The following is a 144179-nucleotide window of genomic DNA, read 5'->3' as shown; positions in this document are numbered from 1 at the left end:
AAGGGTATGGACATATTAGAGCTGAATGTCCTACTTAGCTCAAGAAACAAAAGAAAGGACTGTCAGTCTCCTGGTCAGATGAAGATTCTGGAAGTGACTTTGAAGAAGAATCAGCCAAACATGTCACAGCCTTCACTAGTGTCTGCAATTCTGATGAAGACTCTAGTGATGATGAGCTAACCTTTGAAGAACTGGCAGCATCCTATAGAAAGTTGTGTATCAGAAGTGCTGAAGTATGTCAACAAAGTGAAAAGCAGAAGAAGTACATAGCTCAGCTGGAGGCTGATAACAAAGGCTTTAGTAAAACAATATCTGAACTAAACAATGAAATTATCATGCTACAATCCAAACTCGATCAGATGTCAAAATCTGTAAAGATGTTGAATAGTGGCTCAGATATGCTGGATGAGATTCTGCAGATTGGAAAGAGTTCAGGAGATATGTCTGGTATAGGTTTTGTTGGTACAAAGAAACCTCCCCAGGATGGGAACATGATTAAACCTGAAACTGAGATGTTGAACCCGATGTCAAGACATGCGACCCAACATCAAGACAGAAGTAAAATGAAGAGAAAATTTCAAAGATGGAGATGTCATCACTGTGGAAGATTTGGACACATCAAGCCCTTTTGCTTCAGGTTATATGGATACCCAGATCAAGCTCCTTACTACAGACCTAAACAAGTCATGCCCATCCAAAAGCCACAATGGATACCCAAAAACATGGCTTTAATAGCTCATACATCTCTTAGAGTATCAGCCAAAGAAGATTGGTACTTTGACAGTGGATGTTCTAGACACATGACTGGAATCAAGAATCTACTTGTGGATATCAGAAACCATGCTACTAGCTATGTTACCTTTGGTGATGGAGCTAAAGGAGAAATCAAGGGAGTTGGTAAACTGAACTGCTCAGGAGTTCCAAATCTGGAAGGTGTATTACTGGTCAAAGGATTGACTGCTAATCTCATAAGTATTAGTCAACTTTGTGACCAAGGATACCAAGTTAACTTCACTAGAGCTGAGTGTGTGGTCACTGATGAAGGGAAGAATGTAATAATGAGAGGAGTCAGGTCCAAAGACAACTGCTACTTATGGACATCTCATGAGACTAATTATTCATCTGTATGCTCTAAAGAAGAAGAAGCAAAGCTGTGGCATCGAAAACTTGGTCATCTTCATCTAAGAGGTATGAAAAAGATTATCTCTACAGAAGCTGTGAGAGGAATTCCCAAGTTACAAATTGATGAAGGAAGAATTTGTGGTGAATGTCAGGTTGGAAAACAAACCAGGATGTCACATCCAAAGGTTAGACATCTGACCACTTCCAGGGTTCTTGAACTGCTTCACATGGACCTGATGGGACCTATGCAAATGGAAAGCCTTGGGGGAAAGCAGTATGCCTATGTGGTTGTGGATGACTACTCCAGATACACCTGGATAAACTTCATTAGAGAAAAGTCAGATGTGTTTGATGTCTTCAAAGACCTGTGTCAGAGAATTCAGAGAGAAAAGGAAAATGATGTTGTAAGAATCAGAAGTGATCATGGAAAGGAATTTGAGAGTAAAAAATTTGCTGATTTTTGCTCCTCTGAAGGTATACACCATGAGTTCTCCTCTCCTATCACTCCATAGCAAAATGGAGTTGTTGAAAGGAAAAACAGAACTATTCAAGAATCAGCAAGAGCCATGATTCATGCTAAGAAACTTCCTATTCATTTCTGGGCTGAAGCTATGAATACTGCCTGTTATGTTCATAATAGAGTTACCTTAAGGAAAGGAACTGCTACCACCTTATATGAGATCTGGAAGGGAAGAAAACCCACTGTCAAATACTTCCATGTGTTTGGTAGTAAGTGTTACATTCTGGTTGATAGAGATCACAGAAGAAAAATGGATTCTAAGAGTGATGAAGGGATTTTTCTTGGGTACTCTACAAACAGCAGAGCCTATAGAGTTTTCAACTCAAGAACTAGGGTAATCATGGAATCTATAAATGTGGTGGTTGATGATGAACACAAACAAGCAGATGTCACATATGATGTTGGAACATTCTGGGAACAAGCAGCTGAAGACTCTAGAAAAGAAGATGAGTGCAGCCCCTCTGCTGCAAAATCTGAAGCTGAACTCTCTAACAAAGGACCTTCCATAAGAATCCAAAAGGATCATCCTAGTGAACTTATTATAGGAGATCCCAATAGTGGAGTAGTTACATGGTCAAGAGAGCAAGTATCAAACTCCTGCTTTGTATCAAAAATTGAACCTAAGAATGTTAAGGAGGCTTTGACAGATGAGTTTTGGATTAATGCTATGCAAGAGGAATTATGCCAGTTTGAAAGGAATGAAGTATGGGAGCTGGTTCCAAGACCACAAAATTATAATGTCATTGGAACAAAATGGGTCTACAAGAATAAGTCAGATGAACTGGGAACTATAATCAGAAATAAAGCAAGGTTAGTTGCTCAAGGATACACTCAAGTTGAGGGAGTTGACTTTGATGAAACTTTTGCTCCTGTTGCCAGACTTGAGTCAATTAGGCTGTTGTTGGGGGTTGCATGCATTCTGAAATTCAAACTATACCAGATGGATGTGAAGAGTGCTTTCTTGAATGGATATTTGAATGAGGAAGTCTATGTAGAACAACCTAAAGGTTTTGCAGATCCAAACCATCCTGATCATGTGTACAAATTAAGAAAAGCTCTTTATGGTCTGAAACAAGCCCCTAGAGCTTGGTATGAGAGACTAACTGAGTTTCTTACTAGCAATGGATACAGAAAAGGAGGGATAGATAAAACTCTTTTTGTTAAAGATGAAGGAGGAAAGATTCTGATAGCTCAAATCTATGTGGATGATATTGTATTTGGTGGGATGTCAGACAAGATGACTAGACATTTTGTTGAGCAGATGCAATCTGAATTTGAAATGAGTCTAGTTGGAGAATTAACTTATTTTCTTGGGCTGCAAGTCAAACAGATGGAAGACTCAATCTTTCTCTCTCAGAGCAAGTATGCTAGAAACATTGTCAAAAAGTTTGGAATGGAAAATGCTACTCACAAAAGGACACCAGCACCTACTCATTTGAAACTGTCCAAAGATGAAAAGGGAACTAGTGTTGATCAAAGTTTATACAGAAGCATGATAGGAAGTCTGTTGTACCTTACAGCCAGTAGACCTGATATTGCCTTTGCTGTTGGGGTATGTGCTAGGTATCAAGCAGAACCCAAAGTCAGTCACATAAATCAAGTCAAGAGGATAATGAAATATGTGAATGGTACATGTGAGTATGGAATGCTTTACTCTCATGGATGTGAACCCATTCTCACTGGATATTGTGATGCAGATTGGGGTGGAAGTGCTGATGACAGAAAAAGTACTTCAGGAGGATGCTTCTTTTTGGGATATAATCTTATTTCATGGTTCAGCAAGAAACAAAACTGTGTGTCCTTATCCACTGCTGAAGCAGAATATATTGCAGCAGGAAGTAGCTGTTCTCAACTTGTTTGGATGAAACAAATGTTATCCGAATACAATGTCACACAAGATGTCATGACATTATATTGTGACAACTTAAGTGCCATCAACATTTCAAAGAATCCCATTCAGCACAGCAGGACCAAGCATATTGATATTAGACACCACTACATTAGAGATCTTGTTGAGGACAAAATAATTGGCTTGGAACATGTTGCTACAAACCTTCAACTTGCTGACATTTTCACAAAAGCCTTAGATGCAAATCAATTTAAAAATCTAAGAAATAAATTAGGCATTTGTCTATGTGAAGGATTATAGCAATTAATTAGGTGTGGGGCCAGCATTATTTCTCTCTCCAAATATTTGCTATCATTACACATTAAAGTGGAGTTTCCCCCTCTTTTACATTTTGTCCAAACGGTTTCCATTCCTCCAAAACCTAACTTCAGCACTCACGCAACCTCTCTGTGTCATTGCATTCACAAACCTCTCGTCAGATTTCCATTCTCTCTCATCATGTCTCAAAGTACTCCCTCAAAGCAATCGTCTCCTTCCTCTGAAAAAGCATCGGAGTCTAGGGCACCAAATGTGGTGATTGATCAAGATGTCGTGTTGAATGTCGCACCATTAAACGCTGTTCCTGCTTCCGATTCTGTTCGCAGTCAACCAAGAAAGATGCATGCAAGAAAATCAACCGGAGGATCTGTTCCAGAAACTTTTTCTGTCCAGGGTAGAGAGGGCTCTGTGGTGTCGTTTTCTTTTACCTCCCCGTTTCACTTGGGAGGACGGCACGCTAAACCCTTCACGCGAAATTTGGAAGGAGAATGCGCCCGTGGTGGGATGAATTTTATTTCAGTTCTTCCTACGATATCACACGAACTTTCTTATTTGTCCTACGAGTAGGAAAGGGAAAAAAAGATCTCAACTAAACCCTAGGAGTTTGCTAAGTGTGGGGATTTACACCTAGACTAGAAATTCTGGAGTCCGGGAGGTCGGTTATACATAGGGAAGTGTTTAAACACCCTACATATCTGTAGTACTCTACAGGAACCTTCTCTGTGTCATTGTGTTTGTGTTTATTGCTAATGATTGGGAAAGTTTCTCCTTTGTATTAGGAGAAGGAATTGAATTGATTAAAGAAGACAGACAGACAGACAAACTGACTATTTTTGGTATTTTATTAGCTCGCTGAGATTCCTTGTGAACCTCATGCCTACATATCCCTAGTGGAAGTCAGAGCTTAATGTAGTTCGGGGAACTAACTAGGGAAATTAATTATTTTTGGTGCCTTGTTTGAAGCTCAAGGTTGAAGCTTGGAATTAAATCTCTGTTTACAGTAAAGAGACATGAAATTATCTCTACAGAGAGGTATTAGTACTATTCTACCACAAACATTTAAAGGAGTGACAGAATAACTGAATTCATTTCATTCAAGAGGGGGACCTTACTTGTGTATGTGCAAGTATACCAGTCAAATGCCTCTTAAATGAAAGAAAGATGCTCATCCAAATTAGGGAAAGTTACCACATGTCTGGGTTTTACTGCCAGCTCATGCCTTTCAAAATCCTAAATGGGAGACTTGATTAAAATTGAAATGTTTGTTTGTTTGAATGTGGTAGAGTAGTAAAAATATCTCTCTATAGAGATAAGCTATGTCTATCTACTGTATAAAAGATTTGACTTTAGCTGGCTTGTATGAGGCCCAAGCTTGAGGCCTTTTTTTGATTGATTAATTATTCGTATTGACTCTGGGAGATGGCTCCACTAGGAATTAATTACAGGGTATTTTAGTGTTCTGTACAAAGCCCAGAATTGAGGCTGACTCTACTTAGGGAGACTCTATTTATGTGCCTTGTACAAAGCCCAAGGTTGTGGCTGACTGTTGAGGATAAATGAATGAATGACTCTATTTTATGTGCCTTGTACAAAGCCCAAGGTTGTGGCTGACTCTTAACAGGGGAGTTTTATGGTTTGGGTGCCTTGTATGAAGCCCAAGGTTGAGGCTAACTGTTTTTGTTGGTTTTGACTCTACTGAGGAGGTTTTATTTATTAAAAGACTGTTTTTCTTTGGAAGCTAACCCTTTCCAGGGATTTTGACTCAGCTGGTGAATTTGTCTGTTAAAAGACTGACTTTTATCATGTTTTTTGGAGGCTGACCCTTTCCAGGGGTTTTGACTCTTTTGGGGAAATTATCTCCTAAGAGAATGAAATTATCTTTTTGACATTTTATTAATTGACTTTGGAGGCTAACCCTTTCCAGGGGTTTTATATTAAAAATGAAAGAATGTGTGGAAGCTAACCCTTTCCAGGGATTTTATATTAAAAATGAAAGAATGTGTGGAAGCTAACCCTTTCCAGGGATTTTATATTAAAAATGAAAGAATGTGTGGAAGCTAACCCTTTCCAGGGATTTTATTGAAATGATTGGCAGAAAGATTATCTAATGGAGACTTCTTGTTTAAAGCCCAAGATGAAGGCTGACTCAATACTGAGGATGATCAAACATGGATCCTAGACTCTGCTAAGGAAGATTGATGAAGATAAGGGTGACAGAGACTGTCCATGTCTCTCATTCCAAAAAGTGTACTCAATGCAAAATTGAGACAAACTTAGCTTGTTTAAAGTCTGGTTTAAATTGGAAGAAACTCACCAGGGTAGGCTAAAAGGTGACTAAAGACCTGTTCCTATGTTTATAAGAAACCTGATGGGTCCTTGTATACAAGCTCAAGAGGAAGCTGGAAATGCTTTTAAGAAGCCTGTGGGTCCTTGTACAAAGCCCAAGAGGAGGCTAATCGAGGGTCCTTGTTATAGCACAAGAGAAAGCTATGTAGTTTTGAACTTATTTTGGCTCTAAGCAAATGGGTAAGAGGTTTCACCGGGAATAATCCTCTTTGGGTGGATGTGTCCTATTATTTTGGATTCTAAGGTTTTTGCCAAGATGTTTCACCGGGAATAATTCATCTTGGGGGTTTGAACTACAGATCTCTAATTAGGAAAGAGCCTTCACCGGGAAGACATTCTCAATCCTAGGTCATATTCCTATAATATATATATAGTTTAACTGTCCTAAGGTTTATACTCAAACGCAGTTCTAAACTAATATATGTGCACAGTTTATATTTGACAGTAATTTAAACAAAGACTGTAAATTGAAAGCTTGTAAAGCCTAACCTGGATGGAGTGGAGGCCATTGAAGAAGTATGTACAGAGCCTCAACAGTAATTTTTGTTGTTTTGTTGATAACAGGTGAATATATATATGATAAACAGTTAATGGTTTTTGAAAACAGAAGAAGTGAAGATGGACAAAGGTCACATAGGTATCTGAAGAGTTTCACCGGGAATAATGCCCTTCAAATACCAGAAGAATGTTTTGAAAACAGAAAGAAGATTTTGAAAATACAGTTTTGAAAACAAGCTAAGAAGAGAAGGTTTTTGGGACTTACACTCTATTAGAGGCCCAGTACTTTACAGTACTGGTTAAAAAAACAGTTGAAAATGATTTGAAGTGATATAAGGTTTTGTTGTTTGAAAACCTTAATCATCCGTTTAATCGGAGACTGATAACAGCTTTGAATATTGACAAAAGTCAACTTAATTAAAGTAAAAATAAAGATTTTTACTTAATTAAGACCTAAATAATTAGGGTTTTATCATAAAATTTATTTACAAAGATGATTAGGTTAAATCAAAGGGAATATATATATTTAAAGTATTTTATAAAACACCTAAAACATACTATTTTAAACCTAATAAAAATACATGAAATAAATAATATTTTTATGATTTTTTTGACTATTCACAAAATAGGTATATTAAATAATAGGTGTATGAAAAATGAAGTGAAAATGAATTAATTTGATAGGTGAATTAATTGTGTGAAGTTGTGAAGAAAATAAGTGTGAAAAGTGGTAAAAAAATAGGAATGTCTCCACCAAGGCTTGAACTCACGCCTTTATAGTCACCACACCAAAACAAAGCCAACTGAGCTACATGCTCAGTGTGACTAAAGAGGGATCCCAGTTGTTTATATGTGAAGCACGCGCGTTAAAATGGAAAATAAAAACAAAAGGTCTGAGGGGGGGATCGAACCCCAGACCTTATGGCAAGAGAGAGTGGAAGCGCATGTGACCAAGTGAGCTAAACGATGTATTCGTTTAGAACTCGCTTTCAGTTAAATATATTTTAAACTTTCCACTGAGAATTCAAAAATGGCGCGCTTCACCATCTTCGTCTTCAACCTCAAGCTCCATCAATTTGAAATTCTGAACTTCCTCAATTCTCAACCATTTGCAATGATATAAAAACCAAACTTGCTCTAAATTCACTCACGATTCTAAATATGTAACTAACATGAACTATTATTAACTACATCTAATTAATTTACCAGAAATCGTGAAGAACCCTAAAACTTAAAAATCAAATTAAATGACTATGCTGAAAGATAAATGAATGATGATAGAGGGTTTTCAATCCTCTGATGATGCTGAACAAGATAGAATCGAGCTATTTCACAAAGAGTACTTAAATTAAAGAGAGGGAGTTCAGAAACTTACCTCTGAAAATGAAGGTCGTGAGGATGATTGAGAGCAACTGGGCTTGTATGAATGATCCCAAAAGCTTCCTTGTGGCTCAGTGATGCTAACTGAATGCTTATAATGACCTCAAACCTCCTGAATTGTTCTATGGACCTCCTTCGATTTGAGCTTCAAGTGAACATGGAGGATGATGAATCTGCAGTTACAGATGAGCTGCGACCATCTGGATAGTTCCACTACCTCCTATGGAACGTGCCTGGATGCTTAACCTTGCTTGGAGCCTTCTGAATTGCTCTGTGGACCTCCAACTGCAACTGCTCCAAAGTGAGAGCAACAATGGTGTTCCTCCACTTACAGAAGTGATCCAGGTGCTTGGATCACCTCAAATGCTCCCCTTTGAGATGTTAGAATGCTTACTTTCCAAAGATAAGCTCTGGTTTGAAGAAAACGATTCTTCTTGCCAAAGAACTTTGAAAAACAATAAGCATGAGAAGAGAAAGAGAAAGCAAGGAATTGAGTTGCTTTGGTGTGTTTTTTGAATGAGAATGAGGCCTCTATTTATAGGCAAATGTCTCAGTACTGATTGGGAGAGTGAGCTTGCTTAGTGAAGCAAGTTTGGTTTCTTAGCCATGAAGAAATTTCAAAGAATATCCAAGTGCAATGATGAGCTCTTTGATACCACTCCCTAGCCATCGGTTTTGCTTGATCTTAGGGGACCAAATGGCTGCAGAAATGAGCTCCAATTGGTTGGGAGAAGATTCCTTTGATGAATCACCAATTTGCCATAAATTCAAAAATGCAATCATTACATAATCACATGCCTTTGTTTTTGGGAATCTTCTCTAATCCTTATGCAATGATGAATTTGAATGTATGGCATGTCTTCAGATGTATTAGAGGTCGTGTAGCATCATTTAGTGAAGCAAAATGCACAAAATTGCAAAGTTTCAAATTGTACATGACCTATAATTTCACTTCATGAGGCCAACTTTGAACAAGCATAACTCCTAGCTCAAAATGAATTTGGAGAAGGTTGAACACAATTTGGAAAGCCCTAAACATCTACTTTAAATCATTAGTTTATGTCTTCTTCAGAATCCTTTGGGAAATTTGTGAAAAATGAGGCCAAAGTTGGAAGAAAACTAGGTTAAAACACTTAGAAAAATTTCTAAGTGTTTATGACCTAAACTTCAAAATTTCCAAAACCTCATAAATGGTTGATCTTTTGAAAAAAGTTCCCTTGTAAGATGTTGTTTTATTTGGCAAGATCTACAACTTTCATGTTGGAAGTTTTTTGAGTTGTGTAGGTGAAATTTTGAGATCTCACCATGCCTTCAAAAACCCTAATTCCCGACTTTTCGCTCCTTGATGAATTTCTTTGAATTTCTTTGGCCAAATGACTTTGACATCCATATATTGATGATATTGATCTTTGAAAGTCATTTTTTGACCAAAAACCTTAAAAGTAAATGATGATCCTTCACAGTTGACTTTTTCCTGACAAAGTGAATTTTTGGGCTTTTGTGTAGGAATAAGATCTTCTCCCCAAATGGATGATATAAATGGATTATATGGAGGTAGTAGAGATCCTTGAATCATGTCTTGAGTTTTGGATTCATGCCCTGATCAGAAGTCAACTATCTTGGTGAATTAGGTCAAAACCCTAATTTGTCGACCATGTGAAAGTAATGACTGTAGACTTTGAATTGAAGTGTGATGTCCAGTAGACCTTGTAATATGAGTTATTTGAAGATGATTGATGTCTTTGAATGACCCTCTGAGGTTTTTTAGGGTTTCCCAAATGTGATCCCTGATTTCAGTCCTTGATAGGCTCAAAACCCTTGTCTGGTGACCTGAGTAAACCTGTACTCATATGACTGGATGTCTAATCAATCATAGATGAGAAAAGTGAAGTTTTTGAGCCCCATGATTGTATTAGAGACTAGTCTTTGTATTGATTGATCCTTTGCCTGAGCTTTCTTGTCTTTGAGCATCCTCGATTAGGTACCAGATGGAGAAATGACTGCTCTGGGTACTTGTCTTGACCTGATGAAAAATCCTGAAGATATGTCATCTCAGGGGGGTCAAAAATTAGGGTATGACAGATGCCCCTATTTAAGTTTCTTTTATCTGGAGGGAGAGAGATTGAGATCTCGATCTCTCCTGCATAAAAGAGACTTAAATATCAAAGAATGCCCGAATTTTGGGCGCTCCTGAGATGTTGTAATTGATAAAATCTTTGCATGATTTGATCCCGTTGTCGCACTTGGCGGGGGATGAGGAGACAAACTCCTGCAGAAATACTTGATGTGGATTCTGGTGAGTGGATGGCAATGTTGGATGCGCAATCCATCTTTTTTAACTAAGTGTTGATACTTAGAAAAAGGTAAACAACCTCTCCTCGTTCCGGATGTCCAAATCTCGAAACTGGTCTTAGTTGCGTTTGGACAATATCTCAGATAAAGAGAAAATTTCCAAAGGTTTGTTCCCTCGTCAAACTTCTTACCAGCACTTGGAGGTAAGATACCATTTGACGGTAAATAAAGAAACTTCGAAGGTTGTTTCCTCATCAAACTTCTCATCAGCACTTGGAGATGAGATACCATTTGACGGTAATAAAGAAACTTCAAGGGTTTGTTTCCTCATCAAACTTCTCATCAGCACTTGGAGATGAGATACCATTTGACGGTAATAAAGAAACTTCAAGGGTTTGTTTCCTCATCAAACTTCTCATCAGCACTTGGAGATGAGATACCATTTGACGGTAATAAAGAAACTTCAAGGGTTTGTTTCCTCATCAAACTTCTCATCAGCACTTGGAGATGAGATACCATTTGATGGTAATAAAGAAACTTCGCCATCTTCCCTTTCTGACCTGGCATCTTTGAAAGATTGTCATATGGGCCCATGCTTTTTGAGGGGCTAATGACTTTGTTTTGAAGGCAGACGAACTGTTTTCGGGGTGAAAACTGCCATTCGTCGATTGGTGCCTGGGGAATCAACAAACTGTTTTCTTAAGGGGAAAACTACCATTTATTGACCCTGTGGGGGAACTAAACATCCCTGAAACAGACAAACTGTTTGAAGAAACTACCATTTGTCGATCTCTTGAGTATTTGACAGACAAACTGTCTTTCCTTGGGGAAAGACTACCATTTGTTGACTCTGTGGGGAACTAAACATCCCTGAAACAGACAAACTGTTTGAAGAAACTACCATTTGTCGACCTCTTGAGTATTTGACAGACAAACTGTCTTTCCTTGGGAAAGACTACCATTTGTTGACTCTGTGGGGAACTAAACATCCCTGAAACAGACAAACTGTTTGAAGAAACTACCATTTGTCGATCTCTTGAGTATTTGACAGACAAATTGTCTTTCCTTGGGAAAGACTACCATTTGTTGACTCCGCTGGGGATCATGAACTATCTTCTGGATGAAGACTACCATTCACTGATTCTGCTGGGGAACCGTTTGTCGATCTGCTGGGAGATTCTGAATTATTTTCTTTGACGAAAAAGAAGGTGGCATCTCTCGACCTTACTGGGGAAATGCCAAACTTTTGGGGAAGCCCAAAATGCGAAGCAGACTATCTTATCTGAAAAAGACTGTTGAATGTTGCTTTGCAGGAGAATCTCGGCAAAGGAATTCCAAAAGTGAACAAACTATCTCCTTGAGGGAGACTACCATCTATTGACTTGCTTGGGGAAATCTTTCTACATGGATTGTTGTCTTGAAGGAAAAAGGTTTCTCCAGGACTTGCAGGGGAAACTGGAGTTCATGCCCTCATGACTCGGGCATTCTCACGATTAAAAGCCTCATTTGACTATGCAGTTGTGATGTAATGTATGCATGAATATTATGATAATTATAAAATGTAAAGTGAATGTGAATAGAATTGTCGCGGATGTAAAATCCTAATGATACGACTTGAATTCTTGTTGATCAGAAGATGTCCTCTCCTTGGAGTTCGAACTCTGTCGGGAATATCTGGTTATCAGTTGTTCGCTGTCCGAAGTAAGTAATATGAATTGAAGTGAAGATCCGTCATCGGGAGATGTTCGCAAAGCGACCTCATGGGGAAATATAGGTTCCCGGAGTCTCAACCGTTCTCGGAGTAACTGTTTGCATTCTTCCTACTGTTTGTAAACCTTAGAAAGAAATTTCACCTTTATTTTTTTTTTTTTTTGCAAGTAAATTCATTTTATTTTACGAAAACATTTGTTTCAAGAAAGTGACTGTTAAAATTAAAAATGCATTTCAAGAAACTGAATAAGACTAGATTGCAAAGGAAAAGCACAAGGCTCAAATTATTATATATGGAATGGTAATCAGCCAAATGCTTGATTCCATGGAGTATTTACAAAGTTGGAAATTGGTAATTTTCGGGAAAAGGGCTACGATGAAACGTGACGACCGTTATCTCTCCCTTCCACTCCGAGTTGCGCTGTATTCGTGCTTCGTAGAAGATGACCTACTGCTGATGAACACTCCACTATGGATTTTGAATGACCAAGTTTGTCCTGAACACAGTTACTTGCCATATATCCCTAACTTTTGCGTAAACTACCCCTTTCGGGTTTTAAGTTTACCGGGATTGATCATTTATTTTTTTTATGTCTCTAACTTTTGCCTGAATCGCCCTTTCGGGTTTTCGATTCACCGAGACGCTCTTTTTTGCCTAAGTCGCTCTTTGCGAGTTTTCAACTTAGCGAGCTGTTATTTTTGTTTATTTAGGCGAAGTATTTCTTGACTGCGTCGACGTTCACAGGACGGGTGAATTCTTCTCCATCCATAGTCGTGAGTATTAAGGCTCCTCCTGAGAAAGCTCTCTTGACCACGTAGGGGCCGTCATAATTGGGAGTCCATTTCCCTCTCGAATCTGTGAGAAAAGATTGAATCTTTTTGAGTACAAGGTCGCCTTCTTTGATTATGCGAGGTCGAACCTTTTTGTCGAAAGCTTTCTTCATTCTTTGTTGATATAGCTGTCCGTGGCATAAAGCTGTCATGCGCTTTTCTTCGATTAAGTTCAATTCATCGAATCTGCTTTGACACCACTCGGCTTCTGTTAATTTTGCCTCCATCAAAACTCTCATTGATGGAATCTCAACCTCTATAGGTAGGACTGCCTCCATGCCATATACAAGGGAGAAAGGAGTTGCTCCAGTCGAAGTACGTACTGATGTACGGTAACCATGAAGAGCATACGGGAGCATTTCATGCCAATCTTTGTAAGTAATGACCATCTTCTGAATGATTTTCTTGATGTTTTTGTTAGCTGCTTCTACAGCTCCATTCATCTTTGGTCTGTAAGGAGATGAGTTGTGATGTTCGATCTTGAATTCTTCACAAAGTTCCTTCATCATTTTGTTATTCAAATTTGATCCATTGTCAGTGATTATCTTGCTAGGAATGCCGTAGCGACAGATGATGTGATTCTTGATAAACCTGACGACAACTTGTCTTGTGGCGTTTGCATACGAAGCTGCTTCAACCCATTTGGTGAAATAGTCTATGGCTACCAAGATGAAGCGATGTCCGTTGGACGCTTTTGGTTCGATCATTCCAATCATGTCGATTCCCCACATGGAGAAAGGCCAAGGGGAAGAGAGTATGTTGAGAAGAGATGGTGGCACATGAATTCTATCGGCGTAGATCTGGCATTTGTGACACCTCTTTGCGTACTGGTAGCAATCTGACTCCATCGTCAGCCAATAATATCCTGCTCTCAGTATCTTCCTTGTCATGGTATGTCCATTGGTGTGAGTACCAAAGGAACCTTCATGTATTTCTCTCATGAGTATTTCTGCTTCTTTTCTGTCAACGCATCTGAGCAGAACCATGTCGAAGTTTCTCTTGTACAGAACATCTTCATTCAGGAAGAATTTACAAGCTAACTTTCTCAAAGTCTTTCTATCTTTCTTTGACGCCCCAAGAGGGTACTCTTGCTTTTGAAGAAAGTTCTTGATGTCGTAGTACCACGGTTTGTCGTCGATGATTGCTTCTACTGTGAAAACATGAGCGGGCCTATCCAGGCGCATAACATCGATCCGAGGAATGTCATTCCAATGATTTATCCTAATCATGGAAGAGAGTGTGGCTAATGCATCAGCCAAGTTGTTTTCTTCACGAGGAATGTGATGAAAATCTACCCTGTCGAAGAATGGTAATAATCTTCTCGCGTAGTCTTTGTAAGGAATTAGCCCTGGTTGGCGTGTTTCCCATTCTCCTTTGATTTGATTGATGACCAAAGCAGAATCTCCATATACATCCAAGTGTTTGATTCTTAGATCCATGGCTTCTTCGAGACCCATGATGCAAGCTTCATATTCGGCCTCATTGTTTGTGCATTTGAAAGTTAATCTGGCAGTAAATGGAATATGGGTACCCTGAGGTGTAACAATGATTGCCCCAATTCCTCGTCCATAAGCATTGACAGCTCCGTCAAAGATTAAGCCCCACTGGGATCCTATCTCAGGTCCTTCGTCTGGTAGCGGCTCGTCGTAATCTTTCATCTTGAGGTACATGACGTCCTCGTCCGGAAAGTCGAAACTGGTTGATTCATGACCATTGAGTGGGGTGGTGAGCCAGGTGCTCAGCTAGAATGCTTCCTTTCACGGCTTTCTGTGCGTGATACTCAATGTCATATTCTGATAACAACATCTGCCAACGGGCAATTCTCCCGGTTAAAGCAGGCTTCTCAAAGATGTACTTGATTGGATCCATATGAGAGATCAAACAAGTAGTATGTCGAATCATGTACTGGCGGAGACGCTTGGCAGCCCAGGCCAAAGCACAACACGTCTTCTCGAGCATGGAGTAGCGGGATTCACAGTCAGTGAATTTCTTGCTCAGGTAATAAATGGCATGCTCTTTTCTCTTTGTCTCGTCTTGCTGTCCAAGGACACAACCCATAGAATCTTTTAAGACGGTTAAGTACATTATCAAAGGTCTTCCTTCCACTGGAGGAGACAAGATGGGTGGTTCGAGCAGATATTCCTTAATGCTGTCGAACGCCTTCTGACAATCGTCTGTCCAGACGCAACTTTGATTTTTCCGTAGAAGTTTGAAAATAGGAGCGCAAGTTGCAGTCATGAGATATATGAATCTCGAGATGTAATTCAGACGTCCAAGAAATCCTCTAACTTGTTTCTCGGTTTTGGGTGAAGGCATTTCTTGAATTGCCTTGACTTTGTCTGGATCTACTTCAATTCCTCGTTTGCTGACAATGAAACCAAGGAGTTTTCCTGAGTAGACACCAAAGGTGCACTTGTTGGGGTTCAGGCGAAGCTGAAACTTCCGTAAGCGTTGAAATAACTTTGTCAGATTCTGTATGTGATCTTCTTCATTTTTTGATTTGGCAATCATGTCGGCCACATAGACTTCCACTTCCTTATGCATCATGTCGTGGAAAAGCGTAGTCATGGCTCTTTGATAAGTTGCCCCGGCGTTCTTTAGTCCAAAAGGCATAACGCGATAGCAGAACGTGCCCCAGGGGGTGATGAAAGCTGTTTTTTCCATGTCTTCAGGTGCCATTTTGATTTGGTTGTATCCTGAAAATCCGTCCATGAATGAGAAAACTTTGGATTTTGCTGTACTGTCTACCAACATATCAATATGTGGTAAGGGAAAATCATCCTTAGGGCTAGCTTTGTTCAAATCTCTGTAGTCGACGCACATGCGGACTTTTCCGTCTTTCTTAGGAACGGGAACAATGTTAGCTAACCACCGAGGGTATTCTGAAGTGACGAGGAAACCTGCGTTGATCTGCTTTTGAACTTCCTCTTTGATTTTCATGGCCATCTCCGGATGAGTTCTTCTCAATTTTTGCTTGACCGGAGGGCATTCTGCTTTTAACGGCAAGTGATGCTCCACTATACTGGTATCCAACCCTGGCATATCTTGATAAGACCAAGCGAAGACATCTGAGAATTCTTTGAGTAGCTGTATCAAACTCTCTCTGATTTCTGAACTGAGCGAAGCTCCAATCTTAACCTCTCTTTTGTTTCCATCGGAACCAAGGTTAATGATCTCTAGAGGCTCATTGTATGGCTGAATGGCCTCTTCCTTTTGTTGAAGTAACCGTGAAATTTCCTTTGATATTTCTTCGTCTTCTTCTTCCTCTGCCTCGAATACAGGAAACTCAAAGCTTGGAGAAGTCATACGGTCGCACGTTTCAACGGGGTATTTTATGATTAATCTGCATATGTGTGATAAGTTTTATTTAGACAACGAGGGAAGACTCGGTGTATGCAGTTAATGGAATATTTGATGTTTTTTAAGGGTGTTTTTTAGGATTACCAATTTTCCGAAAAAAAGAAAAGGGAAAACTAAACGAAGGAACAGAATGACATTTTTATTTATGGACAGTCATTTCTTGAAACAAAGACCCTATAAAACAAAACTCTATTGCTTTGGGCGAAGCAAAGAGGGACATTTTCCTAAGAAATAGTAAAATGCAAAGCCCTATGAAACATCTCTTCACCCTGGGCTATGGTGAGAGGACAAAATAACGGTGAAAGTTCCTACTTAGGAGTGCGAACAACAGTTGAAACTTCAACAGCTGTCCAATAGTGGCGAACCCCATTGTGCACTAAGTAATCTGGAACCTTAGGCTTAAGCTGGCCTGTGGTAGGTCTTGATTTACCAACCACTGTCTTTGCAACACTCAGACGATCTTCTTCTACTTCAGCAGACTGAGCGGTGTGAGCATACCCATTTCCAAGTGGAGTATGTCGGTTTTTCTTTTGAGGGAACTTCCAATCTGTGGTGGTCGTTTTCTTTTACCTCCCCGTTTCACTTGGGAGGACGGCACGCTAAACCCTTCACGCGAAATTTGGAAGGAGAATGCGCCCGTGGTGGGATGAATTTTATTTCAGTTCTTCCTACGATATCACACGAACTTTCTTATTTGTCCTACGAGTAGGAAAGGGAAAAAAAGATCTCAACTAAACCCTAGGAGTTTGCTAAGTGTGGGGATTTACACCTAGACTAGAAATTCTGGAGTCCGGGAGGTCGGTTATACATAGGGAAGTGTTTAAACACCCTACATATCTGTAGTACTCTACAGGAACCTTCTCTGTGTCATTGTGTTTGTGTTTATTGCTAATGATTGGGAAAGTTTCTCCTTTGTATTAGGAGAAGGAATTGAATTGATTAAAGAAGACAGACAGACAGACAAACTGACTATTTTTGGTATTTTATTAGCTCGCTGAGATTCCTTGTGAACCTCATGCCTACATATCCCTAGTGGAAGTCAGAGCTTAATGTAGTTCGGGGAACTAACTAGGGAAATTAATTGTTTTTGGTGCCTTGTTTGAAGCTCAAGGTTGAAGCTTGGAATTAAATCTCTGTTTACAGTAAAGAGACATGAAATTATCTCTACAGAGAGGTATTTATACTATTCTACCACAAACATTTAAAGGAGTGACAGAATAACTGAATTCGTTTCATTCAAGAGGGGGACCTTACTTGTGTATGTGCAAGTATACCAGTCAAATGCCTCTTAAATGAAAGAAAGATGCTCATCCAAATTAGGGAAAGTTACCACATGTCTGGGTTTTACTGCCAGCTCATGCCTTTCAAAATCCTAAATGGGAGACTTGATTAAAATTGAAATGAAATGTTTGTTTGTTTGAATGTGGTAGAGTAGTAAAAATATCTCTCTATAGAGATAAGCTATGTCTATCTATTGTATAAAAGATTTGACTTTAGCTGGCTTGTATGAGGCCCAAGCTTGAGGCTTTTTGATTAATTAATTATTATTATTGACTCTGGGAGATGGCTCCACTGGGAGTTAATTACAGGGTATTTTAGTGTTCTGTACAAAGCCCAGAATTGAGGCTGACTCTACTTAGGGAGACTCTATTTATGTGCCTTGTACAAAGCCCAAGGTTGTGGCTGACTGTTGAGGATAAATGAATGAATGACTCTATTTTATGTGCCTTGTACAAAGCCCAAGGTTGTGGCTGACTCTAGCTAGAGTAAATATTATTTTCTGCCTTGTACAAAGCCCAAGGTTGTGGCGGACTCTTAAATGAATTAAGTATTGATGACTATATGGGGAAAGATCCTAAGTGTTTAGGAATCTTTGACACATGAAAAATATGGTTTATCTGCCTTGTACAAAGCCCAAGGTTGTGGCTACTAAGTGATGAAGGACTCACTGGGGAGACTCTATTATCTGCCTTGTACAATGCCCAAGGTTGAGGCTGACTCTTAATAGGGGAGTTTTATTGTTTGGGTGCCTTGTATGAAGCCCAAGGTTGAGGCTAACTGTTTTTGTTGGTTTTGACTCTACTGAGGAGGTTTTATTTATTAAAAGACTGTTTTTCTTTGGAAGCTAACCCTTTCCAGGGATTTTGACTCAGCTGGTGAATTTGTCTGTTAAAAGACTGACTTTTATCATGTTTTTTGGAGGCTGACCCTTTCCAGGGGTTTTGACTCTTTTGGGGAAATTATCTCCTAAGAGAATGAAATTATCTTTTTTGACTTTTTATTAATTGACTTTGGAGGCTAACCCTTTCCAGGGGTTTTATATTAAAAATGAAAGAATGTGTGGAAGCTAACCCTTTCCAGGGATTTTATATTAAAAATGAAAGAATGTGTGGAAGCTAACCCTTTCCAGGGATTTTATATTAAAAATGAAAGAATGTGTGGAAGCTAACCCTTTCCAGGGATTTTATATTAAAAATGAAAGAATGTGTGGAAGCTAACCCTTTCCAGGGATTTTATTGAAATGATTGGCAGAAAGATTATCTAATGGAGACTTCTTGTTTAAAGCCCAAGATGAAGGCTGACACATGCTGAGGATGATCAAACATGGATCCTAGACTCTGCTAAGGAAGATTGATGAAGATAAGGGTGACAGAGACTGTCCATGTCTCTCATTCCAAAAAGTGTACTCAATGCAAAATTGAGACAAACTTAGCTTGTTTAAAGTCTGGTTTAAATTGGAAGAAACTCACCAGGGTAGGCTAAAAGGTGACTAAAGACCTGTTCCTATGTTTATAAGAAACCTGATGGGTCCTTGTATACAAGCTCAAGAGGAAGCTGGAAATGCTTTTAAGAAGCCTGTGGGTCCTTGTACAAAGCCCAAGAGGAGGCTAATCGAGGGTCCTTGTTATAGCACAAGAGAAAGCTATGTAGTTTTGAACTTATTTTGGCTCTAAGCAAATGGGTAAGAGGTTTCACCGGGAATAATCCTCTTTGGGTGGATGTGTCCTATTATTTTGGATTCTAAGGTTTTTGCCAAGATGTTTCACCGGGAATAATTCATCTTGGGGGTTTGAACTACAGATCTCTAATTAGGAAAGAGCCTTCACCGGGAAGACATTCTCAATCCTAGGTCATATTCCTATAATATATATATAGTTTAACTGTCCTAAGGTTTATACTCAAACGTAGTTCTAAACTAATATATATGCACAGTTTATATTTGACAGTAATTTAAATAAAGACTGTAAATTGAAAGCTTGTAAAGCCTAACCTGGATGGAGTGGAGGCCATTGAAGAAGTATGTACAGAGCCTCAATAGTATTTTTATTGTTTTTGTTGATAACAGTTGAATGTATATGATAAACAGCTAATGGTTTTTGAAAACAGAAGAAGTGAAGATGGACAAAGGTCACATAGGTATCTGAAGAGTTTCACCGGGAATAATGCCCTTCAAATACCAGAAGAATGTTTTGAAAACAGAAAGAAGATTTTGAAAATACAGTTTTGAAAACAAGCTAAGAAGAGAAGGTTTTTGGGACTTACACTCTATTAGAGGCCCAGTACTTTACAGTACTGGTTAAAAAAAACAGTTGAAAATGATTTGAAGTGATATAAGGTTTTGTTGTTTGAAAACCTTAATCATCCGTTTAATCGGAGACTGATAACAGCTTTGAATATTGACAAAAGTCAACTTAATTAAAGTAAAAATAAATATTTTTACTTAATTAAGACCTAAATAATTAGGGTTTTATCATAAAATTTATTTACAAAGATGATTAGGTTAAATCAAAGGGAATATATATATTTAAAGTATTTTATAAAACACCTAAAACATACTATTTTAAACCTAATAAAAATACATGAAATAAATAATATTTTTATGATTTTTTTGACTATTCACAAAATAGGTATATTAAATAATAGGTGTATGAAAAATGAAGTGAAAATGAATTAATTTGATAGGTGAATTAATTGTGTGAAGTTGTGAAGAAAATAAGTGTGAAAAGTGGTAAAAAAAATAGGAATGTCTCCACCAAGGCTTGAACTCACGCCTTTATAGTCACCACACCAAAACAAAGCCAACTGAGCTACACGCTCAGTGTGACTAAAGAGGGATCCCAGTTGTTTATATGTGAAGCACGCGCGTTAAAATGGAAAATAAAAACAAAAGGTCTGAGGGGGGGATCGAACCCCAGACCTTATGGCAAGAGAGAGTGGAAGCGCATGTGACCAAGTGAGCTAAACGATGTATTCGTTTAGAACTCGCTTTCAGTTAAATATATTTTAAACTTTCCACTGAGAATTCAAAAATGGCGCGCTTCACCATCTTCGTCTTCAACCTCAAGCTCCATCAATTTGAAATTCTGAACTTCCTCAATTCTCAACCATTTGCAATGATATAAAAACCAAACTTGCTCTAAATTCACTCACGATTCTAAATATGTAACTAACATGAACTATTATTAACTACATCTAATTAATTTACCAGAAATCGTGAAGAACCCTAAAACTTAAAAATCAAATTAAATGACTATGCTGAAAGATAAATGAATGATGATAGAGGGTTTTCAATCCTCTGATGATGCTGAACAAGATAGAATCGAGCTATTTCACAAAGAGTACTTAAATTAAAGAGAGGGAGTTCAGAAACTTACCTCTGAAAATGAAGGTCGTGAGGATGATTGAGAGCAACTGGGCTTGTATGAATGATCCCAAAAGCTTCCTTGTGGCTCAGTGATGCTAACTGAATGCTTATAATGACCTCAAACCTCCTGAATTGTTCTATGGACCTCCTTCGATTTGAGCTTCAAGTGAACATGGAGGATGATGAATCTGCAGTTACAGATGAGCTGCGACCATCTGGATAGTTCCACTACCTCCTATGGAACGTGCCTGGATGCTTAACCTTGCTTGGAGCCTTCTGAATTGCTCTGTGGACCTCCAACTGCAACTGCTCCAAAGTGAGAGCAACAATGGTGTTCCTCGACTTACAGAAGTGATCCAGGTGCTTGGATCACCTCAAATGCTCCCCTTTGAGATGTTAGAATGCTTACTTTCCAAAGATAAGCTCTGGTTTGAAGAAAACGATTCTTCTTGCCAAAGAACTTTGAAAAACAATAAGCATGAGAAGAGAAAGAGAAAGCAAGGAATTGAGCTGCTTTGGTGTGTTTTTTGAATGAGAATGAGGCCTCTATTTATAGGCAAATGTCTCAGTACTGATTGGGAGAGTGAGCTTGCTTAGTGAAGCAAGTTTGGTTTCTTAGCCATGAAGAAATTTCAAAGAATATCCAAGTGCAATGATGAGCTCTTTGATACCACTCCCTAGCCATCGGTTTTGCTTGATCTTAGGGGACCAAATGGCTGCAGAAATGAGCTCCAATTGGTTGGGAGAAGATTCCTTTGATGAATCACCAATTTGCCATAAATTCAAAAATGCAATCATTACATAATCACATGCCTTTGTTTTTGGGAATCTTCTCTAATCCTTATGCAATGATGAATTTGAATGTATGGCATGTCTTCAGATGTATTAGAGGTCGTGTAGCATCATTTAGTGAAGCAAAATGCACAAAATTGCAAAGTTTCAAATTGTACATGACCTATAATTTCACTTCATGAGGCCAACTTTGAACAAGCATAACTCCTAGCTCAAAATGAATTTGGAGAAGGTTGAACACAATTTGGAAAGCCCTAAACATCTACTTTAAATCATTAGTTTATGTCTTCTTCAGAATCCTTTGGGAAATTTGTGAAAAATGAGGCCAAAGTTGGAAGAAAACTAGGTTAAAACACTTAGAAAAATTTCTAAGTGTTTATGACCTAAACTTCAAAATTTCCAAAACCTCATAAATGGTTGATCTTTTGAAAAAAGTTCCCTTGTAAGATGTTGTTTTATTTGGCAAGATCTACAACTTTCATGTTGGAAGTTTTTTGAGTTGTGTAGGTGAAATTTTGAGATCTCACCATGCCTTCAAAAACCCTAATTCCCGACTTTTCGCTCCTTGATGAATTTCTTTGAATTTCTTTGGCCAAATGACTTTGACATCCATATATTGATGATATTGATCTTTGAAAGTCATTTTTTGACCAAAAACCTTAAAAGTCAATGATGATCCTTCACAGTTGACTTTTTCCTGACAAAGTGAATTTTTGGGCTTTTGTGTAGGAATAAGATCTTCTCCCCAAATGGATGATATAAATGGATTATATGGAGGTAGTAGAGATCCTTGAATCATGTCTTGAGTTTTGGATTCATGCCCTGATCAGAAGTCAACTATCTTGGTGAATTAGGTCAAAACCCTAATTTGTCGACCATGTGAAAGTAATGACTGTAGACTTTGAATTGAAGTGTGATGTCCAGTAGACCTTGTAATATGAGTTATTTGAAGATGATTGATGTCTTTGAATGACCCTCTGAGGTTTTTTAGGGTTTCCCAAATGTGATCCCTGATTTCAGTCCTTGATAGGCTCAAAACCCTAGTCTGGTGACCTGAGTAAACCTGTACTCATATGACTGGATGTCTAATCAATCATAGATGAGAAAAGTGAAGTTTTTGAGCCCCATGATTGTATTAGAGACTAGTCTTTGTATTGATTGATCCTTTGCCTGAGCTTTCTTGTCTTTGAGCATCCTCGATTAGGTACCAGATGGAGAAATGACTGCTCTGGGTACTTGTCTTGACCTGATGAAAAATCCTGAAGATATGTCATCTCAGGGGGGTCAAAAATTAGGGTATGACAGATGCCCCTATTTAAGTTTCTTTTATCTGGAGGGAGAGAGATTGATATCTCGATCTCTCCTGCGTAAAAGAGACTTAAATATCAAAGAATGCCCGAATTTTGGGCGCTCCTGAGATGTTGTAATTGATAAAATCTTTGCATGATTTGATCCCGTTGTCGCACTTGGCGGGGGATGAGGAGACAAACTCCTGTAGAAATACTTGATGTGAATTCTGGTGAATGGATGGCAATGTTGGATGCGCAATCCATCTTTTTTAACTAAGTGTTGATACTTAGAAAAAGGTAAACAACCTCTCCTCGTTCCGGATGTCCAAATCTCGAAACTGGTCTTAGTTGCGTTTGGACAATATCTCAGATAAAGAGAAAATTTCCAACGGTTTGTTTCCTCGTCAAACTTCTTACCAGCACTTGGAGGTAAGATACCATTTGACGGTAAATAAAGAAACTTCAAAGATTTGTTTCCTCATCAAACTTCTCATCAGCACTTGGAGATGAGATACCATTTGACGGTAATAAAGAAACTTCAAGGGTTTGTTTCCTCATCAAACTTCTCATCAGCACTTGGAGATGAGATACCATTTGACGGTAATAAAGAAACTTCAAGGGTTTGTTTCCTCATCAAACTTCTCATCAGCACTTGGAGATGAGATACCATTTGACGGTAATAAAGAAACTTCAAGGGTTTGTTTCCTCATCAAACTTCTCATCTTCAAGGGTTTGTTTCCTCATCAAACTTCTCATCAGCACTTGGAGATGAGATACCATTTGACGGTAATAAAGAAACTTCACCATCTTCCCTTTTGACCTGGCATCTTTGAAAGATTGTCATATGGGCCCATGCTTTTTGAGGGGCTAATGACTTTGTTTTGAAGGCAGACGAACTGTTTTCGGGGTGAAAACTGCCATTCGTCGATTGGTGCCTGGGGAATCAACAAACTGTTTTCTTAAGGGGAAAACTACCATTTATTGACCCTGTGGGGAACTAAACATCCCTGAAACAGACAAACCGTTTGAAGAAACTACCATTTGTCGATCTCTTGAGTATTTGACAGACAAACTGTCTTTCCTTGGGAAAGACTACCATTTGTTGACTCCGCTGGGGATCATGAACTATCTTCTGGATGAAGACTACCATTCACTGATTCTGCTGGGGAACCGTTTGTCGATCTGCTGGGAGATTCTGAATTATTTTCTTTGACGAAAAAGAAGGTGGCATCTCTCGACCTTACTGGGGAAATGCCAAACTTTTGGGGAAGCCCAAAATGCGAAGCAGACTATCTTATCTGAAAAAGACTGTTGAATGTTGCTTTGCAGGAGAATCTCGGCAAAGGAATTCCAAAAGTGAACAAACTATCTCCTTGAGGGAGACTACCATCTGTTGTCTTGCTTGGGGAAATCTTTCTACATGGATCGTTGTCTTGCAGAAAAAAGTTTCTCCAGGACTTGCAGGGGAAACTTGAGTTCATGCCCTTATGACTCGGGCATTCTCACGATTAAAAGCCTAATTTGACTATGCAGTTGTGATGTAATATATGCATGAATATTATGATAATTATAAAATGTAAAGTGAATGTGAATAGAATTGTCGCGGATGTAAAATCCTAATGATACGACTTGAATTCTTGTTGATCAGAAGATGTCCTCTCCTTGGAGTTCGAACTCTGTCGGGAATATTTGGTTATCAGTTGTTCGCTGTCCGAAGTAAGTAATATGAATTGAAGTGAAGATCCGTCATCGGGAGATGTTCGCAAAGCGACCTCATGGGGAAATATAGGTTCCCGGAGTCTCAACCGTTCTCGGAGTAACTGTTTGCATTCTTCCTATTGTTTGCAAACCTTAGAAAGAAATTTCACCTTTATTTTTTTTGCAAGTAAATTCATTTTATTTTATGAAAACATTTGTTTCAAGAAAGTGACTGTTAAAATTAAAAATGCATTTCAAGAAACTGAATAAGACTAGATTGCAAAGGAAAAGCACAAGGCTCAAATTATTATATATGGAATGGTAATCAGCCAAATGCTTGATTCCATGGAGTATTTACAAAGTTGGAAATTGGTAATTTTCGGGAAAAGGGCTACGATGAAACGTGACGACCGTTATCTCTCCCTTCCACTCCGAGTTGCGTTGTATTCGTGCTTCGTAGAAGATGACCTACTGCTGATGAACACTCCGCTATGGATTTTGAATGATCAAGTTTGTCCTGAACACAGTTACTTGCCATATATCCCTAACTTTTGCGTAAACTACCCCTTTCGGGTTTTAAGTTTACCGGGATTGATCATTTATTTTTTTATGTCTCTAACTTTTGCCTGAATCGCCCTTTCGGGTTTTCGATTCACCGAGACGCTCTTTTTTGCCTAAGTCGCTCTTTGCGAGTTTTCAACTTAGCGAGCTGTTCTTTTTGTTTATTTAGGCGAAGTATTTCTTGACTGCGTCGACGTTCACAGGACGGGTGAATTCTTCTCCATCCATAGTCGTGAGTATTAAGGCTCCTCCTGAGAAAGCTCTCTTGACCACGTAGGGGCCGTCATAATTGGGAGTCCATTTCCCTCTCGAATCTGTGAGAAAAGATTGAATCTTTTTGAGTACAAGGTCGCCTTCTTTGATTATGCGAGGTCGAACCTTTTTGTCGAAAGCTTTCTTCATTCTTTGTTGATATAGCTGTCCGTGGCATAAAGCTGTCATGCACTTTTCTTCGATTAAGTTCAATTCATCGAATCTGCTTTGACACCACTCGGCTTCTGTTAATTTTGCCTCCATCAAAACTCTCATTGATGGAATCTCAACCTCTATAGGTAGGACTGCCTCCATGCCATATGCAAGGGAGAAAGGAGTTGCTCCAGTCGAAGTACGTACTGATGTACGGTAACCATGAAGAGCATACGGGAGCATTTCATGCCAATCCCTGTAAGTGATGACCATCTTCTGAATGATTTTCTTGATGTTTTTGTTAGCTGCTTCTACAGCTCCATTCATCTTTGGTCTGTAAGGAGATGAGTTGTGATGTTCGATCTTGAATTCTTCACAAAGTTCCTTCATCATTTTGTTATTCAAATTTGACCCATTGTCAGTGATTATCTTGCTAGGAATGCCGTAGCGACAGATGATGTGATTCTTGATAAACCTGACGACAACTTGTCTTGTGACGTTTGCATACGAAGCTGCTTCAACCCATTTGGTGAAATAGTCTATGGCTACCAAGATGAAGCGATGTCCGTTGGACGCTTTTGGTTCGATCATTCCAATCATGTCGATTCCCCACATGGAGAAAGGCCAAGGGGAAGAGAGTATGTTGAGCAGAGATGGTGGCACATGGATTCTGTAACATCCCGATTTTTATTAATATTTTTATTAATTATATTAGTAATTATATTATTTGGTGTTTTTAATAATTACTTATTTATTTAGTTATTATGTGATATAATAATTATTTAAGTATTTAATTATGTGAGTGTTTGTATTTGACTCAATTGAGTTATTAGAGAGATATAACTTAATGGGCCTAAGTGATAGAAACATAATGGATGGATTGGTGGGTTAAGCCCAATTGACATAAGTGAGATAGTAAGAGAAGGTTAGGGTTTTAGAGGTTACTATTTTCATTTGGGGAAAAAAATAGGAAGAAGAGAAAAGAGGCAAAAGGGAAGAGAACAATGGTGGAAGAGAAAAGCTAGAAGAAACCTCATTTTCGCAGCAAGTTTCAGCATTGAGTCACCTTAGCAAAACGGATGTATCTCTCAATCCAACCGTTGGATCGTCGCGTGGTTTTGACACAATGTTCCTAACTCATAGAGGTAAGTTCTGACCGGAGCGATTTTGATTTTGAGGATTTTAAGTTCGTCTGATAAGCTGATTTCCGAACTGGTTTTTAGGTGTGTCTCCAAATTATGTTTGAAGGATTTATTTTGGAGAAAAGTTTAGAGCTATGGTGAAAGATTTCATATTTGCCAAGGTAAGGGTGGGGTTCTTTCATGCTAAAGGGTTGTATGATAGTATGTTATAGTGGGTTTAATTATATACTTTGATATCCATGTTCTTCTATGTTGCAATTTTGGGTATTTGATGATTTGTTGGAATGTGATGATATAAATGTGATAAGTTGTGTGCAATTGATAATCTATGTGTATTAGATTGTTATGTTTATTGTGAGTAAACCATTGATAGTGAAATAATGGGTTTTGTTATAGAATTGGAAAATAATGGAATAGAAATATAATAGTTGAATTGAAATTAATATAGTTTAATTATTAATTGGATAGTTAAATTATTAGTTGAATTGATTCCAATAAGTCTATGTGATTGGAATATACTTGGACTTGGACCAATTATTCGGTTTATCGGTAAATTACGGTATTTTGAGAAATTGTTTGTAATTGTGTTTTGGCTTGAATATGTATGTTGAGAAATATATATTGTCATGCCAATGATGTTGTTTTGATATTGATTCTTTATGGTTAGTTGGTTAGCATTAATTCTAATGATTAATTGCTTGATTTTAAATGTGTATGTTAATATATAATTGGCAAAATGAGAATTAACATGAGATAGTATGGTTACTAGTGTTAATTGGATTTTGTAAATCGTAATTGATTAATTGACATTTTATATGTGAATGATATGTATGTGTTGTGAATGTTGTGTACAATTGGTGGATAATTCATCGAGTTGAATTATTGTGATATGCTAAATATTAAGATGGTAGAGATGATCTTAATTGCATATGTTTGATTAACATTGTACATACATTCATATCATGGATGCCTTGAAACAAAGGTGGTTTGCTTTGAAACATAAGCGAGGCTTAGATTCTAAAGTGAATCGGAAGCGGTAAACTATATGTTTACATTTGGTGGCTTTGGTCTTGTCCAGATCTGAAGCGTGGCTAGATTCTATATGAATCGGAAGCGGTGGAACTTTGGGTCCATATTGGGTACCACATGCATAGAGTCACATGTCTTGCATTGAGTTACATTGGAGTTATGTGATGTTTGAATATATGTAATTATGTGATTAGGTGATTGTTATGTGTGCATGAGATGTGATAATTAAATTTGGTGATGTTTGATACATGATTTTGGTGATATATGTAAATGAAACGTATATGATGAGAATGCAAATATATATATATATGTATTAATGATATATGTATATATGTGGAATATATGAACCATGTTTTGCCATTGTTGATAGTTGTATTAATTTACGTTGTGATTATGAAGTATATGTTATTATGTGCTTGAATGACATACTTGTAAACTTGAATACATTGTTATAGTTGATAGTTAACATTATTGTTGTGATGCAAATTGCTTATATTGAGAAGTGGTGAATTGTGTATGATTTTATCTTTGCTATATGTATTATCATACTTTCCTTTATAATGTTTGATATCTCACCCCTTCTGCTGATGTTTCCCCTACCATGGGAAATGGGCAGGTACTCAAGTATAACTATGGAAGTTTGTAGGTTCATCGTATCCAGTTGGTGTGTCGCTCTGATACGTAGCACTCGGGGGTTGTCTATATTGTTGTTTCTATGTTGTTCATGTTTTAGTTGTTGAGTTCCAAATTGGATAATGAGAAGTACTATGATGTTTGAAGTTGTTTCCGATTAAATAAGATGATTTGTTTATAAATTCGAATGTTATGATTCCGCTGCATATTAAAATGAAGTTGGTTTGTCTAAGAGCTGTTATAAGTTGTTTTGTGCTTCTCTGAGATTAAAGTGCTATGTATCTGTTTATGAGTTGTTTATAGGAAGTAAATGTGATATCCCAAATGCTTGTTGATAGTTTTTAAAATACTCTGATTTCTCGCATGATATTTTTGGGTAGAATTTGGGGTGTTACAGATTCTATCGGCGTACATGAGTATTTCTGCTTCTTTTCTGTCAACGCATCTGAGCAGAACCATGTCGAAGTTTCTCTTGTACAGAACATCTTCATTCAGGAAGAATCTACAAGCTAACTTTCTCAAAGTCTTTCTATCTTTCTTTGACGCCCCAAGAGGGTACTCTTGCTTTTGAAGAAAGTTCTTGATGTCGTAGTACCACGGTTTGTCGTCGATGATTGCTTCTACTGTGAAAACATGAGCGGGCCTATCCAGGCGCATAACATCGATCCGAGGAATGTCATTCCAATGATTTATCCTAATCATGGAAGAGAGTGTGGCTAATGCATCAGCCAAGTTGTTTTCTTCACGAGGAATGTGATGAAAATCTACCCTGTCGAAGAATGGTAACAATCTTCTCGCGTAGTCTTTGTAAGGAATTAGCCCTGGTTGGCGTGTTTCCCATTCTCCTTTGATTTGATTGATGACCAAAGCAGAATCTCCATATACATCCAAGTGTTTGATTCTTAGATCCATGGCTTCTTCGAGACCCATGATGCAAGCTTCATATTCGGCCTCATTGTTTGTGCATTTGAAAGTTAATCTGGCAGTAAATGGAATATGGGTACCCTGAGGTGTAACAATGATTGCCCCAATTCCTCGTCCATAAGCATTGACAGCTCCGTCAAAGATTAAGCCCCACTGGGATCCTATCTCAGGTCCTTCGTCTGGTAGTGGCTCGTCGTAATCTTTCATCTTGAGGTACATGACGTCCTCGTCCGGAAAGTCGAAACTGGTTGATTCATGACCATTGAGTGGGTGGTGAGCCAGGTGCTCAGCTAGAATGCTTCCTTTCACGGCTTTCTGTGCGTGATACTCAATGTCATATTCTGATAACAACATCTGCCAACGGGCAATTCTCCCGGTTAAAGCAGGCTTCTCAAAGATGTACTTGATTGGATCCATATGAGAGATCAAACAAGTAGTATGTCGAATCATGTACTGGCGGAGACGCTTGGCAGCCCAGGCCAAAGCACAACACGTCTTCTCGAGCATGGAGTAGCGGGATTCACAGTCAGTGAATTTCTTGCTCAGGTAGTAAATGGCATGCTCTTTTCTCTTTGTCTCGTCTTGCTGTCCAAGGACACAACCCATGGAATCTTCTAAGACGGTTAAGTACATTATCAAAGGTCTTCCTTCCACTGGAGGAGACAAGATGGGTGGTTCGAGCAGATATTCCTTAATGCTGTCGAACGCTTTCTGACAATCGTCTGTCCAGACGCAACTTTGATTTTTCCGTAGAAGTTTGAAAATAGGAGCGCAAGTTGCAGTCATGAGATATATGAATCTCGAGATGTAATTCAGACGTCCAAGAAATCCTCTAACTTGTTTCTCGGTTCTGGGTGAAGGCATTTCTTGAATTGCCTTGACTTTGTCTGGATCTACTTCAATTCCTCGTTTGCTGACAATGAAACCAAGGAGTTTTCCTGAGTAGACACCAAAGGTACACTTGTTGGGGTTCAGGCGAAGCTGAAACTTCCGTAAGCGTTGAAATAACTTTGTCAGATTCTGTATGTGATCTTCTTCATTTTCTGATTTGGCAATCATGTCGTCCACATAGACTTCCACTTCCTTATGCATCATGTCGTGGAAAAGCGTAGTCATGGCTCTTTGATAAGTTGCCCCTGCGTTCTTTAGTCCAAAAGGCATAACACGGTAGCAGAACGTGCCCCAGGGGGTGATGAAAGCTGTTTTTTCCATGTCTTCAGGTGCCATTTTGATTTGGTTGTATCCTGAAAATCCGTCCATGAATGAGAAAACTTTGGATTTTGCTGTACTGTCTACCAACATATCAATATGTGGTAAAGGAAAATCATCCTTAGGGCTAGCTTTGTTCAAATCTCTGTAGTCGACGCACATGCGGACTTTTCCGTCTTTCTTAGGAACGGGAACAATGTTAGCTAACCACTGAGGGTATTCTGAAGTGACGAGGAAACCTGCGTTGATCTGCTTTTGAACTTCCTCTTTGATTTTCATGGCCATCTCCGGATGAGTTCTTCTCAATTTTTGCTTGACCGGAGGGCATTCTGCTTTTAACGGCAAGTGATGCTCCACTATACTGGTATCCAACCCTGGCATATCTTGATAAGACCAAGCGAAGACATCTGAGAATTCTTTGAGTAGCTGTATCAAACTCTCTCTGATCTCTGAACTGAGCGAAGCTCCAATCTTAACCTCTCTTTCTGTTTCCATCGGAACCAAGGTTAATGATCTCTAGAGGCTCATTGTATGGCTGAATGGCCTCTTCCTTTTGTTGAAGTAACCGTGAAATTTCCTTTGATATTTCTTCGTCTTCTTCTTCCTCTGCCTCGAATACAGGAAACTCAAAGCTTGGAGAAGTCATACGGTCGCACGTTTCAACGGGGTATTTTATGATTAATCTGCATATGTGTGATAAGTTTTATTTAGACAACGAGGGAAGACTCGGTGTATGCAGTTAATGGAATATTTGATGTTTTTTAAGGGTGTTTTTTAGGATTACCAATTTCCGAAAAAAAGAAAAGGAAAAACTAAACGAAGGAACAGAATGACATTTTTATTTATGGACAGTCATTTCTTGAAACAAAGACCCTATAAAACAAAACTCTATTGCTTTGGGCGAAGCAAAGAGGGACATTTTCCTAAGAAATAGTAAAATGCAAAGCCCTATGAAACATCTCTTCACCCTGGGCTATGGTGAGAGGACAAAATAACGGTGAAAGTTCCTACTTAGGAGTGCGAACAACAGTTGAAACTTCAACAGCTGTCCAGTAGTGGCGAACCCCATTGTGCACTAAGTAATCTGGAACCTTAGGCTTAAGCTGGCCTGTGGTAGGTCTTGATTTACCAACCACTGTCTTTGCAACACTCAGACGATCTTCTTCTACTTCAGCAGACTGAGCGGTGTGAGCATACCCATTTCCAAGTGGAGTATGTCGGTTTTTCTTTTGAGGAAACTTCCAATCTTCTGAATGGAGAGACTCGTTGTCGGAGACACTTTCGAGATCATCCTCTTCTGTATTTTGGTCTTGCTCTTCTCCCAAGATGGCATTGACTAGATATGTGAACTCTAGATCCTTAGCCTCGGAAGGTGACTTGGGGATATAATCCTCAATGATGATTTCACCAGTAGATGATGATGAATAGCAAGGGTTATACATCTCTTTTGGCTGAGAGAGGTACTCAAAATCACTGTTCCATCCAGTTGGAACAATATCTTCAAGAGAGATTCTTGAACTTTCAGGAGCGGAGTATTTCACCATGTAGTCGAATTTTCCGCTTGGTTCTCCTAATGTATCCCAAGTCTCTTCGGGGATAGGAGGAACTTCTTCTGATGAACCATGACTTCTGGTGGTGAAGCTGTCAGTAACTTCATCACTGCTTGGTTGAGTCTTACTTTCAGATCCTTCATTTGGATAACAGCAAAGTGGTTCAGACTCTGATAGGGAGATGTATCCTGCTTTGTTAAGATAGGATAACCATTCCTCTTCATCGGTGTTTTCCGTATCGATGGTATTGACTGTTTGTTGAACAGGTTGAAGAAAACCTCCACTGCAGAAAGTTTCTTGAATAGGGAGAACTACCTCAATCCCTGGGATAGCTTTTGATGATGTCGGAAAGAATCCAATTCCTGTTCTGTTCTTGTTGTTGGTAGGAATATTAATGTGCCCCCAACCACTGGTAGTGCCATCCTTTACAACTTGGATTGCATCTTTGTATGAAGAGATAGACGCTGCTTTCTCCTTTCCTTTGTCTAAGGAAAGTGCTTGGAATTTAGTTCCAACAACTTCTTTTGGTTCTATGTCGGAGAATGATGACAGGTTGCTGACGATCAGAGCTCGTTCTCCACATACGGTTACCAATTTGTCATTTCTTATGAACTTCAGTTTCTGATGAAGTGTTGAAGTAATTGCCCCAGCCTCATGAATCCATGGGCGACCTAGCAAACAACTGTATTGTGCTGGAATGTCCATAACTTGGAAAGTGATTTTGAACGTCTGAGGTCCAATAGTTATGGGAAGATCTACTTCTCCGAAAACTGACTTTCTTGATCCATCAAATGCTTTGACGATGACATGACTTTTTCTTAGAGGGTAATCTTCGAAAGATAATCTTGATAATGTTGATTTAGGCATGACGTTGAGAGAGGATCCATTGTCTATTAGGACTCCTGTGAGTGTATCACCCATGCAGCCAACTGAGATGTGAAGTGGAAGATTGTGGTCCACTCCTTCTTCAGGAAGATCTTCGTCACAGAAACTTAGGCTAGTTCCGGCGGAGATGTTGGCAACGATGTTGTTGAATTGGCTTATTGTAACACTTGGTTCTACGAAAGCTTGTTCCAAAACTTTCTGTAGAGCTTCCCTATGAGCTTCAGAACTCAATAGCAGGGAAAGAACAGAAATCCTAGACGGAGTATGTAGTAATTGATCTACAATGTTGTATTCACTCCTCTGGATTAACTTCAAGATCTCATCATTTTCTTTCGCTTGAACAGCATTGGTCGGAAGATTGTCTTGCCTATGTGGTACTTCCTCCGAAGGTTTCTCCACATTTTCTGTTGTTCTGTTGAAGACTCGTCCACTTCTGGTGACTCGACTAACATCAGCAATGTTGACAACAGACGGTAATGGTATTTCCTTACCATTTTCAATGAATGTAGCGTTGTACTTGTATGGTATAGCCTTGCTGGACTCATACGGTACAGGACCTGGTAAGTAGATGACTAGCGGTGCAACTGCTGTCTTCCTGCTGTCATACTTAACTTGCATAGGTTCAACTTGATTAATTTGAGGAGATACGGTAAAGACTTCATCATCTTCTCTGTTGGCAAGAACAGTAATGGTATTGTCATCCATCAGCTTTTGAATGTCGTTGCGAACACGCAAACATCCTTGTGAATCTCTTCGGCAGATTCTGCATCTACTGTAAGCGTGGAAATCTGTTCCAAAGTAGGCAAGTCCATTTAAAGTTTTGTGGAACCTGACTACCGATCCTTCAAGGTCTTCAACTTTGTAGATTTTGTATTCTCCTGGACATCCTTGAACCATGTTGATGTCATGTTCAGTTCTGACTCGGATATGTTGAATCCATCCTAAGTCCATTTGTTCTTGTAATGCAGCTTGAACTACGGCACATCCTTGATTATTCTTTGGACAAATTTCGCATGTGAAGTAGTTGTGAGGTGGTACATGACCGTACCCAGCTTGTTTAGCGTGCATCTTGACAAGATTTTCCCCTATCTGACGAATGTCGTAGATTTGAATGACGTTGGGGTGTTGGTCTATCAGATTTACTGAAGCTTCTTTGTGCTGCGGCAAAGGATTTGCTTGGACGTTTGGATTAGTATCTTTGAAGGATAGCATTCCGCTCTTCACTAATCGTTGGACGTCAATCTTGAAAGGGAAACAGTTCTCAATATTGTGACCTGGTGCCCCCTGATGATAGGGACAAGATTGGTCAGCCTTATACCATGGTGAGGAACTGTTTGTAGGATTTGGAGGACTCCTTGTCTGAATGAGTCCTTTTGCCAGTAATGTTGGAAACAATTCTGCATACGGCATTGGTACGGGGTCAAAGGCAGGATACCTTGGAGCCCGATTGTTGTAATTTGGAGGTCGAACCTGCTGCTGAGGTTGCTGCGACCTTTGTTGAGTTTGTTGTTGCGAAACCTGAGGTTGATAAGCTGGCGCTGAGTTAACAACCGGAGTTATTGTTGCAACTTGAGGTTGGAATTTCTTCTTGATTTTGTGCAAGACATTGCTGACATCTTGATCCTTTTTCTTCTGGAAAGAACTTCCATACTTCCTTGGACCAATAGAAGATTCTGGTTCTTTGTTCAAGCGTCCTTCTCGAACTGCTTCTTCTAAACGCACACCCATGTTTACCATCTCAGTAAAGTCACTTGGTGCACTTGCAACCATTCGTCCGTAGTAAAATGGACTCAAAGTTTTGAGATAGATTTTTGTCATTTCTTTCTCTTCAAGTGGTGGACAAATTTGAGCAGCAACTTCACGCCATCTCTGAGCGTATTCCTTGAAGCTTTCTCTATCCTTTTGAGTCATGGCCCGGAGTTGATCTCTGTCGGGAGCCATATCCAGATTGTACTTATACTGTTTGACGAAGGCCTCTCCGAGGTCTCGAAAAGTACGAATCTCTGAACTGTCCAAGTTCATGTACCATTTGAGTGCAGCACCAGTCAGGCTGTCTTGAAAATAATGAATGAGCAATTGTTGATTATCAGTCTGAGTTGACATTCTTCGAGCGTACATCACAAGATGACTTTGTGGGCATGAATTCCCTTTGTACTTCTCGAATTCTGGTACTTTGAATTTGTGAGGAATCTTAACATTTGGAACCAGACAGAGGTCTGCAGCATTCTTTCCAAATAGATCTTGTCCTCGGAGAGTCTTGAGTTCCTTCTGCATTTGCAGAAACTGTTCTTGGAACTCGTCCAATCTTTCATACACGCCAGCATCCTCACTTGGAGCGTGATGATATACTTGTCCGCCTTGCGGGGGAAAAGTATGCATAATGGGCTGTGGAGAAGCCATGACAGCAGATCTTGGAATCTCAGCATTCTGTTGTGCGAAACCCATTGCCGTTGCTCTTGGAACTTCAATTTCCAGAGGTTTGTAACCCTCCGGTGGACGCATATCCATGGTGACTTTTGGAGCTTCAGAAGCTGGAGGTATGTACCCTTCTGGAGTAAAGTTATACGGCATGCCCCAAGGTCGATCAGGCGGCATGGTATACTGAGGAATAGGAGTAGAAACAATCTCGGAAACCACAGTCCTTTGTGGTTCTTCTGGCGTTGGTCGATTCTGCGCAACTACCAGGGCTTCTACCATACTATTGAGTCTTTCAACAGTACCTTTGAGAGTATTAATCTCTTCTCTGAGTTCTTCATTCTCTTGCTCAAAGTCTTCCATTCTTTTCTTGCGACTTGAACGAGTGTTGTATGGATGAGACAGCTTGAAAGTCTTGGTTCACCTCCTTCTCCTCCTCTCTTTCTGGAGAAAGGAAAGTGACTATTAGATCCGCGACAATTCTCGTGTCAGTGCGTACGACTAAAGCGATGTATGATATGCAATTAAGTTATTATTTTTCAAGGAAACACCATAATTACGTTATGAAACATCAAACTTTTATTAATTAAGCGAAAACGCCGTTTTTTACACACTTTGAAAATGGAAATACAGAGAAACTGAGAGAAAGGACTCTAAAACTTTGATGAAGAGCCGACTTCACGTTCTAACATCTTCTTCTGTTTCTTGAGCTGAGCGTTCTCTGACGTGAGCTGATCGATGATCCAGGAAGCAGGAGGGATATGATGAGAAAGTGACGTTTGTGTCACTTGTCGATCGAGTACTTCAAGTAACTCATCCTTCCTTCTTAGGATGTTTTGAATTTCAACATTTTCCGTGTTGACAATTCGATACTTGTTCCTCCAAGCATTCCTTTCTTGGCATACCTTGTTTAATGCCGCTTGCAGTTTTTCAACATCGGTGGAGAAAAGGTAAATTGGTTCCCTTAGGGGAATAGGTTCTTGATGTTGATATGGCATCCTGAGCTTGAATGCTCTGACGCGTACCCATTGAAGGTAAGGATCCAGGGAGATGCAAAGATGTTTTCCTAACAATCTTCTCCCTTTGCTGTGAACAAGACGCCAGGCTTGGACAATTTCCTTCTTCAGCATGTTGCCATGATCGTCGATGTTCTTGAAGAACAGACCCTCCAATTGAATGTTACTTGGAATATTTTTCATGGGATAGCCGTATTGACGACGGGCTAAAGCTGGATTGTAACTGATTCCTCCCTTAGTTCCAATAAGGGGTACGTTGGGGAAACTTCCGCAACTGAAGATGATCTTGGTTTCGTCGTTGTCAGGACTACACCAATCAATGTCTGTATGAGTGAGAGACATGATTTTCTGTGACCAGTAAAGGCCATCCCTCATGTTCCAGAAAGTGCTAGACTTTGGCAGGTGCGAAACGAACCATTCGTATAACAACGGTACGCAGCATGTGATTAATCCTCCTCGCTGCAGGTTTCTTGAATGCACAGAGTGATAAGCATCCGCAAGCAAGGTTGGAACTGGATTTCCAATTAAGAAGATCTTAATTGCGTTGATGTCGACGAAATCGTTAATGTTAGGGAACAAAAACAATCCGTAGATAAGCAAAGCCAAGACTTCCTCAAAAGCGCTCATATCTTGGATGCTGACGAAGTACCGAGCTTGATCAAACAGGAATTTGGAGGGCAATCCTTGAATTCCTCCTCTACTCACCATATGAGTTCTGATGTCGACTACGTTCAAAGGAGTAGTTGCAGCAATGATAATGTCGTCAGGATTCTTTTCCAAACCGGAGTACGGATCTTGCGCGTACACGGGTATTCCAATCAGACGAGAGTACTCCTCTAACGTAGGCATGAGCTGATAATCTGGAAAGGTGAAGCAGTGATACGTTGGATCGTAAAACTGTACCAAGGTGGGAAGGATCCCATCCACCATGTTGGTATTGAGCAAAGGCAGAAGTTTTCCATACTTCTCCTTGAAAGCCTGGGGGTTGACCACCAGTTTTCCGAGCTTTCCCAGTTCCTCGACCTGGGGAATCTTGAAGGTGTATTTCCTAGCTCTCTTTCTTCCATAATCCATGGTATAGATCCTTAAGTCCTTTCTCCGTTTCTCTCTTTCTATGAAGTTCAAAACGTTCGTTATTTAGTTTCCTTGAAAAACGACTCGAAAAAGACTCTTTTTGTTTTTAGTTGTTTATTAATGAATGATGCATGAATGCATGAATGCACACACAAGAGTTTTAAACAAACATGGCGTTGAAGGGTATAGTGGTCATGAAGTCAAAACGCAATCCCCGCCCCAATGGTAAACTAAGGTTAAGGATTTTTGTACCTGTAGAACGGGTTCTAGGGGTCTCAGAGTTTTTGCTCAACCTTAAAGATACGTTGATTGGTATCTATAAGAGAGTTTTCTCTGAGTGTAGTATCTGCGTGACAATTACTTCCGTAATCACCGCTCTACGTCCTAAAAAAAGGCTTTAAGTGGGGTTAATGTGTTTCTAGGTCCTCCTGGTACAAATCAGTCTCGGAATGCAGTGGCGCAGTTAATCACAACCAGCCAGGCAAATCCCAAGAGTAGACTTGGAAACCAAGATTAGAGGGCCTTCACCGGGAAGACATCCTCCATCCTATCTTATGTTGCACTCAAATCCGGGTATAGGATTTCTCACCACAAGGGGGAATCAAGCCCTTTCCCGATACAGAATAAACAAAATAAACAAATATATATGCAACAAACACATGATATGACACAGAGGTTAGGCAGGACCTCTCTTGTTTGAGGGGGAATTTGGCATCCCTAATTCCTCATTGGGGCTGGACCAGCAACAGGTCAACCATTGGTTTGGATGAAAAACCAAGGTTTTGAACACTTATATCCCCAGCAGAGTCGCCATTTTTCTGTGGTGGTCGTTTTCTTTTACCTCCCCGTTTCACTTGGGAGGACGGCACGCTAAACCCTTCACGCGAAATTTGGAAGGAGAATGCGCCCGTGGTGGGATGAATTTTATTTCAGTTCTTCCTACGATATCACACGAACTTTCTTATTTGTCCTACGAGTAGGAAAGGGAAAAAAAGATCTCAACTAAACCCTAGGAGTTTGCTAAGTGTGGGGATTTACACCTAGACTAGAAATTCTGGAGTCCGGGAGGTCGGTTATACATAGGGAAGTGTTTAAACACCCTACATATCTGTAGTACTCTACAGGAACCTTCTCTGTGTCATTGTGTTTGTGTTTATTGCTAATGATTGGGAAAGTTTCTCCTTTGTATTAGGAGAAGGAATTGAATTGATTTTAAAAGACAGACAGACAGACAAACTGACTATTTTTGGTATTTTATTAGCTCGCTGAGATTCCTTGTGAACCTCATGCCTACATATCCCTAGTGGAAGTCAGAGCTTAATGTAGTTCGGGGAACTAACTAGGGAAATTAATTGTTTTTGGTGCCTTGCTTGAAGCTCAAGGTTGAAGCTTGGAATTAAATCTCTGTTTACAGTAAAGAGACATGAAATTATCTCTACAGAGAGGTATTTGTACTATTCTACCACAAACATTTAAAGGAGTGACAGAATAACTGAATTCATTTCATTCAAGAGGGGGACCTTACTTGTGTATGTGCAAGTATACCAGTCAAATGCCTCTTAAATGAAAGAAAGATGCTCATCCAAATTAGGGAAAGTTACCACATGTCTGGGTTTTACTGCCAGCTCATGCCTTTCAAAATCCTAAATGGGAGACTTGATTAAAATTGAAATGAAATGTTTGTTTGTTTGAATGTGGTAGAGTAGTAAAAATATCTCTCTATAGAGATAAGCTATGTCTATCTACTGTATAAAAGATTTGACTTTAGCTGGCTTGTATGAGGCCCAAGCTTGAGGCTTTTTGATTGATTAATTAATATTATTGACTCTGGGAGATGACTCCACTGGGGATTAATTACAGGGTATTTTTGTGTTCTGTACAAAGCCCAGAATTGAGGCTGACTCTACTTAGGGAGACTCTATTTATGTGCCTTGTACAAAGCCCAAGGTTGTGGCTGACTGTTGAGGATAATTGAATGAATGACTCTATTTTATGTGCCTTGTACAAAGCCCAAGGTTGTGGCTGACTCTAGCTAGGGAAAACATTATTTTCTGCCTTGTACAAAGCCCAAGGTTGTGGCGGACTCTTAAATGAATTAAGTATGGATGACTATATGGGGAAAGATCCTAAGTGTTAGGAATCTTTGACACATGAAAGATATGGTTTATCTGCCTTGTACAAAGCCCAAGGTTGTGGCTACTGAGTGATGAAGGACTCACTGGGGAGACTCTATTATCTGCCTTGTACAATGCCCAAGGTTGAGGCTGACTCTTGACAGGGGAGTTTTATTGTTTGGGTGCCTTGTATGAAGCCCAAGGTTGAGGCTAACTGTTTTTGTTGGTTTTGACTCTACTGAGGAGGTTTTATTTATTAAAAGACTGTTTTTCTTTGGAAGCTAACCCTTTCCAGGGATTTTGACTCAGCTGGTGAATTTGTCTGTTAAAAGACTGACTTTATCATGTTTTTTGGAGGCTGACCCTTTCCAGGGGTTTTGACTCTTTTGGGGAAATTATCTCCTAAGAGAATGAAATTATTTTTTTGACTTTTTATTAATTGACTTTGGAGGCTAACCCTTTCCAGGGGTTTTATATTAAAAATGAAAGAATGTGTGGAAGCTAACCCTTTCCAGGGATTTTATATTAAAAATGAAAGAATGTGTGGAAGCTAACCCTTTCCAGGGATTTTATATTAAAATGAAAGAATGTGTGGAAGCTAACCCTTTCCAGGGATTTTATATTAAAAATGAAAGAATGTGTGGAAGCTAACCCTTTCCAGGGATTTTATTGAAATGATTGGCAGAAAGATTATCTAATGGAGACTTCTTGTTTAAAGCCCAAGATGAAGGCTGACTCAATGCTGAGGATGATCAAACATGGATCCTAGACTCTGCTAAGGAAGATTGATGAAGATAAGGGTGACAGAGACTGTCCATGTCTCTCATTCCAAAAAGTGTACTCAATGCAAAATTGAGACAAACTTAGCTTGTTTAAAGTCTGGTTTAAATTGGAAGAAACTCACCAGGGTAGGCTAAAAGGTGACTAAAGACCTGTTCCTATGTTTATAAGAAACCTGATGGGTCCTTGTATACAAGCTCAAGAGGAAGCTGGAAATGCTTTTAAGAAGCCTGTGGGTCCTTGTACAAAGCCCAAGAGGAGGCTAATCGAGGGTCCTTGTTATAGCACAAGAGAAAGCTATGTAGTTTTGAACTTATTTTGGCTCTAAGCAAATGGGTAAGAGGTTTCACCGGGAATAATCCTCTTTGGGTGGATGTGTCCTATTATTTTGGATTCTAAGGTTTTTGCCAAGATGTTTCACCGGGAATAATTCATCTTGGGGGTTTGAACTACATATCTCTAATTAGGAAAGAGCCTTCACCGGGAAGACATTCTCAATCCTAGGTCATATTCCTATAATATATATATAGTTTAACTGTCCTAAGGTTTATACTCAAACGTAGTTCTAAACTAATATATATGCACAGTTTATATTTGACAGTAATTTAAATAAAGACTGTAAATTGAAAGCTTGTAAAGCCTAACCTGGATGGAGTGGAGGCCATTGAAGAAGTATGTACAGAGCCTCAATAGTATTTTTATTGTTTTTGTTGATAACAGTTGAATGTATATGATAAACAGCTAATGGTTTTTGAAAACAGAAGAAGTGAAGATGGACAAAGGTCACATAGGTATCTGAAGAGTTTCACCGGGAATAATGCCCTTCAAATACCAGAAGAATGTTTTGAAAACAGAAAGAAGATTTTGAAAATACAGTTTTGAAAACAAGCTAAGAAGAGAAGGTTTTTGGGACTTACACTCTATTAGAGGCCCAGTACTTTACAGTACTGGTTAAAAAAAACAGTTGAAAATGATTTGAAGTGATATAAGGTTTTGTTGTTTGAAAACCTTAATCATCCGTTTAATCGGAGACTGATAACAGCTTTGAATATTGACAAAAGTCAACTTAATTAAAGTAAAAATAAAGATTTTTACTTAATTAAGACCTAAATAATTAGGGTTTTATCATAAAATTTATTTACAAAGATGATTAGGTTAAATCAAAGGGAATATATATATTTAAAGTATTTTATAAAACACCTAAAACATACTATTTTAAACCTAATAAAAATACATGAAATAAATAATATTTTTATGATTTTTTTGACTATTCACAAAATAGGTATATTAAATAATAGGTGTATGAAAAATGAAGTGAAAATGAATTAATTTGATAGGTGAATTAATTGTGTGAAGTTGTGAAGAAAATAAGTGTGAAAAGTGGTAAAAAAAATAGGAATGTCTCCACCAAGGCTTGAACTCACGCCTTTATAGTCACCACACCAAAACAAAGCCAACTGAGCTACACGCTCAGTGTGACTAAAGAGGGATCCCAGTTGTTTATATGTGAAGCACGCGCGTTAAAATGGAAAATAAAAACAAAAGGTCTGAGGGGGGGATCGAACCCCAGACCTTATGGCAAGAGAGAGTGGAAGCGCATGTGACCAAGTGAGCTAAACGATGTATTCGTTTAGAACTCGCTTTCAGTTAAATATATTTTAAACTTTCCACTGAGAATTCAAAAATGGCGCGCTTCACCATCTTCGTCTTCAACCTCAAGCTCCATCAATTTGAAATTCTGAACTTCCTCAATTCTCAACCATTTGCAATGATATAAAAACCAAACTTGCTCTAAATTCACTCACGATTCTAAATATGTAACTAACATGAACTATTATTAACTACATCTAATTAATTTACCAGAAATCGTGAAGAACCCTAAAACTTAAAAATCAAATTAAATGACTATGCTGAAAGATAAATGAATGATGATAGAGGGTTTTCAATCCTCTGATGATGCTGAACAAGATAGAATCGAGCTATTTCACAAAGAGTACTTAAATTAAAGAGAGGGAGTTCAGAAACTTACCTCTGAAAATGAAGGTCGTGAGGATGATTGAGAGCAACTGGGCTTGTATGAATGATCCCAAAAGCTTCCTTGTGGCTCAGTGATGCTAACTGAATGCTTATAATGACCTCAAACCTCCTGAATTGTTCTATGGACCTCCTTCAATTTGAGCTTCAAGTGAACATGGAGGATGATGAATCTGCAGTTACAGATGAGCTGCGACCATCTGGATAGTTCCACTACCTCCTATGGAACGTGCCTGGATGCTTAACCTTGCTTGGAGCCTTCTGAATTGCTCTGTGGACCTCCAACTGCAACTGCTCCAAAGTGAGAGCAACAATGGTGTTCCTCCACTTACAGAAGTGATCCAGGTGCTTGGATCACCTCAAATGCTCCCCTTTGAGATGTTAGAATGCTTACTTTCCAAAGATAAGCTCTGGTTTGAAGAAAACGATTCTTCTTGCCAAAGAACTTTGAAAAACAATAAGCATGAGAAGAGAAAGAGAAAGCAAGGAATTGAGTTGCTTTGGTGTGTTTTTTGAATGAGAATGAGGCCTTTATTTATAGGCAAATGTCTCAGTACTGATTGGGAGAGTGAGCTTGCTTAGTGAAGCAAGTTTGGTTTCTTAGCCATGAAGAAATTTCAAAGAATATCCAAGTGCAATGATGAGCTCTTTGATACCACTCCCTAGCCATCGGTTTTGCTTGATCTTAGGGGACCAAATGGCTGCAGAAATGAGCTCCAATTGGTTGGGAGAAGATTCCTTTGATGAATCACCAATTTGCCATAAATTCAAAAATGCAATCATTACATAATCACATGCCTTTGTTTTTGGGAATCTTCTCTAATCCTTATGCAATGATGAATTTGAATGTATGGCATGTCTTCAGATGTATTAGAGGTCGTGTAGCATCATTTAGTGAAGCAAAATGCACAAAATTGCAAAGTTTCAAATTGTACATGACCTATAATTTCACTTCATGAGGCCAACTTTGAACAAGCATAACTCCTAGCTCAAAATGAATTTGGAGAAGGTTGAACACAATTTGGAAATCCCTAAACATCTACTTTAAATCATTAGTTTATGTCTTCTTCAGAATCCTTTGGGAAATTTGTGAAAAATGAGGCCAAAGTTGGAAGAAAACTAGGTTAAAACACTTAGAAAAATTTCTAAGTGTTTATGACCTAAACTTCAAAATTTCCAAAACCTCATAAATGGTTGATCTTTTGAAAAAAGTTCCCTTGTAAGATGTTGTTTTATTTGGCAAGATCTACAACTTTCATGTTGGAAGTTTTTTGAGTTGTGTAGGTGAAATTTTGAGATCTCACCATGCCTTCAAAAACCCTAATTCCCGACTTTTCGCTCCTTGATGAATTTCTTTGAATTTCTTTGGCCAAATGACTTTGACATCCATATATTGATGATATTGATCTTTGAAAGTCATTTTTTGACCAAAAACCTTAAAAGTCAATGATGATCCTTCACAGTTGACTTTTTCCTGACAAAGTGAATTTTTGGGCTTTTGTGTAGGAATAAGATCTTCTCCCCAAATGGATGATATAAATGGATTATATGGAGGTAGTAGAGATCCTTGAATCATGTCTTGAGTTTTGGATTCATGCCCTGATCAGAAGTCAACTATCTTGGTGAATTAGGTCAAAACCCTAATTTGTCGATCATGTGAAAGTAATGACTGTAGACTTTGAATTGAAGTGTGATGTCCAGTAGACCTTGTAATATGAGTTATTTGAAGATGATTGATGTCTTTGAATGACCCTCTGAGGTTTTTTAGGGTTTCCCAAATGTGATCCCTGATTTCAGTCCTTGATAGGCTCAAAACCCTAGTCTGGTGACCTGAGTAAACCTGTACTCATATGACTGGATGTCTAATCAATCATAGATGAGAAAAGTGAAGTTTTTGAGCCCCATGATTGTATTAGAGACTAGTCTTTGTATTGATTGATCCTTTGCCTGAGCTTTCTTGTCTTTGAGCATCCTCGATTAGGTACCAGATGGAGAAATGACTGCTCTGGGTACTTGTCTTGACCTGATGAAAAATCCTGAAGATATGTCATCTCAAGGGGGTCAAAAATTAGGGTATGACAGGCTCCTCTTATGTTCATAATGCGATTGCAAATATTGTCACCAGAATCTTGAATGAAGGGCACAAGGTTGATGGAATATCTGTTCCTCTAGCCCAAATGCCTGCTTCTGAGAACATCCAAGATGATCAAGGTGAGCAAGATGATGCTAGCAAAGATCAGGATAATGTTGAGACATCTGCTGATAAAAATGATGAGACCCCTGTTGCTAAAGATGTTGAGACATCTGTTGATAATAATGAGACCCCTGTTGCCAAAGATGTTGAAACATCTGAAGCTATCAATGTTGAAGCATCTGGTACCAAAGATGATGAGACTCTTGAACCTAAGAAAGATGAAGAGATTCCTGTTGTTCCTGCTGAGAAAGATGAAAGCCCTAATGTGCATGATGTGGTGGATCTAGATGATCTTGATGATCCTATTGATATTACTGATGATGACCTCATCTCCAGCATCTCCAACAGGGTCAAGGCCCGTAAGGGAAAGCAAGTTGGTGAGCAACATCCTCTAAAGCCACAGGTTACTCCTCTGAAGACTGTTACTAAAGAAAAGATGAAGAAAGTTCCCACTGGACCTTCAAAGTCTGGAAGCAAAGTTAGTGTGAAGAAGAGGAAGGAAAGAAGCGTTTCTGACTCTGAAGCTGATGTCCCAAGCGATGTCCCTGACATCCCCTCCAAGAAGAAGATTGCTGGTACTAAATCTGCCACAAAGGTCCGTGATGTTCCTTTGGATAACATATATCTGCACTATGCTTCTAATGCAATCCAGTGGAAATTTGTGTATCAAAGAAGGCTGGCCCTAGAAAGAGAATTAGAAAATGATGCTCTGGAAAATCAAGAGGTCATGCAGCTAATCAAGTCTACAGGTTTGATTAAGACTGTTTCTCAATTCTCTAAATGTTATGAAATGCTTGTGAAGGAGTTTATTGTCAATTTGTCTCAAGACTGTGCTGATGGTAGAACAGATGATTTTCATAAAGTTTATGTTAGAAGAAAATGCATAGACCACTATCTAGGTAGAAATGCTGAAGCTCAACCTGAGCTTGAAGTAACTGATAATGAGGTTTGCAAAACCATCACTAGGGGTAAGGTTAAAAAGTGGCCCATCAAAAGTAAACTGTCTGCTAGTCTCTTGACTGTCAAGTATGCTTTGCTGCATAAAATTGGTGCTTCCAACTGGGTGCCCACCAATCACACCTCTACCATTGCTGTTGGCTTAGGTAGATTCATTTATGCTATAGGGACCAAGACTGTGTTTGACTATGGGACCTATATTTTTGATCAGACTATGAGACATGCTGGTACCTCTGCCACTAAGCTTCCTATTTCCTTTCCATCCCTAATATGTGGAATCATCCTAAAGCAATACCCTGGCATCTTGAAAGCTAAAGATTCTGTTTGCAAGAGGGAAAGTGCTTTGACTTTTCACTACAAGCTGCTTCAAAGGACTGATGCCTCAACATCTGCTGGGACATCTCAAACTAACAAGTCTTTGAGCAAAGCCTCTCTTATAGCTGAGCTGAAGGAGACCTGCAAAGAACTGGAAAATAGGAAGATGAAGCTTGAACAGCTTATACAAAGTCTTGAGCAGTCTGCTGATAGTGGTGATGATCATGCTGCTAGTAGTGATGGTGAGAAGATGGATGCTGATAGTGATGATGAATATAAGGCTGAGGATGATGAGGATGCTGATGCCCAGACTAGTAGCTCCAGTGATGTGGAGATGAGTGAGGAGGATGATGAAGATACTGCTGGCTCTGAAGATTAAATCTTCATCTGAAGTTTGGCTCCTTTTGTGGCTAGAAAGGGGGAGTGATATATGATATTTGGTTGTTGCTGTTTGTTGCTGATGATATTTGGTTGTTACTGTTTGTTGCTGGTTTTCTTTTTGGTTCTTGTTTTTGAATTTTTTTGTTCTGGTTCCTGTAATGGTTGTTTCCTGATATTTTTGGATATTATGGTTGTTTCTCTGGATCCCCTTGTCTTGACAAGTGATATTCTGTTACTGTTGAATCCTTGGATGTACTTCTAAGTTTCTGATGATTAATCAAGCAGGATGTTGTTGGCTAACAGAATTTATTTTTCTGGATCCTTGTTACTATTGGCTGCTGCGTGTACTCTAATCTCTTATGGTATCATCTATTGTTGTTTTAGCCAAAAATTCGCCAAAGGGGGAGTTTGTAGATGTTGTTGATTGGCTGTATTTTTTGGTAAAACAAATAGTGTCTTTATCATGTCAAATCTGGTGTCATGACATGCATTATTCTGTTATGAAGTTCTCCTTGTGCAGGCCTTTACCTGATGTCAAGGCCGATGTCATGACATCCGAAGCTGCTGTGTTTTATTCTGTTCTAGTTATGGTTATATGATCTGTTAAGACACTGTGCGTTTTTTTGGAAACATTGGATATTGATTTGATTCAGGACAACATTATGCGCTGTTATTCATAGGATCTTTGTTTTATGGAAATAGTTTTAATTAGGTTTAAAACTAATATTGGATCCAAGGCCCAGCTGCTGCAAGGTTATTTATAACAGTTGAAGAAGCTGCTGACTGCATGTTTTTTAGGGTTTGCCGTCCAGAAGTTTGTTGCAGTTTTTCGTTAAGTCCTAGTTTTCTTGTAAGCCAAACAATCATCATGGTTGTCTTGGTCTAGGTGTTTTTGTGTTGTAATAGGTACTTGAAGCTTTTAAGCAAGAGTACCATTGTACTTGATTGAAGCTTTTAAGCAAGATCAAGTTGTGTCTTTGAAGTGTGTCTTCTTTTTATATGTGTTGCATGTTTGTCATCACTGCTGTGATTGAGGGGGAGCGAGAAGGATCTCAAATCTAAGTTGCTTAGATTGAAGTTGCATTGGGTAGTTATTAAGTGAAAGGTGTAGTCTTGTTGTGTATTACTCTGAATTAATACTACTTATAGTGGACTTCCTCCCTGGCTTGGTAGCCCCCAGACGTAGGTGTTTTTGCACCGAACTGGGTTAACAAATCACTTGTGTTATTTGTTTTCTTTCCTGTTCATATTTTTAGTTTTGTTCAGATAGTTGATGTCGTGACATCCTGTTCGACATCACGTGTCTGATTCCAGAATTTCAAGGAGGAGATTTATCGTCATCATCTGAGACAACTGTTGAAGAGACTTTCCATTTCGAACCTGTTGGGGGTTTCGAGCTCTGGAAAAAATATATATTAAGCAAAATGAGTACTGCTCACAGATTATACAAGATTAAGAATATAAAGTGGGTATGTACCGTGGGTTTCTTGTCAGTAACAATGGAGTCACTCTCACTTGGTTTGTTGCTTTTAGATGCCCCAGAATCCTTTTGGGTAGGAGCTTCTTTAATCTTCCTCCTTCGAGCAATAGCTGTAGTTGAAACTGAAATCAGTATATCAGCAAAGAAAAGAAAAGTCAGTCGAAAAATTGTCTGAATCCAAACCTTCAGGTATTGGAGTCAAGACACGAACATGTTCAAGATCTATATGAAGATGTCCTTTGAAAGTATCCAAGGTATGCTTAGTCGGAACCACTCGTTCAGCACGTTTTTTACTACTCTCTTGAAGATCTCTTAAAACGTTGCCACACACAAACCAATTTGGAAAAGGGGGGCTCAGAGCCACACCAAAATCCGCACTTGGTAGTGGAGGGAATTTTGGAGGATTAAGTTTGAAAGCCACTTCATAACGTAGTTCTGGTCGAACATACGAGGGCAATTTCAACTTATCCAGTTTAGCGGAAAACTTTTCGCGCAAAATGACTGCAGCCTCACGAACGGTCCGACTAAGATCATCAGGCCTATAGATAGTTTCAAAGAATTTTTGAAAAGCTTGGATTTCTTTAATGTGAGTCGAAGTACCTTTTTGAAAATTCTCCTGCACATCAGCAAAAGCTGCAGTTAGTTCTTGAGTAAGACTATCAGCATCAAAGATTTGAGAAGTATAGTAATCCGTCCACCACTAGTGAAAGTCTGGTGTAGAATAAAAAGCAGGTTCGAAAGGGATAGGAGAAAGGTTGGTGACACCAACGTATTTGTTGATTTTTGATTCACATTCTTCTTCAGTCAGGTACAAGGTATGGAAACACATATGGTTCCTTTTCTCATATAAACACTTGGGTTTTACTTGAACCAACCCAAACTGTCTCGAAACCAGATTTGGTTGGTAGCACACAAGGACATATTGACCTTTTGATGGTCGAAGGCGATGAGAAAACAACCTTGGGGTCCGAAAGGCCTCCCAAATTTCCATAGACTCAGTTTGTTGATCCTGAGATGTTGATGGGAACCTTTGAGTAAACCATTCAGGACCAATTGTTCTGTGTACGAACGGAGCCATAGAAGGATCGAACTGATTGCGCTGGGCGAACATCATTGAATATGCTAGAAAATGTTCACGAAGCTTCCCAGTTTCTTCTTTTGGAGTTAGGTAAGCCAACCTGGTTCCTTCTATAGTTTGATCCTTAATTTTGTTATCTTCTTCGTTGACATTGCCTCGGAAAGGAAGATGAGTTTCGAACGTAGCATTAAGCCACAGTTGCAGTAGCCAGAAAGGACCAGCAAAAAGCAGAGTGCCAGTTTTGTAGTTTTTGGTAAGGTTTGAGGCTTCGCTAAGATTTTCATAAAGAGATCCTAAAAGTAACTGGCTTAGGTTGAGCTTTTTTCCAGCATGTAGCTGATTAGCCATGCAAAGGTATCTCTTTGCGACCTGTATGGATCTTGAGCAGAAGGCACATCGTGAGAGCCATAATGCCAAGAAAGCAATATGCTCTTCATCAGAAACTTCTTCTTGCATTTTGTCATGGTGCCTCTGAATGAATGCAGTGTAAGTAACTGTTGATTCATTAAAACCAATAGTATCAGTATCCATCTCATTGGGATCGAAGGTCTCCCCAGTTGGTCGAAGTCCCGTAATAGCAGCTATATCAAAGAGAGTAGGGGTAACCATCCCACATGGGAGATGGAAAGTGTTGTGAGAAGCATCCCAAAAGTGAACCACTGCTACTAATATGGGTTGGTTATATTTTAAGCCTGTTTTTGACAGTTGAATTAAATCATATATGCCTAACGATTTCCAGAAAGATCCTTTCGTTCTCTCTACTTTTTCTAACCAGGCATAGTACAAATCAGGATCTTTGGCTAAAGGGATTGACGTAAACACTTTTACAAAGTTGGTCATATAGTTTAACCTAATTTTCGCCAAAGCCAAAGGGGTCGCAGTTGAAGTTTCTTCAGTATTAGCAGATTTTCCTAAGGGGGAACCTCCATCTTCATCTATCTTAATCTTACTAACTAAGGGTCTAGTTTTGTAATAAGCGGGGAAGAATCTGTTCATAGATGAATTGTTTTCACCTGGTAATGGACCCATAAAAGCAAGAGGTTTTCTAGAAAGTTCAAAGGGAATGATTACCTGGGAAGCGTAAATAGCGCGCACTTCTGCGGTATTAGGGTTTGGAATGTGTTCTTGTTCCCCAGACCGCATTGTTGTTTGGAGCTTCAGAACAGGTTGAAGAACATTTGAAGATGAAGCCATGGAGAGGTTTTGATTGGAAAAGTAAGCTTTTTGAAAGGGTTGAGAGTGTTTTTTCCTTTTGAAGAGGATGAAGAAGTAGGAATGAAAAGTTGTATAAAAGTGCAAAACCAAGTATTTAAAGGTTTAACGGAAACCCTTTTTAAATCTTTTTGGGTAAAAACCAAGGGACACGTGGCGGCTAGTGATTTAATCCAACGGCGGTCGAATAAATTAGCTTTACTCCTAGTATGTAGGAGTAATGATCAAGAAGTAAGGTCAAAAACGTGGGAATGTAAGTTATGAGAAGACATCTTTGAAAATGACAAGACGTTTTGGAAACAGGGTCAGCAATGATTGTGACGTTAGTCAGCAATCTTGGAACTTTCAAAGATCAATAAGAGACGAAATCTTATGATGGCAAGAAACGCCTATTTCTCTTGATTTTCGAAACAGTCATTTATTGGGGGCAATTTGTTAGCTGAAGATTTCGTTTTATAAATTGGTTCTTCGAAGAAGTAAAAATTCGAAGGAAAGATGGTTATTGATGACCATCCCTTAAAAATAAAAGAATGGCTCCTGATGGCCATGCTTCGAGAATGAAGACTTCTAAGTTCGTTATGAAGATAATGAATACTGAAGCTAGTAGAAGTGTATGTCTTCGAGGACTTAGACAAAATTCATGAAATATGATCAAGTATTACTACTTAGCGTGTTTTCTTAGTGTTTTTAAATACACTGCCACGCGTCGAAGAAGGACTCAGGCGGGAAGATTTGAAATTCGAAGACGGTTTCGTAACTGTCTAAATAACAGATGGCGTCCATGGAGTTCTTATGAGAAACGTGGCATTAGATTAGCGTAGGGCCGTTAAGGTCGAAATTAGTATAAATAGGAGTCTTAATGTTAGGATTCTGTGTGTTCATTTTGTACAAATCACTCACATACTACTCAAGTATCAAGTGTTAAGAGAAAGAGTTCGCTGAGAAAATGTACGTATGACACCACCATTTTAATACATGTGTATTCTCTTTCATTTTCAAATATCTTTCAGTATTATTGCATTTCATTTACTTCTTGCCATTTACATTTCTGTATTTTTACTTTCATGCCATTTACTTTTGAAGTATTTAACATTCCTGCATTTTAAGATTCTTTACGCTTTAACAATACTTTCGTTTCATATTGTTGCACCCCAAAATTTGCCCATCTAATTTTATTTATAATTGGCTTAAGTGGCACCTTTCATTTGCATGTTCCCACTAGGTCATCTAACTTCGTGCATTCATTCATTAAATAAAGACCTAAAATGTGGGGTCAAGGACCAAGGATCGAATTGAGGTCTCACAGAAGTCTTAGCCAAAAGAGGCGTATTTATCACCCAAAGAGAAAATAACGTTTAGTACTTGGTCAATGTAATTAGTTCATTTAATTGATGAGCATTGAGTTATTATGGATTCTCATTGAACAAATGTGTATTGAATTGGATGTTCTTATTAATTAGCATTTTATCTCATGCTATTGGATTCAAATTACAAGTTGAGTCAAGGGTTTCATTGAAGAGGCAAGAGTTTGTTCATTGAAATTCAACTGAGTTCGAGTTCAAAGATAATCAAAGGTAATTAAAGTTCTTAGGGGATTTGCGTGTTATTAAGATTTAATTAAGAGGTTTATTCAATATTGCAATGTGGAGAAATACTTGAGAATTTAAATAGATGCATATTGGAGGAAAAATACTTCAAGTTGATATGGAAAGTCAACCCGTGGAGTTAAAGGTCAACATACATTCGTGGAAAGGTTATGCAAGCTACATTTAAATGCATTCAAATGTTGATGCCAAATACATGTAATATCCTTGAAATGAAGCTGTAGTTGAATTTACAAGAGGAGGGCTACAATTGACTCTTAATCCTAGACTTATGGTACACTCCTAAGGTCTTTCACCAAGCTTCAAGACCATTCCTCTCACCATGTCCCAAAGAAAGCTACTGGTTCATCCAATTAACCTGCAAGTACAAAAAAGAGAAACAGGAAAAATCAAGACAGTCAACATAGAAATGGATTCAAAACGATGCCCAATTTTTATCCAGTGCACAAGTTAGTTCAAATCAAAGCCTCATTCAACTAAAGCTGATTGCCAACAGTAGTTACGCATTCAAACCGGACTCGCGTCAACAGAAAAATAAGATATTCTACTGACAGTTTTTACGCATAGTAGACTAACCGAAATCAGGAAAAATCACAGTCAAAGATGGAACTACCTGCTATCATATTCAAATACCAATCCGATACATATCCATCCACACATAAAATATGGAATAGAAAAGCCAAAACCATGCTTCAGCCATATACATTTTCATTCATAACCAACCAGTTGCATAAAAACTCAAACATACACATTCAATCATTCAAATATTTAACATCAGTTCAAAAATACATACATGGCAGCCCTGCATATTTATCACACACAGTAGCTCTGCAACCAATAAGCCTCACAACAGCATATTCAAAAATAACCTCCATAATCTCTAACCACCAAATAACCTTTCCCTAAACTAACTTCATAACCATCCTCTTAACAGAAAAATAACAGAATCACCTAACAGTTTCATAACTTCCTAACTAACTCTCAACTTCCCTAACAGAATTTCTCAACCATATAGCAAACTTAACTAACCAAAACTATTTTCTAACAACCTAGGCAAATCTCTAACTACCTCCTAACAGAACACTAACCGATTCAGTTATAAGAGCTAACAGAAAATCAGATTGGGAGGGAACCTGATGAAGATTCAATCTCCCTATATAACATCTTCATCGCTCTTCTTTTTGCTCTCTCCACCATCAGCCAATCTTCACTTCACTTCTCACCCTCCATCATCACCTTCATCCTCTTTATTCTCTCTGGATCTTCATTCTTCACACCACCACTTTTCTCCCATCTTCTTTCACTCTTCACTTTCACTCCACAAGTCGACGCCATTCCTCCTCCATTTCAATCTTCACCACTTCCACTCTCTCACCATTTCATCACCAGCTCCACAACCCTTCTTGATTGACCTTCTTCTTCACCTCTGAACCATCACTCTCTCTTCATCTCTGAACCACTCTCAATCCTCTCCGATCATATTCTTCAATCTTCTTCAATCATCTTCAATCACCAAAGAAAATTCAGAAAAAAAGAGAAGAGAAAATCGGATAACAGAAGAAGAAAATCGATTGGAAATAACCTTATAACAGAAGAACCTTCATCTTTTTCTCCCTGACTCGATCTGCAACATCTTCGTCATCACCATAACTCCTTCGAACGCATCGTATCATCATCAACTCTTCAATTCACCTTCTCCATGAGCTTCAACGGTATCACAGACCTTTACATCATCTCGTGCTCAAGAACGACAACGCTTCGGCTAAGCATCATCATCAACTTCGCGTCTGCGGCAACCGATTCAACAATCTTCAATTCCTTCATCCATCAATCTTTCTCTTAGTTTTCATATATCACCGAATCACAGCTCACAATTCTACAGCAACGACATTCATCATTTTCGCGATCTCGCGACAATCAGAAAGCGGAAATCGAATAGAAAAGGAAGGAAGAGGAGAGTGTGAACGGAGACGGAAGAGCGTGGTTTTTTGGCAGCGGCGTACAGAAGCATTGTCTCGGAGAAGAAGATCACTTCACCGGAACCGCCGCGCTACCTTTCATGTTGAAGAAGGGAGGAGCTAAGTTCAAAGGTCACATACACGAACCCTAATTCTAATTGTGCCCTCTTTCTTTTTATTATTTCTGTTTATTATTTTTAATTATTTGTTTTAGTTTCATTCTTGAATAAAAACAAGCAAAACCACAATAATCTGAAAATCATGACTCTGGATCAATACAAACAACACACCTTGGGCCAATTTTGCTATCCGTGTACCCCCTGTGTCCCGTTACGTTTTTGGCAAACAATGCTGCAACAAAAATATTTCTGCTGGGCCACCAACACCTTTGGGCCCTGAGTTTTACTGATCACACCATTGTATTCAATTTGGCACCCCTTGTTTACATTTTTAATTTAGATTTTAATTAGATTTTTTTCACTTTCTTAGTAATAAAGATTACTAATTGTTCTCTTATCATTTTTAGACCCTTAATACAAATTTTTGACATAAAAATAATCATAAAAATAGTAGTTTTTAGGCTATTTGTTTTTAGTCTTTTACTTGACTTGTAATTCAATTTCTCCCATAAAAATCAACATAAAAAATAGTAGTATTTTTGATTCATTTTTGTACTATACTTTTGATTTGTTACTATATGCTTGTATGCCAATTTTTGTAGCATTGTATCCTTACTCAATTTTGCTCATGATGTGACTTTAATTTTTCATGTTCTTTTACTCCTAACCTTAGGTAGAAACCATGATAACATTAGGTAGAAATTCCCTTCATACTTAGGTTAGTTTCTTTTCCTTTTCAACTTTAAAACACCTAACAATATCCAAATAAACTCCCATAAAAAATACCAAGAAAACTCATAAAAAATTACTAATAAATACTTTGACTAATAAAAAGGGAATCGAAGCTTGTAACTTCTCTTGCTTAAGGGATGTTCGAGTGCTTGGAGCTCCCTTGCTTAAGGGTCCCATTCAGGCGTAAGTTCCCAACTTCTAAAAAACACAAACCAAAGAGCAACTCGAGTTTCCCTTGCTTAAGGGATTTCCTCGAAACGCTCAAAATCTCTTCTTCATCTCTTGCCTCAGAGGCATTCTTTCTCTTGCCTTCAGGGCATTCTTTCTTTAATCGGACACGTTATTTCCGCTCCATTCCCAGCTTAAGACTCCAGAGGTCGAGCAGCGGAGTGCGAATGTAACTTCGTCCACTAAAAAACACAAAAACAAACAAAAACTAAAGAGCCGAACTACGGCGCTCTGATTCCTGAAAAGGATACGTAGGCATTAGGTCGCGGGGCCTAAGCGAGCACAATTATTTAAAAACCTTATTTTCCCCGTGTTTCTTTCTTTCATTTGCATGCATTCCCTTAGTACTAAGCTATGGATTTATACACCCTTTAGATAGCAACAAACATAGGTGGATACCATCGAGTACGATGGGCGTGAGGGGTGCTAGCACCTTCCCCTCACGTAACCGACTCCCGTACCCTATCTCTGGTCGAAAGACCTTTTTCTTATCCTTTCCTTATTCCAGGTTTTCTGATATTCCTTTCCCTCTTTGGGATAAATATATTGGTGGCGACTCTGCTGTTCATCATTTCGCGAGCGTGCGACAGCTGGCGACTCTGCTGGGGATGTTGCTAGACCTGTTGCTGGTCCACCCTTAGTGAGTCGATCCTAGCCTGCGTTTGTTTGTTTATTTACTGGGTGTTTATTTGCTTTATGTCTATATCTTGTATATATGTTTGCATGTTTATTTTCTGCTTGCATATCATGTTTATTTCTGTTTGCACATCATGCATATGGATTATATTTTGTGTTCCCTGGGGTCTTCTGTTCTGTTTTGCAGGTGGGGGGTTTGTATGAGGTAAAAGGCCCACTACCCAGGCCAGTGACACATAGGATTAGCGTGGATGCTCATGTCGACTCCCGTAGCCCTTGCTACGATCGAGCTTGACATGGGGTACCACAACTGGGCGAGGTTCTTTCATGGAACCCCATGGGAACTGTAGACCCTAGTGACCATTAGGGACCACTTGTCCGTGTCTAGACTACATACCCGTGAGATTGGGGTGGGACAGGAAACTTGACCTCCATCATACCCGGATTTCTGCTATTCAATAAAAGACGTCGAACCTTTGATCCTGGGACATTTGACTTATACAAAAGTTCTACCTCAGTTATCTATCAGAATCAACGTCGAACCTCTGAATCTGGAGGGTTCGACCATCTTTGACTTATGCACAAGCTATTTATCCAGAGAGCAACGTCGAACCTCTGAATCTGGAGGATTCGACCATATCTTATTGACCATGAGAAGATGTTATCCAAGAGGCCTTGATCCTTGATCCTGATTTATGATACATTTGCATCTCCATTAACATTTTGCATTCATGCATGTGCATCCGTGGTTACCAAGACTCTTACCACTCTTCCTCTCCATCAGATCAGTCAAGACGATTCCTCCACACCGATATCTGACAAAAGCATACAGAAGAAGAATCATGGGGGATTATAAACAAGATCAAGCTACTATCAAAGAATCTCATTCCTCCCCATGGAGCACCTTCCACCAATGGAGCCTAAAGACTTTGTGTTTGTCAGAGAACATCTCATTTGCATCAGAATAAGGCCAATCTTGCCATTGTTTAGACTTCTCAAGCATTTTCAACTGTACTATTTTCGTTGTTATCAAGCGCTTTTCATTGTAAGAAACTCATTCTGTTTGAATAAATAAAAATAATGCAATATACATGTTTTTCTCAAATCATTTCATCTTGTCATTATGTTCATTGGTACTTCACTCATTTGTCTTAAGCAACTAAAAAAGGAGAATGATGAAAAATCAAATACACATGAACTACTAATTGTATGCTTTTGGAACAAAGATCCTGCTGACGATGTACATGCATTATTTCAATCCCCAAACACCGGAGTTATAAGGGAGTGAAACCTTCGTCAACCCTTTTGAGCCTAAGGAGTAGTAGTTTCTTTTCAAATATATGAAACCCTCAATCTTAACCAGGGGCAGGGTAGTCTTCAGTTAGTGCGACCGAGCACTCAACTTTCAGGTATTACATCAGAGGATCAACCATATCTCAGATCTCACAACAAAAAAGGGAAGAGCACAATCCATAATGGACGTCTCTCGCTTATTGAGAATAAGGCAGTCACAACCTTTTCATCAAGTCAATCACAAAAGTCATACAACTTGTTCCCGAACGAGACAAAAAGAAATGAAAGAAATTTATAAATCAAAAAAGAAACAATAGCCCGCTAAGTCAAAAGGAAAAAAGTAAAGCTCTGAAGCAAATGACTTAGGCAAAAATTAGGGCATATCCCGCTGGACAACGAAAACCAAGATCAAAAGAAACTTTTTGTCCAGGCAAAAATCAGGGAAAGAAAAAGGCAAAGCAAAAGAAAAATCCTCCGAGGGACAAGTTGTTATCATCAACGAAAGCACCAAAGGGTGACTGCCACCTCCATCAAAACCATAAAGGATCCTCATCCATCACAATCCTTCCTGAAAGGTGAATACTCGTGTCAAACTAGCTGAACGTAGGACTGAAGGACATCACGAAGAAGGGGTGGTGTCATACCCCAAAATTTGCCCACACTATTTCTCCTATTCAAGTTTCAAATCCATATGCAAAGCTCCTATACAAATTCTCCTATACAAAGTTCTGAACTAGGGTTTGGTTCTTTCAAAGGAGAATCACTGAATCAATGGCTCAAGATGGTTCCATAGGGTCACCAACATCCCAAAGAATCTTCATGTAAAATTGCAAGTCAATCAGAGCAAATTGAGTCCCTCCAATCTTGATTAGGTCAACAGTCGACTCTCAAGGGCAAAATAGTCATTTCAAGTCAATATACAGTCAAAGTTCAAGATATTTGGTCAACAACATCCTCATAACCCTAAAATCATTATTTGATCAAGGGTGGATCATAATGATGCAAGGAAAGATCAGAAAAGTCAAAAGTTACTATTTTGGGCATGAATTGAAAAAGTCAACCAAAACTTTGAAAATTCACCAAATATTCATACTTCATCAGAAAAATTCCCACCAAAGCTCATTTTAAAGGGAATTCATTCCTCTATCCAATAGTACAAGAATCAAAGCTCATAGGTCAATGGTTTAAGAGATATGGCTTCATACATTATAGGCCCTTTTCAAAAGTCAACAAAGAGACCCTTCTTTCAAAAGGACATAAAATGAGAATGGAAAAGGATTTTGAGATGAAACCAAAGACACTGGTTAGAAGACTCCCTAAGGATTCTAAAAAGTCCTAGATCACTTCCATACCTCAAAAATTGAGGGAAATAGGCCTTGTTAAAATTGAGCTATTTTGGAGGGAAAAATATGAAAGAACTTGAAAATCTTTGCAAATGGGCCCAAGATATTTTCATTCAAACTTGACCCACAAGCCATCTAAAGCCTCAAATCCAATTCCCACGAAATTTTGACTTTTAATTGATTTTATATGAATTTTTTATCATTTAAATATGATAATTAACTTGTATAAATCATGAAAAATCAAATATTTTCTTAAAAGTTCTTTTTCCAATCAAATTAAGTTTACATTTACTCCAAATATCAATATAATTTCGTGCAAATCAGAATTAAAAGAGATTGAATCATTGTTGGCCAAATTTAGAAGCTTTTATGAAGATTTTTTCAATCAAATTTCCAAAACTTGCAACTCAAGATTCAAAAGGATTTTCTTCAATTTTATCAACCCTAAATCATCCATTATAAATAGCAAATGCTCACAAATGCAAGGGTTACGAAAATTGGCAGCCAAGAACATCCAAACCAAAGCTCAAAATTCTCAAAAAAAAACTAAACTTCAATTCTGAGATTTAAAGCAATTCAAGTGTTTCCAGCGATCAAGAATTGTTCCTCAAGCACCATTAAACGATTCCCAATCGTTTTCGAGTCACAAAACCTCAAGAATTACGCACTGTAAGTCACTTTTAACCGATTCTTAAATCGTTTCGATTCTACAAATTCCTGCATTCATTCGCGAATTCAATTGCATATTTGTGTTTCTTATATTGTGTTGATCAATTCTGGAAAGTTTGGTGTGTTATTATGGTGTTATGAGCATATCACCATGTTAGGGTTCGGACCTTCAATTTGGGGGTTTTTGACACAGGTTCTTGTTGATTCAATTGATGCCATGACCAAATTCGTGATGTCCATACGAGCATGATGGACCTATCGCGAAAAATTTTTGTGTGTGTTTGCTTGTGTTCGTTATTTTCAGGTGTGAAGCTTCAACATACTACAACGCTTTTGAGGACAAGCGCTGTTAAAAGCCTTGGTCTGAGGAAGAAGATGACTGCGTGGCGCAGTCTGATTGGCTGATTTGAATAGGCTTCGCGCGCGTTTTTTGGTTGGACCAGGATGGATCGCATGCAATATGAAACACGCACTAGCGTGCACCCTCACGTTCCCAGTCATCTGATCATCATCATCCTCAATCCAACGCATCCTGGAACGAGGGCGCACCATGGACTTCAAGCACGCGCCACACACGATTACAAGCTAAGATTTTTATAATTTTCTTTTTATTTTCAATTACACAATTCTTTATTTATATATTTATATATACATTTGTTTTAAATTCTTTTTATGAAATTATAATATATTTATATTCAAATTTTTTTTCCTTCTTCCTTTATAATTAATAATCTATAATTAATAATTTAATTTTAATAATTTAATTCTAATATGTGTTAAATTCATATATATACATATATATTATTTAAATTGTATTTAATTACTTATATATTATCAAACATTCTCAAAAATTCAAATATACATTATTTTAATTCCGAAAAATTCCTAAAAATTATTTTTACACTCGATTTAATTTTCCTGTCTCGACTTAATTAATTAGGTCACAAGACCAATAATTAATTAAATCAATTCATCATTACACTCTATTTGAATCTCAACCAGGATTGATAATACACTGATTTGTTTTTCTCTTCTATACTTTATCAGGGTTAGCAACATGATTTGTCCCGAGCGCGCGCCTTCAACAAACCTCGAAGTTAAGTAATTTAATTCCGATTTAATTTAAATTATATCTAGATTATTTTGATGTTAGGATTTGTTCTGCATTCACCTCTTTCTGCCTTGCCTTTTCAGGGTCAACCCTAAAGGCGCCCAAGCAACCCTATCAGATCAAAGCTAAGTACCCTCATTTCTTTTTTTAACTATTATCTTTATATTTATTTATTCTTTGTTTCTAGGGTTAATCTCTTTGCCCTCGAATCTGATAATACACTCACGCCTTATTTGTTTCTTTGCTCATTCCTAATGGTCAGAGTCGATGCTTCTGGCAAACCCTTGCCCTCAACCCTGTCAGGAAAATGCCAAGCTAAGTACCTTCTCCCTATTCTATTTTTAATGTATTATCCTATTTTCTTTTGTAGTTAATGAGGTTTGCCCTCGAACTTGATAATGCACTCACTTTGTATTTTCTGCCTATTCTTTTTTTTAGGGTTTGTCAACCGTCAAAGCTACGAGTATCGGTAACCCTAAACCCTATTTTCAATTATTACTTGTGTTAAACCTGTTGCCTTTTATTTTTATATCCCGCTGGTTTCAATTCCCCCCTCCTCCGCTGGTTGCAATTTCCCTTCCCCGTATTTGTTATATTACGTTTGTTATATTGCGTGGTTAGTAATTCTAGGGAGTGCAAGCCTGTTAATTGAATTAGAATAACTAATTATAAGATAATTTGATTGAATTAACCACGTGATTGTTGCACCCACGCACACTTTTGGGGTAACCTCTCTGTTGCCTTGCTGCCTGTTGCCTTGCTGCCTGTTGCCTTGTGTTTTTTTGCAGAATAAGCCATGTCCCTCGAATACGAGGATACCTCAGCCATTCTGCCTCGATAAAAGGTCATGAGACCCTAGAATGATGCTGCCTTCGATACACTAACATGACCTCGACCCTCGGAAGTTGCCTACGGAAAAAGGCTGAGGTATCTTCTGGTTGCCTAACGAAAATGGCTTATCCTGATCCTTGCCTTAGACTACCTGCCCTTCTATGGCATGGGACAGTCTTATGGCAAAGGATGCTTCGACGACCCTTCAACCTCCAAAAGAAAGGCTTCCTGCCCTCTTATGGCAAGGATAGACCCTTTCATTCTGAAAGGCTAAAAAGAGACCTATCATCTAAGTTTAAGGTAATTGCCCCTAATTGCCTTGCAATGCTCATCTTTAATATTCTTTCTCACAATTCTTCGAAAACTGGCTACGCTCATTTACGAGCTAAAGTCCACTTTTTCTTTCATCTACCTTTTTTCTAAAAACAAACGAGCAAGCAAAGCAATTAAGAGCCCATGGAAAACCATGGATGCAAAGGGTGCCTTACACCTTCCCTTTGCATAAATTACCCCCCGAACTTAGATTTCTTTAAAAGGTTTTTTTCTGTTTCTTTTTGCCTTTCTAACTTGTTTGGATAAAATAAAAGTCGGTGGCGACTCTTGCTTACCGCGACATTTTTCGATCGATAAAAAGTCAGTCCACCGTATTACAGAACTGGCGACTCTGCTGGGGATGCTTTCGAATAAAAGAGGGGTTACCTTAGAGCTAGGATCACTTTAAATTTGTTTGACTTGTTTGCTTTATCTTTAAAGGTTGTTTTGGGTATTCTGCTGTGTGAAAGATCCTACACCCGGATCTAGTGTACCTTAGGTATGTGGCATGAGACCAGGGAGGCTGTACGACATGTATCGTTATGGTTGAACTGGTAGCCACCGTTAGTGCGATACTTTGGTTTGTCCTGATGGCCCTTGAATATGATCGAGGAGACATTTGGCTACCGCGTGGTGTCATGAGCACTAATTCGCCTTTAGAACCTTAGTTGAACTTGACTTTGGCCTATAGGAAGTAGCGAGATAGCTGGCTTTGGATTCCTGACTGAAGCCGGTTGATACTCGATGCTACACTCATTGAGATTGGACTCAAGGGATGCTTTTGACTGGCCGATTGTGCGCTATGTTGAGACAATGCCCACGAGAAAGATCAAGGATATGAGCACCATAGAACCCGATCTTTATCTAGGACAGGTTGAACCAACTAAACTTCAGTGGGGAGGGTACTTACCTACGAACTTCAAGCTAGCCTCTAAACCTAAGGGCACTTGTGTGACTTGTTTGCGTTTGCTACTAACCTTCGCTTCCTTGCAGGTTGTGTTAAAAGGACTTGTTTGTCCTTACTATCTCACACTATGCCAAATGAACTTCATTCGCATAACATCATGACATCATGACATCATAAGCATAACATGATTAACTAACCCTTTCAAGGATCCTAGGAATTTAGGACGCACAATTTCAGGTGCCTTTATCAAAGACTGAATTCCTGTCAAGGGGCAAGAGGATTTATTTTCCTCTGGCCACACAACTCCCAATTCAAAGACTCAGTACCTAGCAAGGGGCAAGAGGATTTATTTTCCTCTGGCCACGTACCTTCCAATTCAGAAGTATCATCGAATCAGAGGCGATGACCCACTCAATATGGTGAGCTTGATTCTCAAAGAAAGACGTTCAAAGACAAAATTCCGATTTCTTCAGACAAAGACGCGACCAAATCATTTTCTAATGTTGATAACTAAATTCCTAAAGATCCTTGAAAAGATTGCATTTGCATTCATAACATCACATAAAACTAACTTTTCCTTTCAGGTCAACCAACCGGTCATGCAACTATCATCAACAAAATTAAAGGCATCCTAAAGTATGGCTCTTTCAGATATGGTCTAATGAATGACTCGTTCTGACATCCTTCATCAGATATGGTCTAATGTATGGCTCGTTCTGATTGTTCTCCTTCATATATGGTTTAATAAATGACTCGTTCTGATTTCCTACTTCCAGATATGGTCTAATGTACGACTCGTTCTGGTATCCTTCATCAGATATGGTCTAATGTATGGCTCGTTCTGATTGTTCTCCTTCAGATATGGTTTAATGAATAACTCGTTCTGATGTCCTACTTCCAGATATGGTCTAATGTACGACCCGTTCTGGAATTCCTCTTCATGTATGGTTTAAATAACTCGTTCTGATGTCCTACGTCAGATATACATTTCAGAAGCTCGAACCCTGGACATTCTGAAACATTCTTATCAGATACACATTCCGGAAGCTCGAACCCTGGATACTCTGAATCTCTACACCAGTTCCACAAGAACGACGCAAGCCAGATGCACCTAAGCGTCAATTCACCAAAATCAACATGTCGTCGGTTCAAACATTACAACCTCTTTTGAAGATCAGAATGATTACTCTGAGGGTTGCTCCTAAGAATTCTAACACCTCTGACTATAAACTCAATGCGAGGTGCACGTACTATTCCAACATTCCTGGACATTACATAAACAATTGTCGGACGTTGAAGAATAAGATTCAAGATCTGATCAATGACGGAGAAACAAAATTCAATCCTCTTGAAACTCCTGTGGTGATCACCGCTCCTATGCCTAAGTCATGTCAAGGCCGATTGACGTCTAAACGGACCAACTTTTAGATCATTAGATCTACTTTCATTTGCAAGTTGCTTTTCTGTTTGTTTAAACATTTGAATCATGATAGACATTATCTGTTTTAATAATCATCATCAGTGCATTGCATATGTTCGTCTTGAATAATTTATTTCGCTATCACTCATTTTAAAATTGCGCCTTTACTTTGCATATGTTTTACGATACTCAACTCCTGCTAAAGTTGTATACCTTTTGAGGGAGGATGACGAACACGATACCGCAACCTCATACAGTATGCTCTTGAGCGGACTATGCTGACGATGTACAGGCATTGTTTCAATTCCTAAACAACGGAGATATAAGGATGTTAATCCCTCGTCAACCCCTTTGAGCCTAAGAAGTAGAAGTTTTTTTCTTGTACTAATTAAAACCCTTGAATATAACCTGGGGCAGGGTAGTTCTCAGTTAATTTGGCCGTGCATTCTATTTTAAGAGAACCATTCAGTACACTTTTTAACAAAGGTTTCAATCACGAACGTTCAACCGCACGCATCAAAGAAGTGTTGGAAATGTCAATCAAAAGACAATGAAGGTTCATCAACCAAACAAGGCAGTCATTATCTGTCAAAAAGGAAAAAAAATGAAAAACATATATACAAAGAAAAGCCTGCTAAGTCAAAAAATAAAAAAGGATGACTTAGGCAAAAATCAAGGCATCCCGCTGACTGTAAGCTCAAAATAGACAGTTCAGGCAAAAGTTAGGGATATCAAAAGATGAAAAAAAAAAGAGAAGTCAATAAATTCCTGAACAACACAACGTTATGACTACCAAAAGGAAGAAGTGACTGCCATCTCAAAAAGTTCTCTTTGTTTGCGAACCATCAACATTATCAAAGGCGCAAATCCAAAAGTCTCTTGGAACCTGAATGCATAAGTCGAATCAACTGAACTTAGGAATGAAGAACATCACGAAGAAGGGGATGGGTGTAGATAAACTTTGAGCCTTTATCTTTTGTTTCTTAAAACCATGAACCAAGCCACGTTACAACCCTTGAAAGTCCTAACTGAAGCATGGTTAGTTCGAAAGCATACTGTCACCAAAAAGGTATCCCGACTCCTTAAGGTTTACTAAAATGCTGAGTGGATATTTCGCTTCTACAAAAAATAGCATGTTTTACAAATATCACGCTTTTACATCTCTTGTTTTAATGTTTTTTAAAACTCAAGACAAACGTATGCATTGCATCTCATGAATTCATTATTAAACATATTCTGCTACGTAATTTCAAGTGTTAGCATCAGAATAAATTTGCACAGGGTATGGCTAATGACTGAAAGTTATCCCGACAAACAAAATCACTCCAAGAAGCCATGTGTCTTACGTATACAAGGGGCATGACATGTTTTGCCCAATCAATCTGGGGCAATCAAGTCAAGATTCCGAGATGCTCGAACAATCAGGGGCATACATCCAAGTATATCTAAAGCTAGTCCCCAATCAACATGGGACACTGTCTTGAGCCTATGATTACTGGGGGCATATCGCCCATAGTGTACATCTCATAAAGTCCTCGCGAGAAGAATCTCTTCAAGTTCCTACTAACAGGGGCAAATCTATGAAAGTCCAGTTTGACATCTTGATCAATACTCAGTGGTGTGTCCTAATCAAATCCAGGAATGGTAGTTACTATAATACTGGGGGCAACTTGCACCCATGTCTTCCCACAGAGCTTGATTCAAAAGATCATATCCCCACAGTGTAATCATTAAGAAGATATCTTCAAATACTCTCAACAAAAGACATAGCTCCCCAACAGAGCTTACATCTTCAGCATTGTCGGTTCTTCGACACTTTGTTTTTCTCCAACACGGGTTGCTCATCTCTCTTATCCCCAATCAGGGAACATCAAGTTACTGATCATCCCCAAGCAGAAATCATGAATCCCCAGCTAAGCATCTTCAAGAAGAGATCAAAACATCAAGCTCTCAATGACATAGAAATGTATCTTCTCAATCAGACGATTCTAGCCACACAAGTCATAAAACATATATCACAAGTCATAAACATACATAAACAAATATCATAAGTCATAAACACATTCATACATCACATACATATTCCTCATTTATTTTGAGAAGCATATAACTCACGCATCATGGCATTGCATGAAAAACTAACAATGTTTGACAGGTACATTACAAAGATTCGAATCTTATTCAAAGCAAACGCCTGACGCACGGTCTTCCAGACATCTACGGATGCAATTTGGATAAGTCTAACGCACGACTCATCCACCGACCTAACGCACGGTCTTCCAGACATCTACGGATGCAATTTGGATAAGTCTAACGCACGACTCATCCACCGACCTAACGCACGGTCTTCCAGACATCTGAGGATGCAATCGGGATTAGTCTAACGCACGACTCATTCCTTCAACCTGACGCACGGTTTTCCAGACATCTGAGGATGCAATTGAGAATAGTCTAACGTACGATTTATTCTCCGACCTAACGCACGGTCTTCCAGACATCTACGGATGCAAATTGGTTAGTCTAACGCACGACTTATCCATCAACCTAACGCACAGTTTTCCAGACATCTGAGGATGCAATTAAGATTAGTCTAACGTACGACTTATCTTCAGCCTAACGCATGGTTTTTTCCAGACATCTGCGGATGCAAACAGTCTAACATATGACACATTCTAACTCTCAAGCTTATCAAGTCAGATGGCATCTTTAAGCCCATCTCCGACAAAAGTCCCTATTTCAGCTAGGGCAAATTTCTTGGTATTCTAGTGTTCAATCATCTTCCACCTTCAGATACCGAATGGCATACAAACCACTCTACATCTTCAGGTTTAAGATAATGGAACAGGGGCAGCTGTCATACCCCAAAATTTGCCCACACTATTTCTCCTATTCAAGTTTCAAATCCATATGCAAAGCTCCTATACAAATTCTCCTATACAAAGTTCTGAACTAGGGTTTGGTTCTTTCAAAGGAGAATCACTGAATCAATGGCTCAAGATGGTTCCATAGGGTCACCAACATCCCAAAGAATCTTCATGTAAAATTGCAAGTCAATCAGAGCAAATTGAGTCCCTCAAATCTTGATTAGGTCAACAGTCGACTCTCAAGGGCAAAATAGTCATTTCAAGTCAATATACAGTCAAAGTTCAAGATATTTGGTCAACAACATCCTCATAACCCTAAAATCATTATTTGATCAAGGGTGGATCATAATGATGCAAGGAAAGATCAGAAAAGTCAAAAGTCAAAAGTTACTATTTTGGGCATGAACTGAAAAAGTCAACCAAAACTTTGAAAATTCACCAAATATTCATACTTCATCAGAAAAATTCCCACCAAAGCTCATTTTAAAGGGAATTCATTCCTCTATCCAATAGTACAAGAATCAAAGCTCATAGGTCAATGGTTTAAGAGATATGGCTTCATACATTATAGGCCCTTTTCAAAAGTCAACAAAGAGACCCTTCTTTCAAAAGGACATAAAATGAGAATGGAAAAGGATTTTGAGATGAAACCAAAGACACTGGTTAGAAGACTCCCTAAGGATTCTAAAAAGTCCTAGATCACTTCCATACCTCAAAAATTGAGGGAAATAGGCCTTGTTAAAATTGAGCTATTTTGGAGGGAAAAATATGAAAGAACTTGAAAATCTTTGCAAATGGGCCCAAGATATTTTCATTCAAACTTGACCCACAAGCCATCTAAAGCCTCAAATCCAATTCCCACGAAATTTTGACTTTTAATTGATTTTATATGAATTTTTTATCATTTAAATATGATAATTAACTTGTATAAATCATGAAAAATCAAATATTTTCTTAAAAGATCTTTTTCCAATCAAATTAAGTTTACATTTACTCCAAATATCAATATAATTTCGTGCAAATCAGAATTAAAAGAGATTGAATCATTGTTGGCCAAATTTAGAAGCTTTTATGAAGATTTTTTCAATCAAATTTCCAAAACTTGCAACTCAAGATTCAAAAGGATTTTCTTCAATTTTATCAACCCTAAATCATCCATTATAAATAGCAAATGCTCACAAATGCAAGGGTTACGAAAATTGGCAGCCAAGAACATCCAAACCAAAGCTCAAAATTCTCAAAAAAAACTAAACTTCAATTCTGAGATTTAAAGCAATTCAAGTGTTTCCAGCGATCAAGAATTGTTCCTCAAGCACCATTAAACGATTCCCAATCGTTTTCGAGTCACAAAACCTCAAGAATTACGCACTGTAAGTCACTTTTAACCGATTCTTAAATCGTTTCGATTCTACAAATTCCTGCATTCATTCGCGAATTCAATTTCATATTTGTGTTTCTTATATTGTGTTGATCAATTCTGGAAAGTTTGGTGTGTTATTATGGTGTTATGAGCATATCACCATGTTAGGGTTCGGACCTTCAATTTGGGGGTTTTTGACACAGGTTCTTGTTGATTCAATTGATGCCATGACCAAATTCGTGATGTCCATACGAGCATGATGGACCTATCGCGAAAAATTTTTGTGTGTGTTTGCTTGTGTTCGTTATTTTCAGGTGTGAAGCTTCAATATACTACAACGCTTTTGAGGACAAGCGCTGTTAAAAGCCTTGGTCTGAGGAAGAAGATGACTGCGTGGCGCAGTCTGATTGGCTGATTTGAATAGGCTTCGTGCGCGTTTTTTGGTTGGACCAGGATGGATCGCATGCAATATGAAACACGCACTAGCGTGCACCCTCACGTTCCCAGTCATCTGATCATCATCATCCTCAATCCAACGCATCCTGGAACGAGGGCGCACCATGGACTTCAAGCACGCGCCACACACGATTACAAGCTAAGATTTTTATAATTTTCTTTTTATTTTCAATTACACAATTCTTTATTTATATATTTATATATACATTTGTTTTAAATTCTTTTTATGAAATTATAATATATTTATATTCAAATTTTTTTTTCCTTCTTCCTTTATAATTAATAATCTATAATTAATAATTTAATTTTAATAATTTAATTCTAATATGTGTTAAATTCATATATATACATATATATTATTTAAATTGTATTTAATTACTTATATATTATCAAACATTCTCAAAAATTCGAATATACATTATTTTTATTCCGAAAAATTCCTAAAAATTATTTTTACACTCGATTTAATTTTCCTGTCTCGACTTAATTAATTAGGTCACAAGACCAATAATTAATTAAATCAATTCATCATTACACTCTATTTGAATCTCAACCAGGATTGATAATACACTGATTTGTTTTTCTCTTCTATACTTTATCAGGGTTAGCAACATGATTTGTCCCGAGCGCGCGCCTTCAACAAACCTCGAAGTTAAGTAATTTAATTCCGATTTAATTTAAATTATATCTAGATTATTTTGATGTTAGGATTTGTTCTGCATTCACCTCTTTCTGCCTTGCCTTTTCAGGGTCAACCCTAAAGGCGCCCAAGCAACCCTATCAGATCAAAGCTAAGTACCCTCATTTCTTTTTTTAACTATTATCTTTATATTTATTTATTCTTTGTTTCTAGGGTTAATCTCTTTGCCCTCGAATCTAATAATACACTCACGCCTTATTTGTTTCTTTGCTCATTCCTAATGGTCAGAGTCGATGCTTCTGGCAAACCCTTGCCCTCAACCCTGTCAGGAAAATGCCAAGCTAAGTACCTTCTCCCTATTCTATTTTTAATGTATTATCCTATTTTCTTTTGTAGTTAATGAGGTTTGCCCTCGAACTTGATAATGCACTCACTTTGTATTTTCTGCCTATTCTTTTTTTTAGGGTTTGTCAACCGTCAAAGCTACGAGTATCGGTAACCCTAAACCCTATTTTCAATTATTACTTGTGTTAAACCTGTTGCCTTTTATTTTTATATCCCGCTGGTTTCAATTCCCCCCTCCTCCGCTGGTTGCAATTTCCCTTCCCCGTATTTGTTATATTACGTTTGTTATATTGCGTGGTTAGTAATTCTAGGGAGTGCAAGCCTGTTAATTGAATTAGAATAACTAATTATAAGATAATTTGATTGAATTAACCACGTGATTGTTGCACCCACGCACACTTTTGGGGTAACCTCTCTGTTGCCTTGCTGCCTGTTGCCTTGCTGCCTGTTGCCTTGTGTTTTTTTGCAGAATAAGCCATGTCCCTCGAATACGAGGATACCTCAGCCATGCTGCCTCGATAAAAGGTCATGAGACCCTAGAATGATGCTGCCTTCGATACACTAACATGACCTCGACCCTCGGAAGTTTCCTACGGAAAAAGGCTGAGGTATCTTCTGGTTGCCTAACGAAAATGGCTTATCCTGATCCTTGCCTTAGACTACCTGCCCTTCTATGGCATGGGACAGTCTTATGGCAAAGGATGCTTCGACGACCCTTCAACCTCCAAACGAAAGGCTTCCTGCCCTCTTATGGCAAGGATAGACCCTTTCATTCTGAAAGGCTAAAAAGAGACCTATCATCTAAGTTTAAGGTAATTGCCCCTAATTGCCTTGCAATGCTCATCTTTAATATTCTTTCTCACAACTGGCTACGCTCATTTACGAGCTAAAGTCCACTTTTTCTTTCATCTACCTTTTTTCTAAAAACAAACGAGCAAGCAAAGCAATTAAGAGCCCATGGAAAACCATGGATGCAAAGGGTGCCTTACACCTTCCCTTTGCATAAATTACCCCCCGAACTTAGATTTCTTTAAAAGGTTTTTTTCTGTTTCTTTTTGCCTTTCTAACTTGTTTGGATAAAATAAAAGTCGGTGGCGACTCTTGCTTACCGCGACATTTTTCGATCGATAAAAAGTCAGTTCACCGTATTACAGGTGGGTTAAGTAGAACTTGAGCCTTTATCCTTTGTTTCTTAAACCGTGAACCCGGCCACGTTACAACCCTCAAAAGTCCTAATTGAAGTAGGGTTCGTTCCGAAAGCATACAAACTGTAAAATCATGTCAAAACTGACTCCTAATGTTGCTTGTCACTTGTGTTAGTATCAACACAACCTTTTGACAAATAAAAACTTTTCTTTGAGATTAACATGTGCATTGAATTCTCATTATCCTTTTCAAAACAGATTTGTCTCTAATCAGAGAGTAAGTGCTTGATACCAAGGAAAGTTCAACATTGAAATTTCATCGAGTGATCTTACAAGGGCAAAAGTTGGTCATCCACAAGGCAAATATCTGAAGCAATCCATTAGGTGGAAAAGTTCCTTTCAATCTGGGGCATTCATTCCATGATCAACACTGGGGCAGACCATTGCAAATCTCCATGATTCAAGCACTATCAAAGTTCTATCTCAAGAAATCATCTGGGGCAAGCTAGTAGCAAGTCATTTCTTCATCTTCAATCAAGTGTCAGATATCGAAATAGGTGTCGAGGGGTCAAGCCAAACACCTCACCTTCACAAGTTCTATCCTTCAAGCAATGACCTTTCCACAAAGGCATTCTCCATCCACTCCTTATATCTTGGAAACAATCATTACATTCATAATCATACATACATCATGCATATCATTGCATTTACGTTATCATTTCTCCCGCATGATCCAATCATCAACAACCCAGGGGCATCCACCCCACCTTGATCCTCGAACAGAGTTTCAGAACTCCGCCTAATCTATTCCCCACAAAAGCAGAAACCCTGACCATCCCATCAGTACACTGCATATAGAATTCATTGCATTGCATCTCCATAAGTGCACAAATAAATCAAACATTGCATGTGAAGCATAAGCCAAGTCACTCATCAGATGAGGTCCCTATAAGCAATCAGTTGATATTCCACTGGATCACTCAGAGTTACCATTGTGGTGTCATCCCCCAAAGTCAATCATGTTCATCTTTCTTCAACCCAGAGTTGATACTTTTGTGTTCAACCCAGAGTTGACTTTCCATTCATCTTTTAACTCCGAGTTAATTATCTTTTCCCTCTCGACCCATAGTTGATGGTTATCTCTTCTTTTATTCAACCCAGAGTTGATCTTTTTCTTGTTCCTTTCTCAACCCAGAGTTGAAGGATATCTTTTCTTTTATTCAACCCAGAGTTGATCTTATTTCTCCTTCCCACTCAACCCAGAGTTGACGGTTACTCCTAATTGTCTATCTTCCCTCTTTCAACCCAGAGTTGAATTACTTTCTCTCAACCCAGAGTTGATCTTCTTTCTTTCTCCCAACCCAGAGTTGATCTTCTTTCTTTCTCAACCCAGAGTTGACTTCCTTTTCTTCTTCAACCCAGAGTCGATACCCTTGCTCAACCCGGAGTTGATGCCTATATCTCATCCCATTAATATTGATTTCCTTTTTCATTCTCAATCCAGAATTGATGTTTACCTCTTATTCAACCCAGAGTTGACTTTCCTTTATTCTTCAACCTAGAGTTGACCCACTTGTCTTCTTCAACCCAGAGTTGACGGTTATCTTTTACTCAACCCAGAGTTGACCCTTCTCTTTTTTCCACTCAACCCAGAGTTGACGGTTATCTTTTGTCTTTTCCCACTCAACCCAGAGTTGACGGATATTTCTTGTCTTCTCCCAATCAACCCAGAGTTGACGGTCATCTTTTTGTCTTTGCCCTCTCAACCCGGAGTTGATGGTTATCCTTTTTCAACCCAGAGTTGTTATTCAATTCCTCTCTCAACCCAGAGTTAATGTTTGCCTCTCTTACAACCCAGAGTTGATATCATTTTTCCCTAGTGGATCTCATCTTTCTTCAGGCAAATTTTCAGGTTCACTTGGTATTTAATCTTCTTCCACCTTGAATGCTCGAAAGGCTAGCGCCAATCTCACCTTCAGGTTTAAGACGATTAAATAGGGGCAGCTGTTGCACCCCAAAATTTGCCCATCTAATTTTATTTATAATTGGCTTAAGTGGCACCTTTCATTTGCATGTTCCCACTAGGTCATCTAACTTCGTGCATTCATTCATTAAATAAAGACCTAAAATGTGGGGTCAAGGACCAAGGATCGAATTGAGGTCTCACAGAAGTCTTAGCCAAAAGAGGCGTATTTATCACCCAAAGAGAAAATAACGTTTGGTACTTGGTCAATGTAATTAGTTCATTTAATTGATGAGCATTGAGTTATTATGGATTCTCATTGAACAAATGTGTATTGAATTGGATGTTCTTATTAATTAGCATTTTATCTCATGCTATTGGATTCAAATTACAAGTTGAGTCAAGGGTTTCATTGAAGAGGCAAGAGTTTGTTCATTGAAATTCAACTGAGTTCGAGTTCAAAGATAATCAAAGGTAATTAAAGTTCTTAGGGGATTTGCGTGTTATTAAGATTTAATTAAGAGGTTTATTCAATATTGCAATGTGGAGAAATACTTGAGAATTTAAATAGATGCATATTGGAGGAAAAATACTTCAAGTTGATATGGAAAGTCAACCCGTGGAGTTAAAGGTCAACATACATTCGTGGAAAGGTTATGCAAGCTACATTTAAATGCATTCAAATGTTGATGCCAAATACATGTAATATCCTTGAAATGAAGCTGTAGTTGAATTTACAAGAGGAGGGCTACAATTGACTCTTAATCCTAGACTTATGGTACACTCCTAAGGTCTTTCACCAAGCTTCAAGACCATTCCTCTCACCATGTCCCAAAGAAAGCTACTGGTTCATCCAATTAACCTGCAAGTACAAAAAAGAGAAACAGGAAAAATCAAGACAGTCAACATAGAAATGGATTCAAAACGATGCCCAATTTTTATCCAGTGCACAAGTTAGTTCAAATCAAAGCCTCATTCAACTAAAGCTGATTGCCAACAGTAGTTACGCATTCAAACCGGACTCGCGTCAACAGAAAAATAAGATATTCTACTGACAGTTTTTACGCATAGTAGACTAACCGAAATCAGGAAAAATCACAGTCAAAGATGGAACTACCTGCTATCATATTCAAATACCAATCCGATACATATCCATCCACACATAAAATATGGAATAGAAAAGCCAAAACCATGCTTCAGCCATATACATTTTCATTCATAACCAACCAGTTGCATAAAAACTCAAACATACACATTCAATCATTCAAATATTTAACATCAGTTCAAAAATACATACATGGCAGCCCTGCATATTTATCACACACAGTAGCTCTGCAACCAATAAGCCTCACAACAGCATATTCAAAAATAACCTCCATAATCTCTAACCACCAAATAACCTTTCCCTAAACTAACTTCATAACCATCCTCTTAACAGAAAAATAACAGAATCACCTAACAGTTTCATAACTTCCTAACTAACTCTCAACTTCCCTAACAGAATTTCTCAACCATATAGCAAACTTAACTAACCAAAACTATTTTCTAACAACCTAGGCAAATCTCTAACTACCTCCTAACAGAACACTAACCGATTCAGTTATAAGAGCTAACAGAAAATCAGATTGGGAGGGAACCTGATGAAGATTCAATCTCCCTATATAACATCTTCATCGCTCTTCTTTTTGCTCTCTCCACCATCAGCCAATCTTCACTTCACTTCTCACCCTCCATCATCACCTTCATCCTCTTTATTCTCTCTGGATCTTCATTCTTCACACCACCACTTTTCTCCCATCTTCTTTCACTCTTCACTTTCACTCCACAAGTCGACGCCATTCCTCCTCCATTTCAATCTTCACCACTTCCACTCTCTCACCATTTCATCACCAGCTCCACAACCCTTCTTGATTGACCTTCTTCTTCACCTCTGAACCATCACTCTCTCTTCATCTCTGAACCACTCTCAATCCTCTCCGATCATATTCTTCAATCTTCTTCAATCATCTTCAATCATCAAAGAAAATTCAGAAAAAAAGAGAAGAGAAAATCGGATAACAGAAGAAGAAAATCGATTGGAAATAACTTTATAACAGAAGAACCTTCATCTTTTTCTCCCTGACTCGATCTGCAACATCTTCGTCATCACCATAACTCCTTCGAACGCATCGTATCATCATCAACTCTTCAATTCACCTTCTCCATGAGCTTCAACGGTATCACAGACCTTTACATCATCTCGTGCTCAAGAACGACAACGCTTCGGCTAAGCATCATCATCAACTTCGCGTCTGCGGCAACCGATTCAACAATCTTCAATTCCTTCATCCATCAATCTTTCTCTCATTTTTCATATATCACCGAATCACAGCTCACAATTCTACAGCAACGACATTCATCATTTTCGCGATCTCGCGACAATCAGAAAGCGGAAATCGAATAGAAAAGGAAGGAAGAGGAGAGTGTGAACGGAGACGGAAGAGCGTGGTTTTTTGGCAGCGGCGTACAGAAGCATTGTCTCGGAGAAGAAGATCACTTCACCGGAACCGCCGCGCTACCTTTCATGTTGAAGAAGGGAGGAGCTAAGTTCAAAGGTCACATACACGAACCCTAATTCTAATTGTGCCCTCTTTCTTTTTATTATTTCTGTTTATTATTTTTAATTATTTGTTTTAGTTTCATTCTTGAATAAAAACAAGCAAAACCACAATAATCTGAAAATCATGACTCTGGATCAATACAAACAACACACCTTGGGCCAATTTTGCTATCCGTGTACCCCCTGTGTCCCGTTACGTTTTTGGCAAACAATGCTGCAACAAAAATATTTCTGCTGGGCCACCAACACCTTTGGGCCCTGAGTTTTACTGATCACACCATTGTATTCAATTTGGCACCCCTTGTTTACATTTTTAATTTAGATTTTAATTAGATTTTTTTCACTTTCTTAGTAATAAAGATTACTAATTGTTCTCTTATCATTTTTAGACCCTTAATACAAATTTTTGACATAAAAATAATCATAAAAATAGTAGTTTTTAGGCTATTTGTTTTTAGTCTTTTACTTGACTTGTAATTCAATTTCTCCCATAAAAATCAACATAAAAAATAGTAGTATTTTTGATTCATTTTTGTACTATACTTTTGATTTGTTACTATATGCTTGTATGCCAATTTTTGTAGCATTGTATCCTTACTCAATTTTGCTCATGATGTGACTTTAATTTTTCATGTTCTTTTACTCCTAACCTTAGGTAGAAACCATGATAACATTAGGTAGAAATTCCCTTCATACTTAGGTTAGTTTCTTTTCCTTTTCAACTTTAAAACACCTAACAATATCCAAATAAACTCCCATAAAAAATACCAAGAAAACTCATAAAAAATGACTAATAAATACTTTGACTAATAAAAAGGGAATGGAAGCTTGTAACTTCTCTTGCTTAAGGGATGTTCGAGTGCTTGGAGCTCCCTTGCTTAAGGGTCCCATTCAGGCGTAAGTTCCCAACTTCTAAAAAACACAAACCAAAGAGCAACTCGAGTTTCCCTTGCTTAAGGGATTTCCTCGAAACGCTCAAAATCTCTTCTTCATCTCTTGCCTCAGAGGCATTCTTTCTCTTGCCTTCAGGGCATTCTTTCTTTAATCGGACACGTTATTTCCGCTCCATTCCCAGCTTAAGACTCCATAGGTCGAGCAGCGGAGTGCGAATGTAACTTCGTCCACTAAAAAACACAAAAACAAACAAAAACTAAAGAGCCGAACTACGGCGCTCTGATTCCTGAAAAGGATACGTAGGCATTAGGTCGCGGGGCCTAAGCGAGCACAATTATTTAAAAACCTTATTTTCCCCGTGTTTCTTTCTTTCATTTGCATGCATTCCCTTAGTACTAAGCTATGGATTTATACACCCTTTAGATAGCAACAAACATAGGTGGATACCATCGAGTACGATGGGCGTGAGGGGTGCTAGCACCTTCCCCTCACGTAACCGACTCCCGTACCCTATCTCTGGTCGAAAGACCTTTTTCTTATCCTTTCCTTATTCCAGGTTTTCTGATATTCCTTTCCCTCTTTGGGATAAATATATTGGTGGCGACTCTGCTGTTCATCATTTCGCGAGCGTGCGACACATATGTTATTTTACTTATCCTTTCACTAAAAATTATACTTACGTATAACCAAGTGATTGTCAAGATTACTCGTTTTATTCAAAAGAATTCTTATTAACGAAGACGAATCATGACTATGGTTCGAATGACCATTGATAACAATCTTTTTGACTATGTGTCCTAGGATCAATCTAGTCGATCCTGCGAGTAACCAAATCATATTTATTATAGTTTGGAAGACTAGCGGTTGTTTACCGGAAATCACCGTAAACACATATTAATCGATTTCAATTGTTTACAGGAACATGTCAGACAACCAACCAGCATGCATCAGACAGGGAAGGGAGACCAAGACTACGTCGGCTAGAGAGGGTAGGGAGTGTCCGTTTTAATTTGCAAGTACTTTATTTTTAACGCCTTTGTTTATTGTGCCTGTTTCTTTGAAGTTTGTGTGCATGCGTTCTGACTTCTTTGACGGCGTGTCGCTGGTTTCCAACGTCTTTGTTCTTTAATGACTTGTCTGTTTCCCAAGCGTTTTTGTCCCTTTTCTTCTTTTATAAAAGGAGGTCTCATGGACCTTTCTTTCTTCATTTTTACGCAGGAATGGGTGGCGTTAAGGGAAGAAAGGGTTCTTCAAAGAAGGAGGTGAAGGAGGTGAAGGAGGTGAAGGAGAATAAGAAGGTTTTGACTGGTTCTGCTTCTCGTCCCCTGGGGGTCCATGGCTCGGACGTGCAGGCTCAGTCTTCAGGCGTGATCAACGCTGATGGTTCTGAGACTGAGTGGGATGAGGATTGGTATAATTATCTTCATTCGGAGGAGTTCGCTCGTCGGGAAGAATAACGTGTTTTTGTTTTGTTTGATGTGTATTTTGTAACGCTCGTCGGGCAGAATAACGTGTCTTTGTTTTGTTTTGTTTTGATTTCGGATTGTATCTTTCGCACAGTGTTTTTGGATTGGATTTATCATCTTAGTATTTTCAGTTTATCTGTTGCTTATTTTTATTTGGCGTTTGCGTTTAATTAAAATGCGAGACAGTTTAAGAAAAAACATAAAAAAAAAACACAGTTTCTGCATAATTCGGAAGTTCATTTCCGAATTCACCCCCATGAGGTGTTTTCGGAAGTTCATCTCCGAAGACACCCCCCATGAGGTGTTTTCGGAGATGCACTTCCGAATTGTGGAAATTTTTTTAAAAAAAAAGCGCTTCGGAAGTTCATTTCCGAAACAGGGGTATTTTGGGATTTTCGCTGGGGGTGACCCCCATAGGAGGTGGCTAAAGAAATTTTCTTATTTTTAATGCAAGGCGATTTAAGGTTTTAGGTCTGCAGTCTTAATTATATTTGTCCTATTTTATTCTATATTTTATAAATTTTTATAACAGATCGAAATCAAATGGACATGCTTGCCTATCACTCCTAAATTTTTTTAAGAATCCATTACTTTGTGGAATCTTAAGCCAACGATATTCTCCAAAAATTAAAGGTGAAGCAAACTTATTTTTTGTATGCTCTCTTTTCTTTTTCTTCTCTCCATCCCTTTCTTTACTCTCTTATTCTCACTATCTTTATTACAAAATTAACTAACTTTGAAAATAGAAAGTAAAGTCAAGAGAGATAGCTAATTAAGAGAGAATTAGGAGTCAATAATAATTTTCTATCAAAGTAAAAGAGCCGTGAGGATAAAATAAAAGGAGTGAGTAGATACTAGCGGGCTCTTGCGGCCTTGAAATTAAAATGTAAAAGGTAGCATCAATACGTGGCAATGCTGTTTTGCATTGAATATAAATAATATTTTATGCTATATCACCATCAAGTTTAATGTGTAATAATACGGACATTGGTTTTAAATTTTTGCATTTTGCTAATAAATCTTATAAAAACTGCATAGTTTGATTTTTTTTCTTTATTCAAAACTAAATTAGAGTATTAAAGACAATAATTGAGACGAGGTAGGATGCGAGGAGCCTATAGTTGAAGAGTGCAAGTTGCAAAAGTTAGACGAGTATGACAGGTGCCCCACAACATACACTTTTTAAAATAAACAAAGTTTGACAATGCCTTTGGAATTTTCATGAATCTACCGTCATTGTTGATTCTTGACTCTACATATTTTATCAATCATCCTTGAATAAAATTGGATCAAAATGTGTCAATTAAATTTTTGATTTTAATTGAATTTTTTTTTAGTAAACCTTTAAAATTTCTCATCATAACTTATTATTGGTTTCTCTTTGAATTGAAAACTCGGCATAAATATCGTCAAATATAAGACCACAACAATAATTCATCTCTAAATCAAATATCTTACATAACTCAACATAATAATTAAAATAATTATTTTTTCAATAATTCTCATCAACAACATTAAGTAGTATTAATATTCAATAAGGGATATTGAGAGTTTACAATTAACTCTATATTCAAATATTAAAGGTTACAGACATATTTTTTTCTCCTTATTTTAAACCCAACTCATTTAATTTTTAAGCTCAACTCTGAACACATCAATTTCATTTTTTTTGACAAGGACAAATTTAACTGATATCATTAATCAAATAACGTTCAATACAAGAAGGTACTTATCTGAAAAAGCTACGCCGAGACCAAGAATTGGTCGCCCTAGCTAACGTATGGGCGACCGAATTCGCTTAGCGTTTGATGAACTTTACCTTAAAGTTCGGAAATAAAACTAACAAATGCTGAATAGATTTAATAATAACGCTAAATTCTAAGGAACCAACATGAGAAACATAAATAGCCTTAGTGACATTCTGACAATCAATTTCAATTTTAAATATCCCAATAACTCAATTAATTTATTTTCTCATCAAAACTCAATAAACAATACCAAACATCATCGAATAGACCTCAAAAACAGAATCTGCTAGAAAAATCAAGTCAATTGGCTACATACAGGTTAAACAGGTTGACGTCCGTGACCTAGCCCGACACTCAACCCGTTCCAACTCGCCACCCCCCCTTTCACGAACCCGTCTTCACTGTGATCCCCGAGCAAGGAGCCAATTTCTAGGACCATGTCAGTCGACTCGTCATCATCATGATGTCCGTCATCGCGGTAACGGTCGTATCGTCACGCGGTAGATGTCCATCACCACTATGCAGAATGTAGAATTCTGCGTTTTTCACCAATGGAGCACATTCGAAGCTCCGATTTCGATTTTGATAAAACCCACACGAATATAATTCATCAACTAACATTTATACATCAATTATACCATCATTACACAGAGATCACACTTTTTATAATCAATTCTCCACAATTTATCATTATATTCATCAAAAATCTCAAACACATTCATAAACATTAAACTCAGATTTAGACATCTTAACTCATATGAACTTCACCAATCAATCACAATATAATAAATAATTAATTCATAACATAGTCATCTTGAGAAGTTTGCACAACCATCTCATGATCCAATCTCATCGATTGAGGAACAAGAATAGGAAAAAAGGAAGAGGATAAAGACCCCTTTCTATCCTTGATGCAATAAACACCCGTATATGAATGCATTCCTCCTACATTTTCTATTCTTCGTTCCACCATGCAACAATGTTGTTGTCTGCGAGAATGGACATATAACTCCTTTGAATATCCACGAGAAACCATCATCTCTTTACTGCAAGTCAGACCCAGCCGATCTTCTTCTCTTTCAGTTGATCGTTTTTCTTCATTTTCAAACAATCAATTTTGTGAAAGCCATATGACAACATCGAAATCTGCTCGAACAGCCTCCCAACGCAACACTGTTTTTGCAACTACACTGATAGTCAACACTCCACATCCCCCGAGGGAAGCTCCACTTCCTCCCCCAATTGATCCAATCCTGAAGACTTCTCTTTTAGTTCATACTCCTTAGAATCCAATTCCTTAGACGATCGACTATAGCACACCCTAATTTCTCCTGAACTTTAAATCTTTTCACCAACTACTTCAAGGTAGTATCTCAAAGCAACCTTCAGCGCAATCACAAATCCCCAAACAAGAGATACTTGAAAACCTCCAATAACTGCAAGCAAGCTTAGACATGCAAGAGGCGAACGATATGCTATGCTCAAGAATGTTTAAAACCAACAACTGAACTCGCACTTCTTGGTTGAAAGACTACTATGAATCGAAGAGAATTTGCAATACGCTCCTTTTAGAGACGATTCTATATATGTGTTTACCCTTGATTTTGGTAAACAAGCGCTAGTCTTCCGAATTCGATACTTCGGTTACTCGTAGGATCGACTAGATTAATCCTAGGACATATGTGCATATCATTTAAGTGTTGTTTTTAGGTTTTTAGACACTAAAAGTAAAGACAATCTCAAAGATAAAAATGTATGACTATAAAAGGAATATAAATGACAGAAAAGTAAAGATTAAAAGCGAAGAAAGATAAATTGGACAGAAAAGTAAAGGTTTCGACTGAAAATATAAAGGAATATAAATGACTTTAAATACAAATAAAATTGCTTTAGAAATGAAAAGGTGTTTCAAGTGTACATTTCTCAAAGAGACTCGTTTCTCAACACGCTTAGATACTGTGGGTATTTTGAGAATAATACAATGTTAAACACACGGAAAATCGGGATGTGTTGATGTGCATAAGATATATCCTTATGCACGGTGCATAAATACTCAAATGTTGTTTATATTACTCAAAGTATTATATTTATTAGTCAAAATAATATACAGATTACTCAAAATAGTATAAATATTACTCAGAACGATGAATATATTACTCAAAATAGTTAAAATTCGATATTACTCAGAATTGTGTAAATATTACTCAGAATAGTGTACTCATTACTCACAATTAATAATTACTCATAATTAATAGAAGTGTACAAATAATGCATATATTATTCATGGATTATGATATTATTACTCGTTTTTAACTAAAATGTTACTCGGAACAATTTAAATATTACTCGTACGAGACTTATGCACTGTGCATAAGGATATACCTTATGCACATCAACCTGACCCCGAAAAATCTATTTACTAAGACTCCTATATATACTAATTCGACTACAACGGTCTTCTACTCAAAAGATGACACGTTTGCACCTGCATGCGATTCGTCTCTTGCAAGCCTCCAGGATTCCTTCTCAAGGAACGGACAAGGCCAAAATACCGTTATTGGCCTATTTCGAAATCCTCTACATCGAACTCCAAGTCCAATTGATTTAAAATATTTATAAGTCAGCTCTTTGCCAAAACATCTTGTCGAAAACATCTTCACGCCTCGTCGAAGTCAATCTTCTTCCACAAAATCAATCCTTTATTTCTTCAAAATCTCCTCCTTTAGTGACCATCGAATTGGCAACCAACAATATGGAGGAGTTTTACGCGACAATTAAAGAATCATGTAGAAATTGATCATTGTCAACACTAACTCTCGATGAAAGCGAATCCTATATCACCAAATCGTATCCGACATCGAGAACATTGGTCTCTACCAAGGAAGAGGCGACAGTCACATTCACCAGAAGCTCGTTGTCCTCATCAATAACCATCACACCATTTCTGAAGAAATCATAGACGTGACATCGAAGTACAAATTTCTAATCGAAAGAGAAATCCACTCTAGTTGCATACTTGACAATAAAATCTTAAAGTCTTTCGGAAAACCTCCGAAATTAGATAGCTACAAAAATGACAAGAAAGATTCAGACGATCACATTAAACACATTAAACACGTAAACACCATGCTTGACTATCACAACCGCCGTCGAGACGATGGAGAACGAAGGCCTCGAAGTACTTCGTCTCCTATTCCTAGTTCCACAAAGAAAATATAAAAAGTGCTTTCAAGCTTGTTCAGTTCCTCTCCTTAAGAGTTGTTATAGTTATAGTGTTGCTGTTGGACCACACACTAAGGTTACACAATTAGTCGGAAATAAAATTCGACCCGTAATGTAATCAATAATTCTCCGACGACAAGTAATAACGGTTATATTAGTGGTAGCTAGTAACTCTCCCTCAAGGCTGGCACGATCAATTGAGGCTGAGAGTCAAGCAAAGCAAATCATCGTTGCGAATCTCTACACACTCATTGCATCAAATGACATGTTTTAATAATCAACATATTCGACAGTGTACTTGTTTGTCATGTAGTCATTAGGTGCCACCACGAGTACAGTTTGCACTCACCATTTCACACACAAAACTATTAAAAATTACAATAAAAATAAATAAAATAACGTGCTCAACTTGTTGAGTCACACAATATTGAAGATTACGTTTTCAAGTAAGAGATAGACAGTGTTGACGTTTCAACTATACTATACCATGTGGGAAGACTTACTGGTCTACGCTGACATAAGCATTTGGCCTATATAACAACTTGCCAACTTCCTCTCATACTTAAAAAATCTCAATAGCAACTAGTACTAACAATTTGACACACTTGATAAGTTTTATTCATCTTAGTAGTGTGTGGTTTTTTCATATTGTGTCAAGATGAGTGATAGTAAAGTAGTTGAAGCAAAACCTCAAAAAAACCTTCAAGATTTCGATCCTAAGAAGAAACCTAAGCGAAACAAGTATGCTTTTGCTTGTGCTATGTTAGCTTCCATGACTTCCATTTTACTTGGATACGGTAATTAACTAAACTACACTATTTCATATTTATAAATAATGTTGATTTTTGACATGTTATCATTATGTTGCAGATATTGGTGTTATGAGTGGAGCTGCAATCTACATAAAAAGAGATCTTAAAGTATCCGACACACAGATTGAGGTTATGATGGGAATCATTAACATCTACTCTCTCGTAGGTTCCTGTCTTGCCGGAAGAACCTCCGATTGGATTGGTCGCCGTTACACCATCGTTTTCGCCGGTGCTATCTTCTTCGTTGGAGCCTTACTCATGGGTTTCTCACCAAACTACGCTTTCCTCATGTTTGGCCGTTTCATTGCCGGAATCGGCATCGGCTACGCCCTCATGATCGCCCCGGTTTACACCGCTGAAGTCTCCCCCGCTTCCTCTCGCGGCTTCCTCACCTCCTTTCCAGAGGTAATATAACTGTATAGCTATTAACTGACTTAACATAAAAATAGTAAATATGCGGCTTTATCCTGTTCATAAATTTTTTACCAAAATAAAAGGAGATAAATCTAAAATAAATTTATATAAAGTACTAATCTTTCCTGAAAAAGAAAAAGCAAATCTGTTACTTTTTTTAGACATGCTGCATAGTTTCATAGAATCTTTACTAATAATATTTGAATTGATTCTATATTTTCAGGTTTTCATAAACAGTGGAATATTACTCGGCTACGTATCAAACTATGCATTTTCAAAACTATCACTTCAAATAGGCTGGAGAATGATGCTTGGAGTAGGAGCAATTCCTTCTGTAATCCTGGCCGTTGGAGTGCTAGCCATGCCAGAGTCACCTCGATGGCTCGTAATGCGAGGCCGTTTAGGCGACGCAATAAAAGTACTCAACAAAACCTCAGACTCCAAAGAAGAGGCTCAATTAAGATTAGCCGAGATAAAACAAGCCGCCGGAATACCGGAAGACTGCACCGACGAAGTTGTTGAAGTTAAAAACAAGAACACCGGTGAGGGTGTATGGAAAGAGCTTTTCATTTACCCTACACCCGCAGTTCGTCATATTGTTATAGCTGCACTAGGGATTCATTTCTTCCAACAAGCATCCGGCATAGACGCTGTCGTTTTGTACAGTCCGAAAATCTTTCAAAAAGCTGGGATCAAAGGTGATACTAATCTCCTTCTTGCAACAATAGCAGTTGGATTTGTGAAGACAGTGTTCATCTTAGTGGCTACTTTCAACCTAGACAAATTCGGTCGTCGTCCGATGTTGTTAACAAGTGTGGGAGGCATGGTGATCTCGCTTCTCACACTCGCTGTCAGCCTCACGATCATTGATCATTCGGAGAAGAAACTGATCTGGGCCATTGGATTGAGTATAGCCACTGTTTTGTCTTATGTTGCGACTTTTTCGATAGGTGCGGGACCAATCACGTGGGTGTATAGTTCTGAGATATTTCCTTTGAGATTGAGGGCGCAAGGTGCGGCTATGGGTGTGGTGGTGAATAGGGTTACTAGTGGGGTTATTTCTATGACGTTTTTGTCGTTGGAAAAAGCGATTACTATTGGTGGAGCTTTTTTCCTATTTGGAGGGATTGCTACCATTGCGTGGATATTCTTTTATATCATGCTTCCTGAGACACAGGGGAAAACGCTTGAAGAAATGGGAGAAAGTTTTGGGAAAATTTGGGCCAAACCGAAGAATGGTAAGGGGGTTGAGAATGATAATAATCGTGTGTCACAGGTTCAGTTAGGGACTAATGTGTCAACTTAAGTATACTATATAAATGTCATATATTATCAGGGGTGATGTATAATTATATAATATATAGTGGTGTTGAGTATTTTAGAGGGATGGAGTGATGGATTTTATTTATGAGAGAGAAAGATATATTGAACATGAGGTGGATCTTGAGATTAGTAGAAACCATTTTAGTGGATCTACCAAATTGTTTAATGTGTCATTCTTTTCTTATGAATCTGAGCCTCTAGAGAATCTGCATCTGTTTTAGAGTAGCTCTTTTTTAAGAAAAACTTGTATGGAAAAAAAAATTCACAACACATTTTAATGATAACAAAAAAAAAAACAAAATGAGTTGCATTATTGTTTTCTTAGAAATAGATTCCTTCCTCTTAGATTCCTTCCTCTTTTTTTCTCTTTCCATGTTTTATTTCTCTTGTCCAATTTTGAGTCGTCTGATAAACTAAATTAGTGACGGTCTGCTCTAATGTTTTGGATACAAAATTAACTAAATTAGTGACGGTCTGCTCTAATGTTTTGGATACAAAATTAACTAAATTTATAACATGAAATTTTAATTACCGACTCTGAACAATGAACATAGTAATATTATATGTACTTTTATTTGAAATTAATGATTTTCCCGAGTCTTTGTAATTGAAAAAATAAATTTAGATGGAACAAGAGAAGTGATGAATTGCATATTGTAGTTTCGATTGATTAAATTATGAAGTTGTAATAATAGTTTGTGTTATAACCAGAATAGTCTTAGCTATTAGTTTCGTTTTACACGCTTTAAAATTTTAACTAGTTGTGATTTTTTTTTTAAACCAAGAAACAAAATCATTAAATAAAAAAAAGAGAAGAAGCCAATTACACAAGGGGGATCAAGCCAAGACCCCTTAATAACAAAGTCTAGTCTTAAGAGTATCCATCTTGTCTAACAAGTAATCTCTAACAATAGCATTATGGACATAGTTGAACCAAGATGTAGTTTTTATTTGCAAACCAATGCTAGCCAAAGAATCAGCATAAAAATTGGCTTCCCTAAAGTTATGGGTGATTCTAAAATCAATATGTAACGTGTAATTCCAACAACAAAGCCAACGAGATCGAAGTTTCCAAGGCACCAAGACATGATTTTTGAAAGAGTTAACCACAAAACTACAATCCGTTTCCACCTAAAACTTAGTGTAATGGTTCTTTTTAGCCGCTTCTATGGCCATAATAGCCGCATTAAGCTCAACCGACTCCGAATTGTTATTATCCAAATAAGCACTAAAGCTTAGAATATGATTAGCGTTATGATCACGAAAGATTCCCCCACACGCTGCAACTTTAGGATTACCAATTGCAGCCCCATCAATGTTACACTTTATCCATCCCAAGGAAGGGGGAGACCAAAGAACTTCTATTGTTTTCACACCTTTGCTTGGATTAATATTTATACCAAAACGCTTGAGCAAGCTGAAGCTGGAAATAGTAGCATCTGAGACCCTAAGAGTATTGTTTCCAATCACTTTAGCTTGGGCCAGAATCACAGTCACACAAGTATTCCACGAGATTGTCTTGTCTTCAAACCTTAACTTGTTTCTAGCATGCCAAATCTGGTGGAAAACACCAACAATGCATGCATGAATCACTGCCCGAGCCTGAAGAGACCAGCTTCCCTTTAAAACCTCTTTGCGATCATTAACATTATTGATCAATCTATTTAAGCCCAACATATTGATCATCCAATTCCACATACTAATAGCAAAGCTGCAACCAAAGAAAATATAACTAGAAGTTTCACAACACATCTTACAAAAACTGCATTGAGATGGAAAGAAGAAGCCTCTCAACAATAAGTTATCATCATTAGGCAATTTGTTATGAATATATCTCCAGACCAGCATAGATTGAGAAGGAGGAGAGTCCTTATCCCAAGGGAATGTCTTCCACTCAGCCGAAGGATAAGGAGTGATGATTGAATTGTAAGCTTCCTTAACAGTCAAGACACCAGAAGAATCATGTTTCCAAGCAAACAAATCATCAACATCAGCTGTAGCTACTGAGAAATTGGAAATGATGCTTAGAAGATCTTGAAGAGCCACTTGTATGTTGTCTTTGATTTGCCAGGTATTGTTCCACCAGTCTCTCACTTTAGAAGTAAGGGCATAATGAAATTGCTTGGGAATGTGATACTTGTCAGCCAGAACCTCACCAGTCCAATTATCTAACCAAAAATTCATGTTTTTTCCATTGCCTATGGTCCACATGCAATTGTCCTTAACCCTCTCATGAGCCTCCTTAATGCCACTCCAAATTGAGGATTTGATAGCCTATCTTATGAGTCCACCATTTCTCTTCACTCTTCCATTGAGCAAAATTGACCATTGTTGATTGGCATTTAGGAATTTCCAACATAATTACATATTTGTTGCTGAATTGAATGCCTTAAGATATATTATTCCCAAGCCACCCTCATTAGTTTTCCTACAGCATGTCCTCCAAGAAACAGTCACCACTTTATTTTTATCAATGCATCCACTCCATATGAAATTTTTGAGCCATGCCTCAATCCTCTTTATTATGCTGTCAGGCTAGTTGTAAATTCCAATGCTGTGCACCACCATACTAAGGATGACAGACTTAACCAGCTGAATCCTCCCCGCCATAGTCAGGATTTTTGCTTTCCAAGATGCTAGCTTGACTCTTATGTTATCTGCAATAGGAAGGAAATAGATAGCCTTAGGTTTACCTATAAAAATTGGGACTCCAAGATATATGAAGGGAGGACTAGCCATGGTGAAGCCAATTAGATTGGCAAGAGTAGTATATCTGGTCTGGGATATTCCCCCAGCATATATATCAAGGATTTGGAAAAGTTGCAGAGCTGGCCAGAGCAATTCCCATAATCTTTGAGAAGACCAGCTATTGCCTACAAAGATTTAGTATCTCCCCTGCAGAAAATCATTATTTCATCTGCAAAAAGAGTGTGTGAAGGAATCATATAGTGCTTGTTAGCTCTTATAAGGTTAATTTGATTAGTTTTAACAAGATTAGAGATCCCTCTACTAATCCTCAGCCAGACAAAAAAATGGGAGATGAGGGATCTCCTTGTCTCACACCATTGGTACACTTGAAATAGCCTATTTGTTTTCTATTGAATCCAATAGATATGTTAGTAGATGTGAGAATGGTATGGATCCAGCTACAAAACAAAGAGTTGAAGCCGAATCCTTTAAGAGTTTTTAAAAGGGAATCCCAACTGAGAGTGTCAAATGCTTTAGCAATATCAATCTTCAAGGCTACATTGACAGTAAAGCATTTATTGTTGAGGTTGTTAATGGCTTCAAATGCAAGGCATATCCCATCCCTTATACATCTGCCAGAAACAAACCCTTTTTGCTCAGCAGAAATCAAATTAGGGAGAATAGAGGAAAGTCTGTCAACTAGAATTTTATATATGATCTTAAACTTGAAGTTAGCCATAGCAATTGGCCTATAATGTCATAGACTGTTAGCCTCTTTAACCTTAGGAATCAAAACTAATGTGTTAGCATTGTAGTTAGGAGAAACCCAGCCTTGGGTGAAAAATTGTAAAACAGCCTCAATCACATCATGTTTGATTATGTCCCAGTACTTATGAAAGAAAACTCCACCAAAACCATCAGGTCCAGGAGCAGAGTTAGGATTTAAATTCTGAACAGCTTGATGTATTTCATCAGCACTAGGGATCATAGTAAGCAACGTGTTGGCTTGCTCACTCACAAGAGAAGGAAGGACCCTGCTAATCAAGTCATTATCCTGAGGGACAAAGTTATTGTTAAATAACTGAGTGAAATGACTAGAAATATGGTTTTCCAAAGTGTTTTGGTTAGTGATGACATCATTATTAATGACCAAGGAAGATATAAGACTAGTTTTCCTTCTGATTTTAGCATATGTGCGAAAGAATTTTGTGTTCCTATCCCCATGTATCTGCCAATTAACCCTGGATTTCTCCCTCCAGAAATTCGCCTCCATATTTAAGGCAACTTCCAGGTCATGTTGGGCTTTAGCTTCTTTATCTTGCAAACTGACAGAATTTCCATTCTTAATAATGTCCTCTTGAACATTGGCAAGCTCACGTTCAGCTGTAGTAACCTTAATTTTTATATCTCCAAAACTATTTATATTCCAGTCCTTAAGTTTAGTTTTTAAAAGCTTTAACTTCCTATCCAGGACATACATAAGGCAGCCAAAAAATTTGGTTTTTCAAACATCCTCAATAATTTTATGGCACTCATCATTAAGAGTCCACATGTGTAAGAACTTAAACTGAGACTTAAAGGAGGAATTCTCAAAATTCATAGTGTAAAACAAAGGGTAGTGATCAGATTTTAATTTAGGGAGGGTATGGCAAACCACATTCCTACATAAATCAAGCATGTCCATGATGCAAATAACTCTATCTAACCTCTTCTCAGTTCTGTTTTTACCTCTCCTACCATTGCACCATGTGAAAGGGCTCCCCAAAGTAGGGAGATGAATGAAATTATTGTAATCAGTCCAATTAAAGAAATCACCAATATGGGTCTTAGAAGGAGAACTGCTGCCCCTATATTCGTCAACACTTAAAATGGTATTGAAATCACCTATGAAGGACCAGGGAGTGCTTCTCATGATACTGCTAAGTCTACTCCAAAGGTTTCTCCTAATTAAATAGCTAGTAGAAGCATAAATGACAGAAAAACCTAAAACATTACCAAGATGATTGATATGGAAAGAGACCTGTTGATCATCATCATTAATTATGTCAGGATCTAAGCTATTCTTGCAGAAACACCAAATATTAGGCAGATTATTATTCCTAACATTGAAAGTAAAAGATTTCAGATCAAACCTGGAAAGCCAGGTTTTAGGGAAATTATCAAAGCTCATCCAAGGCTCTGCAATGAAGACAAAGTCTGGAGAATTCTTGAGTATCAACTTCTTGAGAGCAACTCTTGAAGCTTTATTTGCATTGCCTCTAATATTCCAAAAGAGGCTTATCATTGATGTAAATTAGGTTGGCTAGACACCAGTCTAGTTTTGTTCAAAGTCAAAGCCTTCTTGTTCTTTCTTCTCTTTGAAGTAACCAATTGGAAATCTCTTTGTTGAAGCATATCAACTCCATGATCATCAGCTCTATCCTCCTCAGCCATATTGTCCCAGGAGTCTTGAAGAAACTCTGTGATGTGCTTTTTGTGTGCCTCATTAATTTGAGTTTCAGGAACTCCTTCAACTAGTGTGGCATCAATGTACTCACTTTCAGAATCTCCTTCTTCCTTAGATGTTGGCTTTGAGACATAAATCTCAGCAGCATTACATACTACAATAGCATTTTGGTGTTGCACTGCAGTGACAATGTTTTGTGCTTGTTGTGAATCATTAGAGGTTTCCCCTAAAATGAAGTTGTTTCCTGTCTTATCTTGATCTTTCTCTGCAATTTCTATATTTTCCTTTTCAACATAAGCAGTCTCTACAACTTTTTTGCCTGCAGCCTTGTATTCAACAGCTTTGTTGTGTTTTTTGTCCACTTCATTGGCTTTGTTGTTTGTCTCCTTTCTTTTACAGTTTCTTACATTATGTCCAATGCAAGAACAAAAGTTGCAAAAATATGGAACCTTTTCATACTCTATTTCTACAAAAAAGAGAATCCCACTCTTTCCACCAAGAGCTTGTATACAAATTCCTTTGTTAGATCTAGATCCACTAAAACTCTGACAAAATGTCCAAATGGTCTATCCAAAACATATTTGTTAGATGCATAATCTATAAAAATTGGAGTGCCTATGCTACTTGCAACTGCAAAGAGTATCCTTGGTCTCGAATATTCTTGGGATAAACCATGGATTCGAATCCAAACTTGAGCAGAGGTCTGTTTAAGAGTTGACGGAATAAAGTCTTTTGTCCATGGGAATAATTTCAAGACTCCATTTGGAACATACCAAGTGCCAACAGATCGGACTCTTTGCACATCCTCAAGTGTTGAGAATGCAAATTCATAGAACCCTTTACCTAGAGAAGTTATCCCCCATTTGCCAATTTGTGGCCAAATCTCCATAAGCTTATTTTTTGGATTTGTCACGGTTAAGGGAGATGATCCTTTAGACTAGATGACCCTGCCATAAAGGTGATGCTTGCAAGCCTCTAATCCTAGCTATCTTGTACCCTTCTTCAGGTATAGTAATTGGAAGTCTGTCTCCTTTTAGACAAGGAGTTGGAAACTGACTCAGAGGTATGTTGCAAACGTTGTTGGAGACCACTGATGCAAAAGATTTGGATCTGTTTTTCTCAGCTGAGCTTGAACCTGAGCCTGCATCACCAGTGACAACTGGTTGCGTGTGGGCTTCGGGGAAGAGAGTTGTAAAGTCCATTGTGTTCGTAGAGGTGAGTATAGAATGGGGAAGAGGATGTTTCCAAATTTCGGCCACCGTAAGATAGCCGTTAACGTGGGAGTTGCTTACAATGAAATGATTTTTTTTTGTTACACGATGAAATGAATATTGTTGTAATTAAAGACTTCCAATATTTGCCGATTGTAATTGAAAAGTTTCAATATTTAAGGATTGATTTTGGGGAATTAAGTCATGAGATTACTCACATCATCGATGATTCGAAATTGAAATTTAATTTAATCATTTTTATAATTATATTTGTATATCTAGAAGAAGACCGAGAAATGAGAGGATACATCACTACAAAGATTTAATTTTTTTAAAAGTAAAAAAATAATGGTGTTAATGTCCATCTCAAATTACATATATCTAATTTTTCTTCATTTTTCTACTTTATTATTTGGTAAAAACTTTGGGGGAGCTTAAATAAAAATATGAAAATTTCTTCACCCACCTCCTAACCTTCTTACTCACCTCTGGCGAATTTACCAAAATAGCCCTTATTTCGGAAATACATTTCCGAAAACGTACTTTTATTGGAAAAAAAGGTGTTTTCGGAAATGCACTTCCGAAAACACGAAAAAAAGGTGTTTTCGGAGATGCATTTCCGAAAACACCCCTTTTTTGAGTTTTCGGAGATGCATTTCCGAAAACACCCTTTTTGGGAGAGGGGGGTGTGTTCGGAGATGCATATCCGAAATATTCCAAGACCAAATTGGTCTTGGAATGTTTCGGATATACACTTCCGAAAAAGTTCAATAATTATTAAAAAATTAAAATCAAGGTGAATTAATACAATTAATAGGTATAAAATGAAAGTGAATCAATAAAATGAAGGTGAATCAATAGAATCAAAATTTCCTAAACAATTTTAAAGTTAAAAATTATTTTACTAACTTATATAAATCAAAAACATTTTAATTTCATAAGTAAATTTTGAATGGTATAGAATTAAATATAAAATTTATTTATTAAATAAAATTAAGACAAAATCTTTTTTTAATTTTTTTAAACTAAATAAAAAATTATAACTCATTTTTAATTATGAATCAGAATAGAAATATATAAATATATAATAATAATTATCTATTTTGTAAGTGAAATATATAAATATATAATATATAAATATTTAATAATTATTATATAAATATATAAATATATAATAATTAATATAAATTAAAACACTCATTTTTTTTTAATTTTTATAATTATTATATAAATAAATAAATATATAAATATATTTACAACTAATATATAATAATTATTATATAAATATATAAATATATAAATATATAATAATTTTTATAAATATATAAAAATTATTATAATTATTATATAAATATATAAATTAAAACACTCATAAATTATTATTATATCAAAATATATAATTATTATATAAATATATAAATATATTTATAATTAATATATAATAATTATTATATAAATATATAAATATATAAATATATCATAATTTTTATAAATATATAATAATTATTATTATTACTATATAAATATATAAATTAAAACACTCATAAATTATTATTATATCAAAATATATAATAATTATTATAATTATTATATAAATATATAAATTAAAACACTCATATATTAAAACACTCATAACTATTATTCATAACTCATAAATTATATCAAAATATATAATTATTATTATTCATTACTCATAAATTATATCAAAATTATGATATATGAATTAATTAATATCCTAAAATTAATTTTTGGAATTTTTTTAGATTTTTTTATTGTTTCGGAGATGCATCTCCGAATTTATTCAAAATCCCAATTTTTGGGATTTTTTCGGAAATGCAATTCCGAAGTCTGAAAAAATTTAGAAGAAAAAAATTCGGAAATGCATTTTCGAAGTGGGATAAAATGAATTTTTCGCTGGGGGCGACCCCACAGGGAGGTGGGTAAAGAAATTTTCTAAAAATATAGCGGTCCATCTTCGTGTCTATTTGATGTAAAATGCATGATTACAACAAGTGTAAAATGCATGATTACAACAAGCACAATAAACAACTACCTTACATCTCATTTAGTTTCCTTTGCAATTATCTTCACATAATCTTTCTATAATCACTTTTAATAATTTTCATCTACGTTAAAAAAATGGACCACATAATTTATGTATACATGTTTGTATACGACTATTACGAATCAAATTATTGATGATATTTGAAAGAAAAAAAACAAATGCGTGTAAATGTAATAGTTTGAAATAGTATTTATATATAGAAAGTGAAACTAATAGTTTTCCGTTTTATAAATAGAGACATCGGGAATATAGTCTGTTGCAGACAACCACTACTTGACTCTTACTCTAAATTAGAAATGTGAAGATCTATGGTATTTGATTTTCTTTTCTGGAAAAAGCAATAGTTGTTCAGCAGTATTATTAACCATGACAATGACATGTGGTCCATTGTAAATACAGAACCGGGTCTAAAATGATTCCTTAACACCTTATTTTCCATCCAAGGATCATGGAAAAACATCGAATCCATCTTTTAACCAATCAATTATCTTACCTAAAATAGTTTCGTATCAAATAGAGAGTAGCTGGTAAAAGATATAAGCAAAAAATAAAAACCAAGTACATAGTGATGGATTATGTTTTGGGCCGTCCGTGAGACCCACGAAGAAGACCGAATAACAAAATAGATATGCAAAATAGATGAATCCTCATTTTTGTAGAGGATATACAATCATATCATCCGCTACATTTTTCATTGTTGAGTATAATTAATGACAACTCTCATAAGGCGCCAAATTACACAGAGATGATTTTAACCACTCATACTATTTAAGGATTAGATTGCACCTTTTCAGAAATTTAATTTATTCTCACTCTCATACTACTTTTCATTTAGTTACATATTTAAGCCTTGAAACATTAATTGTTCTTGGCCATTCACAAACCTAAAAGGGGGAAACTCAATCATCAACCCGAAGTCTTTTTACCAAGGTGTTGAAGGTACAACGTAACCTTGCTCCAGAGCTTCACACTGGATCTATGTCATGTATTGTTGCTTATCATTAGCTCTCCTCGGATGTTTTAGTGTAGTTCTTTTCTAAAAGAACTTTTATGGAAAAAGATATTTACAACACGTTTTAGTTATATGGAAAAAATGTTTCATTAATTCAAAGAAATATATTCCTTCCTTTTTCTTTGTTATATTCTATTTCTCTCGTACAATTTTGAGTCGTTGGATCAACTAAAATATTTAGAGACGGTGTAGTATTGACATAGAATGATGGATAAATTGGTTAAAAGTTTGTCTTAATATATTAGAAAAGTTAACTAACTTTCACACCTTCTAATTAACTTTGAGAAGGTTGATCAAACTATATATATCAAGCTTCATGCATTGTAACTTATACTGAATAATACACATTAGATTTCATACAAAATATGTGATCATGATTTCATCACCTTCATCATCTATGTTCATTCTCATTCTCATTGTGATATTAATCGTCTAAGGGACCAAGTTTCGCTCACAAAATCGTCTTCGCTTTGTTCTTGATCGTGCGTCATTCATGTGTGTTAATCGGGAATCATCACTGACGTGCTTTAGAGAAGCTTCCATGGGAGATCAAGATAGTGTACTGCAAGAAACACAAGATATGATCATATCTTCACAAACAATTGCGTCAACAATGGTGCACACGAGCTCGGGCAACACGTTTGCACCGAAACTCTCCATCAAACTATAGGAGAGTAACTTTCTTCTATGGAACCAGTAGGTTAAAGGTGTGATCTTGTCACACAAACTGCACAAAATCGTGTTTAATTTTCACATCCCGCCTATTTTCAAAACCATTAGTGAAAGCCTCTTGAATATTGTATCTGAAGAAAATAACAAACATAGAGAAAAAAGAGGAACAAAATAACAACACTAAAGATTAACATGAAAACTCCAAAATCGGAGAAAAAAACAACGGTCGTTGTCAAATGACAACCAGAGAATCATAAGCAACCCCAACAATATTCACAAGTATAATCACATTTCTACAAAGTTAGTTTAATTTTTTGATACAATAATTTTATTTGATATATTGTAGTTGTGGTTGACACAATACAACTACAATTTTTACATCTAACAAATATTATGAAAAATATATTTATGTTGTTAAGTTATATCTTTAAAATTAAAGTATTTTTTAGGGTCAAATTCAAACTGAGAGTATCATCACGAAGAAGATAAATGAGAGGAAACATCAGCAAATTACATTCTTACCCTAAAAGTTTAATTTTTTTTAAATAAAGAAATAATGGTGTTTATGTTCATCCGAAATAATTACATATATTTTTGTTTCATTTTTCTATAATTTATTATTGTGTTAAAAACTTTAGAGGGGCCTTAAATAAAAGTATAGAGATCTATCTTCCTGTCTATTTGATGTAAAATGCATGACTACAACAAGCACAAATAGCAACTACCTTACATTGTTAGTTGTTAGTGCGTGAGGCATTTTTAGTGAGGAGAGAATAGAGAGAATAAAGGAAATACAAATTATATTATTGAATTGAATTGTATAAATAATGATACAGACTATGATTATTTATATACAATCTTGATTGGGTTTGGGCTTACACAACTTAGATTATATTTGATAATATTAGATTAGATTATATTTGATATTATATTAATAATATCAATCCCAATCATATCTCAACAAATCCCAATAATATCTCAACATACCCCCTATAATCTAAGTTGTCGAACAACTCTAAAAATACTCAATCTGAACTATTCCTAATTTCTTTCTCAAATTTAGGAATATGTCGATCTTCAATTCTTTGGTGAAAATGCCGGCCAACTGTGCTTCACTCGAGCAATGTCTAATTTCAAGTTCACCTCAATTTACCTTTTCCCTCAGAAAGTGAAATCTAGCTTCGGTATGCTTACTCCTTCCATGCAGAAGTAGATTCTTCGTTAGATTTATGGATGACTTGTTGTCGGTTTGCAATACAAGAGGTTTCTTAACTTCGACCTCCATTTCTTCAAGTATTGATCTGATTCAAATTGCTTGACATGCAACATAGGATCCTGTTATATTTCATCTTCACACGATGATAATGCCACCACAGGTTGTTTCTTCGAACATCATGAAATTGGGGCACCAAATACTTGAAAGAAATATCGAGTTGTGCTTCTTCGATCTTCCTTATCTCCACACCGATCAACATCTGAAAAGCAAGTAACTGTTGCTTCTTTGCCTTCAGAGTCTCGTCGAAATAGAATTCCATAGTCTATCAATCCTTTTAAGTATCTTAGAATTCTTATTGCAGCCTTCATGTGTGACACTCTTGGTTCACTCATGCACCTGCTCACTAATCCGACTGTGAAACCTATACCAGGTTGTGTGTTGTACACATATCTCATAGATCCTATAATTTTCTTGAACAAAGTTACATCGACTTTATCTTCCTCTCCATGCTTCTCCAACTTCAAGTTTGTTTCGACAGGTGAGGATGCAGGACTTGAATCATACATTCTGAATCTCTTGAGTATCTCTTTGACATACTTTCTTTGATACATCACCATACCTTACTTTAACATTTAAAATTCTATGCCTAAAAAATAGACAATTTTTCGAGATCCGACATTTAAAATTACATCTCCTTTAGTTGCCTTTACAATTTTCTTCACATTAATATATATTAATGTAATATCATCTCTTCTTCTCTTTCTATAATCACTTTAAACAATTTTCATCTATATTGAATAGCTGGACCACATATATTTTTAGAAAAAAAATAGACCACATATTTTATGTATACATGTTAGTGTACGACCGTTACTAAATAAAAACATAAATATTTCATCTGTAAAATCAAATTATTGATGATATATGAAAGAAAAAAACAAATGGTGTATATGTAATAATTTGAAATAATATTTATATAGAAACAAATATTTTTCCACTTTTATAAATAGAGACATCAAGAATATAGTCTGTGGCAGACAACCACTTTCTTAACAGTTACTCTAAACTAGTAAACTACCCGTGCTGCCGCACGGGTACATTTATTTGATATTATATATATATAGTTTGTTTAGATATTTAGAATATTGAATGATAAGTATAATTATATAAAAAATTAGATATTCATGAGTTTGTATAGGTTAAAATAATTTTGTATAGTTAATTTGTATTCAAATGCATATTGAAAGCAATTTTTATCAAAAAAAATTTGTGTGAATTTAACTAATCGTGTTCCGTTACAAATAAGAATTGTTAATTAAAATAAAATGGTTATTTAATTGATAGTGCCCCGTGAGAAAAATAGAAAATTTTGACATTTGAAAATAAGAATTTTGTGTCTCAAATAAGTATAATGTCAACTAAAACAAAATATGTATTTTGTTCATAGTGATCCGTGAGAAAAGTAGAAATTTTGACATGTGAAAATAATTTTTTTAATAATTATGAATAATTTTGACATTTGAAAATAATTTTTTAATAATTATGTTATTTCAATTTATTAAAATTGTGAGTGAAAAAATAATTTGTATAAAAAATTAATGATATTCATGAGTTTGTATAGGTTAAAATAATTTTGTATAGTAAATTTGTATTCAAATGCATATTGAAAGCAATATTTATCAAAAAAAAATTGCGTAAATTTAACTGATCGTGTCCTGTTACAAAATTTGAAATGAGTTATTTAATTATAAAATGAATAATAATAAATTAAATTTAATTTGAATATTTGAAAATAAAAATTTTGTGTCTCAAATAAAGATAATTATTAATTAAAATAAAATGATTATTTTATTGATAGTGCCCCGTGAGAAAAATAGAAAATTTTGACATTTGAAAATAAGAATTTTGTGTCTCAAATAAGTATAATGTCAACTAAAACAAAATATGTATTTTGTTCATAGTGATCCGTGAGAAAAGTAGAAATTTTGACATGTGAAAATAATTTTTTTAATAATTATGAATCATTTTGACATTTGAAAATAATTTTTTTAATAATTATGTTAATTCAATTTATTAAAATTGTGAGTGAAAAAATAATTTGTATAAAAAATTAATGATATTCATGAGTTTGTATAGGTTAAAATAATTTTGTATAGTAAATTTGTATTCAAATGCATATTGAAAGCAATATTTATCAAAAAAATTTGCGTAAATTTAACTGATCGTGTCCTGTTACAAAATTTGAAATGAGTTATTTAATTATAAAATGAATAATAATAAATTAAATTTAATTTGAATATTTGAAAATAAAAATTTTGTGTCTCAAATAAAGATAATTATTAATTAAAATAAAATGATTATTTTATTGATAGTGCCCCGTGAGAAAAATAGAAAATTTTGACATTTGAAAATAAGAATTTTGTGTCTCAAATAAGTATAATGTCAACTAAAACAAAATATGTATTTTGTTCATAGTGATCCGTGAGAAAAGTAGAAATTTTGACATGTGAAAATAATTTTTTTAATAATTATGAATCATTTTGACATTTGAAAATAATTTTTTTAATAATTATGTTAATTCAATTTATTAAAATTGTGAGTGAAAAAATTAAAATAAAAGTGAAAATATTGGAGAGAAAAATGCAAGAGAGAAAGAGAGAGAAAAGTAAGTACTGTAGAAATGAAATGAAAAATAAATGTGGAGAGAGAAGTGAGATAGAATAAGAGTAGTGTAAGAAAATAAATATGAATAAGAAAGTTGAAATGTAAGAAAGTAAGTGTAAGAAAAAGAAATGTGGGGGAAATTTGAAATTTGAATGAAAAGAAGAAAAGGAAAAGGTGAGGATATGTGGGAAGTGTAGAAAAATAGTTGGTTTATGAAATGACCAAACTAACCTTGAGTAGAAAATTAATTATAAAGGAAGGGCAATAATGTAATTGTGCAGGACTATTGTTTTCATTGCTAGATAGTAGATTAGAAACGTCAAGATCTATGGTATTTGATTTTCTTTTTTAGAAAAAAATTGTGCAGCATTATTTTTAGCCACGCTAATGACATGTGGTCCATTGTATATACAGAACCGGGTCTAAATGATTCCTTAACACCATATTTTCCGTCCAAGGATCATGGAAAGACAACGGATCCATTTCATTTCCAATAGATAATCTAGCCTAAAATAATTTCGTATCAAACACAAAGTAGCTGGTAAAAGAAATAAGCCAAAATAAAAAACAAATGTAGTTGTAATGGGTTATGTTTTATGTAATTTTTTGAGTAGTGTTTTAAAAATTAGATTGAACTATTGTATCGAGAATTAGACTAGTCTTCAGTTTGATTTGATTACTAGATCAAATAAGTTATTGAACAGTGAAAACCAGTTAAAATTGACTAAACTGATAAAAATCGGAGAATCGACGATTTTAAAAAATCGGTGGATTAAATGCTTGTTATTTTTTAGGATAAAACGACGTCGTTTTTATAATTTTAAAAAATAAAATAACTTCACGTCCTCTAACTGTCTCTGTCGAGAATCTCATATGTTGAATCTTATGATTTTGGTGTCGAAAACATGATTTAGCTTACATGTGTTTAGCATGTATTTTTATCTCACATCCCCACTCCTGTCGAATATGACGAGACGAAAATCGCAGGCTAACAATAAGGCATCCCAGATGAAACTTGAGGTATTCCCTTTAATCCATAACTCACATGCTCCTCATACTCTTATTGACTTGGGCATTCGAGTGTTATGCTTAAAGGTCCACCTTTGTGTCGTACACGAGGTTCACACCAGTATCTGTGCGAACGCACGAGTATCCCACTAGTTTCACCAAACATTTATGGTTCCATAGAGAAATAGTTGCGTCGTGTGTCGGAATTGACTAATAATAATTCCTGCAAATTTTCATATTCGAATTTCTTCTTATCCAAAGTCATGAATCACAACAATAATTACACTTGAACAAAAAATATCACTTTTGACGGCATGCACGTTGCTGCAACAATTGTCCCAGTCGCACCAGCCAATGGCCTCTCCTAATATATATTTCATATGCACTTTTCATTTTAGCAGTAATTTGGTCTCTTTTTTTCTATAGACATAAGTCTCTATTTTAATAACTCAGACTTCGAATTTTTTCATAAATTTTTGCATGCTTGTTAAATACAATATAAACATCCTTCCCACAAAACCTTCATAGCTTATCCAATATCAATAACCTATATTCATCGTTGATTCAGATGTTATTTCATTTTCTAGCAAGAAAGATGCTCCACCATGAAATTCACTCAAATCATCAACAAGTTCACTCCTACAGCGTTGTATCGGAGATCCACTACACAACATCAAAACTCTACTCCAGTTTTTCTCAAAGCATTTCTGATTCGTTAGCGGAGCATAACCTTACAAACCCACCCGTTCTCGGTTGTTTCAAAAAACATGCTACACCGCACCAATATCTTATTTCACCATTTAACTGCACATTTCAGTTTCCTTAAATGAACATTAAATTCTCATTATTCCATTAGTTGAACAAGCGGGAGTCGCGTCTTGCATCAAGGGTGGCCATCGTGAGGGGGTTTATTATCCTTAAAATTGTCTAGTATTGGGACAAGGATATTTAATTGCAGGTGACCATTATTTAAGATGCATAGGATATAGTCAATACATCACTGAACAGTACACGTGAACGTAACGATATTTTTATATAAAAAATGTGTAAACTAGGCATGGGAGGCATGAAACGGTGAGATATATGTGTAATGATTGTAAGTACAAGCACACTATAGGATACATCTCTATTAGTATTCAATAGAACAATACAACGAGCACACTACGCTAAAATATAAAATTATGGACTGATTTTTTTAAGCTTTAAACATTTCTTTTTAAAGTTGTGTTAACGATATTAGAACATTAGTTATTGTTTTTATCTATGCAAAAGCGTTGTTAAATGGTAATTTTTGACAAGCGGAAAAGCTCTATCATAAGTTATATTATACATTGTTTTTAAACAAAGGTTAAATAATCGTTTTTGACGGTGTTTTTTTAACAACTGGTTTTATCCAAAAATTTGTTTCGATATATAAGTGTGAGTTTGTTGATTGCTCTTGATCCAATATGAATATTTTTTTTATTTAATAATAGTATCAAAGTTGAGGGATTTTTGTGTCAATCTTTCTAATAAGATGGTGGTCAAATAGCGAGTACCGTTGAATTTCCCACATGAAGTGAGCATACATTTTTTTTTTCGGTAAATAATAGGATTATATTAAGATATGGCACTAGAAGTGCCCAAACAGTACAAAGATAAAAGTCGGAATTTTACCGAACTTTTACGATCCAACCATGTAATTACAAACATTCAGCAGGATTTATCAACCAATCCTCCCAAGAAACTCACATCCGAAGAAAAGATTGTTGAGAAACAATTATGAGTTAAAAGTCCTCCACTACTTGAAAAAATAGAAGTTGAACATTTTATTAGTGAAAAAATTCACATGAACCTAATGTTTTACGGTTATAGATGATTAATTATATCACGCGGTGGTGATCAGATGCAGGGTCTCTTTTAAATTTGGAAGATAGTGTACTTTGATGAAGCTAATAAATTAAATGATGCAAGTGTGATGAGACTAATAAAACACATAGTTATGTAAGTACATCTCAAAGGAAGTGTTTTCAAGGATCAGTGAAAAATCTCATAAATTATGAGGATTAAAATTAGCCACATTAGATAAACTAGTATAAATTACTCATTTGATTATTCTTAAACTTTACTTTCATTACTTTATTCATTCACACACAAACACTCAACACATACTCTTTATGCTATCTTGATTTTATTCATTCTCACCAGTAGGAAGAGTTTACTATTCTAACAATCATTTTTCAAGGATAAATTGAGAAAATTATTTTTAGTACAAACTCCACAATTCAACCCTTCATTTGATATCCTTGCTTAAAAATAAAAAATAAAAAACCCCTTCATTTTCCTGACATTTACGGTCCTTGAAAAAAAATTAATAAAATCTTCTTGCATAAGTTTATGAAGATAAAATTAAAATAATTAGGGTTGTCATAATTTTAAATGTATGGGATTGAGTTTTATGAATCGAATTTGAATTTTAACAAATAAAACATTGTGTATTGAGAATAACTTTATTCAATAAAGTTTTAGATATTGTGTTTTAATAATTTACTTTCAATCTTTGTTTAAATTTTTTTGAATCCTTTAAAATATTATAAATCCACGAAATCAATACAAATTTTATAAATTATTATGATATGGTCCTTTGCAATATAAATATAAATCTCGATAGTCTTTTAAATCGTTAAAATCTTTGATAGTCTCTTTTATAGATCATAGAAATTTTTATTTTTAAGAAAATGTTGATTTCACTCTTAAAGGTGTTTCTGGGAATATGTTGATGATGTGTATAAAGTATATCCTTATGCACGGTGCATAAATACTCAAAGTATTATATTTATTACTCAAAATAATATACAGATTATTCAAAATAATATAAATATTACTCAGAACAATGAATATATTTCTCAAAATAGTTAAAATTCGATATTATTCAGAATCATGTAAATATTACTCAGAATAGTGTATTCATTACTCACAATTAATAATTACTCATAATTAATAGAGATGTGTACAAATAATGCATATATTATTCATGGATTATGATATTATTACTCGTTTCTAACTAAAATGTTACTTGGAACAATTTAAATATTACTCGTACGAGACTTATGCACCGTGCATGTGTTCCTGCATCCACCGTTAAAAATTCATTTTATCCCTAGCATTTATCCGCGCGAACATATTTTCACCATTTCTAAGTTCAAATTGGAGAGACACCCTTATTATGTTAAAAAATTACTTTGAAGATGCATTTTCATATGTGAAAAAATGCATATGAAGAGGCATCTTCGTAAATATCATTTATTCAAAAACGTGTTTGTTAGTACCATGGTTTTAGGATTGACAACAATTTTGCTAAAACATGGTTTATGACAGATAGTGAGTAAGATGTCATAACATCTTGATCAAGCTGATACAACAAAGTGTGAAAGTTGCATTGAAGAAAGATGTTTTAACAGATGTTGTGACATGCTGAACTAGAACATTAGTATAAGTTGTTTTAAATCTTGACAGATTTGATTTTATTTTGTGATATTTCTTTTGGATATATCTCAATTATTTTCGCAGGTCAAGAAGATTTAATCTAGAACAAGTGATTTGATCTCTAACTGTACATGAGTTTCTAAAATTGGATATTGAGACAATTTAGGAAACTTAAGGTTTTGTTCCAAGATTTAAGGAGATTTTCTGCATAAGTGGTGCAGCTCTCAGCTTGTGGATCAAGTAATATTTGGGTGAAGATTTCGAAGCACATGGACTGCTCAGTAGTATTTAAAGCGGTGCCTTAACCTAATGTAATCAAGTCTTTCACAATTGTAAAATTAGGGGAAGGTTAGAAGTCTTAGGTTTTGAGAGTCTATTGTGTTTGTAAGTCACCCATGTATCTTTTGATACCATGAGGTAGACTGATTGTTACTTAACTAATTGTCAAGTTATTGTTCTCACTCTTGAAGCTTGTAAGCATATAGTTGAGTATTATTATTGGTTGAAGCTTTTTAGCAAAACTAAGTATTTTGTATTGGAAGTGTAATCTTCTAAGTTTTGATTCAATCAATGGGATTGTGATTGGTTTTTGGTACAGTTGTTGGGATTGTGTTTGTTTTAATCATTACGGTGGTAGTAGGAAGTGAGAGGGGGTCTCATATCTAGGAGGTTCCTAGGTAGAAGTTGCACAAGGTAGGAATTAAGCGAGAAGTTGTAAGTTGGGACTGTTTAGGCTTTGAACTAATACTATTATAGTGAATTTCCTTCTTGGTTTTGTAGCCCCCAGAGTAGGTGACGTTGCACCGAACTGATTTAATAATTGACATTGTGATTTACCATTCTGCAATTTATTTCTGCATATTTTACAGTCTAATTTATTGGGTTCTATCTATCAACAGATGTTGTAACATCTGTCTTGACATCATGTTCTGATGTTGTGACATCAGTAGTGACATGTTTTAAAAGTGCTAGAATTTCAATTGGCATCAGAGCAGACACCTTGTTCTATTTATCGGGTGAGCTCTAGGGAGATAATTTTTTGGTACTGTATTTCTCTGGGAAAGCTAGAATGATAGCTCTTTGGAAATCATTGGACAACAAAATCTTGAAGTTTATCAGGATGTGATAATCCTGGTCCTGGATACAGAAGGGAAGGGTATGAATTGGCTCTTTGTAATTCTGAAGTTGTTAATGCAATAATCAATGGAATTTATAAGCATTTGTTCAGAATGATTATCCCATGTGTTGGGGTCAAAGATACTTGGGAAATTCTCTTGTTCACTCATAAAGGCATATCCAGGTGTTTTGGGAGTAAAAAGTCCAGAAGAAAGGTTGATCCGGACGAAGATACTCAGGTCTCTACCCAAGATATTGGACTTGAAAGTGACAACCATTGATGAAGCTCGAGATATCAAGATCATGAGAGTAGTTAACTTGTTGGGGAACTTCATTTTTGTGAGCTATTTTAGAATGACAATTCAAAATAATAGAACAAAAGAATGGCTTTTGTCTCCAACTCTGTAGGAAAGTGAATGGCATTAAAAGGGTTATTTTAATGCGATTATGCATTTCAATCAGGTTATGGGAAAGTGAATAGAAGGTCAAGGCCAGATGTCAAGAACATCATCCATAAAATCATCAAGATCCTTGATGATCAAAGTAAAGTTGGATCTAAAGTGAAAGTATTCAGTGCAATATATGTGAAGGCTTTGGACTTGCTATAGTGGAATTCCCTACCTACTTCAAGAAACAACTTAAGGGGCTTTCTAATTCTTGATCTGATCAGGATAGTAATCTTGATTTTGTATCTGTCAAGACATGAAAGTATGCTTTTGATGTAAACCTCTACAATGAAGAAATAACTCATGAGGAGTTAGCTGCTTCATACAAGGAACCGCGGTTCAAGAGTGAAGAAGTCTATCTACAAGAAGAAATGTTAGAACAAGAAATGTTCTGATCAATATTCTTAGTTTTGATGATAACATTAAGTATGAATTTTGTATAAGACAATGTGGTACTCTAATCCTTTATGTTTTCCATTTCAGGAAAAGTATAAAAGAGATGCACAAATTAGCGTTCAGAAGCACTGACCCAGAAGTTATGGATGGCTTCATCAGAACATTGTCTGGCAAGACATTAGAAGATGGTCCTGCAGAATCAGAACGTGAACTGGAAAGCATCAGAAGATGGCAGTCAGAAGTACAAGCTCTGAAGCTCTGATGGTATCACGCTCAAAGCACTTCAAAGTCTGAAGACAGAAGTTGCATCTACACCAAAGCTGGAGACTCTGAAATTCAAATGTCTATTCAACATATTCTGAGTTCAGAAGAAAGTACAAGATGAAAAAGCTATAACGTCAAATCTCTGACTGACAAAAGGAACGTTAGAAGCTACAAAAGGCAAAGTCAGTAAAAGTAGCAAAAGCATGACTCGAGGTAGTTGACAAAAGTGTGAAACATTAAATGCAGCGTTGTACTATTCACGCAAAGCATTAAATGCTCCCAACGGTCATTTCCTCTCAAGCGCCTATATATAGAAGTTCCATTCAGAAGCATCATACAACTCTTGCGCAAACTTACAAAAACGCTGTCAAACTGAAAAGAAAAAAGAACTTCATCTTCAACCTCACATCTTTGTAATATCTTAGTGAGTGTTAAGAATTAGAACTTAAGAGAAATATCACTTTGTGTGATTACAGCTTTATTAGAAGCAATCTAAACTCTTGTAAAAATTTATTTTTACATTGATTGTAAAAGGATTTCCTAGAGTTATCAAGTTGTGATCTGTAAACTCTAGAAGACTTAGAGGGTATCTAAGTGGAAAACCATTGTAATCAGTTGGATTAGTGGATTAAATCCTCAATTGCGGTAAATCACCTTGTCAGGGGTTGACTGGAGTAGTTTGGTTAACAATGAACCGGGATAAAAATAATTGTGTTCATTGTTTTTATCTTCCAAGTTTTTGAGTTACACTTATTCAATCTCCCCCTTTCTAAGTGTTTTTCACTCCTTCAATTGGCATCAGAGCGCCGGTTCTAGGTGCAAGCACTTAACCGTGTTGAAAAAGATTCAGGTAGAAAAACACAAAGTCAAAATGGTTGAAATAACTTCATCTACTCGTCCTGAACAGAATAACAATGGTAACAATGGAAGCAGTAGCTTCAATGGTTACAATAGACCACCTGTCTTTGATGGTGAAAATTTTGAGTATTGGAAGGATAGACTTGAAAGTTACTTTTTTTGTAAAGATGGTGACTTATGGGACTTAGTGTTGGATGGTTACACACATCTTGTAAACACCCGTGGAGTCAATATTCCAAGACAAGCTATGAGTGATGACCAAAAGAAAGAGTTTAAGAATCATCACAAGTCAAGGACCATATTGTTAAATGCTATCTCTCATGCTGAGTATGAGAAGATAACAAATAGAGAAACAACTCATGATATCTTTGAATCCTTAAAGATGACTCATGAGGGTAATGCTCAAGTAAAGGAGACAAAGGCTCTAGCTCTAATCCAGAAATATGAAGCATTCAAGATGGAGGAAGATGAGAACATTGAAGCAATGTTTTCAAGGTTCCAGACTCTGACTGCTGGATTGAGAGTGCTAGATAAAGGCTACACCAAAGCTGATCATGTAAAGAAGATCATCAGAAGCTTACCCAGAAGATGGGGACCCATGGTGACTGCATTCAAGATTGCCAAGAATCTGAATGAAGTGTCTCTTGAGGAGCTGATCAGTGCCCTGAGGAGTCATGAGATTAAGTTGGATGCAAATGAACCTCAGAAGAAAGGTAAGTCTATTGCATTAAAATCTAATAATAAAAAATGCACTAACGCTTTTCAGGCTGAAGAAGAAGAATCTGACCAGTCAGAGTCAGAAGAAGAAGAAGATGAACTATCTCTAATATCCAGAAGAGTATATCAACTCTGGAAAAGCAAGCAGAGAAAGTTCAAGAACTTCAAAAGACCTGAGAAGGGAGAATCTTTTGAGCACAGAAGATCTAGCAAAAAGAAGGGACGTGCTATGAATGTAAAGAGTCTGGACACTACAAAAATGAATGTCCAAAGCTTCAGAGGGAAAATCCCAAGAAAAGATTTGAAAAGAAGAAAGGCCTAATGGCTACTTGGGATGACTCAGAATTTTCTGATCAAGAGTCAGACTCTGAAGATGAGCAGGCCAACATAGCACTGATGGCAACAATTGATGCTGGTGAAGAGTCTACTTCTGATTCAGACTCTGATGAGGTATTTTCTGAACTTACTAGAGAAGACCTTGTTTCCAGTTTATCTGAACTCCTGGAAGTTAAAAGTCAACTTAGTATCAAATACAAAAAGCTTAAAAAGCTCTTTGAATTTGAAACTAAGAGGCTTGAAGTAGAAAATTCTGAACTTAAGAAAAAAGTTTTAAAATTAACCAAAGATATTGAATCATCTTCAAGTTCAGAAAAGTCTATTCCAAGTAGAAATAATATTCTTAAGGAATATGACTTAAGCTTTAGAAAGTTCTTATCTAGAGGTATAGGTAGAAGTCAGCTAGCCTCTATGATATATGGTGTAAGTGGAAACAAGAGAATAGGCATAGGCTTTGAGGGTGAAACCCCATATAAACTTGAACCAGTTGATGAGATGATTATCAAATACAAACCTTTGTATGAACAGTTCAATTATGGCCATTCTCATGATATTAAGCACACATCTCACTCTAAGAGTTTCCACATAACACACACCAAGAAATATGTTGCTACACAATCTAGAAAATCTTATGTTAAACCTCATGCTAAATCTCAGTTCAATCAGAACTTGAGAAGGACTAACCCAAAAGGACCCAAAAGAATGTGGGTACCTAAGGAAAAGATAATTCTTGTTGCAGATCTCCTTCAAGGCTCAAAAGACAAAGGTAAACATGTCATGGTACCTGGACTCTGGGTGCTCACGACACATGACGGGAAGAAGGTCTATGTTCCAAAGCCTGGAACTTAAATCTGCTGGAGAAGTAAAGTTTGGAGGGAACCAGAAGGGCAAAATCATTGGCTCTGGAACCATATGCATTGGTAATTCTCCCTCTATAACTAATGTTCTTTTAGTAGATGGATTAGCTCATAACTTATTGTCCATAAGTCAATTAAGTGACAATGGTTATGACATAATCTTTAATCAAAAGTCTTGTAAAGCTATCAGTCAGAAGGATGGCTCAATCCTATTTACAGGCAAGAGAAAGAACAACATTTATAAGATTGATCTTTCAGATCTTAAGAATCAAAAGGTTACTTGCCTTATGTCTGTTAGTGAAGAGCAGTGGGTCTGGCACCGAAGATTAGGTCATGCTAGTTTGAGAAAGATTTCTCAGATTAACAAACTTAATCTGGTCAGAGGACTCCCTAATCTGAAATATAAATCAGATGCTCTTTGCGAAGCAGGTCGGAAAGGGAAGTTTTCAAAACCTGCATTCAAGTATAAAAATGTTGTCTCTTCCTCTAGGCCGCTAGAACTTTTGCACATTATTTTTTTTGGCCCAGTCAAAACAGCATCAATCAAAGGGAAGAAATATGGATTAGTCATCGTAGACGACTATAGCAGATGGACATGGGTAAAGTTCTTAAAACACAAGGATGAGTCACATTCTGTGTTCTTTGACTTCTGTACTCAGATTCAATCTGAAAAGGAATGCAAAATCATAAAAGTCAGAAGTGATCATGGTGGTGAATTTGAGAACAGATTCTTTGAAATTTATTTCAAAGAAAATGGTATTTCCCATGATTTCTCTTGTCCTAGAACTCAACAGCAAAATGGAGTTGTAGAACGAAAGAATAGGACTCTACAAGAAATGGCCTGAACCATGATCAATGAGACAAATATGGCTAAGCATTTCTGGGCAGAGGCAATTAACACAGCGTGTTATATTCAGAATAGAATCTCTATAAGACCTATTCTAAATAAGACTCCTTATGAATTGTGGAAGAACAGAAAGCCCAACATTTCTTATTTCCATCCATTTGGATGTGTATGCTATATTCTGAATACTAAAGATCATCTGAATAAGTTTGATTCTAAAGCTCAGAAGTGTTTTCTACTTGGATATTCTGAACGCTCAAAAGGCTACAGAGTATACAATACTGAAACTCTGGTAGTTGAAGAATCAATCAATATCATATTTGATGATAAGCTTGGCAATGAAAAGCCAAAGCAGTTTGAGAATTTTGTACATATAGATATATCTAACTCAGATCACGAAGAACCCAAAGGAAAGAATGATGCAGAAGATCAAGTTGCAGCGTCTTTGGAGAATCTCAGAATATCTGAAGAGCCAACACTCATAAGATCTTCTAGACTCAACTCTGCTCATTCAGAAGATGTAATCATTGGAAAGAAAGATGATCCCATCAGAACAAGAGCATTCCTGAAGAACAATGCAAAATGTCAATTTGGTCTAGTATTTTTGATTGAGCCAACTTCTGTTGATCAAGCTCTGGAAGATGCTGACTAGATAATTGACATGCAAGAAGAGCTTAATCAGTTTACAAGTAATGATGTCTGGGATCTGGTTCCAAGACCTAAAGGATTTAACATCATTGGAACAAAATGGGTCTTCAGAAACAAGCTGAGTAAGAAAGGTGAAGTCATAATAAACAAAGCCAGACTGGTTGCTCAGGGTTATAGTCAGCAAGAAGGTATTGACTATACAGAAACCTTTGCACCAATGGCCAAGTTAGAATTTATTCGTTTATTAATTTCTTTTGCCACTCAGAACAACATTACTCTGTATCAGATGGATGTTAAGAGTGCCTTTCTAAATGGTTATATAGATGAAGAATTTTATGTCCACCAACCTCCTGGTTTTGAAGACTCTAAGTCTTCTGAACATGTTTTCAAACTTAAGAAATCATTATACAGTTTGAAGCAAGCTCCCAGAGCTTGGTAGGAAAGATTAAGTTCTTTCCTTCTGGATAATGGTTTCACTAGAGGAAAAGTAGACACAACTCTCTTCTGTAAAACCTTTAAAAAGGATATTTTAATTTGCCAAATTTATGTTGATGATATCATATTTGGAACATCTAATGCTACACTTGGAAAGGAGTTTGCTAAGTCTATGCAGGCAGAATATGAGATGAGCATGATGGGAGAACTAAAATACTTCCTAGGCATTCAGATCAGTCAAACTTCTGAAGGAACTTATGTTCATCAAACCAAGTATGTCAAAGAACATCTGAAGAAGTTCAATCTGGCTGAAAGCAAAGAAGCAAAGACTCTAATGCATCCAACGTGTGTATTAGGTAAGGATGAGGTAATCAAGAAGGTAGATAAGAAGATCTACATAGGTATGATAGGATCTCTTCTATATCTTACTGCTTCTAGACCTGATATTTTATCCAGTGTATGCTTGTGTGCTAGATTCCAATCAGATCCTAGAGAATCTCACTTAACTGCTGTTAAGAGAATTCTTAGGTATCTGAAAGGTACTACTAATGTTGGTTTAGTCTATAGAAGATCTGAAGAATACAAATTAGTAGGATATTGTGATGCTGATTACGCTGGAGATAGAGTTGAAAAGAAAAGTACTTCTGGAAGCTGTCAGTTTCTGGGTAGTCACCTGATCTCCTGGTACAGCAAGAAGCAAGCTACCATTGCACTCTCAACTACAGAAGCAGAATATGTTGTTGCTGCTGGATGCAGTACACAGATGCTCTAGATGAAAAGTCAGCTAGAAGACTATCAGATATATGAGAGTAACATTCCTATATTCTGTGATAATACTTCTGCTATTTGTTTATCTAAGAATCCAATTTCACATTCTAAAGCTAAACATATTTAGATTAAACATCACTTCATTAGGGACTATGTTCAGAAGGGTGTTCTTTCTTTAAACTTTATGGATACAGAACATCAGTGGGCTGATATCTTTACAAAACCCCTTGCTGAAGATAGGTTTAGGTTCATTCTGAAGAATATCAGTATGGATTTATGCCCAGAATGAAAGGATTAGAAGATCTGATATATGGATTAGATTTGAAATGTGTATTTATTTTCTTATCAGATGTTCTGGATATGTTGATCATTTAGATACTCTGATTCTGTTATTGCTAACATTTCATATGTCTAAGTATGATCCAGAATTTTTGTTAAAGCAATACAACTGTCACCAGCTATTCCAGATGATGACCACGTGTTCATTCTGAAGGGATAAGCATGCATGCAGTGATGATACACCGCCCTAGGTAACTTTGCAAATCTTTTCAAATTTCACGTTATCTCTCCTAACCTCCCCCACTTGTCCTCTGGCCCGGGGCAACCCTCTTTTTGCCCTTGCCAGCTAGAGCATCATAAGGCTTACCACGTTGTTGATTCTGCTTGCCTCTTCTATCACTGACAATCTTATAATGAGCAGCATTATCCTCCTCGAAAATTCTGCAACTGTCTACCAAGTTAGGAAAAATGCGGATTTGCTGATACCTTATAGCCTTCTTGATTTCAGAGCGCAACCCGTTCTCAAACTTGATGCACTTTGAAAATTTTGCACCCTCTCCATCAAAATATGGATAAAATTTGGCCAATTCAGTGAACTTCACAGCATAATCAGTCACTGACATGTTCCCCTGTTTCAGTTTGAGGAACTGAATTTCTTTCTTACCCCGAACACTCTCAGGATAATAAATACATAAATGATCAGAGTAATACGAGTAGGATGTCACATCTTCTAAGAATCCGTAAAAAGCATCGCTTCATTTAATAAGTTTTCATTAAAGTAAATCTAACACCGCAGCGGAATTTAAAACAGCTTATTAGTCCTCATGGCACTAAGGCCTCAACAAATAAATCATCTCCACTAAATAGGTGGTCCAACAATAATGTCAAAATCAAGATACGTAACAATTAACAAATAGCTGAAAAGAAATCAAAAACATAGCGCATCCTAAAACTTCCGTGTTACGTATCAGAGGGACTCCTAAGACTCGATCAGGTAACACTCGAAAGTCCAAGCATTACTCTGGTACCTGGTTATCTGTACTTCCGAAGACGCACAGATGCAACAACAGAAAAGGGGTGAGAACTACATTCAATAAATATACGGTGAAATATCACATGCTAAGGAGTAGTATTTACACCACATACAAACAACAATCACAACGGATTCTCACACCATCAAACACACAACAACAATGATATATGACATTAACAATCAATTAGGTGACATGAAATGCAACTATCGACACTACATGCATGTGGTACCAACAGAGCAGAAGCCCTCAACAGTGCCAATCCAGGCCAACAACAGGGCATAAGCCCTCAACGACATATGTATGCAACATGGACATCCAACCAACACAATCCAACATCGCAAGGCATCAGCCTTCAACTCATCACCATTAGGCTATCAACTTGTTCAACAACATGCAAAGATGATTCATTTTCTTATAATCAAAATTCACAACAATCAACATTAATCTTACCACAACATATTATGTCCAAAGTATAACTTTTATAGTCTTCATATATCTACTTAAGTCTTACTAATCAAGGGAACTCAGAAAGGTGTTTATCTCACTCAAGAATCGGAAGAAAAATCACAAAAACGGGAAATTCTGCACACTAGCCTGACCATACGCGTACAGCTAGCCCATACACGTATGCCCCTTGCCCATACGCGTCCTATACGCGTACCACCAGAACCAGATTTGCACTAAAACTCCTCCCATACGCGTATCACATTCCCATACGCGTATGGCCTCCCTTCCATACGCGTACCATACGTGTTCCACCAGAAGGTTGCACTGTGTTGGGACAGGCCTGCGTACCATACGCGTATAGCCCCTGGGCTCGTCCCTCATACGCGTATGGACCAACCCCATACGCGTATCATACGCGAAACACCAGCGTGAACCCATAATTCTCCAATCGCACCAGTTCGTTTTCAGCTCGTTTTCATCACTTCCAGTCTGCGATTTCAGGTCTAAAACAACATATTTTTACCTATTAACTCATACCTTTCATCTAGATTCATTAACCTATTATTCTACATCAATTTCACCTGATAACAACTCAATTTCTACTCAACAAATTGGACAGTTTTACATTCAGATTCAGTCCCTATTATGAACATAACAACCACTCAACCAACCTTCAAATCCACATTATAATTCATCAATTCAAAATAGAATTTCGTCCAGAAATTATACAACATTATTAGTCATGAAGAACAACATACAAATCAAACCAATTCACACATCAAGGAAGAAATCAAATTATCAATTATGAAACCTAAAGAGGGGAAGGAACCCCCACTACCCTCTTATGCTTAAGTCACCATTTAAAGAACACATTCCCCCTTACCTTAGATTGAAGCTTGATTTTCTTTAACAATGGTGGAGTTCTTCTATCTCTTGCCCTATCCTCTTCTCTGAATTTCACGTTCTTTTACCAATGTTCACTAATCTCCCTTTTTCCTCTTAATTCCTTATTATTTTTATTAAGACATTACTAATTATTAAATTGCTACTGGGCTTAGTACACACCCTCCCCCACTACTAATCACACACCTAGTCTAATTTAATTAAATCACCCTATTATTATATTATAGTTAAATTAACAAATTAATATAATAATGATTAAAATATCAATTTAAGCACCAAATACACCAATAAATATGTAATAAAATAAATATCGAAATTGGGGCGTTACACATGGCTTATGGACTTATGAAGTTTGTGTAGAATTTAAGACGTGCGACTTGCTATGATAAGTCTTGGATTTTGATGAAAGTATTTTGTATGGTTCAGTTTTGGAATGTGTTCACGTTATATTCTGGTTTAGAATGGGGCTGACTTATGTATTGATATTATGGTTTGAAATTGGAATTGTGGTTGATTGTTGTAGGTTAAAATTAGCAAGTGTAGGGACCTGAACTGGTTATCTTTTATGCAGGTCATATGTGATGATTTTGGACAAAACCATTAGCATGGTAGCACTCTTGAAAGCATGACGAAGTCGAGTTTAGAAGAAAAAGTCTAGTAGCAATCTTTCTGTTCAATGCAGTAGCTAGTATAGTGTAAATGAGATTGGATTTTGTAATGGATAATGAGCTTGAACATGTACTGTCCGTAGGTTAGTCTACAATTTATGATTGATTGTGAGTCTATGTACGTGGATATGAAAGATGAATGGATTGATGGTTGAAGTGATGATTGATGGTTCAATGCAGTAGCTAGTATAATGTAAATGAGATTGGATTTTGTAATGGATAATGAGCTTGAACATGTACTGTCCGTAGGTTAGTCTACAATTTATGATTGATTGTGAGTCTATGTACGTGGATATGAAAGATGAATGGATTGATGGTGGAAGTGATGAATAGAGGTTGATTTTTTTCTTGTATAATTTTGTAAAGAATTTCTTGTACAATATGTGACATGGATTGAACTTTTGTAATGGACTTTGAAATTGTAATGAGGTGGTCCTTTTCTTTTAAACTATCTTTGAATTCTTTTTTTCTTCACTACTTCCATTTGAATTTCAACCTTTTTCTCGTCTTGCATTACTGACTCACATAATATCAATGAGATGAAAGCTCAAGACAACTTAGTATGGTCCTTGGTCCAAAAGTCAACCTTCTATGGTTAATTATGACCAAAAGTCAAAGTTTTAGTCATTGGCTTTCAAACTTGAAAATGGCCCAATATAAACTCCAAATGAATGAATCCACACTCTTTTAATCAAGCCTTAAACAAATAGCTCGTATCCCAAGTAACCAGATGAACCAAACCTTGAATGGTAATGCGAGACAAATGAGACCTTGAAGTAATGAACCGCAATATAAACATTAACCTCACTGATGATCTTTGTACAGGAACCACATGATCAAGTCCTTTTCGAGACTGGACCAATCTTCTGTTTGAGTATCAAGCATTCTTTTAAAGAAATAAATAAGCTTGTGCCGAGACCTATATGAGACCTCAGTTTGCTTCATGATTCTTGATCTAATGTTAAATTATTGGTTAATGATGTATGATATGTTAGATGACCTAGTAGAGAGATGCGTATGAAAGAGAAGCCTAAGCCAGTTAGACGAAAAAATAGGAGAGAAAATTTTGGGGTGCAACACATGCTAAATACATTTTATACAAATAAATATAGTCATCAACAGTGACATTTATAGGATTCGAATAAAATCTAATCACAGTCAATCTGATCAAGTTTTTCAACAATTTTATTTATTATTTTCTCAAATAAATTTTGAAAACCCCCATTTTACTTTCAATAGAATGCAAGTCGTTTTGTTAAATAAAACAATTTATGTGGATACATATTTATAAATTTTATTACTTAGAAACATTTAGTAATCAATTTTCATTAGCGACACAAAATTAGTTTTATTATTATAATCATTTATTCTGTATTGTATTCATTTTTTATTTACTTATATATTTTTTAGGTTTTGGGATACCTCTAGTCTTTTATAGTATTAAATAGTTATTCATTTTTTAGTAGATAAATTTAATTAATATTACTATTTAAAGGTTGTAAAAGATCTAAGTTTTCATTTTTTGCTTATGTTTTGCAACGTTTTTCCCACACACATAAACATTAACAAGCACACATATTTTATTTATGCACAAAACAAGTTACAACACACACAAATAGCAAATTGGCATAACCCACAATCATGAATAATAATTATAATAATAATAATCATAATCATGAATAATAATAATAATAATAATAATAATAATAATAATAATAATAATAATAATAATCATAATCATGAATAATAATAATAATAATAATAATAATAATAATAATAATAATAATAATAATAATAATAATAATAATAATAATAATAATAATAATAATAATAATAATAATAATAATAATAATAATAATAATAATAATAATAATAATAATAATAATAATAATAATAATAATAATAATAATAATAATAATAATAATAATAATAATAATAATAATAATAATAATAATAATAATAATAATAATAATAATAATAATAATAATAATAATAATAATAATAATAACAACAATAATAATAATAATAATAATAATAATAATAATAATAGATTCTGCATATTGACAACTCTGGCCAACCTTTATTATACATGTCGAACAAGATGGATCAACTCACTTCACATGGTGGCTTTTGAAGACTGTGGTGGAACCCACAAAAGATGATTTATAGAAAAGAAGTGACACACGGGAGTATCCTTCCCAGGATTGACTCTTAGTTTCTTGAATATCATATGATTTGGATTCCAATCAGATGTATCCAAATGACACATACCACCAAGAGCTTCCATTTTATCTCCGTTCACATCACCTACCAGTGAGACCTTAAACACTCTAGTTCCTGTAGCTATGTAGTGGCAATAGTAAATGGCATAAGGATGTGGTAGGGGATGGCAAGATACCCATATAGGAGCATTAATATCATGTGATATTCCCATAATGGTGTATTTTTGAAGAGGGGTGGCTGAGGGTGATGGGTTGCTGGTAGTAAGAACAATATACTTGGTTTCTGGACCAATTATTGTGTTAACAAATTCATGCATGGACTCTACAGAGTTGGCACATATTTTGGTCTCTCGTATGACTGCTTCTCCTTCACATTGCTCAAGTGTTTCTCTCATGGATTTTGCTTGAGGAGAATCTTCATGGAGTGATAAGAGTTGGAGAACATTTGGGAGCTGTGAAATTGAGAGAGGAATTGAGTTAGCCTCTTCTCTTGGAAGGAAATTAGAAACCTCTTGGATAGGAAATTGGAGGGTCATCACATTTCCAACATGAAGATCACCCATATTGAAAAATCCTATCTTAAAGGCTTATGAATGATCAAAGTTGTTTGAAGGAGAATCTTCTAGATAATTGAGTTGTTTGGCTTCATCAATAGTCTTATAGATGTAATTGGGATGTTTGGCTTCATCCGTAGTCTTATAAATGTAATTAGTTTGTTTGGCAACATCGATAGTATTATAGATGTAGTTGGGGTTGGGTTGTTTGATTGCATCGGTGATCTTGTAAATATATTTGGGTTGTTTGGCTTCATTGGTGGTCTTGTAAATGTAGTTGGGTTGTTTGGCTTCATCGGTGGTCTTGTAGATGTAGTTGGGATGTTTGGTTTCATCGGTGGGCTTGTAGATGTAGTTGGGTTGTTTGGCTTCATCGTTGGCCTTGTAGATGTAGTTAGGTAGTTTGGCTTCATCGGTGGCCTTGTAGATGTAGTTGGGTTGTTTGGCTACATTAGTGGCCTTGTAGATGTAGTTGGCCTCTTTGGCTACATCGGAGGCCCTGTAGATGTAGTTGGGTTGTTTGGCTTCATCAAAGGCCTTGTAGACGTAGTTCGAATGTTTGGCTTCACTAGCGGCCTTATAGATGTAGTTCAATTGTTTGGCTTCATTGGCGGCCTTGTAGATGTAGTTCGGATGTTTGGCTACATCGGAGGACTTGTAGATGTAGTTGGCCTGTTTGGTTACATCGGAGGCCTTGTGTTCGAATGTTTGGCTTCACTAGCGGCCTTATAGATGTAGTTCAATTGTTTGGCTTCATTGGCGGCCTTGTAGATGTAGTTCGGCTGTTTGGCTACATCGGAGGACTTGTAGATGTAGTTGGCCTGTTTGGTTACATCGGAGGCCTTGTAGACGACTGATCAAAATATTAAATGTATTGAATATTAACGGAAACATGAAGTTACTGATAAAAAATGACATGTTAACAAGAGCATAAAGTTACTGATCAAAATATTGAATATTAACGAGAACACGAAGTTATTGATCAAACTATTGAATATTAACGGGAAAACAAAGTTATTGATCAAACTATATTGAATATTAACGGGAACATGAAGTTATTAATCAAAATATTGAATATTAACGAGAACATGAAGTTAGTAATCAAAATATTGAATATTAACGTGAGTATTAAATTACAGAGCAAAGTATATAATATTAACGGGAACATGGAGTTATTGCTAAAAATATTGAATAATAACGGAAACATGGCGTTATTAATCAAACTATTGAATATTAACAGGAACAAATTTGAAACATTAACAGAAACACGAAGTTAGTGATCAAAATAATGAATATTAATGGGAACTTGAAGCTATTGATCAAAATATTGAATTTTAACGGAAACATGAAGTTACTGAACAAAATATTGAATATAAACGAGAACACAAAGTTACTGATCAAAATATTAAATATTAAGGGGAACATGAAGTTACTGGTCAAAATATTGAATATTAATGGGAAATGAAGTTTATTGATCAAAATATTGAATATTAGTGGGAACACGGAGTTACTGATCAAAATATTGAATATTAACGGGAGCACGGAGTTATTGATTAAAATATTAAATATTAACGGGAGCACAAAGTTAATGATCAAAATTTTGAATATTATCGAAAACATTAAGTTACTATCCAAATTTTAAAAATTAACAGGAACAAATTTTGAATATTAACGGGAACACAAAGTTACTAATCAAAATAATAAATGTTGACGGGAACACGGAGTTATTGACAAAATATTGAATATTAACAGGAACATTAAGTTACTGATAATTTTTTTGAATATTAACGGAAACGAATTTGGAATATTAACGGGAACACGAACTTATTGATCAAAATAATGAATATTAACGGGAACAAGTAGTTACTGATCAAAATAATGAATATTAACAAGAACATGAAGTTACTGATCAAAATTTTGAAAATTAACGGGAAGAAATTTGAAATATTAACGGGAATACGAAGTTACTTATCAAAATAATGAATATTAACGGGAACATGAAGTAACTGGTCAAAGTATTTTTCTATTAATTATGCATTTTGAATGAATCATTATTATAAATGGAGTTTGTAGTGGTTTCTCATTGGCCTATAAGACAGAGCTGATAGTTTGAGATTGGGTTGATAGTTTGTAGTTATAATTGAGCCAAAATAATTAATTTTCTCCTTAGCTAGCAAAAAATAATCGATTCTCCTTAGCTGATAGTTTGAGATTGGGCTAATAGTTATCACTAATTGAATTATATAATTTGATTGAATATTTCTTCATTATAATTCGTGAATTTGCGATTTTAAAACTTTTCCTTCATTATAATTTGTTAAATAAAATATTACTATTTTTATAACTTTTTTAATTTTACCCAAAACTTAATCTTTTACTAATATCTTTTATTTTTCTCAATCACAATGCGCGAAAACGACGGGTACCCGTGCGAACGCACGGGTAAGACACTAGTTGACTAGTACAAATACAATAATCTCCAATAATGCAAATCGTATCACGCTTGATATCTGTGAAAATGAAATAGTTATTTTTAATAGCTTTTAAACAAAATTACTTTTTATTCAAAGGAGTGAAAAACTATTATTTATATATGGTATTTATTCTTTCAACTATATTAATGAAGAATAATTTTCAAATGCATTGGTTCAATTTAAATCTTTTTTCAACTATGATTTATAATTTTTTTTAAAGTTGCATAAAATAACGGCCGGACATACATCTTACAACTTTTTTTTTTGTCCCAAGTCATTCAAAAGTTTTTATTGTATTTCTTTTACAAAGATTATCTTTAAAAAAAGTACATTATGTATTTTGCGGTAGATATCTAAAAACGAGTAAAAACTCATTTTGGTCCCTCACAAAAACTACAGAACTCAAATTAGTCCAATTGAACTCAAGACATTTAGGTCACAGCCTATGTCTTTACCACTGTGTCAACATACATTGATGACAAATAATTGACATGATTTATAGTAATATTAAACAATTCTGAATTTAAAACAAGAAACATAAATTTTGGTACCTACTGGGTCTCAAACCCAAGTCCCTTCAAATTAAATAGTAGTCACTTTATTGTAAATATGAAAAGTAATCTAAGAGGGGTTGCATGAATTAAATTAATTGATATTAGTGGATTTTTCTCGATAATGAATGTTAACAATGTTCTGATTTTTTTTAACTATTATAACAATTTCGGAAAAAATAAGAACAACATTACTAACATTCATAATCGAGAAAAATTCACTAATACCGATTAATCTAACTGATTCACCCGCTCTTAGATCATTTTTCATATTTATAGTGAAGTGACTATCATTAAATTTGAAGGTACTTGAGTTTGAGACCTCATGGGTACTAATTTTTTATTTTTTTAAATTTAGAATTGTTTAATATTACTATAAATCATGTGAATTATTTGTCAGTAGTGTACGTTGGCATAGTGGTAAAGGCATAAGATGTGGCTTAAATGTCTAGATAATGAATGTTAACAATGTTCTGATTTTTTTTAAAACTATTATAACAATTTCGGAAAAAATAAGAACAACATTACTAACATTCATAATCGAGAAAAATTCAATAATACCGATTAATCTAACTGATTCACCCGCTCTTAGATCATTTTTCATATTTACAGTGAAGTGACTATCATTAAATTTGAAGGTACTTGAGTTTGAGACCTCATGGGTACTAATTTTTTATTTTTTATTTTTTATTTTAAATTTAGAATTGTTTAATATTACTATAAATCATGTGAATTATTTGTCAGTAGTGTACGTTGGCATAGTGGTAAAGGCATAAGATGTGGCTTAAATGTCTTGAGTTCGATTCTTTCTCAAAACAATTTTTATCTTTTTTGATATTTTAAAATTTGAATTGTTTAAAAATAAAATCGAAAGTAAAAAATAAAATTAATTTAGTATTTAAAAAAAACGGTTCGAAAAAAATATTAATAGAAGGACTAATATGACCCGGTTATATTTTGTAAGGGATTAAATCGGATACTTTTTTTTAGATGACAAATTTGAGTTGTGTAGGTTTTGTGAGGGATCAAAATGAGTCTTCACTCTCTAAAAAATATAGGTCACACTTTATGAGCGTTTTTTCTCTAAGATAATAAATTAAAAATGCATAGGAATTAACAAGAAATATCTACTGCAATATACATAATGGATCTTTTTAAATAAAAAAACATAACTATTTTTTAGAGCGACCAAAATAAACACTTAAAACACACTAAAAACTCATTTTCTTCAAAATCTAATAAGAAGAGATCAAACCTCAGCATAGTAGCATAAACCAATTCATTGAAACATTACTCGAGAAATTCAATTTATAGGCAAAAGTATTATAACCTGATAAGGAGCCGCAATTTCAAAGTGTTAATCAAAGATGTAGACTTGTTTTCCCTTACACTTGTGTCCACATTGATAATCTAGAACACTAAGGATTTATGAATCCTTCCAGCTGAATGCAGAACCGTGGTGGTGAATTTAGTGAGAGATGGGAGAAGGAACAGTTGCGTACGTGGAAGGAGTAGCAAAGGGAGAAGTGTTAAGATTCATGTGAGAGGGATGAGGAATAAAAATCTTGTCGTGTTTGAGAGAGGAGGAGGAATATTTCTAGAGGTTTTCGCTTGCGTGAGATTTGGTTTTCACTACCAATATCCGATTCAATGGACCGTCTAATCTGGTTCAGAGGCCAGTTTTGGCACCTTCTTTCGATCGCAGTTACAGGGATCAAATCGTGGTCTTCCCTATGAAGTTTGACGTCAATCACTACTGAACCCACTAACGATCGGTGGAAACTTCTTTATGAAGTATTTCTGAATGTTTAGTTGAGTTTTTATTTTTCTTTTCTGTTTTAATAATAAATATTATTTATCGGAGTCAATTTATCAAAATAGTGTTGTGGATTAGATGGTTAAATCAATTGCCTTTGATACACTACGAGTCTGTTTGGTTCAACGGATGAGAGATGATGAATTTTAATAAAGGAGAGAGAAAGGGAGGGGAGGTGAGGGGAGTTATTTTAATTAAATGTATGTTTGGTTCAAAAGAGGAGGATAAAAGGGGAGGGAGAATATTTAATCAAATATATGTTTGATTTACGAGGGGAGGGGAGGAGTTTTAAAACTAATTTATCTTTTAACCTTTAAAATATTATAATAATCATGCTAAATAAATAATTGTATTTCCAAAAAATAATTTGATTACCTCAATAAGGGGTTTGATTTTGCAGGCCAATGTTTGATTTTGCCATCATCTTGTTAATAAAGGGTCTGCAGTGATGCACACTCAATTTCCTTCTACCAAAGGGCATACCTTGGTATTTGGTTACCAATATTAAATTGATTCTCTTCCTATATTTTACTTTGTGCTTCATTCATTACTCCTCCATAGTAGACCCTACATTCACTACTACGGAAAAGACAGTTAACAACGGTTGGGAAAGATATATAACCACGGGGGACCATGCGTTGTTATGTAGCGTGTAGTTGTATATTCGGTACTTACAATCACGGTTCAGTGATCGTCGTAGTAAACTAGAAAGAGCGCGCCTTATAACAACGGTTATTCATATTAACCGTTGTGATATTTCATATTAATAAATGTCACATTTTCATTCCAGAATCAGCACTAAACCAATTTTGAATTGATATCAAAACTTGTATTACAAGTACACAATTCCATTGAGTACGTCAAAATTTGAACAGTTCGAGGTATGCAATCTTCCCAACTTCCAAGAAAAAAGATAGAGTATAGAATTAAAGAAACAATGATGACTTTGGTTTTTAAACTTCCAAGAGAAGAAGATAAAGAATCAGAAGGAACATTGTAAAAGCATGAAAACCAAAACAACAAAAACTACTTCATTCAAAGGAATCAACATGTGTTATCCTGCTTAAGCTACCAACCACAATGTTGAGAATCAAAATTTTACTAGGGTGTTATGATGCAAAACCACTCTCGAAATCAAGATATAGTTGTAGAGGGTGTTGTGGTGCAAAATCGGCTTCTAAATTAAGATGTAGTTATATAGGGTATTTTGATGCAAAACCATACTCAGATTCAAGATGTTATTGTAGAGGGTGTTGCATTTAGACTAATGAGACCTCTCAGAGTGAGGAGAAGAAAAATAAGAATAAGAAGGTTGAGAAAGCAAATGATGATTTTCTTCAATTCTGATGATGATGATGATGATGAGGAGGAGAATAGCTATGATTGGTCTAACTTTTTCTCAGCGAGAGGATTTAGATTTGATTATGGTTTTTGATCATGTAATGAAAGTCTTATGTAATGAAGTTTTAATCTGCTTAATTCTCTTAAGGTTATCATCTTAAACATTCAACTTAACTTATCGGCTTAAACTACAAAATACATAAAACACATAATAAAATTGTTGCGATGAACTTACTCATAAGAAACCTTCTAATAGTTGCATATTCCTGTCAAGTTCACCGCATCTTCAACTTTTACATTTCATAATAATTTAAATATTAACATAAAAGATGTATCAAAACATAACATTTTCAAATTTCATACTCTAATTCAACTATTGCATTTTATAACAAAGTAAATATTAAACATAAAGGAGATAAGAAAACATAACACCATCAAATTTCCAGAAAATCTCTCTGACTTCAGGTTGTTCTTCAAATTCTTGTTCTTCTTTTTTGAATCTGTATACATAACCTTCAAATATCCAACAAATTCCAACTCTGGCATCATACTACTCTCATCTTCCAACTTTTGTTCATCATCCCATATAAATAAATTACATGTTTCACCATTCCACCAATTTGGACATCTCCAAAATAGTCTTCCTTTGTCTTTACCCCTCTTGCATTGGTACGAAACCATACAACTATCACAACCACAGAAATTTCCAGATCGAAATTTTACAGTTTTGGATGAGTTACTCTTCAAATGCGACATTGAGACCAAACTGGACAACAACAATGAGTGTTAGGTTTGTTTTCTTCTTCCCGACGATGTCGACGGCGTTGGTACGTAGTGTTTAGTATATATATATATATATATATATATATATATATATATATATATATATATAAAGAATCGCAAGTGTATAACAACGATTTTACAAAAGAGTCGTAGTGATATCCCTATATTTTTTAATTATATATAAATATAATTGAAAAGGCGTGCATTAACGTAAAAGGGATAAACTATTTGTTGTGAAAAATGATGCCAAGAACAGAGTATAATAGAGAATACAATAGAAAACAAGAAGAACAACAATGAATTGGTTATAATTGCTATTCTTTACTTTCTCTTTGAAATAAGATTACAAGTGTTACAAGAATAAAAAATAATCCTCTCACCCTTAATTAGGATTTGTCGTATGCAATGATGAGAGACTAGTATGTAATTTATAATAAACCTAACAAGATAAACTAATGAGATTTTTCACAAATACCCATTACAAACCAACTTAAGTTACAAGCTAACTTAAACAATTGGACATAACAAATAGGCTCAATTCGAAATACTAACAATCCTTGCATTTCGACTAATACATGTTAGAACACCTTCGACTACAACACGCACTACTTCGACAGCAACATGCAAACAAGCTTTGATTTCATGCATAAATCTTGTTGAAGCAACAGCTACTCTTCGACCCACTAGAGTTTGATCCAATTCTCATAATTCTCCACCTTGGATCAAACTCTATAACATCAAAGAACAAACTAGCTTTCTTCATGCAGCTTTCTAAAGTGTTGCTTTCTGAGGGCAATATTTTCCGCTTCAGTGATCGATAAAGCAACAACCTTCTAAAGTGTTGCTTTCCAATTAATTGTTGTGCCAAACATCGTGAAAACATATCCCGAAATAGATTTTCTGGATTCCATACAACCTGCATAATCAAAGTCGACATATTCTTTGATTACTATTTTGCTATCTTCACTCAAGGCTCCATCATAAATTAAGACTTTGTTCAAAGACCCGTTTATGTACCTTAGAATCCACTTTAATGCTTTCCAGTGAGCCTTTCCATGATTCGCCATGTACCTACTTACAAAAATGACTGCATATGCTATATTGGGTCTTGTGCAGACTATAAAATACATCAAAGAACCTACTATATTAACATATGGAATGCTATTCATATATGCTTTTTTGAAATCAGTACTGGGACACTGATCAATACTCAACTTGAATTGGGGATTTTTCGGAGTCACAAAAGGCTTTGAATTCGACATACCAAACTTGTCAAGAATATTCTATAGGTATGCCTCTTGAGATAAGCATAATTTCGAATATTTTCATCTCTTCGAATGCCAATCCAAAGAATCCTGGATGCAACTCCCAAATCCTTCATATCAAACTCTTTATTGAGTTCAGCCTTCATCCTCATTACATCTTCGACATTGTTGCTTTCTATGATAATATCATCCACATAAATCAACAAAATAAAAAATGAATTACCAGGTCGAAATCGAAAGTAAACACAGTGATCGAACTAGCTTCTAATGAAACTTATGCATGCCATGAACTTGTCGAATATCCTATTCCACTGTCGAGGAGATTGTTTCAGTCCATATAAAGATCTGTTTAGCTTGCACACATAATCTTTCTTCCCCTTTTCGACATACCCTTTAGGTTGCCTCATTAGGATCGTTTCATCTAGATCACCATACAAGAACACAATCTTCACATCCATCTGTTCTAGTTCAAGATCGAACTTTTTCACCATGGAAAGCAACATTCTAATAGATTTATGCTTCACAAGAGGAGAAAACACATCATTAAAGTCAACACCTTCTTTTTGAGTGAAACCCCTTGCGACCAACCTTGCCTTGTATCTTTTTGACGTTACTCCTTCCTTAACGTTGAAAATCCATTTACAACTGACTAACCTTGCTCCAGCAGGTTTCTTAATTAGTTCCTAAGTGTGATTATCATAAAGAGATTTCATCTCATAATTCATGGCCTTCAGCATTCAATCTTATTTCGACTCCTCATAACTTCCTTATAGTCTCCAGGTTCTTCGTCTAGAACCTCACTTGCAGAGATTAAGGCATAAGCTATAAGATCTGCATACCCAAGTCTCTAAGGTGGCTTGATGAATCTTCTCAGCCTATCTATTGACAATAGGTAGTCATCGACAGTTTCCTCAATTTCCTTAGCATCTTCTGCTTCTTCTTCGACTTCATCTAGGATATTGTTGAATGCAGTATAGGGCAAGCAACAAACAAGATTTGGAAATATTGATCCAGGAATTATCGTCCACAGAGATGGAGAGATGCCATTCAACAGTTTCTACGGTTTCGAGCTTGGGTTTGAATGAGCAAAAAGTAAATAAAGATATAGACAGGAAAGAATAACAAACACATTCTTAGAAGAGAAAGAACTTATCAGGAATGTAAATATATTCACTCTTCACAAACATACACTTACCAACCCATTATATTCAACCTACGATACTCGTCTATGTCATCACGTATCTCTCACATAAGCGTCCATCTCTGGAGCACAAACGAGATCATCTCACAACTAAGATTATCTCTAACGCGAAGTCGCGAGAACATCCGTGTTCTCGCGTCGGCGATCTCTCGCGCGCCGCTCAAACACGAAAGCATTAAAAACAGATACCCACAATGAATGTTAGCTCTAAATCTATCTTTTGAGTTCAGAACCAACAGATTATCATCCTAGATAAGGATTCAAGAAGTTTATCTCTAAAGCACCCCAAATCCCCAGCATAGAGCAAAAATCCAGGATAATATCAACACAGATTTGTAAAGCAAGTTAAACATAACATTATAATTGGTAAATATACATAAGATTCAAGTAAATATACAAACAAAACCCAACCAAAGAGAAATACACAAAGAAGAAGAGAAATGAACCGAAGATCTCCCGGTTTGTCAGCTCCGTTCGACGCTCAATCCACCCCCGATCATCCTTATGCAACCTCCGGAGTTGTTTTCTAAGCTAATTTTGATCTAAGAATGAAGTTGATGGTGTTGGGACTCAAAAATACCCAACCCATGACCTAAAAATGTGATTTTTGCCCCTTTTAACGAGCTGTTGTCTTAGCAGGTCCGCTTAGCGGACCCCCTCCGCTCAGCGGGCTCAAAATTGCATCCAGACGCTGATTTGCTCCGCTGGAGCTCCGCTCAGCGGACCCCCTCCGCTTAGCGGAGTCTGCTAAAAATCAGATTTTGTTTTCGCCATAACTCGAGAACCGTAACTCCGAATTGCGCCCGGTTCGAAGCGTTGGAAAGCTTATTCAATGCTCTATCCAATAATTAATGAATGGAAACCAAAATGATGATTTTGGTCATCCTTATTTTAAGTCTTTGGAATTCCGCTTGACGGTGGCTAAGCGGGCTTTCACCAAAATTGCGAAATCGAAGTCGTGCCTTTGACACTTTATTCCTCAAGGCTCCAATAAGCATGAATACCTATAAAAACAAAGGAAAAACTAGCAAATGGTATAAAAGTATATGAAAATACAACTATTCACAAAGTATACGTATTTATACACAAAACGGAGAATTATTCAAACAGTATTAACAAAAGTATCGATAAGTGCCACTATTTACATACACAAAATAAGTATATTTTGGCACTTATCAAACTCTCCCCAACTTGAAACTTTGTTTGTCCTCAAACAATGTCAAATAAATCAAAGAATTGAAAGTAATAAACCAAAGAATTGTGAATCAACAAGTTTTGAAAACCAAAAACAAATGTAAGGTTTAATACAAAAACGTATAAACAAAGTAAATACTTACCACTATCCTACAACGACAACATGTAAACGAAACAAATCCTAAGCACAAAAAGCATACAAAACATTCTAACACAATACATGCTCACATCATGAATCACACCTAGCAAAAATTCATCAATGGATGAAGAACACACAAAGGTGAAGGACTTTTAACACTCATCCAACAATCTTGCAAACAAAAGATTAAATTATGCATTCATCCAAAAATCACATTGAAGATACAAAAGCAAGAATCACAAGGACTTTTCAAGGTTGTAATGTGGCTTGGTTAACAAACAAAGGATAAGTCCTAAGGCTAATCGAAACAAAAACTTGCCTAAACCTAAGGGAGTGATCAATCCACCAAAGATTCAAACAACAAAATCTCGATTAAACTTCTTCCTTAACCACAAGTTTCTCAAACCAATCACAATACTTATTAGCACAATTATTAGCTTCTCTTTTCTTTTTGTTTTTCAAAACTTTTTCTCCTTTTTTTTTCTTTCTTTTTCTTTTCTTTTCTTTTCACATTTTTTTCTTTTTTTTTTCTTTCTTTTCAACCTCATATCAACAACCACATAAGTAGCAACCATTTCTCTCCCCAACTTGAATTCAACCACACCATCATATGAATACTCCCTACTTTCTAAGGCAAGGTAAAAATTCATAACAAAAATCATGGTTTAGGGTTCAAGAAAACAAAGAAACAATCATCCATGCAAAAATGAGAACTAAACACTCAATGATAAGCATTTAGCAAAAACAACATGGACATTGACAAAAAGGCTCAAAAGGGTTAACAAATGATCACACACTCACAAGGTGAATTGACTATTTGGTTATGGTGGTTGTGCTCAAAATGAAACAAAATGCCTTGATCCTTTTCATGCTTTCATAAAATCAACATAAACAAAAGATTAAGCATAATAAAATCCAGTTAAAACAAAGATTGTGGCCTCCAGCATATGTAAACAATGGAAAGCTTCCTCACATTTATGGTTTGGGAACTAAAGTGATTCAATCAATAAGCAAGTAATGCAAAAGAATGAATTGTATGGTAATTGTACAAATGAAAAGTTTCCTAAACATGATATGCTATAGAAAGCGATAAATGAGTACCTTGAATGATACAACTTCAAAAAAAAATCCTACCATACATCCGCAAGTTGAAACACTCAAGCTTCGGAAAATCACCTCAAAAATCTTCGAATTACCGAACAAAATTTGAATCCAAACAACCAATAAAAGAATTAGAAAAACAAAACTAATATATATTACTAATTAGTCTTGGTGAAAGTGGGAAAAAAAGTGAACCAAGTGGAATGGGAACCCCACTGGTACAGAGCAGAAAGACAAAATTTTGCTGTCATCGCTTAGCGGAGCTAGGCTCGCTTAGCAGATGACAGAAAAACCAGAAAAATCAGAACAGAAACAGCTGTTCCAATCACTTACCACTTCACCTAAATACCTCATAAACAGAAATATAAACAAAACTTTACAACCGTTGGGGTGCCTCCCAACAAGCGCTTGTTTTACGTCGTTAGCTCGACGCCTTTATTGTTTTGGTGTTTGGAAAGTAGCCTCCTCTCGTCATGCCATGGTGACGTCTCACCGCACAAGCCTAAAGAAAGTGTCCTAACCAACCACTCAACAAACGTTACGGGTACAAATATATACAACAACTATACGATCATAAAAGAAAACAAAAGTATACAATTATATACACAAACAAACACATATGCACAAGTATGGAACACAAACAACTACTATCATACCAAAAAAGAAAATTGATGAATGTTGGATTCACAAGTTGAAAAGTGAAGATTTTGAATAACGAACTGGTCCGATCTCAACGTGTTTCACCAACATTCACTAACAAAGTATACTTGTATGCAAACATATACAAGTAACTATATGGTGAACATAAACAAGTAAACATGTACAAGTAAATATATATACAAGTGAAACTATACAATATATACGTTATATACAAAGCTCAAAACCACGAAAACTATTGCGATGCAATCACAACCATCCCCGGCAACGGCGCCATTTTGTTGAATGCAACCTCCGAAGTTGTTTTCTAAGCTAATTTTGATCTAAGAATGAAGTTGATGGTGTTGGGACTCAAAAATACCCAACCCATGACCTAAAAATGTGATTTTTGCCCCTTTTAACGAGCTGCTGTCTTAGCAGGTCCGCTTAGCAGACCCCCTCCGCTCAGCGGGCTCAAAATTGCATCCAGACGCTGATTTGCTCCGCTGGAGCTCCGCTTAGCGGAGTCTGCTAAAAATCAGATTTTGTTTTCGCCATAACTCGAGAACCGTAACTCCGAATTGCGCCCGGTTCGAAGCGTTGGTAAGCTTATTCAATGCTCTATCCAATAATTAATGAATGGAAACCAAAATGATGATTTTAGTCATCCTTATTTTAAGTCTTTGGAAGTCCGCTTGACGGTGGCTAAGCGGGCTTTCACCAAAATTGCAAAATCGAAGTCGTGCCTTTGACACTTTATTCCTCAAGGCTCCAATAAGCATGAATACCTATAAAAACAAAGGAAAAACTAGCAAATGGTATAAAAGTATATGAAAATACAACTATTCACAAAGTATACGTATTTATACACAAAACGGAGAATTATTCAAACAGTATTAACAAAAGTATCGATAAGTGCCACTATTTACATACACAAAATAAGTATATTTTGGCACTTATCAGATATGCAATTCAGCATCAACATGCTCCACCTCAACAGGACTTTCTACATGTTTCAGCTCTTCCTCATATATTTCTGCACTTTGACCAAGATCATTAGTTTTCTTAAAAGCCATTTCAGCTTCATTGAAAACTACATCTCAACTGGTGATACTCCTTTTGTGACCTGGCTCTAGGAACAATAGGCTATAAGCTTTTACTCCTTAAGGATATCCTACGAACATGCATTTCAGAGCTCTAATTTTGACCTTGTCTTGCCTAATGTGAGCATAGGCTACGTAGCCAAATACTCTCAGTTTGTCGAGATATGGTGGATGTCCCGACCAAACTTCTTCAGGTGTATTCATATCTAACATAGTCGACAGACATCTGTTTATCATATATGTTGCTATCGAAACAGCCCCAGCCCAAACAACTTCTTTAACCCATCACTAGTCAACATGCATCTGACTCTCTCCAAAATAGTTTGATTAAATCTTTCAGCCAAACAATTTTGTTGTGGAGTACTTGCAGTAGTTTTATGCCTTGCAATACTAGAGGCAACACAAAAACTGTCGAATGCCTCATTGCAAAATTCAAGGACATTATCAGTTCTTAACCTCTTGACCTTTCTGTCAGAATAATTTTTTACCAGAGTCTTCCAACTTTTGAAATTCTCAAATTTTTCATCCTTAGTCTTCTGGATGAATACCCATAATTTTGTAGAATAATCATCTATTATGGATAGAAAATACCTTGTTCCTGAATGTGATGGATACCTTGCATTCCTCCAAAGATCAACATGGATGTAATCAAGGGATCCATGTGTTCTTTATTTGTCTTTGATGAACTTAATTCAACAAGATTTTCCAAGTACACATGGTTCACAAAACTTCAACTTTTTGACTTTGTCTCCACCAAGCAGATTTTGTTTTCCCAATTCGACTAGACCACTTTCACTGACATGGACCAATCTCATATGCCAAATTTTTGTCTTCGACAAAGATTTTGTGGATGCAAAATTTGTCGAAGCACCCACATCTCTAGCCTCAATGGTATACAAGCCTATTTCTTCACGCCTCTCAAGACTTACTTTGACCCCTTCATGACTCTTAGGATACTTTTCTCTCCTTGGAAAACATATCCTTGTCGAATTCACTAGGAGAAATCAAATTTCTCTTCAAATCAGGAACATACCTGACTTTAGTCAACAACCTTATTGACTCATCATGGAGCTTGAATCTCACAGATCCAACACCCCCAATATTGCAAGCTTTGTTATTTCCCAGCAATAAGGATCCACCATCTTGATCACATAATTCCTCGAACAAGTCTTTGTTTGGAGTCATGTGCCAAGTGCAACCTGAATCCATAATCCACTCCTTTCTAGAGTCATTGCTCGAAACCACAAGAATATCATATGATTCGAAATCATCTTGAATTATAGTTTCATTGCCATTATCCTTACCTCCATGATCTTACAGGCGTTCAGGACACACCTTTCTTGTGTGACCCTCCTTCTTACAATGATAGCATTGAATACCATATGCTTCGCCACTATAAGACTTCTACCGACTTTTGCCCTTCTTCTTTTCGAACTTACCATCCTTTCACAAGAATTTCCCTTTAATTGTCAATCCTTCACCAATAGTCAAAGGTTTGTGCTCCTTCCGTTCGTTCAAATTCTTAGAGTACAGGGCTGATTGAACTTCTTCAAAGTTCAGGGACTCCCTTCCATACAAGAGAATTTCTTTGAAGTGAGCATGTGTTTGAGGCAAAGCGCACAACAGTAACAGCGCTTAATCTTCATCATCGATCTTCACATCAATATTTTCAGGATCGAGAATCAGCTTGTTGAACACATCCAACTGCTCAGCCAACACTTTATCTTCAATCATCTTTAATGAATACATAGATTGCTTCAAGTAGAGTCGATTCACCAGTGATTTGGTCATGTACAAACTTTTAAGTTTTACCCATAACCCTGATGTCATCGTCTCCTTTGATATCTGTCGAAGAACCTTATCACCAAGGCTCAACAAAATAACATTGTGGGTTTTCTCTATCATGGTCGTCTTTTCTCTTTCCGTTTACACATCATCCATAGCCGCCGCTCCCTTCAACGCTTCCAAACAACTCTGTTGAACCAGTAGAGCTTTCATCTTCAAGCGCCACTGACCGAAATCGTTCACTATGGTGAACTTTTCTATCTCATACTTTGTTGAAGGCATCTTCTTCATGCTCACCGCACAAATTTGTTGTGAAAAAAAGATGCGAAGAACAAAGTATAATAGGGAACAAAATAGGAAACAAGAAGAACATCAAGGAATTTGTTATAACTGCTATTCTTTACTTTTTCTTTAAAACAAGATTACAAGTGTTACAAGAATAAAAAATAACTCTCTCACCCTAAATTAGAATTTGTCGTATGCAATGATGGGAGACTACTATGCTATTTATAATAAACCTAACATACTAAACTAATGGGCTTTTTCACAAATACCCATTACAAGTCAACTTAGGGTAGAAGCTAACTTAAACAATTGGACATAACAAACAGGCCCAATTCGAAATACTAACAATCCTAGCATTTCGACTAATACGTGTTAGAACACCTTCGACTATAACACGCACTACTTAGACAGCAGCATGCGAACAATCTTCGACCTCATGCATAAATCCTGTCGAATCAGAAGCTACTCTTTGACCCACAAAAGTTTGATCCAATTCTCACACTATTTAAGGGAGCTGAGGATCAATCCCAGAAAATTTAGACTGTATCACTACGGTTATGCAATTAACCGTAACTATAACTTTAAATTTTCACTTAAAAAATATAAAAAAAATGTTAGTGCATTAGTTTAGTAGTGTCACTACGGTTTTGGGGCGAACCTCGGTGACTTTGGCGTTGTTGTTTGCATGTTTTATATTAATGATTTTGTAGAGTTAGCTTTAAGACCTATAGCTGCTGAGAACTCATGCATAACTTTCATCATGATTTGAATTGACACTATGTCTTATCTTGTAAAGAGAAGTAAGTCATCTTCAAAACAAATGTTATTGATTTTAAGCCTCTCACACTTTGGATGGAAGTTAAAGTTTGGAATCCTTTGCAGCTTTCTTAGGCATCTATGCATATATTCCATAATTAAAACAAATGAGGATATGGGATCCCCTTATCTCAAGCCCCTATTTTCCTTTAGGTATTTGTTGTTCTGCCTATTAATACTATACTTATAGGAGATAGTTGTGACACACAGGCTAATCCACTTGATGAACTTTGTGGAAAAATCCAGCTCTCTGATAATAGCTTCAAGAGCAGATCATTCCAGTGTATCATATGCTTTTTGTAACTCCATTTGGATGACACATCTTGAAGATATGTTTTATCTCTTATATCCTTTTAAGAGTTTTTTAGTTATGATAATGTTGTCCTGTATAACTTTTTTAGGTAGAAATGTTGATTGGCTCTCATCCACCACTTTATTTATGACTCTGCTCAATCTGTTAGTAAGAATTTTTGAAATAATCTTGTAAAGGGTTGTCCAGCATGCTATAGGTTGCATATTATTTTTTTTTTTGATAATCAATGATGTATAATTATAAAAACAGCCAGCACCAAGAATCAGGTTGCATATTATTAATTGTTGTTGCATTTGGGAGTTTTGGGAATTAAGGTAACAAGGGCAAAGTTAACATCTAAGTACATTCTATCATTATCAAAGAACTTATGTATAGTTTTACTCACATCCGGTATAATTACACTCCATGCAGTTTAAAAAACTTTGCATTGTATCTATATACACCTAGGGTTTTTGTGTATAAATAGAGATGTAATCTCACACTTTTGCATTAAGAAAAATACTAGGTTCTCTCTTCCATAAAAAATTCTCCTATCTATTATGTTTCTATTGAAGCCTCCAATATTCTTAAATACTTTCCCTAAACACAAAAAGGCCTTATTTCCAACATTCCACCTAAAAAATATTCCAATTATTTGATTATTTCCCCACAAGTAATGACTGTATGTTCAATAACACATCGGAAAATGTTCGTGTGATAATCGATAATATTAAATCCATTTCTTGGCAATGGTTTCTTGGTAGTTCGGCTTCTAATCCGTGTCTCATTAGTGAATACTCATGGGGATCCCTTGTGGGTTTTAATTACCTAATGAGAATTTGCATATTGTGATGCTGTAGTGGGGGATTTCGCTCTTGCCCAACAATCATGGTTTCATTCCAGACAATTTTTCTTCATGTTTTACTTTGCTATTTTTTTGTTGTTGCAGGGTAGTACTGTTGGCTTTTCTCAGTCATTGCTAGTATTTGTTGTTTTGATATTTATGGATCATCTTAGTAAGCTTCATGCTTAAAATTATCTTGCACATTTTGTGCTTGAAGTGATAGTTCATAATATATTTTGACGTTAAAAATACTCTTAACTTACTTATACATAAAGCAACTAACAAACATACAATTAGGAAATTGGTCATCAGTCATCACTCACAAACATGCATGCTGCTATAGCTATTACAGAGTGGTAAGGTTGATCAACCTTTATTATACATATCTAGATAGTTCATATCCCTTCACATGGTGGCTTTTGAAGGCTCCTCAGGAACCCACAAAAGATGGTTTACAGGAAAAAAGTGACACACTGGAGTATTCATCCCAGCCTTAATTCCAAGCTGCTTAAATACAATATGATCCGGGTTCCAATCAGATGTATCCAAATGACAAATGCCAAGAGCTTCCATTTTGTCTCCATTCTCATCACCAACAAGTGTGACTTTGAACACTTTACTCCCTGTAGCTATGTAATGGCAATAGTGAATTGCATATGGGTAAGGTAGGGGATGGCAAGCTACCCATTTGGGAGCATGAATGTCATGTGATACTTCCAAAATGGTGTACTTCTGTAGAGGGGTAGCGGTAGGTGATAGATTGCTGGTACTGAGAATACTATGTTTGGTGTCTGTACCAATGATTGTATCAACGAATTCGAGCATGGACTCTAGAGAATTGGCACAGATTTTTGTCTCTCCAGTAATGGTTTCTCCTTCGCATTCTTCAAGTGTTCCTCTCATGGCTTTGGCTTGAGTTGAATCTTCAGAGATTGAGAAGAGTTGTAGAACGCTTGGGAGTTGTGATTTTGAGAGAGGAATGGAGTCAGCCGCTTTTTTTGGGAGGTAATGAGAAACCTCTTGGACTGGAAATTGGAGGGTCATTTCATGTCCAACATAAAGATCGTCCAAATTGAAAAAGCCTGTTTTGAAAGCTTCTGTGCGATCCAAATTGGAAGATGCAGACCCTTCTAGATCTTTTGAGTTTGGAGACGTGAGGTCTTTTAGATCAAGGGAAGTTGGTCCGTACTGTGTGATGTAAGGATGATTGGGTTCATGTTTACCGTAGGAAGCTATGTACGGTCCATTGGATTCATCGGTTTCATGCTTAGCGTAAGTTAAGTAGGGTTTATTGGAATTATGGGTATGAGTCCTATATCCGGTATCATAATCTGGTTTCTCGGCTTCATGATTACCGTAGGAAGTTTTGTAAGGTTCATTGGAATCATGGGTATGAGCCCTATATCCGGTATCATAATCTGGTTTCTCGGCTTCATGATTACCGTAGGAAGTTTTGTAAGGTTTATTGGAATCATGGGTATGAGCCCTATATCCGGTATCATAATCTGGTTTCTCGGCTTCATGATTACCGTAGGAAGTTCTGTAAGGTTCATTGGAATCATGGGTATGAGCCCTGTATCCGGTATTATAATCTGGCTTCTCGGCTTCACGATTACCGTAGGAAGTTTTGTAAGGTTCATTGGAATCATGGGTATGAGCCCTATATCCGGTATCATAATCTGGTTTCTCGGCTTCATGATTACCGTAGGAAGTTTTGTAAGGTTTATTGGAATCATGGGTATGAGCCCTATATCCGGTATCATAATCTGGTTTCTCGGCTTCATGATTACCGTAGGAAGTTTTGTAAGGTTCATTGGAATCATGGGTATGAGCCCTATATCCGGTATTATAATTTGGTTTCTCGGCTTCATGATTACCGTAGGAAGTTCTGTAAGGTTCATTAGAATCATGGGTATGAGCCCTGTATCCGGTATTATAATCTGGTTTCTCGGCTTCACGATTACCGTAGGAAGTTTTGTAAGGTTCATTGGAATCATGTGTACGAGCCTTATAACCAGTATTATAATCTGGTTTCTCGGCCTCATGATTACCGTAAGCAGTTTTGTAGAGTTCATTGGAATGGTGGGTATGAGTCCTATATCCGGTATTATAATCTGGTTTCTCGGCTTCATGGTTACCGTAGGAAGTTTTGTAAGGTCCATTGGAATCATGAGTATTATATGAAGCTGCATAATCTGGTTTAGTGTGTCCGTACTGTGTAATGTAAGGTTGTTCATTGGAATCCACATCTCGTAACTCTGTCTTCAAGTCTCTTGCAGTGATGCCTTGTCCATTCTAAAAATGATGTCAAAGAGAACATTAGTATAATATTATTGCTACATGCCTTATCTGCATGAACCTTTAGCTAAAGAAATGTTAGGGCATGTATTTTCTCTTACAATTATATATGGCTAAAGATTATATTCAAAAGAAAAATTATAGGAAAGAAAACAAAATAATAAATATTTAAAGTTGATGAAAACACATTATTTTCTCCGAATCACACAAATAGGTCTTAATTATAAATAGAAAGTATCCTTAACAAGGCATCATTGCAAACTAGCAGAAACCAAATATATAATTGAATTAATTACCATGAAAAAGAAAAGGAGTAAAGTAAGAAACTTAGGAGCTAGTGTCTGAGCCATCTTTCTTCTATTAGAAAGATACTAAGTGTGGTGAATGAGTTCCACTTAGAGATAAGTAACCTTTTTATAGGCGCTATTGAGTCTTTGAAGAAGGTGCTATCGTGGTTCCATTCGTATTGGAGATCTAACAACGTATATCTTAATATTATTAATAATATAATATAATGATTTGCTTTCTATACAAGGAAAGCCATGAATTAAATAGTGTAACATAGCACAGTGGGCGAAGTTCAATCTTATCCGTAATACTCCTTTAAGATGGTTTGTAAAGACTAAGTTGAAATGAGTGAAAATTTTCAACGCTTACGATCCCCTTTTTTCTCCCCGAGAAGTTTTTTTTAATGAATAATTTAAGAAGAGTAACAGGATCTAAGAAGATGGATGGCAGCTCGGACACAATTATTAGTCCTTGTTAATTCATAGGAGACTTTGTGAATAGTTTTGTCATTCAAAAGACTAGTAGGTGAGGTGTTAAATAATGTCTTTGATGTAAATTGTCCGTACTTATTAGCACATGTTGAGATCATATATTATTCTATGTGAGACTTTTAATAATAGTTAGAAATAGAGTTTTAGTCTGATTGAGAGGAAACATATCGTATTTTCGTCATAGTTTGGTGAGGGCCGAGGGATATTATGTAATTTTCGAGTTGGGTTAGATTTAGAGGTATCCTCTAGTATTAAGAGAACTAGTAATCCTACTTTTCTATAGTGGAAATATTTTAATGGCGTAGGTCTCATGATTGATCTTTCTCATATTGAGAGGATTCTTCACATAAAAATTATTGGTGTGATATTGTTTATCTTGAAATTTAGTAAACAATGTTAGTCTCTTTTTAAAGATTACTTTGCGAAATCGACTAGAGAATCTCAGAACAACACTTCAGTTTTCAAAGTATTCTAACAAGAGTTACAAGTGGATTATGTTGTAAACGTGTTCGACACAGCGTCGAAGCTGTTCGTTTGCGTAAAAGAACGTTAAATTAACTTTTGAAAAGAAAAAGATAAAGCTTGTAAAGAGTTCATATGCAACTAATTTAAAATTCTGGTACAGCAGACTCAAATGTCCTATAAGGATGTTGAGACATCTGATCTGACATTAATAACAAGGACAGGAAAATAACAGTACTGAAAAGATAAAAACACACAGAATTGTTTACCCAGTTCGGTGTACAACAACACCTACTCTGAGGGCTACCAAGCCAGGGATGAAGTTCACTTTTAGCAGTATCATTTTGCAGACCCTACAACCAACACACCCGTTGACGATTTACGAACTTAATCACTACCCAATGACCCTTCTACCTAGGTCCTCCCTAGATATGAGAAACCCCTCTCACTTCCAATCATCGCAATGATGTCTAATAGTCAGCACCTCAACCACTGCATCGACGGCCTAATTTCCAACAACTCTTCAAACACCTGAAAAGTAGAAGACACACTTCCATGATGAGGAGACACACTCTTATGCCAGGCAGGAATCCGCACTTCCCTTCATACTCAGTCTTGACTCTAGACTAAGAACATCATCTTGGAGTTGCTTAAAAGCTTCCTCCAAAAACATAACTCAACTCATTTCCTACAGGCTTCTGAGTGAGAACATGATGACCATCCCACAAACCGGGTGGTTCATCGACCAACACAGCCCTTATAATTTACATGGTGGCTGGCTTGACTTTCTATGTTACAATTCTTTTATTTATAACCTATTATCCAAATGGAATTGGGCTTCTAATTACAGCAAATATATTGTAACAAATCTCCAAAAGATTCCCTACAAAATAGGTCTTCAATCAAATCTTCCTAATAAATCTCTAAAATTAGAAAGTCTTTATTCAAACATATTCTGATTTGATTCTTCCAGATCTTTCATGCTCCACCTATGATTTCATAATATTGGTTAGTAATATTTTGCATTGCTGTTAATTTCTGAGTCAGATTCAATCAACAGTTTTGATTCAGGCGCGATGTCGAATGGCTTGCATAGGACATCTTCTTCGACATGTTGTCCAGATGTTGAAACAAATCAACTCAACATGTTCCTTTGTCAAATCGAACTTCCACCTGCTTTCTCTTACAAGTAATATATCCTATTTAACTAATTGCTACTATATCAGTTTTACCAAACATAATGTCAATTCAAATTATAGAGAAATAACATAATTAATTAATTAACTACTAAATAGAAGTCTAATTAGTCTTTTTAACTTTATTTGATCAATTGTTCAAATAGGACCGTTAATTTAATAAAAGAACTAATATAATTAATATAAATATATATGCCCACATAATAATTATTGAAATATAATTAATAAGTAATATTTAAATATAAAATATTCCAAAAATTTCTCACTTGGGCAATATATCTTAAATATTATATCATAGTTCTTTAGGTGTGCATCTAAATAATAATTATCTTTATATTTCAACTTTATAATCTGGTCCACCTCATACATCAATAATATGAGTATGGGACCATTGTGATTGTCATCACCGATGTATAACGTGACGAAAGTTCGACGATCACCAAATCAATGTACTTGTTGACATATATATATATATATATATATATATATATATATATATATATATATATATATATATATATATATATATATATATATATGAGTAACACAAAATTTTCATATAATGTGACCTCTGAATCATTCCTATTTTCAACTGATCCAACTGGAGTCTTTATTATAATCAAACTCAAGTTTGCAAATTCAATATTTGCACAAATGATATAGAAATGGTTATTATTTCGTTGTGAAACCAGAATTACGTGTAAGTTGATGATTGTTGAGGTGCATCATGAAAGTAGGCATATGCATAATCTTTGAGATGTGATGTGGCTTGAGTAGAAGTTCTTGTGGGAAGTTGGTCTGTGGTATGGTCAATTGGTGGATCATTGGAAAAGGGTGGTGGGTTTTCAATAATGGTAGGTATAGGTTGACTAGTGTTGGATGAGGGTGAATTCGAAACTGTATGAGGTATTTGGTTGGCAGAGAGAGCTGGCTTGTGAGACAAGTCAGTGGAATGTTCTCAATTATGGTATGAGAGAATGTGTTCATAGAATTTGATATTCGTTGAAATAAAAATCTCTTTGGTATTGATATTTAGGAGAACATAGCCTTTAAACCCAATTGCATAGCATAGGAAAAGGGATTTTCTTTCTCTACAAGAAAGTTTGGATTTGTTATTTTGAATATTAGAAGCATACCATAAGGAACCAAACACTTTGATTGGATTCAGGTCAGGTAAAGAATTATGTAGTAGTTGGGAGGGAGATCTATGGTTAAGAAAGGGTGTGTTGATTCTATTGATGATGTAGGTAAGCATAAGATACTGCATATGACAAAAGACGTTTAGATCATTTGGATTGGTATTGAGAAGATGTTGATGTTTTCTTTCAACTCTTCCATTTTTGTGAGGAGATTCTACACAAGATCTTTGGTATATGATGCCTTTGGTCATATAAAATTCTGGGATTAAAAATTTTGGACCATTATCTATTCAAATGTATTTGGGGAAGATTTTAAATTGATTTTCAATAAGGGGTAATGAAGTGTTGGATTCGGCCTTGGATTTGAGAAATATGATCCATACATATCTGCTAAAATTATCAAGGGCAGTTAAAAAATATTTATGATCATGGATTGAATTGACAGCTAGGGTCTCCAAATATCAAAGTGAATTAATTCAAAACAAGAAGAAGCCTTAAAAGTACTAGAATGATATGGTAATTTCTTGTATATAGCAAAATGGAAAATATCACAAACAGTTTTATTGTCATGATGAATATTGGAATACAATTGAGATAGTTTAGCTAATCTTTCATGAGATAAATGGCATAATCTAAAATGTCAAATGGCTTGCATAGGTATAGTACATAGTTTATTATTGATAGAGTACGAGGGTGCTTGAAATGAGGTATGAGAAGTTTTGGTATTATGCTGAAGTGAAGGGTCATGTGGTTGAGCATCACCATTAATCAAGAGTTTCTCTAGACCATCCATCTCACTAGCCAAACCAATCATATGTTGGGATTTCAAGTCTTGCAAGACACATTTTTTTATCAAAAAACTAAGTTGTACAATTAAGGGATTGATAAGGTTTAAAGACTGAAATTAGGTTGAGGGAGAATTTAGGAGTGAAAAGCACATGGTAATATATAGTTAGGTTAAATATGTTTGTAGTCCTATAAAATTATCAAAAATGAATTTTAGTCCTTATAAAAAATATTGACTTTTAGTCCCTATAAAATTACTTTTACTCTCAGTTTTAGTCCCTCTATAGGGACTAAAACTGAGTGCAAAAGTAAATTTATAGGGACTAAAAGTCAATATTTTTTTATAGGGACTAAAAACCAAAATTGAGATATTTATAGGGACCAAAACATATTTAACCCTATATAGTTAAGGTTAAAATATGATTGTGTCTGCATGTTTTGCTAACACAGAAGAGTCATTTGGTAAACATACGTTGATTGGCTTAATTTAATAATATGAATGAAAAAGATGTAAAGATGAGCATACATGATCATTTGTTGTTGAATCAAAGAGTCAAAGATTGGAGTTAGAATAATTGGAATATGCTAGGCTAGAGACAAGGGAAATACGTGATGGTTCATTTGATTTGTTATCAAAATGAGTGGAAATTTAGTTTTAGCTGTATATGGTAGTAGAGCTTGAGGTGTGAAGCATTAAGTTTGAATGTTGAAGTAAGCTAATCATATGAGGGTCACTCGTGCAAAAAGAGTAATTTGCACTTGTTTTTATACAATTTACACATGTTATTAGATGGTGTAAATTCAACGGGTGGGAAATGTTTGACAAGTTTACACTCTTTTAAAAAAATAGTTAATAGATGGTATTTTACACCCTTTTTACGAGAAAACCGGTGTAAATTGTTACATATATATATGCATTTAAATCAAACAAATTTACACCCCATTTGATAAAAGTTGGATGTAAATAGATGATATTTTACACTCTTTTTTACAAGAAAACAAGTGTGAATTGTTACATGTATACATTTAAATCAAACAAATATACACCCTATTTGATAAAAATCGAGTGTAAAATAAATAATGCTTACTATGAATGTCAACAAATTTACATTTACACCCTTTTTTACGAGAAAACCGGTGTAAATTGTTACATATATGCATTTAAATCAAACAAATTTACACCCCATTTGATAAAAGTTGGATGTAAATAGATGATATTTTACACTCTTTTTTACAAGAAAACAAGTGTAAATTGTTACATGTATACATTTAAATCAAACAAATATACACCCTATTTGATAAAAATTGAGTGTAAAATAAATAATGCTTACTATGAATGTCAACAAATTTACATTTACACCCTTTTTTACGAGAAAACCGATGTAAATTGTTACATATATACATTTAAATCAAACAAATTTACACCCCATTTGATAAAAGTTGGATGTAAATAGATGATATTTTACACTCTTTTTTACAAGAAAACAAGTGTAAATTGTTACATATGCATTTAAATCAAACAAATATCCACCCTATTTGATAAAAATTGGGTGTAAAATAAATAATGCTTACTATGAATGTCAACGGATTTACACCCTATTTTCTTTAAATAGGATATAAAAATATGGTATATTACATCCTATTTTAGTTATCACAGGTGTAAAATATTTAGAGTTACATGATTAATCCTTCCTAGTTTTCCTTTACCTGAACCTCATCCAACGCCTCCACCTTTGCGAATGAATTCAGGAGGTGCACTTTGTGAAGAACTTCTTCCACCAAAAAAAATTCTATTAGGTGGAAACTTTGAAGTACTAGCCTCTCTGTTTGAACTTCTCCAACTATCTTGATTATGAGACCATGGCCTGTTCCATAAAACTCAATGCTAATGGTCTATTTTTGGATTTTAACATGGTGAGAGAAATACATAGTATAAGAAAAAAGAGAAAATTAATAAACCGCGCCTTTCAAAATGATTAGGATATTGCTGACGATGTTTGTGCCACATAACCGCTTCATTTAAGTTATTTTCAAATATTGAATGCAAGTCAAATAATTTATATTTTGTAATACATTAATGCTTAACAAGAGTAGTTACTGTCATTCTTTTATGTCTTAAACCATTTTTTACCCAATTCTATTGTATCAGCTAATCATTTTTCTTGTTCACAAATTTGTTTAGCAATTAAGATACAATGATGTTACCTTTGTTTAGCAATTAAGATACAATGATGTTACCTTCTCATGAAGGTTTACACCAAATAGAAAATGTTGATTATAACTTGTAACATTCACAGGCACCTCACATTTGACACAACTTCATCATAGAGCAATATCAAAATGTTAAGAAAATGTGTAAAGTTAAATGCTAAAGAAAATGAGGATTTTAGTAGCATACAAGAGAAAATCTTCATGTTTGTTGTCCTCAACACACTTGTGACAAAGAGTTATGATGACCCCAATGCCATCACTGCTAAAATATGACAATACATAAGAAAAATCAACAGTAACACTAAACTCTTTCTTATTTCAAATTATATATAGTTAAAAACGACATCCATCAAAATTGACAAACATCATGCCTGTATCTAACTTTTTTGAACTTAGAAAGCAAATTTTTTCTACCAACTTAAGAGTTTTACTAATAGCAAAATGCCTGATAACACCATTAAAACGCATTGAAAGGAATGTATCTACTCACTTTCCAGATCTATGAATAAATCTCACATGGTCATTTGTATACATAATAATCTATTGTAGTTGAACTTATCAAGTCAATTAAGTTACAACATAAACAAGGATAAATCACCTATCATTCCCAAACTTTGCGCTGATGGAGAACAAAACTATAACCAATTTCAATACAAAATCACAGGGTCACTTTTTATTATAGTTCAGTGACTATTAGGCTACTGGTCACTACAAAATCTCAATACGACAGTTCAATTACAAGATCAAAAGATCAAAGCACATGAGATAGGAAAAGCAAATTTAGTTCTAAAGCCATGCAAATCCAACATCAGGTGTTAAATGTTTGATTTGAAGCACTTCACCTTGGAAACTCAAATGATATAATCAGACCACTCAAAGATAAAGGAAGTATGGTCCATGAATTCCTGGGCACATCCTCAAGCTTAGATGGCTTCTCTTTTCGGAGATGATGATCGATGGGTTTGAGAGTAGTTTGATCGATGGAAGAGGA

At 36.2% G+C, this 144179-nt stretch overlaps 5 protein-coding genes across 5 annotated transcripts; 2 read left to right on the top strand and 3 right to left on the bottom strand.

Annotated features, from left to right (window-relative positions):
- Positions 1 to 44496: 44496 nt before the first annotated feature.
- On the top strand, positions 44497 to 67840 carry LOC131633579 (uncharacterized). Its single transcript, XM_058904279.1, has 4 exons — positions 44497 to 45093; positions 45418 to 45894; positions 46090 to 46225; positions 67740 to 67840. The coding sequence occupies exons 1-4, from the start codon at positions 44497 to 44499 to the stop codon at positions 67838 to 67840; spliced, it is 1311 nt and encodes a 436-aa protein (XP_058760262.1).
- Positions 67841 to 82461: 14621 nt separating this feature from the next.
- Positions 82462 to 84757, top strand: LOC131633574 (polyol transporter 5-like). Its single transcript, XM_058904275.1, has 3 exons — positions 82462 to 82700; positions 82774 to 83120; positions 83353 to 84757. The coding sequence occupies exons 1-3, from the start codon at positions 82562 to 82564 to the stop codon at positions 84433 to 84435; spliced, it is 1569 nt and encodes a 522-aa protein (XP_058760258.1). The 5' UTR covers positions 82462 to 82561; the 3' UTR covers positions 84436 to 84757.
- Positions 84758 to 85583: 826 nt separating this feature from the next.
- Positions 85584 to 86636, bottom strand: LOC131633578 (uncharacterized). The gene has a single exon (XM_058904278.1). It carries the CDS (start codon positions 86634 to 86636, stop codon positions 85584 to 85586), a length of 1053 nt encoding a protein of 350 aa, XP_058760261.1.
- A 29395-nt stretch (positions 86637 to 116031) lies between these two features.
- Positions 116032 to 116673, bottom strand: LOC131633584 (BURP domain-containing protein BNM2A-like). Its single transcript, XM_058904283.1, has one exon. It carries the CDS (start codon positions 116671 to 116673, stop codon positions 116032 to 116034), a length of 642 nt encoding a protein of 213 aa, XP_058760266.1.
- Positions 116674 to 134566: 17893 nt separating this feature from the next.
- Positions 134567 to 137020, bottom strand: LOC131633585 (BURP domain-containing protein 12-like). Its single transcript, XM_058904284.1, has 2 exons — positions 136912 to 137020; positions 134567 to 136612 (listed from the first exon to the last, which is right to left on the bottom strand). The coding sequence occupies exons 1-2, from the start codon at positions 136963 to 136965 to the stop codon at positions 134723 to 134725; spliced, it is 1944 nt and encodes a 647-aa protein (XP_058760267.1). The 5' UTR covers positions 136966 to 137020; the 3' UTR covers positions 134567 to 134722.
- Positions 137021 to 144179: the final 7159 nt, after the last annotated feature.

The sequence above is a fragment of the Vicia villosa genome, unplaced genomic scaffold (assembly GCF_029867415.1).
Source record: "Vicia villosa cultivar HV-30 ecotype Madison, WI unplaced genomic scaffold, Vvil1.0 ctg.001143F_1_1_3, whole genome shotgun sequence".
Classification (NCBI taxonomy): domain Eukaryota; kingdom Viridiplantae; phylum Streptophyta; class Magnoliopsida; order Fabales; family Fabaceae; genus Vicia; species Vicia villosa.
This window is presented reverse-complemented; position numbering and strand designations above follow the sequence as displayed.

Coding starts and splice junctions, on each gene's coding strand:
- LOC131633579 (XM_058904279.1), top strand. CDS start 44,497: ATGACAGGCTCCTCTTATGTTCATAATGCGATTGCAAATATTGTCACC. Junction 45,895..46,089: donor TCTTGAAAGCTAAAGATTCT/GTTTGCAAGAGG, acceptor AGTCTTGAGCAG/TCTGCTGATAGTGGTGATGA. Junction 46,226..67,739: donor CTCCAGTGATGTGGAGATGA/GTGAGGAGGATG, acceptor CGTTATTTTCAG/GTGTGAAGCTTCAATATACT.
- LOC131633574 (XM_058904275.1), top strand. CDS start 82,562: ATGAGTGATAGTAAAGTAGTTGAAGCAAAACCTCAAAAAAACCTTCAA. Junction 82,701..82,773: donor TTCCATTTTACTTGGATACG/GTAATTAACTAA, acceptor ATTATGTTGCAG/ATATTGGTGTTATGAGTGGA. Junction 83,121..83,352: donor TCCTCACCTCCTTTCCAGAG/GTAATATAACTG, acceptor CTATATTTTCAG/GTTTTCATAAACAGTGGAAT.
- LOC131633578 (XM_058904278.1), bottom strand. CDS start 86,636: ATGAATTTTTGGTTAGATAATTGGACTGGTGAGGTTCTGGCTGACAAG.
- LOC131633584 (XM_058904283.1), bottom strand. CDS start 116,673: ATGACCCTCCAATTTCCTATCCAAGAGGTTTCTAATTTCCTTCCAAGA.
- LOC131633585 (XM_058904284.1), bottom strand. CDS start 136,965: ATGGCTCAGACACTAGCTCCTAAGTTTCTTACTTTACTCCTTTTCTTT. Junction 136,613..136,911: donor TACTCCTTTTCTTTTTCATG/GTAATTAATTCA, acceptor CATCATTTTTAG/AATGGACAAGGCATCACTGC.